The sequence below is a fragment of the Styela clava genome, chromosome 2, assembly GCF_964204865.1.
Source record: "Styela clava chromosome 2, kaStyClav1.hap1.2, whole genome shotgun sequence".
Lineage (NCBI taxonomy): Eukaryota > Metazoa > Chordata > Ascidiacea > Stolidobranchia > Styelidae > Styela > Styela clava.
The window spans coordinates 30261418-30383313 of NC_135251.1; the positions used below are offsets into that span (position 1 = coordinate 30261418).

The window sequence follows — 121896 nt, forward strand, 5'->3', positions numbered from 1 at the left end:
ACTGAGAAATTGATATTGAAATTCAACGTTAGGTTAATTGAATTGAAGATTACAAAAGTTTGGCACACACTCAAAAAGAGATGAATGTAACCACAAGAAAGGGGGATCACACTATTTATTAAATGATGATTATCGTTGTGAGAACATTTTGGAAACCTAATTTTATAAATTATATTAATCTCAATTTTCTCCACCAAATTGTCCAATATTCAAACTTTTTACTGCTTTTCTTAAAAATTGTTTTCAATTCGAATAAAGATCGTGTGGTCTGTGCGACTGATTTCTTTGAATAGCTGGCCATTCGAACGATTGGATAATTGGCTAAAATCAAGTATTATTTACCAAATAATGGAAATAATATAAATTTATAAAGATTCAGCTTTAACTTTACTCATGTATAAATATATACATATTCTTTTTAAAACTAGGGAAGCGACAATGCACCTCCGCCTATACACCCAAACATCGATTTAGAGCAAGGGAAAACGTTGCCTGAATATTTACAAGGAGACATACCCGATGATTACCTCTGCCAAGAGTTGGTTGATATCGATCCGTACTATGCCGATAAAAGGGTAAGTAGTGGTAGTATTAGTGTTTAGGCTAAGCTGAATATACCAGATAATACTTCGTGATCCCGTAGCTATCGATTTTTTATTAAGCAAGAAATTTATCCAAATACAAAACGAAAATTAACTCACATTGCGTCTCTCACAATTCAAATGTTATGTCAAAGTTGACAAAATATTTAGTTGAGACATTTCTGAAAATTTCAATCTCAGAAATAAAAACATTCATATGGAATCAATTTAGTACCAAAAATTGTTAATTGTCACTCATAAAAAAAGTATAATATTTCAGATGGTAATATACAAATACCACCTTTAGCATGGCGATAAATCATAAATTTTGTGGTGAAATTGTTGCATATTATTGAATTTCATTTTAAATGAATCATTTGGAGTCTGACGCACATATTGTTCACATATTATTCAAAAATACTTATAATCATTCATTATATAATACATATATATCAAATAGCGCTAATAAATGTGAAAATTACAGCTCGGAAACCATTGAGTTAAGACACACCAAAATGACGCTTTCAGCTTTTCATAGCAGATGCGTATAGTTAAAGTTTTAGAATGCGTTGCGCTTTCAAAAATAGGAGTAAATAATTTTCAAGAATTTAACAAACTAAAATAACAAAAGAGAAAATTATAGGATGTTGACAGATGGTGCGGTTAAGAAAAATGAAAATATTTGTCGCTGTAACTTCTCGAATAATTTAAACAAAATTGTTAACAGACTTGACAAAAACTCAACAGCGGTTTATTCTGTAGTCTAGTCAAATTTCACGGAATCTTAATTTATCTCATTTTTTATCTTTAGATTAGTTTAGATATTTACTAATATCAATAATATTCTAAAAATATTTCCGGCCTTGGGTTTGACTTTTAAATATTTTATAAGCATTGTTAGCGTGTGGATCTATGCTAAGCGACCAGGTTTGAAACCTCGCCATTACATTGTTCAATTCAAGCCCATTTCAAAGAGGGGGTTGAGAAATTGTAAATTTTATTCCAGTAAAATTATGACCCTATATTTGTACCTAATATTTCCTGTCTAATTATCACTTATGTTTGTTTTCAGACGTACGTAATTTTGGATAAGAACTACGTGATCTACAGGCTGACATGTGACAGGGCGTTATATTGTCTCGGTCCCCTCAACATTGTAAGAAAAATCACAAACAGAATCTACATTCATTCATATCCTTTGAAAAAAATATATACCAACAATATTTTCGTCTAGCCCTTTGTCATTTTTATGAAAACATTGTAGTATTAGTTCGACACTCGGTCAGGTACTGACCAGATTTGTTCTTTGGTAAGATTTACCCACATTTTGATACAAAAAAATATATGGCACATCGTGCGTTTGTATTGCACTCGTTTGCAAGTTAAACGGTTATTTTCTATCTGGTTACAATCAGAATACCGTCAAAATTAATATTAAATGAAGCCTTTCCGATTTTAATTTGAGTTCAAACATGTGATCATTATATATTTTTATTGAAATTAAAATCTTTATGAAATGCAGCAATGTTTCCAAACCATGGAATAAATTAGCAATTATTGTTTCCTATTTTTTATTGATAAAAAATGCATTTTTCCTTGACTGTACAAATATGCACAGTGTTCAACAGCATTATTATGCTCACCATTCTTTGCAATTGCTTCTTCATGACATTCGGGAAAAATATTGACTGGGTAGACAACTACGTTGAGTGAGTTTTGTTATCGTTATTTATTTGTTTTACCTACATTTTCAAAAATAGTATATCTTTTAAATTAAATAATGAAAATTTATACGCCCAAGAAGTAATCAAATGGCTGATCACTCTCATCTTAGTATACAAACTACGCCATTTTGATTTTATTTATATTCATGAAAAGTCCATAACTTAAACTTTCATATTATAAAGCACAAATGTAGATTTGTTGCGTATGTATGCGTATATGTAGAACAATTACAAAGCAGAAATCGCAATATTTTTATACATCAGTAACGTTTAGCATGAATGCATCAATGCCATGCCATGACTTCTCTCTCAGTGCAGTTTATTTCCGAATGAGTCCCTCCAGCAGCATTCATTATTAATGAAAATGTCGCTTCCCGTACATTAAAATCTATCGACTTGCTCGTCTTTGCCCCGTGAAGATGAGAGTGCAGTTGCACCACCTGCTATGCATGTCCAATACTTATTCATCGATTTTGTCGTTGCATTAAAGCGTTACTATTTGTACCGCATGAAATTTTTAACAGGCGAATATTCCTGGGAATCTACTCTTTTGAGGCCATCGTCAAAATACTATCACGCGGTTTCGCTTTTTCTCCTTTTACGTACATGAGAGATGCTTGGAACTTACTTGATATTAGCGTTATCATCACTGCGTAAGTATGGGAACATTGGATTAAAGGATATTTTTTGCGTGCGAAATAAAATGACATTCGGATAATGTGAAAGGGATAATGTCAAAATTATATTTAGTTACTCAAAATATGTTATATTTTGGTGTCCAGAGCGATAGGCATATTTGCTTGGCAAGGCAACTTTTATCATGTATATATAATTTTAACGTGTATACAGTTAATAAGTCGGTCTCTTTGCTTTGGCCTGGTTTAACAGATTTCATTTTTATTTAGTATTAATTCTTTCCAAATCACATATTTTTCATCACTATTGAGATTAATTTTGTTCTCCACAATTTTTAAAAACAGCTATATGGATATCGCAATGGCTGTTCGCGCTGCATCGCAGGGAGAAGGGAAAGGAACAAAGATACCGGGCATGGCTGCTTTGAGAGCGTTTCGTGTTTTACGAGCATTGAAAGCTATATCAGCCATACCAGGTAAACGTATTTCATTACTCTTTGGGGTAATAACAGAACATTGAGACAGATGTGACAGGAACACCCCATGTCGAAATAACGTAATAGGCATACGGGGAAGTAAATACATGCTAATATTAGATGATATATTTTGATTCATTACTTTATGTAAATTTGGAACCAAGCAATGAATTTGAACTTGGGAACGTTTGGCGGCGTTTCTGTTAATGTGTGCGTCAATTAACACGTGGCGGGGTATGTTTTGGCGCCTAGGGGACTACTCCATATTTACCGTGCACCATAATTTATTTTTAAATGTGGCCATTCATAACTTAATTTGGTCATAATTTGCTGAATCCGAACGATAAATTGGTATTCAAATCTATTACTTTCGTTTCTTTTATTTCATCAAAGCATAAATACGTATCCATTTTTAAATTTGTTTAACAATTTTTACAGGCTTGAAAGCTCTAGTGTCTGCGCTTATAGAATCAGTTAAAGCATTGAAAGACGTTATGATTTTAACGTTTTTTTGCCTGTCGGTTTTTGCACTGATTGGACTTCAACTATTTATGGGAAGTTTACGAAACAAATGTGTGCGATCGTGGCCTCCACAGTAAGATTATCTGTTATTTATTTTACAGTTCATTGTATTTAATCGGAATCAAAAAACATAATTTTAGTAGATATACTTATTTGTAGACTTACGTAGGCGCGTAAAAATGCAAATGGTCCATGCAAGGGTCCTTTTTGGTTTTTGATAGATGTTGTAATCTGGCCTCGTGACACGTTTTGGTAGATATATATATATATAATAGTTAGTTTGAATATTTTGATACAATCGTGAATGTTGTTAATGAGTCTCCGGTGCAGAATTTTCAATTAAATTTTTGTTTTTTCATTATACATACTATTCTTTTTACCAAAAAATTGCGATGTCCATTTCGTGAATTCTATGAATTCGCAATTTTGTGGAAAAAATGTTAATATTAAAATAGTTTATTACAATATTTCAATTTTTTCAGTCATTACAGCATTTTAATGGATATGTGGCTGACAGGAAATTTTACAAATTTCAATTTTTCGGACCCTTATCCGATCTCACCCAACGATACCTTTGAAGTAGTTGATCCAAATATCACCGTATCTAAAGCCATGGAATGCAAGCCGAATCCGGACTGCAATTCGACAACATACATATGGTACAATCAAAGCTATGAGGAATGGATAGCAGATGAATGTGGGTACCTATAATAATGACCTAAATCAGTACAAAAGTAAATTAGAACTAGACGAAGTAACCATAATCATGTAAACATTTCACAAAATATTTCTTGAATCAATATCATATCATGGGGAAAGTCAAGACAAACTGACGCATGTTAGGTAAGATGAGACATATGTAAATTTGTTTCATCTATTATTGTAAACAATTATCGATTGTATTGTTAGTTTTCTTAATATGTTTAAGCCAATCAATAGTGCAACATAATTAATTTCTTTAAGGGGTAAACCGATAAATATAGTTTTCAGTTACGTGCTTACGCGAAATTTAATACGACAATTACTTGAAGGAATTGTGTAACTTATTCATATGTTTTATTTGTTTCAACTTAATTGAAGAGGGCAGAAATGAGTTTGATTTATTTTTTATTTCGACTAATAACTTTTAGAGAACTCAAGTATAATATTATCAGTGAACAGAATCCCTTAGTGGTGATCGTGACGCGTGCAGTGTCAAGCAATATTTGAAAGTCTCACATGCCTCAGTCTAGTATAAGCTTGATTATATTTAAAATACAAACTTTTTTTATGAATATTTCAGGTAACTACTGTTTCGTCAGAGGTGATCCGTGGTTATGCGGGAATGGCACAAATAGCGGGTTAGTATATTTTCATTCAAAATATTTGATACAAAATATCTAAATTTAGTTCAGTCCAAATGATGTGCAATATAATAGTACCAGTAAAATGTGTGTATAAAATACGTATCGATGGTAAACCAGAACAACTAAATGTTAATGACATACAATTTTTAATATCTCGAATCTCAATGCACTATAGAAGAGTAACGACAGTCCACATAGTAAAAATACATTATTGTTTCCATGATGAATAACCGTTTTATCGAAATTTTAAATTTGCCTTTATATATTACTTGCAGGCAATGTTGGGACGGATTCTTTTGCGTATTGACCGGAGACAACCCAAATTTTGATTACACAAGTTTTGATACCTTTTACTTGGCTTTCCTCTCATTGTTCCGTTTGATGGCGCAAGATTATTGGGAGAATCTTTACCAATTGGTGAGTAAAGAAAACTGCAGATAGACTTCACAACATCCGACATTACGACAAAAAAACACGATTTAATTCTTCTATTTTTATTTGAATGCCTTTAATTGATTTTCAAAATTCTATTTTAATTCAAATATTTCAATGATTTAATTCGTAATTAAATTTGATAGTTACAGAGAGTTTTAATTACTAATAACTTTGGCTGCATATAAGCCTACATTATTGTACCTTTACAATGTACATTGGCATGAAAATGGTTTGGAATTTCATATTCTCTATAACTGTTTAAATATAAATCAGGTGGTATATTTATAGATTTGAAACGTTCGTTAGTATTCAAAGCACAATGAAATGCTAGTTCTTATACGATATTAATAAGCTGACTTTCAATATGCAACATTTGAATAATAATTACTAATAGTTATTTCTTCTAATTTAGACCCTTCGTGCAAACGGAAAAGTTTACATGATATTTTTTATGATCGTCATATTTCTCGGTTCATTTTACTTGATTAATCTCATTTTGGCTGTTGTTGCTATGGCCTACGAAGATCAATATCAGGTACGGGTTTGGGAGTTAGATTGACAATTATGTTAATTTCATGGAAACAATCTATTAATTCGTAAATTTTCGATACACCAGTAATAATAGATGATAATAAAACTCTTTTCAAATTTGTATTATGTATCGAAGGTTTGGGAATTTAACAGGAATCCATTTCGTGAGAATGAATTAAGGAACATAATAAAAGCATTTTCAGATCTAGGAAACTTTTGGTAGCAATATGATTTTTATTCCCTACATACAAAGACCTCGGCACAACTTACAATCTAATATGAGATATATTCCCATTCTAACTACTGCAATAGCTGTTGGTCCATAGGTAGACATTTGTGTGTGTACAGCGGGTGTAATCAATTGTCTTCATTACTTGTTTGGCACGCCGTATCACGTACGTCTATTTGATGTTCTTCCAGTTAGTAGCACAAGAAGAAGAACGAAAACGAGAATTGATGAGAATGAAGAAAAATGAACTGGATGCTCTGCTGGTACAAGTTCATGATGCTGAAGTGAAACTTGAAAGCAGAAGGGTGTGTTGAACTTTATAGAATTCATGAATTTGTTATGCCTCTGATTAAAAAAGATATCTACTAGATTATAATTTACATAAAATAGAGAACAATTCTGGTAACATTAGTGTTGTTTTCTAATAAATTCGCAACTTTTTAGACGAGTAGAGCAAATATCGACTCCTCGCCGGCGTCATCTAACGGTTCAATAGCTTCATTATTACGAAGAAGAAGTAGCACGCAACCTGGTCGCCAATTTACAAGTCCAAGAATAATTAAAAAGGTAAAGTGATTGGTGTTCGCAGTAAGCTGCATTTAATTGGCATGGTCGTGATATAGTTAAATGTACGATCTTTTCCACTCAAGTAGATGCGTATAAATGTTTTTGGAAGCATAGGAGACATAGATTTATCTTCATTCTCACCAGTAGCCAACAACCTCTTGTCACTTGAAACATTGACGATTATTAACAAAAATGCTTATTTCGCCATTGCTTATATAGGTAGCATTATCTTGGTCATAATCCATACAATGTGAAACCTTATTGACGCATTTCTGAACAATAAACAAATTTAAACAGTTGAATGGAAATCACAATAATCCCGTCGACAACGAGACAATACCGGAAACTGACAGCATTGGAAGCAGAACAGGTTCTGTTAATTTTTCCTTATTGAATGAAAACATGGCATCATCCAACTCCAGGCGTCAAACTGTGACGCAAATTCCCGAAATTATCATCAATTCTTCGTCATTCAACGGACCACATCACCCAGTGGAAGGTGAGCGCATGATAGTGTCATTTTGATGACATTTTGATATTCGATTTCTGAGAACTTCTGTTTAAATCGGTGTAAATAGTTAATCTTCTAGAATGTACCAGAGGGGAAAGAGCAAGTTATAAGTTCATCAAGAACAGATAAATTTAACAAGTACATATCTATTACGTTGTCCAAAACGTTATAATATGTATCAATTAACAAAACAAAATTCTTCGTCGAATGGTGGATTAAATTTATGAATATTGACTGAACTGCTTTTTTTGTGTGATTTACGTGAATCATTTTGACCCTTCGTAAGATTTCTTATTGTTCCTGAATAAATTCTGAACATTTAAAAACTTAATTTCAGTTGTTATGTTTGATTAATATTTGTTATTTGTAATTCCTTCAGAATTACACCAATCAGTTCTTGCCGAAAAACTGCACCTAGAATTAAACAAAATTAAAGATCAAATGATACTTCCAGACAAGCAACCAAATAATGGTGAGTATCGGTAGGTTTTGGGTAAATGTTAATTAATAATAATTTTCACAATTAGATTCAGTTTTACATTCCAATTTTAGACATTATATATGAGGCATACGAAATAAGCTTTGAAAAAGTTGTTCTATTTTATATCCAGAAGTCAGCAGCACAATTGTAGACCAAAACGGCACAGTTATGTTAGTGTCTCGTCATCCGTCCCAACCAACATTGCTACCAGAAGTTATTGTGGAGTCACCAAGTGAACATAACGGAAGGGTGAGTGCATTAGACTTGTCCATCTCAGAATGGAATCAAAATATTGAACTTTCTCTTAATGCACGCACGAAATTTGTTGAAGTTTGTTCATGTTTGTTTATGCACCTTACATATATATATATCTTAAAGCTATATTCGGTTTCAATTCATTTTGCTTGTTGAAATAAATCTCGTTTTTGCCAGATTCTAGCAACTTCTAAAAGTTTGACTCACAGACGAAAGTTGATGAGGGACTAATTCTAGTCATTTTGGAGATTTGACCTCGCTGGTTATGTTAAACAATATGCTTATCTGCTATGATATTCGCGTACTGATGATTTCACTCCTAATTCAAGCAAATAATTGAAATTTCAATCATGAACATTTTAAAATTCAGTCATCACCCGAGTGTGAAATGATTCCGATGGACAATTTAAAGCCAACTATGTCAAGATCGCGACTGCCATCTATTGATCTACTAAGCGAGCCTCAGCTGGCTTTGTTGAAACAAAGGGCATTGAGTCAAGCTTCTATTATGACAGCAGGTATGAAATAGATATTTGAATATAAGACTTTATATTTCAGAGATAATAATATATACATGCTATATTAACCGAATAAAAAATATTACATAAAAATTATCCACTTTGGGATATGAAATAATTTCTGAGATAGAATTTTTTAGGATAGAGATAAGGCAACGTTTTATTTAACAAGATGGCCCTTTTAAAATTCTGTTGTCTTATTATGTGTAGAATTGGACAAGAAAGATCGAAAATGTAGTCCATGCTGGTACGACTTCACTGATATATTTTGTGTTTGGAACTGCGGTGGACCGTGGACTAAAGTTCATCGAGTTGTAAGTATTGATATTGCTAAAACAACTGATGGCGAAAACACAAAAGCTACCCTGCACACGTCTTGGATTGCTAGCACCTCGTTTCCGTTCGATTAAAAGGCATTGAGCAGAAAAATAGCTTGCTTTTAGTTAATACACAAGTTTTCCGTCAATGTCAATGTTATTACCTTAAATAAAAATATATTTTGTTTCAGTGCAAGATAATTTGCGAAGATCCATTCCTTGACCTTTTTATTACAATATGCATCCTTTTGAACACCGGATTCTTAGCAGCAGAACATAAACCGATGGATGAATCATTTTCAAATGTTTTGAAAATGTCGAATGATGTAAGTAAGGTTGTAGTTATCGTATTCGAGTCGTGGAAGTGAGCAGGGTTTGTTTTACCAAACCAATTAATGAAGAAAAATGCAACAATAACAATTGCAACTAGTAACTTGAGATTTCCCATAGATAGGGGACAATCCAATACCTTGGCCGGGCATCCTATGTTTGATCAATAATGCCCGTTTAATGGCGACGGATATCGATGTGCAATATAATGAATTTTACCTATCCATTAGAGTTACCTAACACGTACGTTTCTTTGTAGGTTTTTACAGCCATTTTTACCGCAGAAATGGTGATCAAAATGGTGGGAATGCATCCATATTATTATTTCCAAGAAGCGTGGAACTGTTTTGACTCCGTCATTGTATCATTTTCTTTGCTTGAGTACGCTCTGGTGCAAGTGGAAGGACTTTCAGTGCTTCGAACGTTTCGATTGGTAAGTCGAAGAATAGTTGTAGAATCGCTTTGATCGAGGGTGCGTTTGTTATAAAGAATAATTCGCGTGTCAGAATGTTTCATGTTGTAATCATGTTAGCAAATATTAATCCAAACTAGGAACAAGAGTCACGTTATATCTGAGTATTCGAAAGGGTCGGATACTCTATTAACGCAGTATGGGTGTAGCTATGGAGAATATCGGTAAACTAAACATGTTTCCAAACAGAGATCTTTGACCTAACATGGTGCATGATTGGCGCCAAAGCGTTCATTCTTTTATCTGTGGATTAAAAATCGTCAATTGCTTAATTAATGCAAAATGTTTATGTATAATTAATATGGTATTTTCACAGATGAGGGTATTCAAACTTGCAAAATCTTGGCCTACATTGAACATGCTAATTAAAATTATTGGAAATTCGATGGGATCGTTGGGAAATCTGACGTTCATTCTTCTAATTATATTGTTTATCTTTGCCGTCGTTGGAATGCAATTGTTCAGCGAGAAATACGAAAAAGCAAATTTGATTTTGGAGGCAAAAGGAGTAAGTTAACAAAATCATGCTGGTTAAAGCTTATCTACTTCATAATGGAAGGACTGCAACACCATCACATAAATTGCATCATCAAATGAGTCAATTATACGTCATATTTTTCTGATTACAATCTTAAACTAAAATTTAACCTTTTTATCACCGCACAATTTTGTAACGCCCGTTTTTTTAACATGGTTTTACTTACTGCTTCATCTCATCAGGAAGTGATGAGATGGCACATGATGGATTTCTTTCACTCATTTTTAATCGTATTTCGGATATTATGTGGAGAATGGATAGAAACTATGTGGGACTGTATGCGGTGGGGAGGCGAGTTGGCTGGAGTTTGCATCCCTGTTTTTATGCTGGTTCATGTTGTCGGAAATCTTGTGGTAAGTATGGAAATAAAACAATAATTTTAACAGAACAATTTGGTTAAATTTTTAATCGGAAATTCCTCACTTTTCCCCTTGGCCCGTTTTCAATATTGTAATATGCATTGCACGTTTGTATATACTGCAAGGGCTGTCTGCATACATACACAAAATAATGAAAATTAACTTGTTTACCTTATATTATATACCTGAACTCACAGTTCGAATATTACAACCACCTGTTAAATACTGTATTTCTCGTGCCCAATGAATGAGCAGGCTTCAATTATCATACTTACCATAGCTGTTTTCTATATTCATGCAGGTTCTGAATTTGTTTCTGGCGCTTTTACTCAGTTCATTTAGTGCTGATACTTTTGTGAAAGATGAGGATGAAGAATTAAATGCAATACAACTTTCGATGATTAGAATTCATAAATTCATTGATTACTTGAAATCGAAAATTGCGTTGGCGAAATCGATTATTATTGAATCATGCAGGTAGGTAACTGTGACATTAGAATACATTAGCTATGATATTTTTGCATAACATTCTCGAAGCTTAGTCAGGTGGTTGTTTTTTTTATAAATTGAAATGTTTGACTCCTAGTATTACTCTCTACAGTGTCTGCAGTCCTCGTGAATTTAGATGGTTTTCAGTAATGTGTAACCGGCTAACAAAAATGCTCCATTCAAATTCAGTACAGTAATTCAGTACAGTTGTACAGTAAATTCAGTTCAGTTGCTTTTCTGAACACAAAAGCTCCCATCCCTTCCGAAAATAGTAGCTGCCTGTTAAAATTTTGTTAGAAATTTAAAGAAAAAAAACCTCACATATGCCTCTACCTTTATACACAAATTCTATGTTTCTGCCTTCAGAAAAAAATTTGTCAACGGATTTGATTCAAAGTTAAAAACAAAGAGGTACAATTGTAATGACGTTGCTGGCAAGGAGAATCCAGAATCGACCGGTAATGGTCTCACTTCAGGAATGAAGTTAACTAGTATTGTCAAACCGTACGAAGGCCTCATCGAAGAAAAGCAGAGAAAAAGTTGCTTTGATTTATCACATAATACAAAAATGGCGGATCATGACATCCACGTTACTTGGTCTCCGGTGAATATATTACATTATATAACCATGCAACATAGTTAATATTACATTGTTGCGATTTCATAATGTCTTTAGCCAGATGGTAAAATTAAGCAAAATATATTTATGACTCATGTTTTATATATATTTGTCGCAACAAATGATTAAGTTTGCTAGCGAACATAAAAATATAACTTGAATTAAATTCAGCATCATATCAAAGTTCCGAGAGCAAGCGAAGAATCTGATGTTGATATATCTGACAGTGAAGACGAACAATCACTTGGCGGTGAAAGCGCTGCAAACAGTTTTATATCGGTAAGTAACATTCGTTGCATGAAAAAAGCCTTATCCTTGTTGAAAATTTACATTGAAATAATTAAGTTTTTGAAGAAACTGTGATGATGTGTAACGATTTATTGTCCAATCGGCGCAAATTTTAGACGTATAAACAATGAGCAATAGGCGGCGAAAGCGCTGTAAACAGTTCTATATCGGAGGGAAAATTCCTCGCATAATCAAACCTAGTCCTAGAAACCTGGTAAATGAATGGCGTGTTTGAGGAATGTGTCAAATGTGTAACAATTTATCATCGCCAATCGTATGAACGATACGCAATAGGTAATTTTAAAAGTAATTAGTCTTCCTTGAAATGTTTCAACAGTATGATGGGAGTTCACGAAGTGGATCCGGAACATGGGAAACAAGATCAGAGTGTAATCAGATTGAAATTCCGTCTACGCAACCTTTAGGTGAGTGATTGTTTTATTGCTCATTTTTTATTGCTTTGAAAATACTTGAGTACTTACCATTATTTCTTAAACGAACAAATTCAATGTGTTTTTATCAGACGAACAAGATCTTCCAGCACCTTGTTGGCCTCTTAGATGTTCAGCCAGGGTTGTTTGTTGCAATCCTCCAGTCGATGAAGGATGCTGTCTAGTTTGGTGGAACATGAGGAAAATATGTTTCAGAATTGTGGAACATGCTTGGTTTGAGAGTTTCATCATCCTTATGATTTTATTTAGCAGCGGTGCTTTGGTAAGTTTATTTTACGACCAAACATTGAGTTAAATTATGTGCAATCAGATATTAAGTGTTGAATCCTCAAAAATGTTAAGATTATAGACATAAGTCTCGTTATATTTCTTACAACTTCCAACAAATACTGCTGAACTGAAAGAATAGGCCTCGAATCTACAATCTCAAAGCAGCAAGGTCAAGAGTGTAATTTTCTCCAACCAGGAATGAAATTTCATTTTTTTCTTCCTACAGGCGTTTGAAGATATTTACTTGAAAGATAAAAAAGTGTTGCAACGCATATTGAAGTACGCCGATCGAATATTCACCTTTGTCTTTATATTCGAAATGTTATTGAAATGGGTCGGATATGGATTCAAAAAATATTTTACAAACGCTTGGTGCTGGTTGGATTTCCTAATTGTCGGAGTAAGTATAGATAAAATAAAATGAAGAATTCGTGAAAATTCAGCATGATTGTGCTATTAAATTATCATTTTGGATTTTATTCAAGATTTTAAGTATGCGAGGGTTGTTTTTAGAACACCGCACCGTCTCGCTTTATTGGTTGCTACCTATAAAACATCATATACAGAACACTAACACAGTGTCTTGCTTTTTAAGGTATCGTTGATTGGGTTGGTTGCAGAAGCACTGGGAAGGGACAATATTGGAAGCATTCGATCATTGAGAACGCTCAGAGCACTAAGACCTTTGAGAGCAATGTCTAGGTTTGAAGGCATGAAGGTATGTGTGTATACGTTGGTACAATATTTTCAATCGGGTTTTAGACAGATATATAGTTGACGTTGTGTCCTAATGATATATCACAATACGAAAATAATCTTCAAGTAAGGCAATTTCGCTTGAATAAGACTGAAAATATGTACAAACAAGAAGAAACGACATGGTCGGTTTCTTGATGGATGAAGAATTCAAACAAAAATTCATATACTTTTAAACATTGACGAAAACACAGAAAGAGCTGTTCAAAAATGACTTGAGTCAATATAAAAATATGAAACAAAATATATTGTAACCAGCAGCCTGCTTGGAAATTTTAACTTATCATGCACAATTTACAGGTTGTCGTAAATGCTCTGGTCGGTGCAATACCGTCGATTTTTAATGTCCTTCTCGTCTGCTTAATATTTTGGATGATTTTTTCAATTATGGGAGTGAATTTATTTGCTGGAAAATTTTACAAATGCTTAAATACGACCTCACTGGAAAGATTAGAAGCGCATAACGTTACAATTGGAAATATAACATTTCCGAACATAACCAAGTGAGTATCTCATGTGATTTGTGATTCCTAGATTAATAATATGTTAAATATGTTTAATTGATTCGTGAATTTTCATTGGCCGACATTGCTAATGTACATAGGCAAAAATTGAAATCCCTATATTAAACTTTTACTTCATTTTTACATAGGGATGTTTGCGAATATATACATCAAAATGTAAGCAGTGAAATAATGTGGAGAAATTCGAAGGTTACGTATGACAACGTTTTCAACGGTTATTTAGCTTTATTACAGGTATATAATTTGTTATTGTTTTACAAAAATAATCATGAAATTGCTCAATGTAAGGGGTGAAACTTTTGATCAGAAAATATATGTAAAATTTCCGCTTTATTTTGTGATCTTTAATTCGTTCTGATTAAACTGTTACCCGCCAAAAAAAAAATAGAAAAAAGTAATAATTGATATCAAAATTGTTTTATTTGCATCAAATTTGAATAATTAAAAGAATGCAAATAATCCTAAGAATTTGATGAACTTGACATTACTACTATTTAATATATACTTACCTGACTTCCGCTGTATGTTATGTTGTTCCCTAATATTTCACAAATGTTCGAGTGGTTAATCTCAGAATCAATTTCATCTGTTATTGTTAAATCTCGCTAAAATGTATTGTTAGATCAACAGTTCATGTCATAAATATTTGACATCGTGTGTGAATTTCAGATAGCTACTTACAAAGGTTGGATGGACATCATGTACGATGCCGTAGATGTCACCAAAGAAAATGAGCAACCTAGTTTTGAACAAAGCAGTGGATATTATATATATTTTGTCATTTTTATCGGTAAGGCATTTCTATTTTATACGTTATCATCTGGCAGACTGAAGTCTTTTACATGTCGTAGATAGATATTTAAATGATCTTTATGAAGAAAGAAAAACATTTTTTTTATTGTTGAATAATAAGAAATATCACCATATTTTTCCATTTTATGATTTTCACCACTTTTTGCCAGTTTCGAAATCAGATAAACGGATATTATTAACGAACACATGTTTATACAGTTTTCGGGAGCTTTTTTACATTAAACTTGTTCATCGGTGTCATCATTGATAACTTCAGTCAACAGAAGAAAAAATTGGGAGGCCAAGATATTTTCATGACTGAAGAACAACGCAAATACTACAATGCCATGAAAAAATTGGGATCCAAGCAACCTCAAAAACCAGTTCCCCGACCGAACGTAATAATTCTTTCCTACCTCTAAATAGCCTGTGACTATTTAGGTATTATATACACCCAATCAATACACGAGTAATAAACTTAGTCTTATTTCATATTATAGAAACTGACGCCCTCAATAAGTCAGCCGATCAGGGAGATGTTTTTATTTTTTTTTTTAAATATGTAGAATTGTTTCAATAAATCTGATCGGAGTTTTGGTATAATAATGAACTTTTTTTACTGAGTAACAAAGAATTAGATTAAGATGTGTTTGATTTCCAATAGAATTCCAATAAATCGTAGACTTTGGAATGCTTTCCGCACAGAGATCACCACCTATTTATTCGTTCACTAATATATTATGAAAGCCTTGTTACTTATGAACAATATATAATTTTATGATAATATTCACAGAACGAGTTGCAAGGTTGGGTATTCGACATCGTCACTCATCAAACATTTGAAATAGCCATCATGACACTCATTATTTTGAACATGGTGACGATGATGATTGAACATCATGATATGTCAGTCATGTTGGACAAAATTTTGGAATACATCAATTACATTTTTATCACAGTATTTACTGGAGAATTTGTGTTGAAGGTTTGTTGTACAGTATTATTTATTTGGATTATGTTAACGAACCAGAAAAGCCCCAATCTCTTCACAACTAGTTTCAATTTGTACATGAGCTAAGTCTAAAAAGAGAAAAAGGAATGGTAAATAGCTTATAACTTTTTGACATTTCGTATCCCTGTAATTTGTTTGAGGCTTTTGTGCACAGCATGAAATAATCTTTATATAATATTTTCAACTGTATTCAAATCATAGAAAAACCCTCTTTGCTTTCCAGTTGTTCGCCCTCCGCCTTTATTATTTCAAAAATGCTTGGAACGTATTTGACTTCATCGTTGTCATATTGTCGATTGTTGGTACAACTATGAGTGGAGTGATCAAGCAATATTTTGTGCAGGTAATTAACTTATCATTAAGTTTCATGAATATTTTCCATAGAGGTAACGCGATATGCATTGTATGTTGAAAAGTTGAAGACATAAACGAATAGAAGTCTAAAATTGTGTGTACACAAGAATGGTCGACCACTGCGTGCGTTCGCAAGAGTGATTGGAAGTGGCTGTGTTGTGTCTCTTGCACTTTATATAAAAGATTTTATGATTCTCCATTCGAAATGTTATCCGTAGGCCTACCTAATTTTGCATTTTGTGTTCAGCCTACCCTTTTCCGCATGATTCGACTTGCTCGAATTGGTAGAATTTTGCGTTTAATTCGAGGTGCAAAAGGAATTCGTACACTGCTTTTCGCTCTGATGATGTCACTGCCAGCTTTATTCAATATTGCACTGCTACTCATCTTAGTCATGTGAGTATAAGTATTATAAATAATAAAGTACATAAGAGAAATAAATATTTTAAGTTTTCTAGACATATGCAACTGGTAACACTTATACTTAGACGTCGAATATCAAATATTCGCACTCGCAAATCCCGCACCAATGATTAGTTTATTATCGAACATCGATACCAGAAATGTAACAATGCCTTTTGGTAATTATAAAATTATAAATTTAACGATCTATTTTACTATGATGCAAAATTATTTCATGATAAGTTATAATTTATCTGCCAGGTTTATTTACTCAATATTGGGGATGTCTCAGTTTGCTTATGTTCAGCGAGGTGGAATAATTGACGACATTTTCAATTTTGAAACATTTGCAAATTCATTTCTTTGCTTGTTCATGATAACAACATCAGCAGGTATGTATGCATGGCGGTAGCTTGTGAAAATGAACGATCTAATAAAAAAGACGAAGTAATATTTCTATCAAGTATTATACTCTACGCAGATTGTTTCTTATGCAAGATGTTTAACACGCGGGAATATTAAGCTCTGGTTGCGCAATAAAACATAATTGACTGTGTTTTGATCTGATCTGAAAAATATTGCACACACATATTTAAGGTTCTTGTGTTGACTTAGTTTGTTCGGAAATGTTGACCTATCTATATGTAAATATGATTATTGTAGCAAAATCATTTAATTTTCAGGTTGGGCCGGTTTGCTAAGTCCGATAATGAACTTCGGGCCACCAGATTGCGATCCAACACTCGATAACGGGAACCCAAATAAAAATGGCGATTGTGGCTCGTCTATCGGAGTACCATTTTTTGTCACGTATCTTATTATGACGTTCCTTATCGTTGTAAATATGTATATTGCAATTATTTTGGAAAACTTTGGTGTTGCGACAGAAGAAAGTGCTGAACCTCTAGGAGAAGATGGTAATTTTATTTAACACAATATCACGTCTGTGCAGCCTCAATTAGTCTCACCTCTCTGATCATTGTAAATTGGTATGTTTAAGCAATACACGCACTGTATCTGAGACAGTTTATTTCAAAAAATAATTATATCTTGACCAAAAAAAAGTATTGTTTAAATTATTCTCACTTTTCTGATGGTTATAAATTATTATGGTTGCGCAATATACACGCACTGTTTCTGAGACATTACCATCGTTTTACATTTTTGTTCGATTATGTGTTTGATGACATATCGACGAACAATGTTATTGTTTTCAGATTTCGAAATGTTTTACGAAGTTTGGGAAAGATTCGATCCAAAGGCGACGCAATTTATTGCGTACGAGCACTTGTCTGATTTCGTGGACAGCTTAGATGAACCACTGCGAGTAGCAAAACCCAATCGATATACATTAATTGATATGGATCTTCCAATGGTTATGGGGGACAGACTACATTGCCTCGATGTCCTATTCGCTTTAACTAAGCGAGTTTTAGGAGAGTCAGATGAACTAGAAGGACTAAGATCACAAATGGAAGAAAAATTCATGGAATCAAATCCTTCAAAACTATCCTATGAACCAATCACAACGACTTTACGACGAAAACAGGAAGAACTATCGGCTGTTATCATACAGCGAGCATGGCGCCGCTACAGAATTCGTCACGCTGTGCATACGGCGTCGCGAATGTTTTTAGGATTAAATTTGTCTGAACCAGATGGTAATGAACCAACTGATGGAGAGCGAAACGCTCTTAGATTGGGCGATAACCAAATTGAGAGAACAAGATCTCTTGTAAGTATCATGAACGAAACAGTAGGAGATCGTTCTCAACAGAATGCTGTCGTTTAACCACACATCCAAAGAAGACCAAACTGCATCTTATTAAAGAATGCTTTTTGCTCAAGAATTACGCCAAAATCGGCAGGTGCATGGACATACAGTTTCAAATGTAGCGGATTTTATATAATAAAAACATTAGGCACGTCATGAAATTAACCGTCTGTCAGGATTCGTACTTCAAAATACGAATATCTTGATATTGCTTGGTACAGTTATGCAAAAAAGGGGATCGACATTCCAGGTTCTGACTCATGTACCGGTCCATCAGAGAGCGAAACAAATTGTAGAAGCCATATGCCAAACCAAAACAATCATGACGCGATACCACTTCAGCCTATTCTATAGACAAGACTGCATGAAGTTGGGTGATCAGTTGATTCATTTCAAGTGAAAATGTCTATGTATATCTAAACTTCTTTTAATGATTTAGTTATTTTCTTTGCACTTTGTGTTCCCGTATGTTAAATGTTCTTTTTTAAGGTGGACGCTGACTCGAGATTTGTACCATATATGCATGCAATTCATCGAACAGGTCTACAATATAAAAGCTTTTTCTTGTACGTGAAGAACTATCTTTCTTTAATCAGTCATAATTTTTTCTTCTTCAATAATTGTTACAAATTTAATTTCTTTCTTTTTTGTATTTAATTCGTAACCAAATTTATTGTTGACCAATGTGCTATTGTATTTATTGTGTAAAAAACAAATTGCTGTTTGCCTAAATACATGCGACACATATATATATATATTACGTGACAAACAAAGATCTTTTCAATTATTTATTTATTTGTCTCGACGTGCTTCATCCCTGTCATAATAGGAAAGAGGCAATTTCCAAGAGATGTGTTAGTGCATTACGATTCCCATATAGCTTCAAAGATACCTCGGCTAGATGAGAAACAAATGATAAATTGACAGATGTTATCCCTTTGCATGTGTCTGCCAAGAACTAAAATGACTCAAATAACATTACAGCAATTAGCATGAACACTGAATTGCCGTAAGATGAGTGCTCGCTCTATATGCCATCAATATTTTTAAGTCGATTTTTCTTGTACATATTAGCTGTCGAGTTGGAGGTCTCGCACTTGTGCCCCCTTCACCAATCTTGACTGATTTCAACTAGTGAATGCTTTGGGCTGTACACAAAAAAGGCATTCTTACATTGAATCAGAATGGCAATGATACGTCTTGATATTTGGATCGTTGACACGACATAAAATGGTCATTGATTTCAATACAGTATACTTACTATAGGTAGGGTAAATCACAGGGTCTTGTTCAGGGCAATTAGTGCGTGTTTTCTTAGTTGCTTCAACGGAGAGTTTAAAATATGTATTTTGAAACAGCTACCCTATACGAAATGCATGGTGCGTGGCATATACAAAACAATTTTATTACAATATTTTATAAGAACGGCACTAACCGAACGGAGACTTGCATAACTCTACTGCTGTCGGCATGACATTATACGATTACCACGCCACCATCTTCGCCGCGGGATAAACAAGAATTACATCGATCGCCTCAACTCCATGGACTCCCTGGATTTCCCAACTGAAAATAATTCCAAAGAAAATGAACACTTAATTTATATCATCGGGAGTTGACAAAAATACCTAAACATCCGGAACTAAGTTGCCCAGCGAACGAGATGTAATACGAACGAAACCAGAAAAATGTGCTTTTATGATGACAGAATTTTACCCATAATCTGATTTCATGTTAACAATTTTTGTTTATACAAAAAGCTTGAAGCTTGAGATGGGTTCAAAATAAATCTAGTACAATGCACACCACGATTTAATTCCTTTGAATAAAATAAGTAACACTTTAAGGAGACACCTTCACTATACTGTTTAAAAATATCAAAATAGTAAACGCCTAAAATGGTTGAAATAATATACCAAAAGTTGCCGTTGACTGCAAGGACACACAATAACAAGCATAATTTGGAAAAACCTTTAAAATAGAAAAAAAAATCTACCTGTGGGTATACATAACGCAATCAGCAAGTACTGACTTAAGTGATACTATCACATTTCCCACTTCTACAGAAAAAACACAGCACAGTTACGTAACTGAATCCGCCCAATCAAGCCACAATGTGGATATTCCAATCTCTCAGAAGAAGAGCAACAAGCCCAAAATAATTATAGAACAGCGCTACATGATAAATATAGTTGATAATTCTGAAAAATACGGAGGTGGCACGTGCATTCTATTCAGAAAATAATACCAAAGAGGAACACGGGACAAAGACATAACCAACAAAATTGCCAATGCGATCTCCGAATCTTGCAGATGCGTATGTGCAAAAATAACGGACGAAAAATGCTATAGCGAGCATTGATTTCAAAAACCTTGAGGTTAAGAATACAAACAGAACCCCCTTTTAAGTTAATCATATTTATCATATTTATTGTTAATTCAGCTACGGTAAAGCTTTCCGAATTTGTGGAAAATCATCCTTCCCATGAACACCAACTGCACTCCACATTGTATAAATATTTTAGTACAGACCAGAACAATTTTATCTTCGGGAACAACAGGGGTGGCATTGCTTTAAATTGACATATTGCACACTGAACAAAGGAAGCTACAAGGAATACGATAAAAGCAGGAATGTCTTGATAGTTCAATTGTTTTCAAGGGCTTCTTGTTTTTGTTTACACCAATCATATTCCCAAGTCACTGGTGTAAACATTGATTGTTCATCCGCAAAGTGGCGTTTTCTGTTCAAATTATTATGTTGCTTTGTATCATCAGATTAAAGCAGAGTTTTAAAGTTTTACGTATCAGGACGACAAAGTCTGGAATCCAGCCCAAATGCCTTCATATCCAGACAGAAGTTTCATGGATTATTTGCTCTTCAATAGAGATCACCATTGTATATATCACGTAAAAGTGGTAGGCTTTCTGTCATCACATCCGCTTTGTGTGGGATGATATTTTCTGATTTGTTGTAGTTTTACGCCGTCAACTAGGCTTTATATAAAAGAAATTTGATTTGCTGAATTGTGATATGAATTGACCAAAGGATCGAAATGAGATACAAGCAGATAAATTTGGTAGGATGAGGCCGTAAATTGATAGTTATTTTTTCTTTTCAACGTGTGTTTATTTGGTGTTTGTCTGAGATGTCGAGGAATCTGTAGATGTTGTTGTATCTCTGCTTCTTTTGTTGCTGTCCTCTGTTATGTTCCCAATAGATGTTGGGTTGTTTGACTGCAGGTTGGCTGGCGCAGATGTTGTTGCTTCCGGTGTTGTGTCAAAGACCGACGAAGACGTGGTGTCGCAGAACTCAAAGTTATTGATTTTAACCTTTACATAGGTTTGGGACGGGGTGGAACGAAGTATTCCCGATTGTTGAGGACTCCTTCAATCCATAGAGTTGTCTTGTTGGTTTCTATAGCTGTTGCGGTGATGGTGTTTTAAGTGGCCTTATGACGTTGTCGAAATCCTCACATTCCGACCAGTCTTTTGTCTCTTTTAGACAATTTAATTCAAAGTCGGAAGAAGAAAATTCACGTACCTTGTCAATTTCTTCGGCAGGTTGAACGTCAGTCTGGCTCTGTTGTTGCGAATAATTTTGCAGAGGTTTTCTTCTCTGCGGAGGCAGGTTCCATCCGGTTAGAGGGTTGGTGAGAAGAACTGGATAGTCACGCTTTCCGTTTTTGACATTCTTTCAGCATGTGGCCCTTTGCTTTGCAATACATACAAACGGCCTCGTTCTGGCATTCGCTGTATGCATGCTCAGTGGTTAGGCACTTCCCACATGTTAGGGTGTATAACTCTCGTGGGAGGAAGGTGTTACAGCTGACGCCATTGACTACCGGCAGACGGACGTATTCCGGCAGACGGTCATTTTTAAAACCGTCTATTAGGAATGACGTGTGCCCGTCGTAGACATCGGTCCCTCGATACCACATCTGGACTGCATTTCGTATCGTTCCACAGCTTAGCTGGTTGATCTTCGTGACCGCCCTGTTATATGAAGTTTCTGTCGGGATTCCCCGTATGGAGATCCGGATAGGAGGTTCGCTCGGTAGTGTCACATTGATGTTACTCTTAGCCGTTTGTATCTGCCCACCTGCTGAAGAAAGAAAACTCTTTCGGCAACTGGAATTAGGGCTGTCAGTTGCCGCAAAGGTGAGGATTCAAGTTCCTCTGCGATCTTCAAACAGCTCTTTGATCTGATCGCAGAACCTTCTCGTTGTGGGGTTGTTTCGGAGGACTTTCATCATCTTAAGGAAATCCATGTCTTCGTCGGTCTTTAGGAAGAGCGTCCGAGTACGAGATGTTGCAGCGGAAACTTCTTCTGTGGCGGGAGTCGAAGAGGCGGCGGCATAACTCATCTTCAGTGTCTTCGTCTTTTTTTTTTGTAGTCGATCCTTTCGCTATCGGGGGCCTAACCCAGTGAAGGGTTGCCCTAATCAAATAGCGAATAATCAATCGCTTTGCCGAAGATGAGGTTGCGTTGGTTTATTACGCAATTTTTTTTCCCGCCGTCACATTGCGACGTTTTTCGCGACATCTTGGCGCCGAGCAATCACAGTTTTCGCTTTTCGGCTCCGATTCATCGCGAATGTGCTCCATCAAATCTCGCAAGATATAGAAACCTAAAAATCGGCACGCATGCTTTTTCTGTTCTGCGTGCGTTTCCTGATTAATATGAGCATCCATATAAAACGCTATGCATATTTCTTTGTTTAAACCAGAAAACAGTAAAGAACAGTATAATATTCCGGTAAGACATGAACTTGTTGTGACCCTGCAGGTGATCAAGAGACACGCAAAAAAGCATGGGCCGCAGAGATGTTTACCAGTATTTTGAGCAGATACAGTAGAATTTTGAGCCTGGTGCCAAGTTATCGAAGACTTTGTCATTATTAACGTAAATTTATTTCGCTTGAGGCGTCGATCAACTGCAGAGATATTAATATGCGTTTCGTCACTACTGTCACATGGCCGACGCTTGAAAACAGAGGAGTTTTTACTAAAATAAAGGCACAAAGCGTTAGAAAAAGGGGTTTGGATCTCGGTATCCCAACCCCAGTTGGAATAGCTAAAAAAAAACTCAAAAACGTTCCATTAGATACAAATATACGCTAAAATTGATCTGTGAGCCGCACGAAATGTATCAGCATGACAGGGTTTGGACCCCCCTGGTCTACCTTATCAAAAAACTTCCGACTTCGCCGACCAATATATCGTTGAAATGCGACCGTCGAACCGCCACATAGTGTAAATAGTTCATTGGTCCAATTGTTGAAAAGAAAAGAAATATTTTTTTTTGAAACAAAAATGCAGCAACAAGGAGAATACTAGAAAGAAAAAACAACAACAATTCAAGAAGCAACTCATAGGCCCATTTCGTGTCCAATAAATAAGTTTCAGTGTTTATTTTTAATAAAGAAGGTTAATACGATACTTGAAGACAAAAAATAAGCGAACATTTCGAAGTTGAGTCGTCTGGTAAACTCGGAATATTTTAATAAACACCGATAAACTGGCGATTAATTGGTGCCCTAGGCACGTGCTTATATTGTTTAATGGTTAAGAGCTACGCAGAAACTTCTTTTGAGGCCTCGTTTGCAATCATATATTGGAAACGAAACAGCAGAAAAATTCTCACTAGAGTTAATTGCGTGTGTATATGTTTTTGCATGGATTATACATGTTTTTTATGTGAGATGTTTCATGCGTGCCTTTCTCACGCATAATGGGTGCCAAGCACTGCATTTCATTACAAATATATTGTACTATTTTATGTTTCACCCATTTCAATTTTTGGCGGCACATTATTTGATAGTTTTTCTCCGTGTGAAATGTTTTTAAGCGGACCTTTTTTCTCTAGAGGCATATTGAGTGCCCGACATGGAATTATACGCAAATATATGTTATAATTTTCTGTTTCGCTCATTTCAATTTTTGCCAGTCCGCGAGTACATTTAATTTAATTTTACCGATCCGCCAGGGTGGGAAGATTGGGAACCACTCTCCTAAGACAGGGATCGACTGTGAAATGCAAATGACACTCATATATGCTTGCTGGTTCATGGCAATACTGCGAAATTGGTCGAACATCACATATATTATTCATACTAATGAATGGCACAGGGACATCACAGTGAATAGAACAACAGCAAGCAAAACTATTTTAACTCGTAACCTGCCACCGCCCTCTCACACCCATACCTGAAACCAGCTTATACAGTATACATGCGAGTATTCATAATTCCTTGCACGTTATTCATAGAAAAGCCAAGCGTTGACAGCGGGAGATCTTCGAAATTTAAACTCCATCCCACGTGTAAATATAGAATGTGGCATAAAATTTTTTCAACATAAGATCTCGTGAGATTTATAAAATCCAGAACGAGATAGACGTGATTCAGGTTGATGCTAAAGGTATACAACACATGAACATTTTTACTGCTCATGTTATTCTTTTAAAACTGCCTGCCAATTATAGATACTGACTAGTTAGTGTTTTAATTGTCATTGATAAAACAATAGATGTTTCCCCGTTCATCGACTTGCTTGTTTACTTCCGTAACATTAGCTAATCACCGAGATAATTAGCCGTCCCTCAGATACTTTTGTCACGCAGATGTTCAGGCATGGTTTTGGACATCATCTCGTTTTCGCATGCTAGTTTTAGGTTGTGTTTCGGAAATTCAAGTATGAATCAAAGAAGTCAATGATCATTTTGTCTTCTTGTAAATTTTAGTTTAATTGCAGTAATCAAAAATTAATCCTAAAATAGCTGTGATGGACTGGGCTAAACTTTTCTAGCGCTACATTTAAATGACAAGCTGTTGCATGCTAATCAAAATATGGATAATGACTGCGGTCCCAGACTGCTTCAATTCCAGTTTTTCATTATTTTTAATTGACTTTTACTAAAAATGAAGTTCTGAAAAACTAGCACCATCATCTTTGTGTGGTGTATGCTAATTAATATTGCTCATATACCATCCTTAGCCTTCTAAAGACAGATTCGGCAGATGTGCCACATTATCAAACACGAATCAGTCAACTGGAACCGCAATTAAACAATAATTAGTAATTACGAAAAAAAACGTTGAAAAAGAACAACAAAGAAAATAGAACGGAATTTGGAAGCACTATATGTCCTCCTTTATTTTTGACGGAACCTAACCATTTTGTATGATAACAGCTTTCTTTATAGCAACATAGACCTTTTAGAATCAGATTATCATTTTCACGACACATCTGGAACATTTGAAAGGATTATGGGGTGTTTTCAAGGAATATTGTCTTTTTGCAAAGTGTATCGTTTGGTTTGAGGGATAGAGCTTTTTCAGAAGAAAGCATCGTTGGGTACAATTTACATAGCTACATGTCATAATTCTGGACAACTGCTAGATTACATTGAACATAAGGACACCAAAATCTAACATAATTGTAAACGGCATATAGTAATACGATTATAGTGAATTGTTCAAAAAAGAAGAAAAGCATTCTGCTATTATTAAAATTACAATTGGGTACAACTCAGGGTTGCCAGATCCCAGCGATCAAAAAAGCCAAATCAAGACATAAAAAAAGCCAGAAAAAGCCAATAATTTTACCAAGTACAAAAACCCCATAATTTATCAGATTTTAAGCCCTTGGCAACGTACTGATGATGATATAGAGCCATTAGTTCATTCAGTGAGGCACACGAATAGAAAGTAAAGTTCCTATAGAACTGTAGAAGTAAAATAAATATCAAGCGGACAGCATTATTTTATCATTCAATATATACAATACAGGGTGCCGCTTCAGTCTGTCAGTATGTAATATACCTACATGTTTCTACTTAAATTTGTGATATACCTTAAAAAATTCTCCCTATATCGTACTTTACTATTGAAAATTTTTTCACTTTTAAAATTCATAAACCATCAATTTTATTAAAAAATTATCTAACCCCCTGCCGCTCACAGGTGAACCACTGATATCTTATTCAGTAATTTTATCGTAGTTAATCACATCGTTACTGCAATTGCAGAATTAAACTAAAGCTCACATAAACCATATCAGGCATAATGAAAATTAAGCTATACAACTATTTTTAGGAAACCGAACTTTAAACTATCAAATAACACGCAAAACTATAAAAACGAGGCAATGTTTACAACCCTGCTTGGACATCTGTCTGAGCAGCTGCAGAAACTGCAATTATTTCTTATTGGGTAGGCCTATGGTTAAGAGCTAATGTAACAAACAAGGAAATCGATGCTCCAGGAAATCCTAATGTTAAGTAGCTAAGTACAGGTAATAGGCTATTTTTCAGTTGTTACACACTAAATATTGTATTTTATATGATTCCAATAATAAACACTAGAATAGATTTGAAAAAAGCCAAAAAAACGCCAAAAAGCCAAACGAAAATTCTTACGCCAAACGCATTCGAAAAAAGCCAAAAATGGCAAATTTGGCGTTAAAAAAGCCAATATGGCAACCTTGGTACAACTTTAAAATCCACACTCCGACTGTCACATATATATTTTCAACAGCATTTCACATCATTATAGCCACACAATGATCATTGTGAGTCAATAAAGGTCTCGAAATTTTAATTAGATCGGTTCCGCAGTCCGCACGCGACATCAAAATCTGCAGCATTCACATTTTCTGTTGTATGTGTCGCTTTTCTGAATTTCAAGTCACATTTACTTTGTTAGATAATTGAATATCATTCCATGAAGTCCATGATCGGGCCATCGTTTTTTTTAGTTTGATCAGTTTCGTGGGGAGGTATCAGGATGTGTGCTGTGCACTATACCCAACCTTCGTGGATTATTGAGCACGTATTAGACCTATGGATCGTTTCGGTATTGGACACGAAATGTACATATGGATCGTTTTGTTGTTGTTGTTTGTCATCATTACAATGTCCTAGCAGCAAACAACGTGATCCACAAAGCTGTCGCTTACTGAGCAGCGAGCAATTTAAGGAAAGTGCAGAGCAGACCTTAATAAATCAGTAAGAACGTGCAATTGAAGATACGTAATTAGAAAGCAGATTGAAGAGATACAGAAGCTAAATAAGTACGGGTTCCATCGGATCAGTCGATTTTGTCTAAATCTAATCTAGAATTTGACAGCAAAGTATTTGGAAACGAACTTTGGCCATTTTTACTTAAAACCTCTCACCCGCGATGACTTTCCATATTTGAAAAAAGTCATGGCTTCAAATATGGTTTGGCTCATCAAATTTGCGTGAACATTTGTTTTCTAAAATTGGCGTCATGAAATCTCCTCATCAATTGTTTCTGATAAACGAACATTTCGAAAATGGACTCCGAATTGCTGGCACTTCCATTTTAAAGCAAATTTGGAAAAAGTAGTCGGAAACAAACTCATCTGCAAACTTCTCACTGTATTCGCTTAAATTAGGTGTGACAATAAATTTGAATAGCAGTTTTCTTCTGAAATTTATGCGTCTTAACTTATCATTTCTGCAAGGACCCGTAATAATGCCATAAGATCAATATCAAAAAGAAACTATTTTTTGTGCCCGCAACTTAAAAAGCCTATGTTAAATAAAGATACGGCTTGGCATTTGGGCCCATATATTTGTGCTCTCTTGTTGAACACGAAATGGACCTATAGATCGTTTTAATATTATGTTGTTGTCCGAATTCTTTGTCAAGTTGTTGGTCCACAAATTCAACTTTGCTCAGGGTATGATTGTTTGGAAAATTGTGGGTAAAATATTCCGTTTCGGCTTTACTGTCCATATAGTTGAGCTTAGTTACTAATAGTAATATGTTGCTGTTGTTCTTGTTGGACACGAAGTGGACCTATGGATCGTTCTGTTATTATGTTGTTGTTGATCTTCTTGTTGGACAGTGAGACATGAAATTTAAGGTGGTTGAATATTGTATTTTTCTCTATTCTATTTCTAGTCTATTACTTTTATTTATTTCATACATTTTTGTGAGCTCCGTGGGATTCGTTTTTTTTTTTGTGCAATGCCGTCATCAGAATAAAAAAATGCGTGATTTGTGGCGATTCCGCGCTCGCATTCATTGCTATCTGGTCGCCAGGCGAAGTCAGGAAGACTACGGTACCGGTAGTTCACTGTAAAAGCAAATTTTCGACATCCATGCATCTGAATATTTTTTGCAGTACTCAAAATATCATATCCGAATCACAGCTCTCAACTCATTTGAGGGCTGTGATGATGTGATAAGCCAATTAACATATATATATGAAAAGTCAGAGACTTTGGTCATCACGAATTTGGCTGCAATGAAACGCGTCAGTTTTTTCGGAAGACTTTTAAACGTCATTAGATCGTAACATTGCTAATGACATAGAACATCAACATCTAAAAGTTACATCAAGAATACTGAACATTCACACTATATTTATAACGCATTTTTGTTTTACAACACTCTTCAAAACTTATGATATATATTATTCTGGAGATCTGATAGTAAAGTTAATAACACTTTCGTTGAGGTAAAGACCGTGTATGTTGTATATTTGATAATAATGTACATACATCGGACAGTATATTTTCTGTTTCGAATCACAGGTGACTTGTGGTAAGGTTCACGTCACAAATGTTGAAATGCATTGCTTTTGATACGATTGCTGAAGAAGACGATAGACAGATGGGAACTACTTGTAAAGATCGACCCAAAGAGGCACGGAGATTTAGTGACACGTTATGCATTTAAGGCAATATTTATTTTAAATGAACCTCTAGTAAAAGAGATAATGTATATCTAAGTAGAAAATAACACTCAAATGCTTGGTTATGGACGCTCTTGCCAATCGTATTGTAAGTGCTTTGGCAAGTTAGCGCAGAAAACTTGAACAAGAGTTCCCATCTATGATTACGTCAAACTTGAGTACTGATATGAACTGATGAATATAATTTTCCTTCTACCTATTCTATATTTCTGTATCCTTATCTCACTATGCATATTTCCGTCATTTGTTCAAATCTTAATAGATATTTATGCTACGCGCTCGCACAGTGTGAATAGTCTGGAATCTGTGCGTAAATATGCATTACAATGATACTAACTAACTAAAGTAGCTTTAGTTAAACTATATCAAATACAAAGTAATATTTCGGTATTTTCTCCCCCAAGACAACAAAATTCCTCCCTATAGTGCACTTGCTTTCCTGTTGGGAAATGCTGTACTAGGTCCATATATGTGTGAAATATCGCTGTGAACAAATTTCACTTGAGAGTTTTATTAAAAACGTCCTGTTAGAATTGAAAATGAATAATCGCTCAAAAAAGATAACAATGAAGTGCAACGAAGGAAATGTGGAAATTAAATCAATGAAATTAACTAATAAAATTAAAATATTTTTTGGAACAGTAATTGTAATAAGTGGCATTACCCAAATTCAGAAGTAGGAAAATCTACCTGGCGTGGAAAAATTATCTGGGGGATCGAATCAAACGTTAGCATTGCGAAACGGTTTGACATGTCACAAACGGACAGAGAAAACTGTTAGCGCGTAGTAGGCTACGTCTATGCGCTACATTTTTGACGTTTGTTAGAGAATAAGTAATGAGATATTTTTAAAACGCAATAGCTATTTAGGATAGATTTTGCTAAATAATTAAAAATAAAGATTTTATCAAAAATAGGCAATAAGAAAATCGAATTCGAACTTATAATTCTAAATGTCAATGAACATTCACATTGGTTGTCAAATATATTTAGTATATTATCCAAATGTGGTTTGTGTATCTATATAGTTTTCGATGGTTGCAATATTCAACATTGTAATTCAATTTTTTTAATTTCCATTTCAATTTGGAATTACACGTAATTGTTTCGTAATTGTGATCCTATCAAATATGACAATGATGTCAGATTTGAAACTGTATTCGATGCGAACGGTATTCGGTATATTTATCTTTATCCGATTTTGGGCAAATCCATCAACTGTTTAAAAACGGGTTACTCCATGGTCGAACTGTCAAAAGTCAATGAACACCAAATGATTGAGTCAAGCAACAACTGGATGAAAATTCGAATGATTTTTTGGAAGGCAAAATCTCACTTGTGATTATTCATTATCACGTCTGCTTTCTGGTATCATTTTCCAATGTGCCCTAATACGCTTTCCGAAGAATTCCACCGTGATATGCTTTATCTCAGCTTCAGCAATGCATATGTCTAATCTACCGACATCCGCATTCCGATACTCTCATTCCGCCATATTGATATTTGTATTCTATCACTCCTGGTTCAACATAGTATAATAATGATATTGGTTCTAGCTTCGTTGGAACGCAGCATGGACTTTTATGCAGGGATGGAAATCGCAAGTGCGCTGCCGCTTGAATAGTTGCGTGTTTTGTCGTATCACCGGTCAATGGTAATTCACATGTGCCTATACATTTGTATGCTTTGTATCCAGTTGGTTTCGTAATCCAATCAAAACCTATTTCATGGAAATTCACATACATATCCGCCTTGTGACAGTGTGGACCATGACTTGTTGAGCGTTTTTCTCTGCGTTTGGATGCTAATGGTGCTGCATCTTCTGGATCTCTAAGTTTCACTGGAACTTTTATTCCTCCAACTTCAATATCGATATCTCGATCTATGATTGAACGCCTCTTACGTTTATAATCAACTGTCCCAAATTCGTAAAAATCGACTGGTGTAACAGGCAGTGACTTGTCAGTCTGATGCGCCAACATTTCACGCATTTCGTCCCTATGTTCAAGATGTCTATTTCTACTTGTATCATCGGAGAAAACAACAAGCAGAGGTTCTCGCGGAGATGCTGGATCGGGATCAATATCAATCTAAAATGTAGTTTACACATGTTTTTCATCTTAGACCAATGTGGATTACGAATACCAAACTCAATTCAAATTTAGGTAATTTTGTATGGAAATTTTCTATAGAACAAGTATATGCGAGTAATTTCTATGCAATCATATGCAGGTCATATATAGGAATACGTACAATGCCATCAGTAGTATCCATCATTGTAATGTGAACTTCAAGTTGATGTAGTTTCTTCCTGCGAATCCAACTCTGCATTGCTCCAGTTATTTCGAAAGTTTCCCACCCATCCCTTCGAACTGTTTGTTGACGTGTATCAATCACTCTATATTCATTGACAAATTTGATAGAATATGATGAGGGAAAATATGAGAGCGCAATAACGAGCGAAAAGCTAAACTCCTTTTAAACATGAATTTCATATTTGTATTGCAGTACATTTTATCACATCTCCATATATAAAAGGAATTAGAATAAGCTAATCGCTTATACAATGAAACAGCAAGCTGCTTAGAATTTTGGGTTTTCATTAAATTTTACATGCGTCACTGAAACGTCAATTAAAAATATATCACTGTTTCATACTCTTGAGTACTACTTATGATTGCTGAAAGCTATGATATTTTTGTATTATTTGATATATTTCACCTTCTGTTTGCGTTTTGAATGTCCAGCTCGTCTTGTTTGCAGAATCGATTAGAATCTTCTCTCCACGTATTTGATTTTAAGTTATGACAATTGACTTCAATGATTTCGATTTTTATATCGACGCCAATTGCAGGCCACCTAGTCATATATAACATAATGTCACAGGTAAAGCACCAGCACCACCACAATATTAGGAAAGTGATTTATTTAAATTCAGCTTGGTGGTCATAACTGGAGCGACGAAGTCTTTAATTTCCGGTGTCAAATTCCACAAGACCCTTAAATTATTTTTGATGAAATATCGATTTTCTATATAAAAAGATAATTGGTCAATATAGAATACCAGAAATACTGGAACTTTCTGAATCATAAGGTAATATTATAAGGTATAAGTTTTCATTATGACTTAGATTAAATAAAAATTTAATTCATTTACCTAAACTGTTTCAAAACTAAATGAAATCGCAATTCGGCCTGGGTAATTTGTTCATGCAACGGAATTGACGAAATATTAAACAGTAGGAGACGCTTTGTCACACAAACTTGTCCATGTGGATTTCTGTCACAATCAGAAACTTGTGAATTGAACATCAACTGATGTTTCATTGTTGCTGTAAAATAGCGTTAGGTTAGGTTTCAAAACGGAAAAAACAGGTCTATTCTAATCAGGGGGAGGGTTCGACATGGCAACACGAATAAACTACAGTCAATAACGTAGCCATTGTGAAACGTGACATTACATTTTGTGAAATATACAATTAAACTGTGATCAAGTTTTAGGTCGGATATTTCAGCTAACCGTAGCCGTCACTTTGATATCGTACAAGAAATATATCCAAGTGTTCACTAGCAAGCATCATGTAGATTATAATACATGATAAACTCTGATCAAACAAACAAGAAATTCAATATAATCGGCTAAATTCGTTGTTTAAAGAATTTTGCCTATGTACAAGGTAACAAATATAGTCACAAGCCATTTATACTGTAGCGCATAAGTTTTCAAAGTTTACCTTTATTTGGAAAACTGCGAATGATGTTAGATGTTGGTTGCATTGATTTGTCTTGGTCAAAGCGATTGAAAAGATCCAGCATGAATTGCGGAACCACAACGTTTTCATTTGATGATGATATTACTGGCGAAACTAAAGGTTTTGATCGGGACTTGGGATTTTCTCCGAAGAACGAATCAAATTCAACAGGAGGCCGAACTCCCACTGCCATATGCCGAGGCATAGAATTTTGAAACGGATTATCAACATCTTCGTCGAAATAATTGTCAAAATCAACGGATCTCTTTTTTAGGTGATTACTTCCTCCAGAGGAAACTGGCAATTGATGAAGAAGGTCTTGATTTGTCTCCGAATCATTGTGTCCTTCGTTATCATTCATGTTGAGATTTACTACGTCATTTTCCAACACAAAAGAATTGACAATTGCAAACGAAAAGTATAAACACAATGGTGATAGCTTCTTCATTATGAAAATCAGCGCGTTTAAAAATGTTTAATGTTCGAACTCTTAATAAATGAATAAAATGTTGATATGTATATACATATTATCATAAATTTATGTCACAAAATTATATACTATTCGGCCTAAAAGTTGGGAACAAAAACAATCTAAAGAAAACCTGAACTCGATTTCAACACTTTCTAGTCACCTGAAAATCACTCTATATAATATGTTAGATTCTCCGGCTATCTACTCCGGGTCAAGTTGCGTTTATATTTATACTTAGAGGAAAAAGGAAAGCACACGACAAAAAAATGATAGCGCATTATATAAGAATGTTTAGGCTGGTGAATAACGGCCCATTTTCTCATAACTTTACATAGCAGTTCGCACCAAGTCGCGGATTCACTCGAAACCACAAGTATCTGTAATGATTTCGCATAATGTAATATTCAATACCCGAAAACCCGACACTTTGTCACGATTAAATTTAAATTCTAGTGAATTTTTCGTATAATTACTGTACACTATTACTCTACTTGAAATACTGAGAGTGCAGTTCTCATCGTGACATACAGTAAATGACAGAAGAACGCTGCGACATATCAATTCTTCAAATTCCAAAAGTTCCTCGATGACTGGCTTATTATCTCTGCCAGTCACTTCCCGTGCTTAGCACTTCTGGAGTTTCGAATATATCTTATACTCAGTCGGATATTTAAATCAGTGACCCCCCGATTTTAAAGTTATTTTTGGACGGTATGACATATTGATCTATGACGTAAATTTCGCTCTACGCAAACAACATCTTATCAAAGATGTAAAATGACCAGTACTGACCAGAAAACAAAATAGTTATTTCAAAAACATATAAACAAAAGCTATCTATCTGTTCATTAGATCTGAACAAACTTGGAAGGAACATAACGCGGTTTATAAATATTTGTACACATAAGGCCAAGCATAATGTTTTTATTTATTTGAATATATTCGAAACAGGGCAAAGTGTGATTTGTAAACTCAGGAATACGTCTGTTTTATGTCCCATAATCTCATTGCGTGAATCAAGTGACATAAGTACGTGTCGCACTTTCAATAACATGACACGTGATAATGGATGATTCCATTAGTGTGTGATAAATTTAGGCAGAATCAAACAAATCCTAAAATGCGACCTTCCGGTTCCGACATACATATTGCATATTATGTGTGGTCTCCGCGAGCTAAATCTCTTTAAAGACCGGGAGATCAAGTGAAAAACGCAAAATTTGAAAGTTAGCATTCTTCAACGTATTTGAGTATTTCGCGATCAATATAAACACTCGTAGACTCATTTAAAATTAACTATTCATTGATAGTAATAAAAACAAGGAACATTTGAAGCGGCCGTTCAAATGTATCTAAACCACAGAAATTTATCTGGAAAAGCCTAACAGGTAAATATCAGTTATAGCTGATAACATGACATTTGAAGTAGTTCGAGGTTAAACCGGAAGAAAATCAAGTGATGGGTGCAATTTCCGCGAAACGTTTGCTCGAAACCTTTTAAGGAGAATGAAACTGAGGCTTTACTGCAATCGTGAGGACGATGAACGACAGACGTATTTCGGGGTGGAACGCGGGCGTATACTCTTTTATATATATATATACATACCTGTTGTATTGTCTACGAAAAGATACGGATATGCAATATTCTGTATATATGAAGTTTTTATATAAGCTAGAAATTATTTTTGTGTAATTGAATTTGTCATTAACTTTTGAATTGAGTAGAGCAGTGGTCGGCAACCTTTTTCAAGTGACGGACCGGTAAAGCTTGACCAAACTTTTGGCGGACCACCTTTATACAAACGAACCAAGCCTATGCAATAAATTATACGCATTAGGAAATTTACGTTGACAATATACTAAAAACGACGGTGATGCTATTTGAAGTGATGTCTGCATTTGTTTGATGGCCATTAACTGTTCCCATATTCGAGATATGGTCGGCATTGAGACACGTAACGTGTTTCTTACTTCCAGCCTATTTTGTTTTTGTAGTTATCATTATTGAAAACCAGGCTTCACATTAAGATGTCGGAAAAGTTAACAATGCCTGTATCGTTTTGTTGGGGAGATCTAAGTCGGACTGATGAGAGACATTTTTATAGGGGCGTAGACAAAACAATTGACCCAGCATTATTACGACATACTGACATGGCAATTGTTTATGAAATCAGACATGTTGCATTGTTGCTCAATAGTGTTATGCAGTGGTCGGCAAACTTCATGTACTTGCGGGCCGAATATAAACATTTCTGATAGCGCGCGGGCGCAATATTTCCGCCTTCAAACAATCGCTACCATAATTAAACTTCAAATTATGGCGCATTCGCATTGCTACCCTTCTATTGCTGTGTTGAAAGCCTGTCCCAATGAGATGTATATGTGGCGTTTTTTTTATTATCCAACAATACATTGTTTTTATGTACTTATTATCAATGTGAAAGATGATGTTTTTGTCCAAATGATGATCTGACAAGCGAGTACAAAATTTAATCTAAGTGTAATTCATTTTAGTTAAAGCTGCTCAAGACCATATGTTCTTCCGAACGTGCACATTACACGTTTTGCACTGTTGCACAGATGAGCTGTGGCGCAGTCCCGGGTATCGGGGTCGAATTTTCGACAAGTCGTTTCGTAACGAGTTTAACATTGAAACCCTTAACAACTGCGATGTTGACTGGGCATATCGAGAAAACCGGTTTTGGAATGCGCAAGAAAGAAAAATATTTTTCCGTTCAAGCACTTTGGAATGCTCGACCCGCGTCTTTCCGTTTTTCAGACATTTTCAAATTTTAAAAATCAAAATTAACTCGAACGACATACAACTGACGCTACTTACACGTTACATAAGGAGCGCCGTGCAGCAGCACTTGTCATCACGTAAATCCGCGTAGAGACAATAATAAATTTGGGATTAATTTTTGTTTTATTTATTAGATGTCGGGTCGTTCAAGGGCCGCAACATATTAGCTCACGGGCCGCATTTTTTCCGACCCCTTGTTTTGTGTTTGTCTTGTTTACTGTTGGGTGCTGTTTTTTAGTCGTAGGGTTTGTGGTTAGATTGTAGAGGTTTTATTACGGCCTTGTCCGTTTTTGTGTCACCTCTCTGCGGACCGGCAGTAACCTTTCCGCGGACCGGCGATGGGCCGCGGCCCGGTGGTTGCCGACCACTGGAGTAGAGCATGTTTGAAACCGTGCCAGCAAAATTCCATATCTACTGTTTGAATTTGTGTGACAGTCTAACCGTAGTTTGTTAGCTAGTGGAGTGTTCAATTTCTGATGATAGAAGAATCTGTCTATATATAAATTATCTGACGCTCTATAAAAATCCTTTTATTTACAAATTAAAATTACATAATATTAGAATCAACTTTAAAGCAAAAACTCTACTCGTGCAATTTTATTAAAATAAATGTCGAAATATTTTAAATTTAGAGAACGTCGCCTAGCTTTGTATATTTAACCATATGATTTACTGACATCAGCAATTTTTTTATTATAATTTATTTCTGAAAACTCCCTGTTGTAAATATTCCTTTTTTCAATACGATCTTGGGCAGTCTCATAGAAATGGGCATATATCTATGCGGACATCCATATGTGTATGATAGATGAATGCAATTGTAGGAAATTTTGCAAAATTATTTTTTCACGATTCGGGAAACCCATATTCACCTATCCTCGGTCACATTAATTAAAACTAATTGCATTTCAATAATCACTGATTTGAAAGATATCATAGATTACGGATAGGATTTTTATAACTGTTCAAGACCAAACCTTCTTCCCCCTGATTTTTCTCTGCCAGATTAAAACTTCTAATTATTGTCCTCAGCACACTAAAATTCAGAAGTTGGTACGATCTTTTCATTGTAAAATTTGATCTTCATGTAGTATGAGGTTATTTCTGTCATTTCTTAGTAAGTCTGTACGTTTGTTTGTAGGTTTCGTTCAAAAATATTCACGCGAATAAATTTATATTTTAAAAATAAATCCGAACTGAAAAAAGGTCACTATCGCCAATTATTCGGTCTCATCATCATTCGTACCGATTTCAATGCTGCTTCCACTCTCCAAGTTTTCCAATACATTGCCGTTTCACCATAAATTGGACGATCTGTAATAAGTAAATATTTCAGACTTATAGAACAATTCTCAAGTACATGGAAAAACAAAACAGCGAACTAACACAAGGTCATGCATTTTATTGTGTCAAGACGAAGATAAAAAACTCAAAGCTGACTTTTACAATTTATGAGAACTCTTGTAAGCGATATTGCGTTCTAGATTTAAGACACAGTGTGGCATGCAGATTCAAATTCCAAAAAATATTGCAATTGAGTCTCACTATCAGTTGAATCGCCAAATAGAATAGAGTGTGATTAAAAACAAACAATCTTTTTTTCAAACTACCAACTTTGTAAAGACGAGTTAAGATTTGCATCTGAGCAGTTGCGGTGCCACCAGGCTGATCCAGTCAATACAGCACAATTGTTCTGGGCGTTCCAATCTCGATCGCTATCGGTTGTCGTGAACTGCAACATATATATATCAACATTTTGAAGAAAAGGAATCCAACAGTCCAGTGCATCTGTTAGTTAGTAGAATTATTTATCAACCTGCATGCCGTTAGAAGTTTTCATGCTATCTCCGGCGTCTTCAAATGGCCCCCAAAACATTGATTCAAAGTCTGAAATTCTCAACCGAAAGCCTGTATCTGGTCCTTCAACATTAAAACTTTTGTAATATGCAATACCAGAAACATTGTGATATTCCGGGTAATACCAATCTGTCATTTGTACCTTTACAGGTCGAAGACAAAAATTAAAGTGTTTTTGAGGATAAAGGAAGGAAGGGTGTATTAATTGGAATTCGGTAAACGTTTTGTGCAGAATGTAGATAACTAGAGGCTGAGTTCTTTACAAAGCCGAAACGTAATGTTAAGCCACGTCACTAAAATGTAGGCTACAAACAAACTAATTTCTCATAAAAAAAAACTGACCAATAACTGCTGATTTTCAACTGTTGACAGAAGATGAATATTTTCTAACCCGATCCAATAACTAGATTGAGGGCTTCCAAAGTAGTTCGTGTATTCTTTATAGTTACGATCAAAATTTACTTCACCGTTTTTTCTGAACAAAATATTAGTTGAATAACGATTTAGCTCTAACATGTATGTTTAAAAATAATTTGCGATATAGTCCACAAACCATTTGTTATCGCACGTTTAAGGTGCAGCATTCGTATTAAGATGTTGAAGCTGGATGAACAACTGTGCACTTGGATCGCGGTTTATTTCTATACAGTGTTTTGACACGGGAGACTGACATAAATGAGCCGACACACTGACCACTCCAAAACTATACGAATAAAACTTCTATCTATAAATCCAACTCGTATGGTAGTGTTTTTGTGACGCTTACACACAATATCAGTTATTTCATCTCATGTTAACCAGTTTAAACCTATGTTACTATGCTACCTAGGCGTCTTACTGTTTCAAAAAGCCACTCGTTTGTAAATCTAGACTGAAAGTCATATGTCCTGGCGACGGAAACAGTGTTTTTAGGTCATATTTCATCGTGATTTTGCCATGTCAAAAATATAAAAAACACCTCATTTGTAGAACCGTCCAACCACCGTCCATTGTCGAAAAATCACAGAATACATCATAGGAATTGAAAGTTCGGCAGTTCACCAAGGTATAAATACCACTGCTTTGTGTCGTCATTCCACTTCGGAATAAACTTGCACAGTCACGATCTTTAACTATCGGTGGTATCATAACAATGATTAAATGAAATGCATCGGATTATTTTTCATTTAGATAATAATGAATTAACGGAGGTGGTCGCATCGGATTGCAATTAACTTTTAAATCAGTTTATACAGTTTTACACCAATATTTGTTAGCAGGCTACAATTTAGAAATGTCCCAGTTATCGTATATACTATAGTATATAGCATATTTATTTACCTTGTGGACATGGAGTGTTAACACAAGTTGGAGTTGTCATGTCCCATCTTCCATTTGGCGCACAAGTCGTTGAATTTCTCAATCCCGTCATTCTGTGCCAATCTGCACAGTCGAATTCGCAACGGGCACCAGGAAGGTAACCTCCTATAAGGCGTAATATGACTAGTAAACTACTATAGTATGTGTACGACATCAACATTATAAATTAAAGGTTGATCCGATGTAACTCCAAGTGAAGCCCAATATAAATAAGTAGCCAACAATCACAACATGTGTCCAGTATAAAGAGCAGTGGTGCGCAACTCAAATGAGCATACGTGCCAAAGTTTTCAAAATAATTTTGTCGCGTGCCTCGCTATGTTTGTTGATGATGATTGTTGGTATTGTGAACAAACTTTAGTAAAACACATAACAACAAACTTAATCAATACACAATACCGACTAACTATCTACTGAAAAACTACTGTTTTGTTGAAGACTTTTTTGATGGATCAAGTCTAAATAAAAGGAGAAATAGCGATACGCATCACTGAATTCTAGCCGATCCGTAACTGAGATTTGTTTATTTTCACGACTGAGAATGCCTGTTCACAACTGTACGTGTTTGCAAATTGAAAATTACAGTTTTTTGCATTTTTCAACAACAAAATTGGATAGATTCTCAACAAAATTAGATACATTATCATCAAAATTGGATACATCTTGTCTTCGAGGCGAGAGTGAAACTCAAGTAATAAATTTTGTTGGAAAATATCATGCAAAAATGTCGTGCCACGTTCGAGCTTATGGTGTGCCACATGGCAGTGTACAAACACAGTCTATAGGACATCTTTACACGTACAATGTGAGATTTAAATGAATATTGTCATAATTACCTAAGCTTTCGGAAACTGTCCAGTGCTTCAAAGTATAAAGGCTGTATTGGTGGGATATTAACGGGCAGCGCGTGTACTTATGGAATTCGCCCAGTAGTTTTTTTTACTTGATAGGCTGAATCAGTATTATAAACAAGGTCCCTTGAATAGATTACTTCTTAACATTTGATAAAGTAAAACACCCAAACTATAAAATACTTTCCTTTCATTAAAAACATGCATATATATATACGTCCACAATATTCAACTCGCCTGTTTTGTTGTGAATTGTTCCTTCGCATTTCAGAAATCCGTTTTGAACTTTATGTAGTTTTACGCAAGTTCGTAACACTGGTCTCTCCATCAGCGCAATTGCTTTGATTTTGAGATTGTTCGCGTTTTCTTGCAGGAAATAAAAAAACAACATCAAAAAAGTACAATTTCCATTCAAATTCGAACACATAGTTTTATAGAATTCTACCAATATAACTATTTTATAACAAAATATCTAAAGTATTGCTTGCCTGATATTCCACCGATAAAGCTCACATGGTATCCTAGTGTGGCATACATTATTATAGTGGCTATCAACATGACTATCGGCAAAGCAACATTTGAACCGTTTTCCTTTTGTTTTCCCTCCAGTTTTTCACAAAAATGTTTTCTCGGATTCTCATGTTTCAACCATTTTAAACCGTGTCCGCCAATGTCTTGTGGTGTAACAATCGAGTCAGAGTCACTTTCTTTTTTTATCTAAAATAGAAGGTTGTTGTTTTTAGCATCGAGCCACAACGATTTCTGTCATGCGGGCATTTGAAGCTTTTTTTTAATATATTTGTTGTCCATGAATACATGAGTGGGTTACCGAAACGGGTCAAAATATTGAATTTGTCTCTCGTTATGTGCGTCTTGTTAAACTGAAAATTTGATTAGAATCTTATTCGGCCTGATATAGGCAAGTCCGAGTTACCCTTCATTCAAATTGTAATCAGAAATACTTTATCAAGTGGAATCAACACCGAATGACAGAATATATGTTTTCTTTAAATCGTTAAGAGCAATCTTTTAATAAAGTTAAACTTTTCTCAATGATTACTAAATTTATGAATAGTGTGCAAAGAGTTGATATTGGAAACGTGATAAATGGAAAATATTCTAAGTTTTTGATGTAAATAAATAACAATAAATTATAGCAGAAGGGATTTTGTATCATTTTTCTGGACAAACCTTACGTGAACCGCTAGTATAGAGGGTTCTCAAACAATGGAGCGTAGACAATTTTTTGAGGCGGCGTGAGGTTAATTGAAAATGAATATACTTGTTAGATTTGATTTTGCCCGCCTTATTTTTAAAACTTTTCATTTATTTTATTATTTACGTTTTATCCACGTGTTTTTTGAATAAAATAACGTTTCGCCCTATTATCTGTTATTTGTAGCTTATTGTTAGCTAGCTAGGTGGGGCGCGAGCCTTGACAAATTCCAAAAAGGGGGGTCGCGGCTTAAAAAGTTTGAGAACAACTGCACTAGAAGCTGCAAATTGCATGAGAAAGCTAAAACATACCAGTAACTAAACCGCATCGTATATGCATGTATATTATCACAACCTAAGTGGAAAATTAAACATAGGCTACATATAAATTTGTCTTTAAAAATACTGAAGTTTTTAATATTTTTTTGATAAGCTACCTTCAAAGCCCATAGCGACTATTTTCATTACCGGAAAACACTCGGGGAAAAGAGAAAAAGAGGGATTGACGTAACTTGCGGTTTGTTCAATTTATTTTGGATCACTGTGCCTGGCACGAAGCTCAAAACAACAAATGCAGCCTACGCTGAAAAAATAGTCGAGCTTACATTCAAATCCATTTCAATTGACCCACTTGCAACTACTGTAAGAACTGATTGAATCTGTTCTGGTGTTAATTCATCTCCTAAAATAATTAGGCTGTTTAGAATATTTTATCACGTTACTTGCTTTATTTTATCGTATCCTCTTTACATTGGATATACAATTTAGATTAATATTTTTTCTGAAGAAAGTAGTACATCACGATGTAACAAAGATAGCCAATCAAACTATAGTTTTATTTACTAATTTTCGGGCTTTTTAGTTCATTTGTGTTGGGTAAGACTAAACGAAGGAGATTAGTACAGTTTGATGACTTTGAACTTTTGTGACGCGCCTTTTTAAAATTATTTTACTAATAAGATAGCTATAATTGGTTAGGTATAATCATCATTATATTGTAAACAATGGCAAATTAATATGAAATGTTTGAGTAAACTGATGTTAAATGTCTGACTCCACTATGGGCTAGGGTTGATTACCAATGAAGTCCTTTTCGTCTCCAGATGTAATAGATCCTGAAACTGAGTTGATGTTTGTTTTTGATTTTGTTATGACTATATCTTGCTTCATGAATTTAGTTGCGGCATACATAATCAAAATTTCATCAATACTCCACGTCTGAACTTCTCTTTCGTGTCGTACAAAATGCGGATCGGTAGAATATATCTAGAAATTTAAAATCTTGATGTCGGTTTCATTTTCATTCAATCCTGCACTTGTAATCCCTAAAATATATTTAAAATACATCAAGGTGTATCTAAAAAAAATTTTTGTTCATGAAGACAAGATTCTAATCTCACATTTCATCCTTGGATAATTACTATATAAAATTAGTATTAGAGTATTAGATCAGGGGTTCTCAAACTTTTGGTGTTGCGGAGCCCTTGGAAAGGTTGACTATTATTCACGGAGCCCCAAAATAAATGTTAAAGTTGTTACTTTCAGATTAATATTCCTGAGCAAGTTAAAAGTACTTTACTTAATTTAAATGCTGAACCTTAGGGTTAATACAAGTCATACATAAATCTAAATTTCAAACATAAATTATATATACACTAAAGCTGTAAATTTGACACTTGACAAACATATTAATAAATAAGGGGTCGAATATTTTCCCTTTTGACATTTTTGGAAGACTTAAAAGGCCGCTAATAACGTGCGCAATTGCATTTTGTTACAATCGCCGTTTTTTTTGTCAGCATGGCGTGTCTTTGAACCTTTTAACATCTTTACTCCGGTGTTTATTCTCCCTAAATCAAAAATTTCCCTCGGCATATATATACATGTATAGTTACACAATGACGACGTTATTCGCTTTTTTGTTCTCGTGGGGAATTATGAGTTCAATGTGAAAAACCTGTTACCATATTATAGTCATCGTTACGAAATGCTAAAAATAATAATTAATTAAGAGATAAATCCGCAACTCAAATTTCTTGATTGAAAAGCGGCATTCTAAAATAATAAAACTAAAACTTAAAATGGAAGATCACAGGTTTGGTTTCAGCAGACTCACCTCAGATTGAAAACGTATTTATAGACATTGTAAATCACAAAAATTGGTGTTATGTTAGGTTTTCATCGTAGTAACTGCGAAATCGAAACAGAGTCAATTGTGCGCGCGATGTACCTTTTCCCCCATTATGAAACTACCGACGGAGCCGCACGCGTTCCGCGATGTACCTTTTTTTTCATTCTGAAACTACCGACGGAGCCGAATGCAATAAAATAAATTTCAATTGTTCGTTAAATGCTCGCATCGGTCATGGATTAAATATTTTACGCAATAAAAATCTCGTTATCCGTTTTTTTTAATCGCGAAGAATGTTGCGCGGAAATTTCCGATTCCAATTTTGAACCACCACCCTCTTAAGAATCCTGGCTGCGCTCCTGCTTATAAATAATGTCATTTTTTAATTCCGCCTCTTTGCCATATTTCGAGGCTATTTCGTTGTCAGATTTTATCAAAGCTGTTATTGCTTCTTATTAGAACAGTTACAAAACTAGTCAGTATTTTGAAAAGTAATCCAATAGCTCGCGGAGCCCCTGGGTTTCTCTCGTGGAGCCCTGGGGCTCCGTACGGAGCACTTTGAGAACCTATGTATTAGATAACAAACGAAACCAGTACCTGTACGCGCTTTGATTTCACAGTGAAATCTAGCATTTTTTTGATGCTTTGTTCTTGAGCTCGTCGTAAAATTCCGAGTCCAAAATCAGCGTCTCTCAGATTTTTCTTCATCTCCGCAATTCGTTTACGCATGGACTCACTCTCATCGCCAAGGTGATTCACATTGTTAGCCATACTCATCACTTGGCGGCGCAATTGAACAAGTTCCGGAGTCGGATTTTCGACGGAAAGATGTGGATATTGCACATGACTGGCTGCATGTACACCCAGGTCTCTGAAAAGTTGTGTTCTCACGCTTCTGACAGGTTCTGATAGAATATGTATTTTGAATTACATCGATTTATAGCGTTAACGTGTTGGACGAATAAAGTTACGTGAAATATACCTGAAAAAGTTTTTTGTAGTTATTTGTTAAAGTTAATCAACAAATCGAAGCGCACATAATATAATTCAACGCACAGCACTAAAAAGTTTGTTGAATATTACGGCTTTAATTGAACTTGAAGCAACTAACTTTTTCAAAAAAATAATCGATTTCAATATCAGAATAGAGAAATAATGCCCTTTTAACAATACGTTCTGTATATCTCCACGTGCTCTTTGTATTAAAGGTATTTTTGCGGAAATTTTATATAGACTATTTGGCTTCATGGCCAACATCACATACCTGGTTTCGAGAAAAATTTAAAAATTTTAGTTTTTTTCCTCGGTCGAACAGCTTCCGACGTGTCTGATAGTTTGCTTTCATAGTTGCTGATTGCCGCCGTACTATCGCCGAGTTCTAACGCTAAATAGGAAGATTCTGTGGACGCCGATACATTATTCCCCATTTTTGGGAAGCAAAATATTATTATGTTTGGTTGATGAAAATATTTGAGATCATTTTTTTTCAATAGTGACGTCATAATAAAATACCCAGTTTGTATAAAATATGAATTTTATTTTCAAATAATTTAAAAATTTTCTGCTATGGAAGCCGACTACATTCTTGTGTTTAAAATCTAATTTAAGAACACTTTTTCAAAACGCATTCCAAGTTATCTACCTTTATTTCGACTTTCAAGTTTAAAGAAGTTTCAGATGAGAAAACTTGATTTCCCCGAGCGGAACTAAGGCCTGACAGAAAAATTCTTCACAACTCTCAAACATGAATTATAAATTATGCACAGCATGAGTTTCTTTCAAACAGAAAAACCATAATCGAATATATGAACAGGAAGAACTCCATCACCCGGTACTGATGGAGTATCGATGCGTAAACATACGCTTTCGTTGATTACGTGATTTTTGGAATTAACCATGCAAAAACATCAAGTAGTTGCGTAATAGAGTGATATCACCCACTCACAATTTGTCTGATCACAATTGATGCTAGGGCAAATATGTTGAAAATATTAGTATCTTTTAATTTTTTTAATAGTGAGAGGAAAATTCAAATACTTCTCCATTTTCAATTTATATATACTCGTTCACATTTTTGCAGTGAAATCCGAAATAAGGCTCACTGTATTACATACCTCGATGGTGCAATCGCGATTGCGTTCCTCAGCATGAATGTTGGTTACTACACCAGTTGATTTTATCCATCACAGTACTATATATTATGCTGTATGTGGCGTTTATGGCACAAAACACTTGGGGTGTGGTAGTCTTGGGATGTTGTTTGGGTAATTTGTCGTGATTTGACTGTTGGTCGGCTTGCAACAACTTTTGTAGTTGATGGAATTTATTAAATAATATCACTTTCAGATGTTCGAGATAATAGAACAAAGGCTTTATGACCAAATTGGAACATTTTCATAAGACAAGAATAGAACATTGTCCTGGGAAAGTCCAATTATAGCATTTCTTCTTTGTTGTGGAAGATAATCATAGGACATGGGCGAAGTAGCCGTCTGTCTGGTTTAGGACAAACCCAGATACTTTCTCTTGAGATGAAATATTATTTTACAAATCCCTTTTACTCGTAAAAGTTCCCGAACATGCATGAGACATAGGTAACCTAAATTTATGAAAGCATGTTTTATGAATGGCCTTAACAATATTGTGGATTTGAATCAAATGTATAATTTTTGTGTTAAAATGCGTAAACGTCTAACCGTATTCCATAATTTTCTTCACGTAATGTCTGTACTATAGAATGTACTTCGACGTAATATTTTACGTGATTAGCGAATTCACCCATCTGCCCTAGATGATTGACATTTACTGATAAAATCAGAAATCGCTTAACAACCACCTTCCCTTAACTTTGGGCGACAATGATGGTCTGTTGTTCCCATGATCGTTGCGTAAGTTTGACCTTTGATTGACTTTATTCTAGTGAATATTGAATATACGTAATATTACGAAGAAGTACAGGTGTCGTCTACTTGTTTGATATTAAATAACGGAATTCAAGGCTATGAAATGAACCGCAAATAACTATTTTTGGGATATTAAATAGCAATATATTGATAATTTCAATGCTCTAAAACTAAATGACAAATGATAATCATACAGAAGATTTTAATTCAAAAGTGCTCGTCTGTATTCAAGCATCGATGGTTACTGGTCTAGAGATAAAATTTTTTTTTACTCAATATTCACTTCGAAATGGTCGAAATGTTAGGTTTATTATTACACACCAGGTCTGAATGAATGTAAAGTCGAATACGTATATGATTGCGTCAGCCAAATTCCGCATGTTCTATTCTTTCTGCCAAACTCAGTTATATCCAATCACAACGTAATTCTCTTTTAAGCAATTTTTGTCCAATGTTTTCATCATATTTAAGAAGTCTGGACATTAAAGTTGCCGTTGTTTTTAAGAATCCTATAAAATACCTTAAATCACCTGAACACAATAAAGGTGATCTTTTTGATAGTCATTCTTACTTCAATTATTTGATGACACAGATGAACGATATCTTTGAGCCGTTGAATCATCCATGGGGTATTCTTAAGTTCATTTTAAATCAAATTTCATGCTTTAGATATATTAAACATTGAATTTATTAAACATATGCAGACACTGGATTAAAAGACGTTAATAGCGGTCGTATCAAAAGAATCAATGCACTGTATCGTCACGCACTGTATTGTCATAAAATGTGACAACTCATATAATATATATACTTTCAAGTACCCAATACAATTTAAAATACTCAATATCTGTAGAATTTTCCTATTAGCTGTAATATATAACAGCTTTTTAACCTTCGATATAATAATCTATCTCAAATTTTTCTCTGGAATAATAAATTATGAAGAGCTTTAGGTTATTATGTTTATAGTTACGGACTCGAGTAGTGTTAATAAAAGTTAGTCTTGTTATGGGTGACTGAAATATGTGGCTATTTTATGGCCTGGTGTGTGCACTCGCTGATTACGTCCAATTCTGACAAACTATTAGCTTCCCTAAAACAACAATATCATACGTATGTTTCTATTTTTATAAATGAGGTGCCGTTTTGAGGTTCGTTAAAGAACAAAATTTCACGGAGAATTTAGGTAAAACAAATGGCAATCCATCACTTTTAGAATATATAGTGCATAAACAAGTTTTTCAAAAAATGTTTCATCTCTCACCATATAGATCAACATTTATTTTTTAAAAGAGCAACGCTACGTCATAAATAAAAAATAGAATGTATATAATAGGGCAGAAATCTCAGCTCAAGCGAAATTATTTGACTTCAATTTTCTGTCAAACGAAGACAACAATTCATTCTCGTTGTTCGATCTTGTAAAAACACCCGCTGTCTGCGAAAGTGATTCTTATTTTAGGAATAATATAAACGAAAAATTGTTCATTATCATTCATGTACCATCTATCTCCCTTTCTAAGGCAATTTGCCCTCGTTTCCCGAGATCTGTAACAACGCCCTTCCGCGCAATTGGCATTAGGATGTTTTCAAATTACACAGCGATAAAATTTGTAAATTTACGAATTTACAATGTAACTGTCTCTACGATAATACGCATATCGCATACGATAAGGTCGCAAAATGTCCTTGCAATGAGCTACAATATAGGCAACACCTGCAGATAGATGAGATTTTGTGAAACAACAATTCTGAAAAATACCAGTTAAATTTATGGATGTTTACTATATATCCATTATTTTCAACTTCGTACTTTGTCGAAGAATTTGTTTGTTTTCTTTGCCTTGAATAGCCCTGACTAAGTGAAAATTGTATACATGAATTATACCGTAATTTGCAACATTGGCTGTATGATGGAGCTATCTGACATACATGATAAATTGCACGATAATATATTAATTACGCAAAACAACGAACATATCTCCCTTCGTATCTCTTCCCTAAAAAAGGTCGCAAATTCAAATAAATCATTCATGTCATGTTGCCGAGTTTAAATCAAAATTATAGCTTCATAGAATAAAAATAGCTTTGTTGTATCAAAATAATACGATATGTCAATTTTTAGTTGCTCATTGTGAATCATACTACAAAAGAAATGCAAAAATCTGAATCGTGTTTCATACCGGTTCTGATCGAGACTTGCGATAATAAAATGCGAGTCATATCACGCTCGCCAACATGTGAAAAAGTTATTACTTCTTCGTTACTTCTTTATTACTTTTTTTGTTAGAGTAGCCACTGCCTCAATACTTACACTGTATTATAATTTCAACGAGTAATGAATTGGTGTGTAGGTATAATAATTAGATACATTTTCTTGGTTCACATCATTTTTATATCCAATCGGAAACATATGAATCGCTACGTAGTTAAATGACCACGATATCTCAGTATATCATGAAATTTCTCGGACGCTAATACCCATTCTTCTAAAATATGGCAACAAAAGAACCATGATGTTTTTCATTTTTGTGTTTGAATTGATCTGTCAATTTTTGTTGTTGAACTAGATACGAATGGACTAAAGTTTTTTTTTGTAAATAGCCCCCACCACTAATGCATAAATATGAGATTTGAGGAAAACACCCAAGTGACGTTTCAAGTACTGCGGATTGCGCTCGCCACGTTTTAAGTAATTGCGCGTTCGCTACGTTTAGAAACATTAAAGAAAATACGTGCTCAGCTCCCCCCGGATCCATCTTCATCTCTAACATGTGGTCGTCGCACACCAAAATTGAAGAAGCCTAACTGGATAATTACTAATTTTGTTCATTTTGAGCGGTGTCGGGTCTTTCTACAAAAGGTCTGAAATAAATAGAATAGAGAGGAATAGAGAGGTAGTGCCCGACTCCTATGCTCCCGCGTTAGTAAACGATTCTGTGGAATTGATAGCAAATAATATTGATTACAGAAAACAAAATTATAACGGTTCCTTGGCAATATTCGAAGCTAAGCGCTTTGAGATATCGATATAATTTTTATTTTTTACAACATAATATGGATATTTAATTTTAAACTATTGCAACATAATTCTTTACATGTAAACAAACATGGAAATTATGTCATCCATACCAAGGAACTACGTTATCAGGACCCAGAACTGGGTAAAATACTGACGACCGAAAGGGTAAGCAAGAATATGGTTACTCGGAAATATACGATGAACCATTCTTTTTTAAGTAGAAATATACCGGTACAAACATGCATTATTGAAAAGTTATATTATGTAGTTTGAATTGTAAAATAAATGTAATAGAATATGTATAGTTTAAGCTTGTTTCACGCATTTTCTTGACGATATATTCGAATTTAATTTCAAAAATGACATATGAATGAACGAAACACGATACATACAACAAATAACTTCGAATTTCGTCGGATTTCAGATCGTCCACGTCCTAATCATTAACGGTAAAAACTACTTGTACCGACTGTCACCGGATATTGACCCCGTTAAATAATTGACGCAACGAATAATTGGTGGGAAAACAAGCATATCAAAATATAAATAAAAATTTAGGAAAGTACAGGGATTATTTCGGGAATCAGTATTTTCTCCTAGGAAAGTCTTGAAATAACTGTTTTCTCCCAATGCAAAATGTATATTCGGGGAGAAATACGCTGCTTTGAACGCATGTCAATCGAAGCAAATCATGTTTACTCATATAGCTGAGAATATCTCTTATAAGGTATCACTATATATTATATGAATCCGGATTGAGGCGTTGGTTTTTGTACTATATAATTACATAATGGTGGGTCACCACAAAATATTACTACAAAGCCGTTATCCTCCTGCGGTTGCATAGTATTGTTGTAAATATTGGGAAATAACCTATATACAAAGCTTACAATAAAAACATTTGATTGTTTCGACGGAATGCAAGTTTTATATTTCAGCCCATATCGGTATCATCTCATTGTTAACATGTTAATGAAAAAATGCTTGTAAATACGGAAAGTAAATTTTCCAAATGCATCAATGTTTGACTATGTGTTCGGATTAAGCGACTTCTATTGTGGGTGTGTAGTGGTCAATTTTCTCGCTGAAACAAGAATAAAAAAGAATGTATTTAAATAATATTTAAATTCGTTAAACTGAGGTTCACAAAGAGGCAATCAAGTTCTAATGCATAAAAAAAATCATAAAGTTAAAATACCAATTCGCAATCAGAGTTTTGAAAATGGAAAATATCTCTAAGAAACACATTATTTCAGCCGATAGGAATATATATCAAATTAATGGTTTGAACTTTAACATTCAATACAGTTTTGTGTGAAAACTAGTATACCACATTATATTCCACCATTTTTGGATTTGGTTTGGTTTATTTCAAACATGTCTTATACCACTTCAGTCATTGCCGTTTTATTAAACTAATAAAATAAAATTTCTACATATGATTTTTTTTGTTTGTTTGTTCTTAAAGATTAGGATGAGCAATAAGGTTTCATTAAATATCCATTTAGTTTCCATTTATTTAGTCAGAACTGATTTATCTTGTATTCAAATTTCAATCAACTAGAATGAAGCATTTTGACATAAATTTATTTACAACACTGGATGATATTATGTCGCCGGATATTATGTATTTGCATTTAGTTTTAAATCAACGTAAAATAAATCTAATTGTCGTAGGATATCTCATTTCAAATTCCACCGAATATTAAATAGAGCATATAATAACATTAGACTGACAAACGATTTTCATATTGGACAAATATGTAGAAAGCTGAGAAGTATTAAAATGGTTTTACCGGCGTTGAAAATAGATAATGAACTGTTCCCTGAAAACGTCTTTCAGCAGTCAAAATTCAGGAAAGATTGGAAAGTCTTATTTTTCAAGGGTGGAGAAATAAAGTTCAGTTCATAAAATTCAGTTTATTCACTTTCTAGCTTAATTTGAGGGCTTACAACAAAAATAGAGAGAAAACATATTTTTAAATGAACACAAGAAAACCAGAAATACCACTTGTTTGTTGTTAATAAAACTTCATTTTTGTTACATAAAAACAAACGTTGTAAATATATAATTTTATCCGCCTGTGAATCACCTCCAATGTAAAACCCCTTTTGAAACAGTGAGACGTGACTGGAAAATGCAATTTTGGTTAGTAAAGTATGAGTAATTTTGTTTGATTACTCATAACCATCATCATATTTCATTTGATGAATGAACTTGGCATCCATGTTAGACATAGACATGAACAATATCTACCTGAATGTGTTATTGCTTTTAGAATTCCTAAATTCCAAAATCCAAGTGTTCGATTGAATCAATTTAAAAATGAGAAATGTGTTGCGAAACAGTGTGTGATAATGTCTATTTAATTGGAATTTCAATTTCCTAGTTAGTCTTTCAGTATTTGAATTTTTATTTATTTCTCAGCGACGTTTCCAGTGGGGATCGTTTTTTCAGAGCCTATTTATATTGTCATTTCGCATTCTTTCAAATCCTATTATGAGAATACTATTCAATCTATATCTTTGATGTAATGTTGGCCTCACAGGTTGAAGTTTGACCTATATCACGTAGAACTCCGTAATATTGAAATCTCTGTTCAAGGAGAAATACCATTGGGTTTACAAGATCTCAATGTTTTACCGGTTTATTTTACTGGATTTTATGTATTACAAATATTTCTCCCCGCCTCGGAAAATCTCCGCTAAGCCAATTTTCTTGGTCCGCAATTTACTACAATTTTCGGATTCAAACAATTGACTCTCGTATGACCGTATATCATTATAATTATTATTTTTTCGATAAAAATTCTTGAATATTTATTTCAATATCTTTTATATTTTGAAAATCTATGAATAGAATGAATGAAATTGGCAAAAATTTATCCAATTTATTTTGTCGTGAAATATTCTAAAAATAAACCGAGAGTTGTAATCTGGCTCGTTTAAATCATCGTATACTATTGATTTTTAATGAAACCATAATGAAATAATTGTAGCATAACTATATTTGCGTATACAAATTTTAAGCGAGTGAGCAACAGTGAATTTCTAGTTTTAAATATATGGCTGTCTGGCTTATTAATAAATACGGAGTAAAAATTGCTCATTGTAAATTCAGCCTAAATATCCTTTGCCTTTCAAATGAAAGCGTCCCTGTTATTTCTCACTATTCATGGAAATTACCTGACTAAAGTATTCCGAGCATTTCCTTCCATTGTCGTAGTAATATGTGAATAAGTGCGTTCATGAATTCAGAAAATTACGAAAAGTAATTATCTCAAATATAAACCCATTACCGACGTTGAACTCACGTATTCATCATTCACAGCGAAATTGCTCTATGAAAATCACTGTGGAAATTAACTCTATGGAGAGTGTTATGGATATTATTTATAATCTTTTATGGAAGCAATATGTCCTATTTTTAAATTCTCTACACAACGCATATATGGGAATGCAAAAACCTGTATCTAGCTATATCGAAATTGAATTTTTGTGTTTTGAAAATATAATGAAAAATCTGAAGTATATCATGCACTCACTCTACATAATTAAACTATATCAAACTTTTATCTGGTATTGTTTCATTATCTTTATAATAACGAAATTATTCAATACAACAAGTGAATATCCGAATCGTGCATATACTCTGTGGCAAGTTTATAGCCAGTTTTCTCAGTATCTAAGTCCAGTTAGTACAACACAACAGCACAAAATCAAAATATTTGAAGTTATGATCATGGTTTGAGTTGGAGATAAAGTGTGGAGCCAGCTTAATCAAATGAAATTACTAATATTTATGATAATATTTATGAGAATATTATTTGATCAGCTTATGATGTATAATTTTCACATAGTGTCTGAAAGTATGTCCATGACATCAAGTTCGTATATACCGGTGTATATTCGTGCTGGTGAAATACACTAACTTTAATCTTTCGTAGCATTGGAAAACATGAAGGCTATGTTAATAGTTTTTTCGAACTGAAGACAAAGTCTATTTCACTCAATTGATGTTGTTTAGACATTTTGTGTTTGCTCATACTTATCTCACTTCATAACGTTTTTTCTATTTTCTTTTCATAATTACGATATGAAAAAACCTAAAAATGTAACCAAAATTTAATGATCACTTATATTATAATTTTGTTCGAATGTATGGATCGTACATGGCGATATTGAATTTGCCACAGGTTATTACCACATCCATAGGATATCAGACACCGGATAACCTTGGTTAATTTTCGACATTTTTATTGAGTTACACAATATTTAAAGAAGACGGCAAAAAGCTTTGCGTGTAAAAATAATTGGACTCTGAAAAGTCATTTTGCTTTAATGACATCCTTATGATCGAGATAAGGGTCGGAATTGACGCAGTTATTTCGGGAGTGTATTCCACTTTGTCGAAAATTGACAATCCTCCTGAAAAAAACATTGTCAAAAAAAAAACATTCACAGAAAAATATTTCCATCGTTTTTAATAAATGCCGTGACTGGATATTGAGAACGGAACTAAAAATTTTATCCAGCATTTGAAAAAATAAACAAAACAGAATCAAAATTAAGCCACCCGACATGTACGTGCCGTAATAGACTTGTACCGCAAATTTTTAACCATCGCGGCAAAGTTTCGGCCGGATTGGTAAACAACAGATACAATAATGTTTGCAAAATGGATCGTAATGGGTCAATGTTTTTATTAGAATCTTTTATGAAGAAACTACAAACGACTGTGACTAATGCAAATTATATTTGTGGACAATCACATATCGTTTTAATATACATAGAAAAATAGTAATAAAATAAAACCCACATTTGAAAATGTTTTACAATTTCTACGGGCATGCGAGATCCACGTACGTTGCGAGTGCGAATGCATATTCCCCGAAGCCTATAAAAAGTGTTTTAATATAATTTCAAGAAACACCCAAGTCTTCAAAAGACCCACACTACCAGTTTGAAGAGCGTACAAATAAATAAATAGCCATTAATGTATGTTAATGTCCCCAATCTTATAACAATTATTCTGATATTTCGTATGAAGTGTAAATTTGAGCAGAATATGTAATTGGATAAAATGTTTTGAAAAGGTATGTCGCGAATAATTCGAATGAATGTAAGCCTCATTCCAAGCACCCAATTGATATTTCAGATTTTTTCGTCATGTCCGTCTATGTTTTGGCGGAGCTATTTATAGACAACACTCGGCATAAAAGAAGTATTCGTCGAATTTACGTCCGGCAGACAGACATCTCTGTCTTGTGTGCGAGAGGTTAGCTCAGTATGGGAATTCACGGGTATAGATTTGAAAAAATGAACGTCTGTTCTCCGTGACATAAATTTCTTAGTTGCACTAATCAAGCGGAATTTAAAATCATTATAGGTTGTCATATGCGATAGAATGCCGCAGGGATGAAAACGATCATAGCTTGACTATACTAGATAGCAAAGTACTTGTAATATAGTATGGTAGCGATTCCAATGGTTGAAATATGATATCATTGCACACGCTGTGTATTCTACTACCCAGGTGATTGATATTTCTCATCAGTCTTACATAGCTGTAGTCAACGCAACATGGCAACGAAATTAAACCTGTTTTATATAGGGCCTACTGTAAGCTAATCCAGATTGGTTTTGGCGAAACCAGACGACGTTCGAATTGTTATTTCAACGGACAGAAAGTTTGTTGTAAAACGATGCTAGCATTAGGAATTTTAACAAGAGAATAATTCAGTCCATGTTCGTGTCAAATAACTAATTAACGTTTGCGATTTGTGGCATAAAAAACTTATATGTAATAGTCGTGGATTGCCTCCGGTATTTCCAGAAAAAGATTCAAATAGTCACCGACGAATTTTTCGATTTTAATGTATTAATTCTTTGTTTCGTTTGTTGGCTTTTCAGTAGTAAACGTGGCGGGTGGAAAACTCATTAGTACGCGTTAAAAGCAACACTAGATATTTTCATAGAACAGCAGGGTGACGCAAGTGTTGAGAGTCATTCGACTGGAGCCACTGATCACGGAAGTTTGAGAAATACTGGTGTAAATAATAACGAATCTACTTCCGTGAACAATGCGCCACAGTATGTTGATATACATTTTTTTTATCTAAATGTAGGTACTGTAGTGACAACTTCATCATTTCTATTTTGGATATTTTCAGAGTAAGATATCATCAGCAATAACCTTATAATATTGACGACGTCATCGCCAAGATATAATCCGCAGTACGACGCATCATATTGCAGTTGCAATAAAGGTTCAACAAAATGACACAAACATGCGATCAAGCAGAAAGCAGGTCGTGCCTAGGTCGGGGCGAAAAATGTCTTTTTTACGGCACATCGGTGTTGAAGCACCGAAGACGAGTAGAAGAAGTTTTCCCGTGTGATGGAATCTTTATAAGACAATTACACAGAAATATATTTGTATCCAAACAAAAAGGTGCAACATTCAAGAATTCCGGGAAAAGGGTATCTGGAAGAATACATTTTTATGCCCAGATGTTATTAGCAGGTAAGTGTTAAAACTTTTCCTAATTTCAAAAGAAGTGATATATTTGTAATTTCAAGTCCTGATAACAAAAAACATGACATGACCGTACAAATAATAATTTATGTTTAAAAATACCATAAAAAATAATGTAACTGAGGTTTCACTTATACAGAGGAAATTTTCACGTCTTCCAATAGTCAATCAAAGTAATGGACAACATGAGAAAATACACTATACTCTGCAAAATGAAAAATACTATTTATATATCAAATACTACTTGAGAATGTCATCATATCTGATTAAAATTGCAAAATTTTCAAGAATCAAAATATATCGAGAGACAAATTAGAACGGAAATAAATTCCAAAGTCGTATAATCGAGAAAACATTCCTGGAGCTTTAAAACTAATTATCTAAAATTAACTTGATATTTTACGAGTTTCGTTCCATGATTTTCGTTCTATTGAAAAGAGTTGATTGGGCAAAAATACACTAGTAATAAAAAGTACAAATGACGCAACGAATTCTCACATTGGCCATGAAGACCTATAAATATAGTATAAGAACACTTCAGTTCGTTAAATCTAATTCACGAAATTTGAAGTGATGGCACTCGTACTTTCAAGAAGTAAAATTGACGTCACGTGGCCGTAATAAAAAAGTCTGGGCTGAGCACAACTTCCGTTAATACAAACTTCAATTATATTACAGCATCGTGAAAATACATCTATTTGTCAACTAGTAGCGCGAAAGGTCAATGGGTCTACATAGATGTCAAAAGATCCGAGCGTATTTCACATTTTCGGTTCATTTCTTTGTTCTTAGACATTCTAATATATTACCGCACGGATTGAAAGCAATAAATTTGGCCAGTATGAAAAAGAAATCTTTCACAAACCCAACAAGTAAATTATTTAAATTTCTGCTAAGCTTGAAGAATTTAAAGCTTCCCATTGCAAAGTCACTTCGACAGATATTTTCTCCTTTTTATGTCTCAAGTTGCATCATGTGATCAGCACAAAAAAGTCCCAAAATGAAATTCGAGAACGAAATAACAATCATGCGCTACGATGGAAAAGCTGATGAATGAGAGAAAAATGTAACTCGTTCTGAGGATAAAGTAAATTATTGCTGTGTAATAGATCTTATACCATGTCTGATTACAATAGGAACGCACCTGGGCACTTCCTAACACTATAGTTGTGTATACACAATGTCTATTGTTTATAAATGCGTGAAGGGCCCACAAAACTATAAATATGAATATTTTGAAATAATTTGACAAACTGTAAATTGGATGGAATGTTGTTAAGTACTGCTACTAATTGTTGTGGTTATGAGTGCGAGCCGTCGATCCGAAACCGATATTTATTTATACGTTCGGGTCGCTGAAGTGGCTCTGTTTCCCGGGCGCCAGAAGCGAAGTAATTAATTTATTATGTAGCGGGTATGCATTGCTGAGTTTGATTTCAGATAAACTTTTCGCAGACGTCATGCTCTATCGGTGTTCATTACTTGCCCAAGGAAAATGTTTGGCTGAGCGAAAATAACGTAGTATCCACTAAACGTAGAAACTTAACATTCGTAACATAACAATGAAATTTAAGAAAACCACAAATTTAGGCTAAACACGCACCTTATCTAATACATTTGATTATTACTATAATTGCGTCCGATTGAGGTTCAGAAATAAGACGGTTGATGAAAAGAGGAAGCGTGGACGACCACAACACATAGCAATTATCTTAATCGTTTTCTAGAAGTCTATACTATAAGTCTACTATTCCCTTTATATGTACGCGGTAAATAAATTTGCTAAGTTCTCGGGTAAAATCAAATCATTAGTAAATGCGATATATTTTTAAATAAGTCGACCATGATTTTTCTGTGGAACTAATCAAAAAATCCTTAGATAGACCTTAGACAAACAGTATTTTGAATTTGATTTAATTACCTTTTTACAGTTATCGTTTTAATATCAAGAAGTACAGTAGCCATACGCCGCTCTGTCAAACTGAGAAATGGACGCAATTTTCTTGTAATTGGATTGCTCACTTTAATGGCAGAGATTGTTATGGTTTCCATATCTGCTTCAAAAAACATGAAATCGCTGTAAAACAGCTTTTCCAAAACACTGGTATATTCCTTAGGGTTATATCACTGGTATATTCCTGAAAGTTTACTGTTGTATTATATATCTTGTTGTAATTGTACATGACAACATCTTGAACAAGAGAGCTATGCTCAAATATAAGGACACGTAGCGCCACAAAATTTTGATGACGTCATAGCAAAAAATAAAAGTAATAGCCTTCTGGAGAAAACTTCTATCTTTAACCACTGAAAATTTCAAAGCAATTGGTAAAATAATCAAAGAGGAAAGCGATTTCTTCAAAACGTGTTAATGAACAAGAACAACAAAAAGATCGTTATGTCCACGAAACGTGTCCAAAAAGATATTGCTAATAGTAGTTTAGGAAATATCGAAACCATTAAATCACCAGTATTTGAATATGTTCTTATAACACTGTATTTTACATGTCTGTTCTTCGAAACGTATAATCGATTTTGCGAATATATCAAAATTCAAAATATTTGCCTGGTATAAAAACGCATTCTTTTTTTTGCAGTATTTGTGTTCGTTTCCTGGATCACAACAGCATCAACTCTCCCTATCGAGCCAAATGAATCGATGTTGATACCGGAATTAAAAACAATAAAAACGCCATCAGCTTCGTCAGAATTGATGCAGAGAAGCTCAGAAAATAAAAACAATTCAAAGCATCCCATTCTACAAGAAATCATTTCACTGGAAGATTTCAAATCAGAAGCGGATAAACCTATAATAGGTAGATAGATATTATGATTCGCTTGTAGACATTCGCTCAAAAAACTCAAATTATCGAAATATTCTATATGGATACATAAACCCGCAAGCACATGCTATTAGAACAGAGCAACTTGCTTTCTGATAAGAAGAAACTCCGAAAATCGGACAAGTGTAATCGAGCTACTTGCTTCTACTATATGTGTATCATGGCAGAGAAAAAATGTTTTCTGTTATTTAGCACTATCACTATGTTGAAATTGATATTCGAGATTGCTTTATTTAGATGGCTCTTGCCACCTCAGCGGACGTTGTAACAAAATGTAACTTTCTTCAAAACTATATATTTTTGCGGAGTGGCATATTAATGTCTTCAAAGCACGAGGATAATTCTGCAAGACAAATAATTTGTATTTCTTTTAAAGATATATGCAACTTATCATTTGATTTACAGAAGCACCTAAACTACAAGCTGTGAGAAAACGTTACAAGAAATGTAAAAATCCATATCGAAAGGATTACTGTATGAATGGAGGACGATGTGAATGGATATCAGCCCTCGAACAACCACGCTGCGCGTAAGCAACCTTATTAAATGTGGAACAATTTATTTATTTACCGAAAACGTACCAATCCATGAATTGAATTGCTTATTTCATTTATATAGGTGCAAAAATGGATGGAAAGGTGAAAGGTGTAGAACATATCAAGTTGATTTTGACCAAGGCGAAGCAGAACCACGAGATCAAACACTGGTTATTTCACTAGTATTATCCCTTTTTGGCGTTCTCGGAATTGCTCTAGTTGGGTGCATATGTTGGAGGTACGTTTTAGCATTTGAACTTGAAGTTGAATTAAAACAATCAGAACTTTAATGTTATTTAAAAATTTAAGTACTTTAATTGTTTTATTTCAAATGTAAATGTGAGAACAAGCTCAGAATAAACATGCTGACTACTTCATCATTACGTATTAGATTATGAAACCCACTTGTTGTCCTCGAATCATTTTCGTGATCGTTAGATTGGTTTGAACCAATAATCATAGTAACAAAGCAATGCTATAATTTGGCAGACGGGTCAAGTTCCTTCAAACACACAAGGACGAGATCAATGAAAATACAGCGATGGTAACATGCGAACAAGAAAGATCTAACTCAGTTCCTAGATGACGTGTTTCGAAAAATCACATCGAATATGCTCCGCAGTAAAGACAACATCACAACCAAAATTTCCTTCTCCAGGATCGTTCAAATGAATATTACAATTATCTTTTGCTCTTTTGAATCACTTTCGTGAAATATGCTCGCATTTGCATGTACTGTGAATACACTGTTGAAATTCGTTCCAACATTAATGAAGTGCTTACTATTTATTAATATTTTCGTTTTGCTTTATGTATCGATAAAAAAATGATTTATTTAGAAAATCAATGGCTCCCCAAACACATATAGAATTCGACAATTTTTCAACCGAATATCATTATATATTGCTCTTCGGCTAGCGTGGGCTTTCGGTTAAGTGTGAATAATGAAAACATCGAAGCGTTCTAAACTTCTCGTTTCGAATATTTATCAAAATGAATTTCCGTGACAGATTGTAGTTTATCTTGCACCAATATTGATTCCGCCATGTATGATCTATCGAGGATTCATTTTTTTTTTCATTTTGTTATAACTATTTATTTTTTTCATATTTGCACATCGCTTTATAATTTTCTTTTTACATCTTTATTTTCGTCTAATATTAATCAATCACGTGATATCACCAAACAGTAGATTGATGACGTTGTCGCGGACTTCCCGGCAGTAATTTGCACATTATATGATATTAGTCAACACACTCTTTTAATGTTTGATCTGGCGATACCGCCATGAGTCAAACTCTATCACCATTCTCTGACAATTTTTCACCGCTTCGGCCACGATTTATTTACGCTTATTGTTTTATGTTTGCATTTTATTTGCACTTGGTAGATTTGCACCAACAAACATATATAAATCCGCACGACTAAAATCTTGTAGTAATATTTTCAGAATTTATCGATTTATAGAAATCGATTCTCTCATTAAATGTTGTTATCAGTTCTTTTTATGCTGTGGGTGGAGTTTCTTTGGCAAGACTTTGATATTGCGGACAATCCTCATTTGATGTGCATATGTCGCGATCACAGAATAAATTGCACTTTTTCACCTATAACTATTTATGTTTTCGTTTCTTTTTACACCTTTGATTATCATGCAACATAACTTATTTATTAAAATGTGAATAATAAATCGTACCTTGCAATTTCAACAAAAGCGCGAGAATTATTATTTTTTTTTCAATTAGAAGACTCGAAATGTCAGCAATAGTCAAAAATACGTGTAGTTGGGATGCATGAGATGCGCTGTGTAAGTAGGGAGTCCGCTTAACGATTTATGTCCTTTTAATTTCAAACTCGCTTATGTCTTTTGTAGCATGGCACCCGTGCCACACCTAATATTAGATTTGACGTCATATTTTGTATTTAATGCGAAATCTATCATGTCGTTATAAAAATTTTTCCACACTTATGCATAAGGTATATAAGTAAGTAATGGGCAAAATACCAATGTAAATCAAGCAAGGTTCATGGAACAGATTGAGAACTATGCATACATTATTTCTGAGAAAATCTCTACAGTGGGTATACAAATTTAACTTAATGTCAGTAAAATCCAAAAATTAGTAAAATTCTCGCTTTGAATCAGTCGATATCTAGTAGATTGTCAACTTCTCATCCCATGTCAGAGAGCAAAACATGTCAATAAAAAACAAGCGATACTTACAGTGTCTTATTCTGAACTTATTGACGAAGACGCAAAATTTCCCGCCATTATTTGGCTTGACCGAAGAGATGCTTTTTTGACTGAAGTATATATTTCATCATGACTGCGAGAGTTGAGTGCAGTTAACTAAAAATTAGTGAGAGACTCACAATCGAACGACGACGAATTGGCGACGTAATGATGGGACTGCCATTTGCCATCTTCATTTTTATACTGCCAATAATGAACGCATTAATTAAAAAGCGTAAAAAACTCTAAAGCGACTAGTGATCGATACGGTATTAGAATACAGGGGTACGGCCTCACTCATATTACCAGTGTTCGTAGTACATTATACCCATACAATAGGTACCAATCTATAAACCCCGCAACAGCTGCTTGTTGAAAACACGAGAAATGTGCTGGCTGAAAATCTCTCTTCAGTGAACTATTCTTTGGCTATTGGCAATAAACTGTCCACAAAATAATCAAATTACCGTTTGGTGGAAAATATGAAACATAAAACTGCCGGGGTGCGTAGTTCTTGATAAATGTCCAATAAGCGTCAATCTATGATGTCATAATAACCCACAACAGCGGATCGTTGATGACACGGAAATGTGCTGGCTGAAAATCTCTCTTCAGATAACTATTCTTTGGCTATTGGCAATAAACTGTTCACAAAATAATCAAAGTAACGTTTGGTGGAAATTATAAAACATAAAACTGCCGGTGCGCGTACTTCTTGATAAATGTCCAATAGCGCCAATCCATGATGTCATAATACCACACTAGAGTTGATCGTTGATAATACGAGAAATGTGCTGGCTGAAAATTTCTTTTAGGAGAGCTTTTTTTGGCAATAGGCAATAAACTGTCCACAAAATATGCGAATTAACGCTTGGTGGAAAATATAAAACTGCCGGGGCGCTTAGTTCTTGATAAATGTTCAAAAGGCGCCAATATATGATGTCATTATACATAATGTATATGGCATGGCGCAGTGGTATAACTGGTGACATTGGAGGCTTGTGGGTGTTGATACAAAGTATCCAGAAGCAGCAACACTAAATGACACTTATTTATCCAAACTCTCGATCGACGTAAAATACAAAATTATCAAGCACACGAAAATAGAGCAATCTCAATCTCAAGTCCACATCTCAAAATGAAAGATTCCCGATAAAATCCTGTAAGTCCGCAGAACCGTGACCGAAGGTTGTTTTGAGACATAAAGTTTCTTTTATTGTTTAGATATAATGTCGATGAAATAAATAGTGATACCCAGGTGGGTGTAGAGCAGGGTCGGCAACCTTTTGTCGATCGCGGGCCAAAATCAGGGGTTGCAAGTCATTGGCGGCCGCACAAATTTTAAGAAAGTTGAAAACCGAACGGATGATACTTTTTATAATAAAAATCAGGCAGTGCTAAATCTCTCGAATAGAATCTAGATTTATTTCCTCATTGCATTGCATCTCAACAAATCACAACTTTTCTACGTTTTGTTGCCGTTTGTCTAATTATAATTAAATTATAGGCTCACTAAACGAGTAATTGTGCATTTTATACTTACATTATAATATAACTTAGTCTACACGTGTCTCATAATAAATTCTGTTACGTAAAGAATATAATCGTCAAAATAGCTGTTTTGTTACTATAATTCAGTGAACCGTCGCGGGCCGGATCTGGCCCGCAGGTTGCCGACCCCTGGTGTAGAGTATATAACGTTGAGCAATTTTCTCTAAGTGGATTTTAAAAGGGGACTCCGGCCTCTTTGGATGCCACGGATCGGTTATCTGGGAGCACGAACAAACAGATGGAAATGCGAATATATAATATCTATGTATTTTTATAGAAGAGAAGAAGCAAAAGTTGAAATTGTTTGTGTACATTACTTGAAAGACCGTATATTTATATTTACTTGGCTGTATATACATATGCCATTGTCTGTGTATGTACATCACCAAAATGGCTGTATTTGTATAATAATTGGCTGTATATGTATATGGCATTGGGTGTATATGCATATTTAGTTGGCGCCATATGTATAGTTTTGGCTGTATATGTATATCATGTTACCAACCCAACTCAATCAGAGAAGGTGACATAGTAACAAAACGAAAGGAAAATTCGTAGCTTAATCGAGTAAGACACAAAATAGGTAATTAGTCGCAGAATTTAATGAAGTTTTTCTTGAATACCGAAACCTAATTTCTAAATCCAAGTTCTAGTATTGGATATTCCCAACTGACTAGCTAACACCTTTTGAAGATTTGCATGTCGCTGTATGCCAGTCTAGTCATGAATAAAGCTGTGTTATACATCGGTGTGTAATACCAAATAACAACAGATGATCTTAAAGAGCAATCAGGAAATATTCACACAATTTGGCATTTCTGATAAAGGCTACCAGTACTACTAATATTATATTATGATTATTTGACATACATCGATCGATTGATATACTTGACTGTCATCTATGTTTGTCGTTATGTACTTGCTTTGACGTAGTAAAAGCTTTGCAATCTTTTATTTTATTGTTTCAAGTCCGATGAAGTTAGTACGAGGTGTACCGGTAGCCTACTTGACTTGGTTGATGATAGCTTGGCTGTCAAGTATGAGATCGGCAGACAGATAAATAATGTTCAGCACTGGGGCATTGAAAAGAAATAAGCGATAACGCATGACTTTTTACTTTTTTTTTTCTGAAACTGTACGTGTCTGTGTTACATTACACCACTGTTTTACTTTCCATCAACTGCACCAGGGGTCACCAAACTACGGCCCGCGGCCGGATCCGGCGTCCTTTCATCTGGCCCGCAATAACACAAACAAAAATTTGTCCAAGAGATTTTTTTCCAAGAGATGTTTCCCCGAGAAACGACTTCCTTGTTTATTTCGTAACATTGTCCAATTTACAAAAAGTAACGTGACAATAAGCCTTTTTGCATCCACGCAGACAGATTGTCAGTCGTAGTTGTAAACAATACCTCGTTTTTGCGATTTTGAATGCAATTCGTTAGTTTTTGGTTGTGTTTCGAAAACTAAGTATGAATCAAATAGGTCAATCATCATTTTGATTTCTTATGAGTTGTAGTGTAATTGCAGTGATCCAAAGTTATTCTAGGAATAGCTGTGATATAATTGGCTGAAATTCTTCACCGGCACGCAACATTTTTTTGCGAAGGATGCACTCTTGGCGCGTGCTTATGGCGAAACTGTTACTGTGTACGTTCCTTGTGCTAAAATGAACGTCTAACGTGCATTTTGCGCTAATAGTACTGTAATCTCTCGTGTACTGCTCCAATTTCACAAGTCACATTAACTTTTGTACTGCTTACACGCGGCTATGCATGACAGCAATACTTTGCTAACAGCTAACCTCAGGATAGTTTTCAAGATCTAGATATCTTGTATATTTTTTTTGCTATGATGTTCTCAATCTATATTCTGCGATATAGAATTTAATATTCAAGTCTTCAGAAATGTAGAATTTATATCGTTGAATAAATTGAATGGATTTCCCAACTTTTGTGAATTTATTGTATTGTATTGACAAAAATATTTGTCCTGTCCGTTTCAACACAGTTTGAGTCATACCTGGCCGGCTTCCAAATAAGTTTGGTGACCCTGAACTACACGAAGAGGAAGTAAACTTTAAGACAGTGAACAGTGATGTAAAACCTTACTCGGGTATATAGCGTGAATACAAGTTTTGGAATGAGTTCTCAGTACTAGGTCATCAAAACCCGTTTCCGATTGGAAATGTGAAATTTTTAAATATATACCTGATGATTTCAGAATTGAATCGAATCTCATTCAATTTCAGACGCATAAATTACTGAAAACATAAAATTCATTTTACACATAATAATAAATACGTTTTATTAAAAACTAACTAGAAAGAAAAGAGTCATATGTCAGAATTGCATTTTAAAAATATGGTTTCCAATAAAATGAGGAATTTTAACGTCGACCTTTGGCGGCAAAAAAGAAAACAAGATAATGGCGATTTGAAACTTTCGTTAGAACCCATTCGAATGGCCATACCTGGATGTATCGGCAATATCCGCTAGTTTTTCAGTATTGATATGGGCTAAATATTGACTGATATTTCTGTTAAAATAGGATTTTTGATCTGATCTAGAATGTTTTAAAAAGATAAGTTATCATACGGACGTTGAAATAATTTTTTGAATGAAGAGACCATGTTCGCGGTATCTGCCCCGTTAATTCTGTGTCATGCACATACTTACCCTCGTGAGTAAAAACGGGGGCGCTCCACAAGTGTGTGTCAAGATAGAGGGAACTAATAAAATTAATAAACTAAAATTCCTCTTTTACAAGATGAAATACTTCGGTCTATAAATACTGCACAAAGACTACTGTTTTATCCCGTCTATACTGTATACTTAAGGGGATAAATAAATAGTACAGTATCAAAAATATCGACTGTTTAAAATTCACCGCGTTTTTTGTCGACGTCGACAACAGAACTGATATCGGTACATCTCTGTTTCCAAACTCCGGTTGATTTTTTGCCGAAGCGTTTTTTAAAACTTCAAAGTAGAAAAAAACTAAGTCGGTTTTATGTGAATAGTAAGCGTTAAGAGTTCGGTGAAATTATACAGAATTGAATCCACAAAAAATAATAATACTTTCTTATCACGTTACACACACACCGGATCTATTTGACCTAAATTGTTTATACATTCTGATCGATAATTTGCAATGTTCGATCGAAATGCTCAATTTCATTGTTTTATAAAGCATTTTGTATTCATTTTAAATGAATCCATACACAGAACCGACTGTACTCAAATGTCCCTAGAACCTTCAAATATCACAAAGTCGTCTTTATTCAACTCTATTCCAACATAAATTAAATGCATATGAGATACGCGATATTAGTTCTGGGATAAATAGTATTAAATATTCAGATATGTTTCAACACTTTGATAAGTGAAATTGTGTGGAGATTCCCAATCGATGCATTTCGTTGTAGAACGCTACAACATTTGACACAGTTGGCTTCGGAGTAGGAAAATAGCCCCATATAATCCATTCTCCTGAAAAGATGTGTGGTATTGAATTGAAAAGTTAACATTTTGTATACCTACGGTAACGTATACATTTCTAGTAAATCGATTAATGTCTATATTGAATTGAAAATATAAACAATAAAATAGCTTAATCCTTTCCAAGATGACATAGTATTTATTTGTAATCAAAAGTCTTTCCATCAAACACACACAAAAATTATCTGAAAAACTTTATATCACAAATCTTACCTTGAAGTGTACAAAGTATTCCGACTTGGTAATTCAGATAATCACTGATGAATATGATGTCATCTTTCTCAAGATCTTCTTGAACTTCAAATTACAATCATGTCAAATGTTTGTATATCATGTAATGTAAAAAAGTACGTTTAGTAGGCCAAATATATAAAGTAATTTTTCAACAACAGTCGAGATATTCCTTCGAAACCGAATTTAACGTAACTTGAAACTATTACAAACGGTTTAGTTTTGAATGAACACGATGAAAACAATTCCAATAAAAGATGTTTCTTACATAAATATTTCACTTAGCGTATACCATAAAATTTTCATTTTTCAATCTGATCGTTCAGCAAACTCAGGTAGCATAAGAAAGTTCGGCTTTGCTGTTGTTTATTGTTTATCAAACAGTGTTGCACTGGATTAAAGTTATTTAGTGAAACTATATGTTGAATTTGAAATACATAACAAATCTACCTAGTTATCTCAGTGTATGATTTTGCGAAACTACATTTCGATCGAATGAATGATGGTAACTATAAACACTTGAATTATAAAATTAGACATTGTTAGGTTAAAGAGTTTTTTTCTTTTTAATTGTCGCTTGACATCAATCTGACATTGAAAATTTGGCTAAACTTCAGCGAAAACAGTTTTAATTTTTTATATCTGTTGAAAGGAAACTATTACAAAAAGCAAAAATGTTATTATGTTCCAGAGGATGGCATTCATTTATTTGCAAACTAACCTAAGTTGTAAACCACAGTGTCCGAAGTATTGTTTTCTTTACGAGCATAGGCGTTAATCATTGTAGCATCTGCCAATGAAAAAAATCTAATCGACCTCATGCTCGAATAACGATTAAAACCATAGTTGCTTGAACCTAGTTTTTCAACCTCGGCCACAAAAAGAAGGTTTATCTAAAACAGGCTTCAAGTAGCTATATAGCAATCGCTTTTTAGTACCATGCCTTGATGAGAACAAGTCCATATTTTGACAGGGATTAATTAAGGACGAACAAACAGTTGTTCTTCACGGGTTCTCAATTTCAAGCGCTTTCGTTTTCAAATATCTACAAATCATAGCAAGAGTGATTGATATAACGTGCGGTATGCCGTGCGTAAAACAATAACAAACTATTGACAAATCTAGAAGGCTAAATGAGATTATGTGAAAAAAAAACTCAAAACGAGATTCAAATAATTTAGAGTTCGCGCTGTGGATTCTTATTATCAAATAACAAACTGTTTTTAAACCAAATACGCGCTCGGTGAATTTTAATTACTAATTTGTTCAATTTGTTATCTTGCAAATGCCAATCAGAATAAAATTGAGCAACAACGATTTGACGGAGAAAGATTGTCATTGTATAAGTATTGTAAAAATGACCGCAGGACAAATGTCAATTTAAATGTGAACAAGCAAGTAATGCTCGAATATGTGGACACGATTGTCAAATTATTAGGGAAAACAACAATTTTGGGATGCGAATTATAAAATCCAGCATAATTTTGGTTGCAATGTACGTGACATAAAATTTGAGGTAATTAGAAGTAATAGCCATTCAGCAATTTTGTCCGAGTTTAGTACATACAATCAAAAATCCATTGACCCAATAGTTGTAGAACAATGCGGATGTTCTCTACCACAATAACAAAATCGAGTAACTAAACAAGAATAACAACATCATTTAGCAATACGATCTACATGTACACAGCGTGTTTGATAAATAGTTATTGTTGAATGATCTGGGACAAATATCGCATGAAAAATAAACTTTGAGTTGACCGCACAATTTACTTGATCATTTTCACCCGCCAGTCAGAATAGTAGCAGACTTCTTTAAATTAAAATGCAATGCGATTTTCGAAATCTCACGTTGAACAAGTTAATTGGGCTGGGTCGGGCTGGTATTTAAACTAAATATTGATAACCAATGAATACCATTGTAGACAGTTGTTTTTCGTAGTGTTTATTTTGCTCCGGTATTTTTATGTATTTCCACTCACCGCCGGCCATTCGATTTTCTTTATACACTCCTGCTCTCTGACGAATTAAATGCGAGGTCCATTCAACATATTCTTTGCTGGAAATGTTGTTGTTTTAGGGAGTGAATAGAATGGAAACATTGTGCGACTTACGTTATTATCAGTAACATATGAATGTATTTCACCCACATATGATATTTTGGTGAGTCAGCAAAAAGAAACAAGCAAGTTATTACTTATCGATCTTGATCGGTAAGTATTTTGATAGGTATTTGTCTGTCTGTCTGCCTGTTAGACACTTTCGTATATGTTACGCGATATCTCACGAAAGCGAGGTTGAATCTGCTCCAAATTTTGCATGTGCATTCATCATATATCGAAACAGAAGATTGATTTTGGATGAATTGTGTCGTATAATTAGCAAGGTATGAATTATTTAAGTTTTCTTTTTGGAAGATCGATAAGTCGGCGGTCTCCGATCGCTATCTCGTTATTATTGTTACAATTGCGAGTAAACGGTTGTTATCTGTTTCATTATTAATAATAAGGGCCTGTTGTTTATGAAACGACTTTCAATGAACAGGAGCAATTGTAAATATCGTATACTTGCAATTGTAACAATAATAACGAGATAGAGATAGGAGACCGCCGACTTATCGATCTTCCGGAAAAGAAAAAAAAATATTATTAATAAATTAATTGATACCTTGCTAATTATACGGCATAATTCATCCAAAATCAATAGGCTTTTGAGATATGATTAATGCACGTGCAAAATTTGGAGCAGATTCAACCTCGCTTTCGTGAGATATCGCGTAACATTCGAAAGTGTCTAACAGACAGACAGACAAATATCAACATACTTACCGATCAAGATCGATAAATAACAATAACCCCACCTTCCAATGTAGCTTCTCAATACTGAGTCATATCCATTGCTATTTTTTGTGATGGTTACAATTTCTTCACATTTAACATTGCCAGCAGCTGGATCATTTGTCTGAAGTCCAGTATACCATTTCGTGCCAATTAACTTGAAAGAGAAAGAAAATACAAAACGGTAAAAATGTTTGATGACAAGCTGCGGAATGCTCAGCGAACTGCTGTTCCATGAATTTTAACTACCCTTACCTTTTCAACGTGGAGTTCTGGTACTGGTTCTGGAAGTTCACATTTATGCTGAGTTGTTGAAGAAAGTAAATTCAAAATAGATGCCAGGATTAATATTATGTAAGCCATTTCTTGAATGTATTTTTAAACACGCTTTTCTCGACTGGTATGAACAAACGAAATATTATGATTTGGAAAGAAAATAAGACTATGTGGAAAAATGCTTTCTAGACTAAACACAGCACCAAGTACTCTAAATTAAGTGGTTATCAAACTTTTTTTAAAGAAAATCTTTCATTTTATACTGCTTCAAAAATGTTTGAAACATACTCTTTCATTTAAGCTTGATCGTCTGATATTCCGAGAAGTGGAATTTAACATACAAAGAAAAAGCATATTATAGATAATTTGATAAAGAAAAAATGCAATGCTCATATACATGTCGCTGAAATCAATATGGTACACATAATTGGAAAGCGATTTTTCAGAAGACCAGGTATAGTTTGGGGATCAGAGCTTTTATTCCTGAAGGTTTGTTTCTCTGAGAAAGGTATTCTTTCCGCCAGTAGTACATGAAAACACAGAAAATTTTCACTTTTTAGGCGTGGGCTTATCCACCCGAATCAGCTAGCTTAATAAGACAATGGTGTTGGTTTTCTGCCATTCTTTCGTTTTAGATGCAGATTTTACATTTCTCTAACATAGCGGTACCAGAAATAGGAGTACACCAACTTTAAAACCTCATTTAATCAACTGAGCAATTTTATGGAAACGTCAGGAATGGGCCTATTCATTTCCATGGTCTTTAAAAAATTGTTCTAAACTGAAGTCATGGGTTCTCAACTTAGGGTTTATATTGCCAATATTTCCGAATTTCAGACAAACAAAATAACAGCTCAGCCTGACAAAAAATTTTAATCCGACTTTGAAATAACAATATATGAAAGCCAAAAATTATTTTGCGGAGTTATTGATTTCATACTGACTCTTGAGTGTAATTTCGACTCCAATATATTCGATTCATACATGTTTCACAGATTTATTTCAATACAACATGCCATCGAAAATACTGACAGATCCTGTTTTCCCAATTTTATTTTTGTTTTTAAAACGACAACTTCTCTATAGAAGATATTAGAACCTGCATATACAACCATTAAAATTGATGATCTGTTCTGGGTAATAGTCATCACAATGTTCGCAAATGTCATTGTTGGATTTATAGTTTTTATAATATATATGTAGCCCGCGTATATACATGCTTAATTCGATTTTCTTCAATTCCATATTCAGTTCTCTGTCACGAAGTCGGATTCATCTAAACAAAATTCACGCTGGTTTAACATCTACTATTCGCTATCTGTACAAACGGAATTCCATCAATTTAACAAACGGAATGTAATCATATTTTTAAGAAAATTTGTAAACTGTATTTGATAACTGAATCGAGTATGAAAAATTGTCGTTAACAAAACTACTCGTCAGAAATCTTCGGTTGTCCTAAAATGTGATTCCGACTTTACCTTTTTAAATTATTGGCCATAAGGTACAAAAAAGAGGTACACATACGACATAAGGTACAAATAAAATAGCATCAGTGAAAGTACAATATATGATAAGTCAACATCACCTTACCTTCAAATAGCAAGATCTCTGCACTTCCAGGTTGGTACGTGTCTGATTCGCCTGTTTGATAATTTATATCGTGTTTGATAATTCATATCGTCCCGCTCAAGTATTGACTTTATACGGAACACTAGCTTATTGAATTATGAACAAACGCAATAGAAATGTATGATAAAAAGTTATCAGAACAAATGTCAAAACGTGATTTAGCTTGGATACCAGATAAAATGAAGTATTTGCCTTTTTCGGCTATTCCCAGCACCCCTGAAATGTTTCTTAGTGTCCCTCCTATTCATACGGCCGGTATCAATCTAAACCTACTCGCACGAGCAATACCGGATCGGTAATATATTTTATGCATAACATAATGTCTGCTCATCATAAGTGAATCACACTTCTATGTAGCCGAAAAGTTTGGTATAATTTAGTTTAAAACATTGACATAAATCATCCTAAACCGGGTCCGAAAGCCTCATTCCGATCTGAATGAAAAGTTGCAAGAGCCTCCTGTAAAGCATGTTTCTCGACTTTTACCCAATAAAAGTTTTTCTCATACATTTCGGTGGCAAAATTGATGATGTCTATTTTCATAGTATATTAGCAGCTATATATATATCTTCTAACTAACAATTTTCTTTTAAAATATATAAATAGCTGAACAAGTAGGCCTACTGGCAGTTAATTTAAAGCCTATATATACGAGTCCATTTTCACCACAGCCAAACAGAAAATTTTGCAAAGCCAAAACGGTTGCCAAGTTTTGTAGTTATAACTGAATTTATACCACATAACTAAAGATTGAAAAGTGACAGACAAAACAAAAAAAATGAGCAGGTGTTTACAACTTGCTACAATTTCTTGAAAATCTGTTCGAGTGAATAAATATCAGTGCGGCTTTTATTTTATTTCTGACAGAGGCCCACGATCATACAGTATTATTAGAAGTACTTACTTCCATCTAGTTCTTGGGAAAATCGACGAAAGCTGTGAACAGCCAAAAAAAGTTGAAATGATATCAGTATAAAAACGCACAGGTTTATCGTGTTCTTCATCCTTTTAGTTCGGCTCACAGTCATGAATTGAAACGAAAACAGACAACGCTATATTATTTGTACTCGCAAACCCGGTAGATGCGTCGCTTCAAAAGCGTGAGACATGAATTCAGGACGTGATGGAGGATACTTTGCCCGGAAAGCTTAAAGCATGAAATAACAACGTGATTGAAATTCAATCATCACGTTACATTTTCATCGGCAGCCCGCGTATGATGAGTCTATATATATCAATACCTCTGACACCCTATGGGTAACTTTACCAAGACAGGTAAGACTTGAAGCGTTGAAGGACACCTGGCAACTTTGAAAATAATCACCTCATAATTTTAACTTCAGGCACATAGATAAGCCTTGCTTGTTCCGAGCTCTACGCTATTTGTTTGTATACCGTTGTGTATATGAGAATTTAATTCTGTAGATCTTTTGCCTTTTATTCGTGTTATCAGATTTAGTACAGTCGATTTTGAATCTTACAAAGGAATCGCAAATGTGAAATGACAAATTTTGACATTGCTATTGAATTTCCCAGTCGTATTTCTTCTGCAAAATTCTTGCAGTCGTCTGATCTAATAAACCTCCAGGAGTAAATTACCGCCCAAGAATTTACATAATGTCTATATTATACTGTATTTATCATACTTTCTTTATTTATTTCATAAATTTTAGTTGAATTATTTTTGGCTTTCCTCGCTTTAGTCTAGGAGTCGCAGCGCTTATGCTCGCATAGTCGTATATGCGATTTATACTATCTCCCTTGTTCGTGACACCACAGAAGCCCAAAAGTAGATTTACTGTGCAATCCCCGCCCATTAATTTATTCGTGTCTTTTCGCAACGCAAAATTACAATGAGCAATGTCAAACATTCCACGTACTAAAAAGCAAAAGTATCGATAATATCGATACGAAGACAAAGAATAAATCAATCAAAGTAAAACAGCACGTTTATGTTATGCTGATGAAGACAATCAAGCCCTTGCACTTTTATAACGAAAATACGAACCATAAAACGCATATGCTTGGCGTAACAATATGTTTGAGGGTAAATCGGGAACCGTAAATAGGTAGCTAACGATTAGGGTATATGAAAATCTTCATTAAATCCTCTATTCAAGTAAATGGGATGAATTCTCATGTCGATTGGTGTTTCTGCGCATAGTCGTCGCCACTATACCCCGTACCCTTCCTCCCTTTAGTTTAATCAGAACGAAATGAAACGGGAGAATTTTTTGAGTTGTCTCCAAGTACTGTAGGAGACCAAAACTTCCATTTTTTCGGTTGAAAACTCCTTCCACCGAAAAAACATTTTAAACTAGTTTAATCAGGAAAAATTTCTCCGTCGTTATTACCACCAATTTGCATTCTCTCATAATCCATACTGGAGACAGAAATGGTAGGTGCAAATCGGTTCGAAACAAAGATTCCAGTAGCAGTTTGTAGACAGACACGTTGTAAACACACTTGTAGCGTTCTTCACAATTCAAGATATTGCCTCAGAGCGATCACAATAACACAAGTATATATCACTGCACAGCGTCTGTAATGCCGTATACACTGTGCCGACGGACATTGTTTTTGAGACACCGTTATAGTATGGAGTGTCAAAGGGCTACCATCTTATGGAATAATATGAGTACAGTACAGGAATTGAATATTGTCAAAGATTTGCGTAAAAAATGGTCAAAAGACGAATGCTTGATCAAAGCATAGGCCATACCTCTGTCAAATTACAAGCGCAGTTCTTTTTGGTCAGAACCAATCAAATATGAAAATAAAAAATGATACAAGTAATTATTAAAATTTTTGCATTTTATTTAATTGATTTTAAAGATTGATTGATTTGCCTTCCTCTGTGTTTTACAAGAACGTCATCAAATTCAAAGCCGTTCAGCTTTATGCCTAAACATTTTTCGCTGCACTCTATATTTGCTACTTATGAGAAATCGCTTTGCGTTATCAGTCTCCTCCGTTATAGCTTTGAATACTTCAGTCAGTTAGCCAACTTAGTCATATGTTTGTTTAATTTGCTGTCAACTTAAATTATTCCAATGCCTGTACTCTCGGTACCTTCAGTATTTCTCGTTTCATATTTATTTAAGAATGTTATTAGTGTTTATGTTTATTTTCCCAAAGATAACAATCACACAAAAACTTGCCTAAATTTATATCTGCAATTTGCCTCTTTCATGTTTACCTAATGTTGAACATATATATTTATCTCTTTTTAATCGTTAGTTTTTAATCTATTTTATGCGGCGTTGTTTTGGGATTAGAGCAAAAAAACATGTGCCGAATTTTCATGCCGTCCCTTTTCCACACCAAGAAGCAAAATGAGTAAATTTTAAGGTAATTAGTTTCACAATTTCGATTACGTTTTTTTTTCCTAAACATAAACAGTGAAATATTGCTGGCTAATAGTTTCAGTTAGGGATTATTTACTTGTTTTTATTTATCTAAAGAGTGTGGTCATTCTTGTACAACTGTCAGACGTTGTTGCTACACTACATATGGTTTGTGAGGATTATCTTATCAAATATTTGTTGGCAGTATACACGATTGAAATGTCCTTAATTGTATTAACATTACCTAGTTTCAAAGTATTACCCTGTCACAGCCCTATCGCTTCACATAAACCTTCATTTTACCTTCTGGTCCTATTCGCCATACATTTACCAACCGCAACTTGAAATCATGTCGTGTTGAACCTGATATTCGTTGTGATGACTGTCAAAATTTTCATAGGAAAATTATTTTATAAACTGAAACAAACCTAGAAGGCTTTCAAGAAAGCGTCCTCCTTTCACAATTCACATCTACATATTTCATCTGAAATAACTTCAGAATGTTGTAGTCCATTGGTTGGGTTTTCTTGTAGACAAAACTTGCGAGGTTGTGATCCTCGTGACATAAATTCTTACATGACGACTGCTTCTGATCAGAACAAGAAATAAATATAGCAGGAGATGAATATGTATTTTCATGACTTCCATTTACATGAGTGATTGTGATCTTATTTGGTCCAGAAAACAGTATAATATATAATTGTCAAATGATTCAGGGTTTTTCAAAAGTAAGAAACATTACTGATAGAGAACCGTATTCTGGTCTATAAACTTCATTTTTCTAAGATATTACAGCGGACTTGAGTTGACCTAGCGTTTGCCGTTTCATGTCGAAAAGTATTCAACTATGAACCACAAAAAAAATTTTTTTTTTGGCTAATCATTCAAACTACGGATGTGACTAACTGATTATAATCGAGCGATACTACAAACTGTTTGTACCAGGAGTCGAGTACGAGCCTTGAAGCTGAGAGCAATTCTATTATTATTCTATATATATATATATATACATATATATATACAAAAAACTGCAAAATTGTAGAGGAAAACAGGTAGAAAACGCGCTCGATCCATTACAGATGATGTACCGATATTTCTGATTGTAAGTCCATTACATGTAGCTGTGTCATGCTTGAGGAGCGTTCTATATGCGAACAAACGTGTCTCCCAATACGAGGTCCACTTAAGGCAAAGTCTCGCGAACTTTCTCAAACCTTCTTCCCCGTGCGGGCAGGTGCTGGGATCATGAAGGATTATGACGGCGCATTAAGCAACATGTAAATGCCAATTAACATAAGACGGGAGGCAGGTCAGTTCAAATAAAACGTGAAACAAAGGATGATCAACAGGCCCTAACTATTGAACAATAAGGAATGGTTAGCATAGCACCTAAATTAACTCACACTGCGATTTACAAACAGCAATTTTAATAACAAACGCCAGAAACTTATCAAGTTCTACTAGCATATATATAAAATAATAAAGTTCAAACTAACTTGCCTTATCCGAAAATCAGTATAACCTTTGAAAACACCTGACGTATTTACACGTATGTAATACAACCAATTATATTGCACTAGTCTACTTGATTTATTAATTGCAACAGCAAGCACACGGCGCTTTTTAAAAACAAGATTTTGTTTATGTCTAGTCGTCTGCAGCGCTGATTGCACAACATTGTTATCTATCTGTTAATTGCTTCAACAAGTATCAGTAGACGAGTTGCGCGTTCAGATAACATTGGCAAATCAAGTCTGCATAACAATACAATACTCTATTACTATTTAAATAATGCTATTCTTCCCTCATCTATTTATTTGTCACTGCATCTTGCAGTGTTTCGCGTGTAAGTTATTTCTCTATGGTATGCATTTTTATTCCGTCCGTTTAATTTATGAGTCATTGATAAATATTTCAATATTTATTTTGCAGTTAATTTTCACAATAAACGTGTGTGACGTGCAACATTGGCGTGAGTACATATGACAGTTTTGTTTTACAAAGATATTCGTCCGGACTCGAATGCGCTGTTCCGAATCGCCAGAAAGTATTCATTCATGAATGGTCGATTTCGAAACCGGAGGCGGATTATTATTTTAAAAATAAAAGCTACATTTGGGTATTGCGTTGTATTTAATATTATATTGACTAAAGTGATTCGAGTAATCTTTGATTATGACATCATCAAATTATGTTCTTGGTCATCTTGTATTACGAGATAGATATTCATGATGCTGCAAGACGTATACAGTCTTAATAAATATATTTAACTTAATTTAACAATGATTATGATTGAAACAAATAAGCTACAAGAAATTACATTATATCGCATTAAATCATTATTCTTTACTTAATATTTTTTCATCTTGAAATGCTAATGTTAAGTGATGCAGTTTTCAATGAAATCGAGTATAAAGCATACGTAGAACTCGCTACTGCAATGAAATTGCTTCAATATAACTTAGCTTTTAAAATGCAGTTTTCTGGAATAAGCCAAAGCCACAGCACCCCGGGAGAAGGAAAAATTAATATAGTAACATTTGAAACTCATGGTCGAATTTCTAAAATGAAAGTATTTTTATATAAAACATTTTTGCAAAGTTGATTATAGATGTCCAATAAACCCAACAGATACAGTACAATTTAAGATAAAAACGAATTTAACGTGACATCGGCAAAACATGCAAACAGAAAATAAAAATAGAACAACAAACAAACGTAAGAACATGAAGTGATCCAGGGGTCGGCAACCTACGGCCGCGAGTCAGATCCGGCCCGCGGAGTAACATACGTTGATTATATTCTTTAAGTAACAGAATTTAGTGTGAGACATATGTAGATTAAATTAAATATTACCTAACTATTTAGTGAGCTATTAATTCTTATAATTCAATTGGACAAATGCAAACACGCAATAAAGTTGATGCTGAGTGCAGAAGGTTCAAAGGCGCAGAAAATATTTGAGATCTTGAGATCCAATGCAATGAGGAAATAAAATCCATATTCTATTCGAGAGATGTGTCACTGTTTGATTTTTATAAAAAGTAGCTTCTTGAAGAAAATCATTATCCAAGTTAGACAAACCATGCAAAAAAAATCCCATTGATGTTTGGAAGTACATATGCGTGCGACTCATTATTTTTGAAAATGAACTTTACGAGGTACAATCTGGGATTGTGATGCCCATCCGTACGATTTTTAACTTTCTAAAAATATGTGCGACCCGCCAAGACTTGCAACCCTTAATTTTGGCCTGCGAGCGACAAAAGGTTGCCGACCCCTGAAGTAAGCAGTACCCCTAGAATACGCATTTTGAAGTGCTCGCTCACTCCAATTAGTCGCCAGACCACCCATGTAGCGGGCATTTTTAGAAAACAGCAACATTAGCGGTAAAACAATGTGTCCGATTGAACACAAAAATATATATATCATACGTTTTCAACTATACTGAATATTCAAAAGCAGTTGGTCTGATGGGATCGGAAAATGGGATTTAATTAAGTACTGATTTTGAATTGTCCAAATATTCCAGGCGCGCATAGAAATATTACGACGTTTACGAAACATCTTTCTCCGCACTGCACCGTGAAAAGCCCTTTGTTATTAAAACATTGCAGGTGGCGCCTCCATGAAAGTAGAAACGCATGAACGATCTTTTCAGAATCAAATAAACAATATTTTTTCAAGCATTTCCACCGCATAAAAAATAGTCATTTCGTTCATATCTCGCGGTTATTACAACAATCTTTTTTAGTTCAAGTATGAACCTCGTCAACCTCACATAGCCAAAAATAACAACAAAACGCTTTCAGTCAGAAGATAAAGCCACGAAAACATGCTTCTTAATAATGCACGCTATTATAGGAGGAAGCGTATAAATCAGAACAATCTCGATACCTCGACCACAACAATTAAGATGGCAGAAATAATGAAACCGAGACATCGCTCAACAAAATCTGATAAAGGTGAATATGTTGTTTCATTGGGTTGAAGCGTCATCAAATACTATCAACCTGTATTCACGGATGAATCATATTTCGAACGCTCCGCTCTTTGTCCATGAGCCATAATTGGCAATAAAATATTCAATAAAGAGAATATCATTATCGAATCGGGAGACGATGACTTTGAGCGTTTCGACGCGGCTTGTGAATGACGAATGTATCATGATCGGATGCGCTTATTTTACTAGTTTCACGAAGGGAAATTAGAGTGTCCGTTTTGTTATGGCTAGGAAGAGTTTCGGTTTTCAGCAATCCATCTTTTCTTACAGCATCGACCGAAAGAAAAGTTCTCGGTAGCGTGTTCGCTTCGCCAATGTCTAAACATTGCGAATCATATCCGGTAGGTAAAATCTTTCTTGCTGTCTTTTTACAAAATTGGGACTGGACATTTTTTTCGTTCGATTCCTGCGATGGTGCATGACAAATATTTATATGGTTCGTTACGTTGTTCATATTCCTGTGATGATTGTGACCATCCGCAGTAGAAAATCCTTCAATTGTCGCTCTGCTTTGACTGCGTTCACGTATTTTTTGTGATTTTCGTTTCTTCTTTATCATTCGCCATCTCCTGAGGTAAATCAAAATTGTTTTAAAATACGAGCACAGTAAAGAGAACCGTTGTTTGTGACAAATCACAAAAATTACATGCACAAAGAAAATATATTTGTGATGAGAAGAAGCATATTAACGGCAGTGAACTTTACAAGACCTAGAGGTTAACAAGACCAATTAGCTGCCTATCTTAATTTGAGAGAAGTTATTTCGTCTTTCGGTCAAATATAGAATCGCACAAGTATTTAACTGATTAAGTCGTTGTTTAGCATACAATCAAATCTTGTAAAGCATACAAGCAAAAGAGTAAGATGTAATTCTTCAATCGGTATCTTTTGAGGTTTTAAAGAAAAAATTTAAAAAGCTAGGAAAATACTTATTTCAGGATATTAAAATATGTAATATAAACAACCTTAAAACACATTTGGCCCTATGATCTGCATAAAACTCGATCAGTTGCTTAACATATTGTTACGTAAAAAACAATGTTGATATTATTTTGGATTCAATAGCTCTAAACAGAGACGCGATACACAAAGTTAATTTGCACAAAAAGGTTTTCCGAAGTTCGCCCCAGAATATTACATGACACAATGATACTAATTATTAGTCTGGCAAATTATTACATACCTCCATATTACCAAACTAGCAACTATCAATGCTATTAGTATAAATCCGCCGGTCACCAGACCGGCCACTAATCCAACGTTTGAATTTACATTTGACTTTTGTGTAAAATCAATATCTAACTTATCACAACGACGTCCGCCGAAGCCAGTAGGACACCTAAAAAGGAGATGCGAATAATTAGCAACAGTGTTAATAAGTTTGAGTTGAATCTGATCATCAAATGTTGTAAGAAAATTAAACTATGAAATAGAAATACATTTTAGCGTCTACGCCAAGCATGGTCAAAGGAGATAATCTTATACTGATTACTCATATTTTCGCTTGGAACAAGATTGTCTTGGTAATATTTCGCCAAGCATATGTCATTGAAGTCATTTATTGATTTGAACTTCAGCCATAATTGAAAGTTATATAGTTTTGTCATGGGCATAACTCAAAAGTAAATTTCAATTGAACCATGGTTTCTATCTACAATAAACAGCAAAAAATATACTCACGCGCAAAGTTGTTCGCCTAGTTTTGTCACGCATTTTCCTCCGTGCAAACATCCACAAGCATTACCAGTTGACATATTTGATTCAGTTTCATTACTCGCTGCAGGGCTTTCAGTCGTCATTCAAGTTCTCATTAAAAGTGTGTTTAGTTTTTAAAAAAATCCTGCATCTGGATACATTTAGAAAAAAATTCAAACATTTCAATTATATCTAAAACTATTCTGTTTTATACAAAATCGACTGAATGTTGCGTTTGCGTATTCGCTATGTTAATTATCAAAGGGCACAACCGATTAGAGTTTGCGTTTACCAACGCCTTGTCATTGTCATAAAAGCCGGGCTGTCGCTATACTTCAGTATCGCCATTTTGGATCCTATTATATGTGTAACAACAATGAAAACGCATTTCAGTAGTTCTCAAAAATAACTACTAAAAATATTTAATAATTTTGGCTGAATAATGAACTGCAATGTTGAGAAACACTGGCAGATATCTTTTACGCATCATTCTGTAGTTTAAATCCTCATCATTCAGAAAACTAACCCAACTAAACTGCATTCGACTAAACCTCGAACTAAAACAACCACACTCTGAATAAAGAGCGACAGAAGGTTACGGTCAGAACATGTTGTTTTGTCTAATTTGCATGTAAGTGATATGTTTTAAAGTTGCAGAATTGAACTCGGTACGGTATATCGAACATATATTTTGGAGAGTTCCTACAATTCTATATTTTATTTTGATAAATTACGAAGCACCTCGAAATTTTTATACTATACAACTATACTTTGTGTCGTTAACATTTCTAAATTTGGAGAAAGTCTATGGCTTCTAATCTTCCGTGAAATAGTTTTATAATTGTAATAAGCATGCAGGTGTGCGATATGCGCAATTTTTTTTATTCAAATTAAATAGCATTTTCTCGTTGTATTATCTACTATCTCGTTGTAGTAACTATTTTCTACCATTATGAAAAATGTTGCAAAATATATAAATAGTTTGGATTGTTTGCAATGTAAAATTGACTTAAAATCGTTTTTATTTGTGCAACTACGCTATTGTTAGATTGTCAACGTGACAATCCATTTCTTATTGGTGCCGTTTCAGACACAATAGCTAAAAAGCATTATAAAGAAGCTTGATAAGGATTTTCAGCCTAACCTTTATAATCGATTCGATAACAAACTTTTTATTTATACCTATTCATAATAACTGCGTGTGGTGATGACAGTATTTGAATTTGTGAAAATCTATTTGGCTACCGAAATATTGATGCTACGAAAGCAATACAATATTTATTTAAAGGTTCATTTCCACATTTGGATTTCATTTTCAGATAATAATTAGTCGCCATAGTTACAAAACTGTTCCCAGCAGATCAGAAATGAGTTCATCTCAACTAATCCCGTCTTTCCTTGTGCCACGCCTGCGATTTTGGTTTAAATTTCACATTTTGAGATTTATATTACCCGACGCAAAAGAACCGTAATAATATACGAAATTAGTAAGCATTTTGTTTGGAATTATCATTACTCATTCTGTAATAAAGTCGAATTTCAGCAGAACATGTAATTTAAAATGTACAAACGGAAACAGATATACCAGGCGAGTCAAGTAAACAACATGATGAATAACCGTGATGAAATGTGCGTCTACTAAAATAGTAAATCACTTTATTACTTTATAACATGATATAATCACCGGATGACACCTGTGCCATCATTATTTTTACCTGAGTAGACGTGCCAAAAATTTGTCAACAATTTTCCATAACTAAAATTCATGACATAAATTTTTGAACTATATAAATAATATAAAACTCTAATATTTTGTTCTGGCTGTTATACATAAAACATTTTGAAAATGACATATACCTTTAAATGTAAAATCTAACGTATTAAACCAGTTACGAGAAATATTTTACCCCCGTGATAAAAATGTACAATCAATTTAGATATCTTGAAGTTTTAAACCATATGATGGGAAATATAGAAGTGTGCGGTGTGGCATTTGAATCGTGATTTTGCACGACTGTAATGTGGCGAAATGTAATAGAAATGTTGACGAAAACATGCCTTGCAAAATTTGTTCTTCATGGTACTAATACTGGCCAGTATTTGGTGATGTGTGGGCATGTAGGCTTTATTGGTCGAAACTGATTTCAGATTAATCTGTGTACTTTGATATTTAGATTTTGAACTGACTGACTGACTGACTTGAACCATTTATTTACTTGCGGTAAAATTTGTTAAACATTGAGAATTGTTCTTCTCCACAAATCAGTAAAAACGTGAAAATCATGTATGCAATTTGGTTTTATATTTATCTATGCACTATTTCGTGATAGGTTTTATTTTGCTACATTTGTATTTTCTGATGATTTGTAGAGGTTTCTGGAGATAAAAATCTAACAGAAGGTTAAGCATTGACAAGAACATTTGGGAATTAAAAAAATAAAATTCAATGTTATCGCTTCAAATATCTAAATTGCATTATTGGTGCATTCATTTGTCAAAAGTTTGGCAATTTTGCTGTCGCAACAAACATGATATAAAATGATATTTCACAGTCGTTACAAAACTGTGTTTTTAAATTCAATATTGAAATTGAATGCGAAAATTTAAAATATATATATGAATAAAAAATTTAAGAAAATTCATAATTGGTTTATAATATCAAAATTTGAGAATAAAGTACAATTACGATACTCCACATGTTTTAAAATTCATACTCGCGAGCTGCAACTCATCAAGAAAACTCATCAGGATCTATATTATTGAAAAAGTCATTTCTCGTCTTCGACTTCATAGCACTAAAATGAAAAAGGCTTTCGTGTTATATAATTTTTACGGCCTTACCTAGCAGTTCTTAACACCGAACACATCATAGCTAATAGTATTGAATATAATTTTGGAGTTTAAAAAACCCGAATCATTGTTGTTGTACATTGTAATGGGTACTCTCGTAATGTGTGTACCATGTTAAGGTTAGGCCATAATTTTATGCCGATTCACCCAATTTTAGTTCTATTACGAGTTCGGTTACTGTCTGTGTTAGCCAACCTGTCCACAAGTTTCAGTCTTTTTACACAACTTTATGCAAAATAGGCGGACAAAATTAGTCACCTCCATATTGGCACACACACTTCTGGAACGCCGATTATTGAACTTTTTTGCACTGTGTATCTTAGGTTCACTAGAACATGCGAACTCTCTCGCATAATACCTACTAATAACCCTATTTCCTACAACGATCAACCGACTCATATAATTCAAAATATAAAAGAAAAGCCTTGTACACATTTCGCGAATGTGGTAATAGACTCGATTTTCGTGTTACTACTGTAAAAGATGGTAAAATTCGATATTACTGCATCCCATATAAATCAAATCCAATGATCCGGGTATATATTTCGTTCCGTTGCACGTTTTGACCAATATTCTTATTTAAATTTATGTCAGATACTGTGAGTTTAATTTGTTTACATATATACACAAAAGTTCAGGAAATAGCTTGACTCTGAAGCTTTGAAGTCAGCCTGTTTGAAATGACGAGTTTAAAGGCATTCCTAACCAGATTGAATCCGAACTACCGTAATAAAATCACCGAGAGAAATAATCATTCTGAAACTAAAAATAAAATATATTTATTTTAATGTAAATACCCAACATTATATGAATGGAAGATGTAATTCATTTGAAGTTTTCCAAAAATGATCAAGGTCTGAAATCGGAATAAAGCGGGCCCGATTCGTGATCACGTATTAATTTATTTTTTCTGCAATATTTTTCTGAGTCGACATTGCAAAACTGGTAATCATAGACTGTTGAGAAGAATATACACAGTTCTATTGTAAGTCACCATTTATCACAGACATTGGACATAATGTCTCAATCAGTTATGTACAAATAAAATGGATGAATACTCATGCCAATATTTAAATATATTCATTTTTGATTCGAAATGATGAATTTGAAAAATAGAAAAGTATTTGAAAAGAGCTTTGTCGAACAAAATGCATTTTTTTTTATCAAATATAACTTCATTTTTAGTGCACATGAAATTACTAGATATGTTTACATCAATCTAATTACTGTAATGTAAAAACGTGTTCTAAACTGTTCCGCTCTCATTCTGAAACTGCTCGATGATGAACTCAGAAGTAGTCTCTTTATTTGTCTAATTCTTATCAGTTTGCATTCAGACGTAACCTGCATATTAAATTCTGTTCTTCTTTATACTGTCATTCATTTCTGCCGAAAAGAATCAATTTCACAGTATTTAGCCGTGTCGAATCGCCCATCGCAAACAGACGAATACGTGATATGAGCTGGCCTGTTCACGATACTTGCGATATTTATATGATAAAACACGAGCATGTTTGTTGTCCTTCCACTTAAGCCGTGACCGCTAATTCTGTCCACGACATTATATTACTCGAGAAAAAACGAGATTTTATGGCATGTGGCTTAGACTTCAAACTTCGTATATAATATTACCGGCGTGGAATGTAAATGGACTCAGACGACGAGCCTGTTACTAAGCAGCGATATAAATCACAAAGAAAAATCAGAATATCCGTAATAGCGGGTAATCTAAAAAATAATATCAGGTAAAAATTTTCGAACAACGAAAAGTAATTAGTATACGGACCTGTTGCTTTTACGCTGCCTTTTAGTTTAAAGTCGTGATGTCGGCGTCTGTGATCTTTTCATCGAACATGGTAGGATAATAAACAATGAATAACGGACTTTTGCCGCACAAATGTCGTGTTTAGATCATGGCGAGATATGAGAACGCGTTAAGCCATTTCTGATACATTTGATACAAATCAGGATATCGAACTTAAATTGTGGGGGAAAATCAAAAGTCGTCATTATTTCGTAGAACTTGTCAGGCGTATTCCGGAAAATCTTCAAAAATCGCGTTTTGAATCTCCCCAGGTTGATTCGGCGGTGATGTATGTTTTAATGTTAGGACAAGATGTTTACGGGTTGAGTTTGAGTGTCGTTCCTCGAAATCCATTCTTTATCATTCAATCTACAACTTTTACTCAGTGTTTCGTGTTCAAAAACAAACTTTTCTCATTAAATTTATAGATGTTTGATTATTAAAGTGTAACCACAAAACGCTGATATAAGGCACGTAAGTTAATGTTTTTGCTAGCGTTTCGTAAGTGTAAAGGAGTGAGGAAGGGCCAAAATGCGGACAGGTGATTCGTTCCTCTTCATTCCTTACTTCCAAGAATATTCCAGGCGAATTGATGTAATTTGACTAAAATTTAGTAAACCTAAAGATAGGCTTTCGCTCAAAGCGACCAGTCGAGTGTTATTTCGTGAGCGTACCCGTTATTACGTAGAATATAAAAAAAATTAGAGACTTGACTAATTGACTAATTTTCGAAATTTCACAAAATTCACATTTCATCTATTTCTTGGAAAGATTCGCTGATTCAATTATGAGCCTGTGCCAAAACACGACGCAGTTGAGCATATTCACCACCGCTTCAGAAAGTAACACTAGACAGATAACATTCAAATAAGATATATGACGAGTGTTCTTCAAAACCTTTTGTTTCTGTCTATTACAAATTGGCCATCAAGCCTATAATTTGATACATGTTGAATAGTTTTAGATCATCTATAATAGTAGAACACGTAGTGAAAATTTCTGTTGAAATCCTCTGACCTGGATACTCGCAAAAATGTAGGTGATAAAAATGATTGCTGTTCGTCAGGCGCATGTACCAACCAATACATTTAAAAAAGGCTGATCCACGTCGTTGGCCACGCTGCTTTTCGATAGCCTATAGTCTACCAAGAATTTCGATGCTGGTACTTGAATTTGGGCAAATTGTCCATTTTTCATTTTGACCATTAAGTGCTTGCTATTTATCCCTTTCAAGAAATGTGTTTATGATAAAAGAATTGGATTTTTTATTGCATGTGTTTTCATTATTTTATACCAATTTTTAGCGAACTGCAGCTGTTAATTTGAATATTAAATATGTATTTCTTAGTATTATCCGTTACAAATCTTTCCACCGGGTGCGCCATCAGATTGGATAATGAAAAAGAAATTCATGATTTTACAAAATTTGCAAAGGTTACATTATTCTATACATACGACCCCTTCTTCATCCAATAGCATCTGTACTACATATGTAAGTCCTTGAAATGCGAACGCAATGTTAAATATTTTAAATTAAATGTCCGTAGATTGTTGTTACTCGCTTCGTCCGCTTGCACCTGGTGTCTATAAACATGATTCCGTATAGAATATATCTTGAATTATTTCGGAATATTAGGCAGTTATTCCCAAGCGACATACACATCGTCAATAAGTTTTGTGCTTTTGTCAGAGATTCGTAATATACAATAACAATTCATAGATCGAAAGTATGTTATGAAAATGAAAGGTAGTTGTTTTGATTAGACTCAAACATGAAGTTGTTACAAGATGGAATAAGATCTATTATATAATAAAACATTTAACGATTATCATAATGATTAAAAAAGATAAATTAAGATACTTATATCGTAGAACAAATGAACACGTGCGGGCGCGAATTGCAGAGAATTTTTCGTATATTCGACGTCATTCATTCATACACGGCCGAGTGGGTATTTTTGACAGAAAAATGAATCATTCAGAACGATTAAATCCCACGAATATAGAAAATCACAAGTTGTCATTCTGCATTATAAATTTATAATATCGTTGAAATCGAAGTAATTAAATCGGTATTTCATGTAATAAATAAATTGAGTGGTTTTTATTGTGATTGGGCGCTAGTATGTGGCGTTGTGCTGGAAGATTATAGTAAGTAATTCAGGTTTGATAACAAAAGAATGTCACTTCAACGTTACCTATCCGAGTTCTTGTGACCTCGGGAATATGACAAAACTCTGAAAGTGGCAAATTAATTTCTCATCGGGCGCTTTGTATTCTCCGGTGTTTTATTATTTATACTGTTTAGTTCATTACTAGACTAAAATGAAAAATCACGGTCTATTTTCAATACTTTATTACCGTATGCTAGTGATGATTCCATTTTTGGAACTAACAAGATATAATAAATTTTGCATCTAAATCTATTTTTATCGCTTGTATACTTGTAGGAAATGTCCGTCACATTCCAACATGGCACGAGTTATTTGTTATCGTTGTCTGTAATATATCTTAGCATCGACCACCAACGACGACTCTATTAACCTTGGGTCATTCGAATTTGCTTGTCAATTTGCTTTTAGAACGAGCACGAAAATTATTAAATAAATATTTTTTTTGTGACTTAAAGTAAATGTCGACGAAATAATTGAACGTTATTGAATCGCAAATGTCACGTTCTGGTTAAACACATATCGTCCTATTTACTGTGTCGATTACATTTTTTAGCAAATTAAATAACAAAAATTCTACTGTAAACCCTTTATTCTCATCCGTAGACAATTTGATTGTTTGTTTTAGACTGTTACATGAACAACAGCAACAATAGTTGATTCTGCTTTTGTTTTTTTCAGATAATCGTTCATATTATCAAATAATGACAATAATTCGTACTAAGACAAATAGAATGTCAAATAGCGTAGGCCTCGGTAGTTTAATCTAACACGACCTTTTAAGCAAATGTATAAATACTATTTGTCAGTATAAATATATATATATATAGATATCAATATGATACCTGAAATAAGGTGCGTGGGTAATGTATCAATGCCAAAGTCTGCTGAGCGGCAAAATTAGCATCGTTGAGTATTGTAAAACGGTGATTTTTATACGTGGGCTCAAATAACCCGGTTTGAATTCATTGTTTATCCGAGAAATATCACTCGCCAGCATAAATTTATGCCAATTGGTGATTTGTTTAATGTTCCTCTTGTATACACGTAAATACCTATCTGTTGGGATGAGATATTTGAGTTGCAATCACACGTGTAAATCTTTCAGTATTCGGCCTAATTGTATGCGGAATATTTTCCACATATAAAAGGCAAACAAACCTCTTCGCCCTAGAATAACACACAGTTCTTCTAAGTCTTTTATGCGAAATAGCTTTAATGGCTCGGTACCATTGCCATTATGTAGTTACATTATTGAAAGAAAATCATTGGCAACATTCCTGTTTGTACAAAATGGTGGAGCGTCGCGGCGGAGTGATTTAGTGTTTATTGTACATTCTAATTTCATATGTAGAATCTCTTTGAAGTGAATGCGACTCATTTGGAAATTATCAAAACTCTTTTGTGATTCAACGGAGAAATCCTCAGGTCAAAATCACTGTATATGGTTGCCAAATCAGTTTTATCGAACCAGATTTTTCTAGAAAGTTTATAAAATAAGAACACTGTAATAAAATTATTCATATTTATTTTATTTGTGAAATAATATTACTCAACAAGTATAAAAAGGCCTTTGAAACAAACTAATGAGAATTGGAAACTGAATTCGCGCTTAACGACTTAGCGTCTTGCCACAATCTCGAAACTACAACTTATTTCGCCACAAACCTGACATTGGCATGTCTGACGTCAATCAAAAAGCAAAATGACGTCATCGTCACACGAAAACAATGAAAAAGTCCCGCAATAAAACCGGAACATCGCTTTTATCATCTTACGTCAACAGCACTTAACTTCTTATCTGGCTTCCTCTCTTGATTTAATTAATGAGATAACAATTATTATTTTTGTACAAGACTAAAAATGTCCCAATTAAAGTATTAAGCAATTCTAGAATGACAAGCAACAGTTCTCTTTGTTTTAAATATTTCAATCAAATCCACATTATGATATTCGCGAAATGTTCCCCCTTTGAAAATGAAATTTATCATTCGCTGTTACAAGAACTATAATCGTTATAGAATACGTATCTTATTGGATTTGAAACATGTTTCATTTTGTTCAGACTGTTCATTTTGAAATTTCAATCAATGATGATATCTGGCGAAACTCGTAGAAAGGTTGATTCTAGTATATGGATTGTGGTTGGCAAATATATTATTGAGATTTCTATAAAGCATTCTAACTGCATCGCCACATAAACATACCGCAAAGCATATTTTCAACGATACAAAACTCAAATTTGCAAGATAGAAAATACTTGCTGCTTAGCGAAATGTCCTAATTTTAGAATTTCCTTACAGTTCAATGAATTACGCGATGAGTGAGACATTTGGTTGGTGTCATTTAAACGTATTTAAATTTGTAATATTTGCGATATCACTTTACTTTGACGTCATGTCGGAGGAGAATAGGTGTTGTTAATTTGCTTCGAGGCAATAGTAGTGTCGCCATCAACCGGAATCGCGTAATGTTCATTTAGGTGTCAAACTATATATGTATATAAATGCGAAAAAGGAATGTATAGTTAGATAAGGAAAGGTGTGGTGTTCTACATTACTGCATGATGCGCCGGTGAACGTTGTTTATGAGGCAAAGTTTATAAAAAAGGTTAGAATGAAACGTCGTTCACATTTGCACTTACTGAAGATGTATATTATTTTTAGTGTGATATATATCTTGTTATTGAATTCATCACCTCAGAAAATTGTTCGATGTGTCAATTTCTATAGCGAGACAGAGAAAAAATTGTTTATATTGTAATATATAAAAATTTCTTTGATGTTCTACGTTAAAAGGGTAATTTGGTTTTACTTAAGTGTTGCACTCAAAAGTTGGCACTTTTTTGTCATTTCAAAAACGCAATTTATTGAAAATTGATTCCAGCCAATATCCATTAATAAATTTAATATAAATAAGTTGAAAATATTCCAGGAAGGTAGTTCATTATACTGAAATGTTCTTAATGTGTTTACTTTGCGATTTGCAAGTAACGACGGCAATAATATCGGGGGGTCATTTATAAAATTACTTCTAAATTAAAATTTGAAACGTTTTTGCTGGCTGGCATGGAGTCATGACCACACGTATTTATTTTCTTTGCAGATTGAACACACGACGGACGTAACGGTCGTGGTAAGCACTGATGTTATCATAAGTTAGCTTCCTCTTAAGTTCACGCAATAATGCTTTCATTGGATATGATACACTGAAAGCGTAAACACCAAAAGGTAATAAAACTTTTTGAAGTTGTTTGTTACTTTAGAGTTATTTTAAGAAACAGCCTCGCCTTTTATTACGTGGAAGTGTATATAAAACGATTCAAAATGACCTTAATAGAAATTACTTTGGAGGGAAAAACAGATTTGTGATAAACCACGCAACACGCTGAAGACATTTAAAATAATGATCGTTTTATTATGAACTTTTCAACTTTAAAATATATTGCAGTTGCTAGGCGGAAAAAACATTATACTATCATTATAAATAACAAATCATACTATATACTGATTTACAGTATCATTGGAAACTATTTCAGAAACACTGGACGTTTATATCGCAACAGCTTTGTGTCGAGGTTAGAGATCTCATTTATAAGAAGCATTCGATGAATGATATATATATGATAGTTAATTGATTTTTGACAAAACTTTAAAAGCAAATAACTGTGATATATTAGAGTTAACTAAATCAGGTTTTTAATTATATTTTGTAATATTTTTCGAATGAAAGAAAAATTGCCTCACCTTTGTGATTGAGAGAAAATTGGTATTTAATCGAAAAATGTAGGAAATTCGTAATATTAATCTAAATAGTTTTGCTGGAAAAATTGCCATAACGACCCGTAATTTATTTTTTTCTCTAAAAATAGTTGAAATTGGTCATCCAATTAGGGTAAAATTCGTATATATAAATCAAATAAAATATAAACGATTTTAAATTGAGGAGTTGGCTCTCCATAGCGTTAGTGATATTTCATATCCTTTAGCAAATATAAGTTTAGGTCAAGATATAGAATTACTTGCGGTATCAGGGTTGAGGAATAATATATTGCATACAAAATACATGTACATTGCAAAGTTTCTGAATAAGCATTATAATGACATTTGAAGTCGTAGAATGACACAAATTTTGTGATATACTTGAATTAGAAGAATGATTTACAATGAACAAATGTTCTTCTTTACAGATAAAATACTTTTTAATTTTAAGTGTAAGTTTGATAGTATTTATACTCTACTAAATATGGACAGAGCAGATGCAAACGTGGGTAGCACCACCACTCAAGAGACGTTGAACACAACGGCAGCAGCTGGGTGCGGCTGTTTATATGGTGGAAAGTGTCGAAGAACTGGATCAACTCTTGAAGTCTCGTGCTTGTAAGTCGAATACATTTTTAAACATTCGACACCAAATTTATGTTTTAAGTTACAAATTATTTCAGTTTGTCGAATTCCTTATTACGACTTAACTTACTAAAATATCTCGATATGCTTCACTGCAGTTAGATAAATTATTGTTTGATTTCTAATGTTCTGTCTCATTCCATAGATGCCCGAAAGGATATGAGGGCAAAAGATGCCAGAAAAGTGTTATTGAATTCAATACAAGTCCTAAACAACTGGAAAATCAAGAACTCGTTGCTGGTTGTGTTGTCGCTGGTTTTATTGTTCTTATCCTCGCAATTGTCGGGATTATCGTTTGGAGGTAAGGTACATATATACTTTCAAGGAATCCAGAACAGATCCAGTATGCGAAATAACCGTAATCAAGTTTTTAAAATAACAGCTTTACGATAACAGTGTTTAACAGTAGTCTCAGAATTCATTGAATCAAAAGTTATGAATACAGACAGAATTCATAAAAATTCACGTGAATGGATAATTGCTTGTTTGATAGGCAATGACAACGCTGTGTTGAATTTTCATTGCAAAGAATTCAAAAATTCAATATGAGTTGTTGACAGCAATTTTAAGCGGAATATTCGTTTGTATTTTAGGCGTTATAGAAAGATACAGAAAAACAAGAAAAGAAGAACGTCACTTCAGGAAAGCTATAAGAAAAAGATGTCGATCGAAGGGATTAGTATAATCGATGAAAAATCTTCAAATGTCAACAAATGTCCTTACAAATGTCATCCCTTGGGCAGCACTCCTCCGCCATCTTATATAGAAGTCGCCGGGAAGAACGTAAGCGGTAATGTGTACGTAAACCCGGCTGCAGTTCCTACGGTCTATACACAACCCAAACCTGAAGTTGACGTTTCAACCAAATGTCACGATAATCCTTTAGTAACCGTAAAAGACGAATCTAAAAATACTGAATAACGTTGGTATGGTCCCGTCTGGAATATTCCTTCACAATTGCTTGGAAAAAATTCTAAGTTATACCTGTAGTTCAACAATTTATTATATTGCAGTTGTCAGGCCTAATTATTTCAGTCAACTGAAAGCGTCAGAAGTATATTATATTTCATATATATACTATAATTGAATCAGAGAACACGGAAGTATTTAGTTCATCTGATCGCCGTACTTGTAAAAAATGAACTTTTACATTTGCTCTATTTATACGCGAATCATCTTCATATTTTATTTATTAAACTGTAAACTTATTTCTACTTTTTAACCTTTATTTCAAATATGTATATCTCACTGAATATGAGTTGAATGGCTCACAAAAGGAAACAAAATAATGAATTTTCTCTGAAAATCTAAATTTAACAATATGTTGTTTTACTCATTTTGCTAATATATACAATATTATCAGCATTTTTAGATGAATATTTTTTCTTCAAATTTGTCAAGTTGGAAACTTTCACTGAATATCACCACAAAGTGAACCGAGAAATTGACCAAAAATTTGACTGTAAGAAATCAGTAATTGTGATAACTATTAATTGACAACTATTTCAACTAAAAGTGAAATTTGTTGAAAGTTATTTATATCGTGATCAACATAGAACTTTTTTAGAAGAATTATTTTTTGATCACGTTGCGACAAAACAAAATTATATGGATATATTTAATCAATATATTTGATAATTAACTGCTTATGACATACCACCTGTTCTACGAACATAGCCACCATTGTGTTTTCTATGCATTTTTCATTGTAAAATTATTTCTTTGACGATGTTCCAAATATTATGCGGGATATAATTATTGCGGAATATGGTACAGTATAAACATTTACGAAAAATATGGTTGTTGAAATTTGAGTGTGAAATTTTGCGAGAAATTGGACATTGAAACATGAGTTTAGCTCATTTCTACATTCTTATAAGAGGGGGATATCCTGGTAGGATAGTTATAGTATAATATACATTGCATGTCATTATGTAGTGTGGCGTATCTGAACAGTCTTCGCGTTGCATCCAATCACAAGCAGCGTCACGGGAAACCCAGAAAGATAGGACGCAAACTGCAACTGGTTTATAATTAACTTCGGTCGCAAACTTAATGTTTAACCTACGTACTATTTAAGATTTAATCAATAGAATGTCGTCAACTGGAATGTCGTTTTCCACGAGGTGCACTCTATATACGAAGTACTTGAGCTTTTTTCTTTGTTTGAAACAAACAAATGAATGGGATATATATTTGTTTCTAAAAATATCAACACGTTATTCATGCAAATAGGTTTAATACATGTTAAGAGTTCTCAAATGCAAATAATAACAGAACAAAAGCCCGGATAAAAATATATTTGTCGCTATTAAGACTGAGCACCCAGATTATGTCCTAATGCCCTTTTCAGTAAATAAATGTCTTGGTGGGTAATCTGAAAGTGTGCGGGATATAAAATCTCGCAAGTGCGCAAACAAAGCGGCGCACAAATCGTGTTGCAATCGCTTGCATGTAAAAAAAATCATGATGTTCTAATAATGATTTACTAGTAATAACCGATTTTGTAATATGTAAGAAAACCATGAGACTACAAAAATTTAGCGTTACTATTTCACAGATTACATTTGCAATCAATGATGCTGCAATGCTCTCTAGTATATAGAGTAGAGGAAGTAGGTCATGAAAAGCAGTAAAAAGTGAAGGATCGGTCCGACAGTGAAATGGAACTGCTAAAATATGTAAGGGTGTCGGGAACAGATCTTAACTTCCTCCACAGCAAACCAACGCATCCAGTCTTATTTCACGATAATAAACCACATAGGCTACTTAGGCGGCGTTCTGGTTTGGGCGTCACGTATACAACGTCATACAAGAGAATGGTGCAGCAATCAGGTTCCAACATAAACTTATATTTAAAATACCAAAACAGCACCGAAAATAAAATTTCAAAATATCCTGAAGTAGTAGACTCCGGAAACTGCGACATGAAATGTTGCTATTGCTATTTCGCTAAGCATGTAATTATCGTAATCACTACTCACTCTAAATAGCTACTACAAATAAACAAAGCAAATAGTAAACAAAAGTATTTGATTGATGCATGGTAATTAACCCAGTGCAAATGAAACAGAAAATTTGAGCGCGTCCGACAAAAGCGGTCTAATTATGCGTGTGGTTTTGAAAAACGTTTTATATGATTCTGTTTATTTGCTGTATCATCAGATAGAAGCTGGTAAGTGATTAGAATAACGACCCACCTCCGTGTTCTATTGCCAAGCATGATACATCTGAATCGTGGCTGTCCAATTTTTTCTAACAACCCAGGTTCATCGGCTTTCTCAGCTTCCCCAGGTTCATCGGCCATCGCGCTAAGAGATTGATTTCGTCTCTACTATAGTCAGGGTTGCCATCGACCTAGAGCCAAAAGTAAGCACTGGTGTCTAAAGTTTATTTTGGGGGTTACTTAACAACGGCACATTGAAAATGAGAATAGAATCATACACAAGTCTCTTCCGCACTCCAACTTTTTATTATTAGAAGTCGCTTCGAACAAGGTTGCATGCAGCCCCAAAATCGCGCAAGGCCATGGAAAACCATTAAATAACGGCCACACGCAACCTCTAAAATGTAAGAAGCTACAGAAAAGTAGGCAGGTACACACAATAAACATCCAGCATTCAACATCTTGCACAGAAAACAACAATCCAAAGGGCGTCTGCGCATATTCAATGAGACGCGCAGCCATCTAACCCAAAATGTGGGTAACAAATTGATTATTACATAACATAAACGCATCATTTCAAATTAAACACGTTGCGTATAATAAAAATAGATCGTACCTCGTTTCTACAAAAGCTTTGTACGCAAAACATAAACAAGTCATCCATGTTTCTAAGACAAAATAAGTACGTAACTCAAAAATAAGCACTTTTCTTAGAAATAAGCACATCGTTACAAGACACACACTAGAAAATAAGCACAAATCTTAGAAATAAGCACGGTATGGCAACCCTAACTATAGTCCTCTTGTTGAGTAGAAATTGCTTGCCATGGCTGAAGCCTGCGCAAAAATGTGTAAGTTGATGTAATTTTTCACAACTTCAATGAAATTAAAGCCCATAGTTTACGTTTGGGCTGCTTTTGAAGGTCTATTCGGGGTGACGAGCATCCATTTTGTTTCTTCGGTTGAGCCAATACGTAGATCAGTGTTTCTCACAATGTGCGAACTCCTACCTTATTTTACACGCTTCCACCGAATCCCAACAATTTTACCATTAAAAGTTAATTTTTGCAAGGTTTTAAAAATGCAAAAATATTCATTTCCTTGAGTATGAAGTTGCGTTACTATTTAGCATGGGTCTAGGACTCTAGTTTTTAATGTTACATTTTGATGACATACACTGCCACAGGAATATGTCTCGCCAACCCTCTGGATGCGTCTCTTGTTTTTATCAATGTGAGGCAACTCACCGTTCGCGGGCCAATTACGGCCACCAGCCGAAATCATTCGGCCTGAGACGTAGCAATTAGTTTTTACACGAATACGGTCTTTTTATGTTTCTGGAGCTATAAATTAAATCAGGAAAATTAAATTACTTGTTGCATATTTCAGATTCCTAATATTAAAACTTGAATAAATTCATTGTTTTACTTTTGGATTATGCCTAATTTCAACCATTTGAAAATGAGTTCTGAAACTTCCATTTCTTTGTAAAAAGGCCATAGATATCAAATAAAGTGTTTGAATGCAGTTCAATAAAACGAGTTTTTTTTCAATCACCAAACTGTTAAATGCATCCAATAATACAACAGAACCAACATTTCTAACAAGTAAAATGTCTAATTCCGGTCAGAGGCAAATAATTTATTTTTTCGAATACACCCTGAAAAATGTTTTGTAATCCAAAATATATTTCATTTTATTTCATTTCAAATATTGGGTGACATTTTCGTCAGGCACAATCTCAAATCACCCCTTTTACTGATGGCAAGGCGATTTCGTTGTTCTGATAACAATAGTGTCACGGCTGAAATCTCTTTTTTCACCATATAAGAGGTCGGAAATAAAAGTTCTACCTCTTCAAAAATCGCCGGGTACTTGCCTGATGACCTGCACCGAAATACATCATAACGATCTTCGGGAAAATTCATCTTCAATTCCTCATCATGTGCCACGGCCTCCAGTCCGGTTACCAGTCCATAGAATTGATCAGTCATTTATTTGTTTCATACCATGGACTTGATAGTGGGAGAAGCCGTAACCGGCCATCGGCTGCGCCAGGGGTCGGCAACCATTTGTCGCTCGCGGGCCAAAATTGCAAATGAGTTGCAAGTCTTGGCTGACCGCACATATTTTTTTAAAGTTAGAACCGGAACAGCGCGAGAAGACTGCGACAATTCGTGATCTTAACTAAGTCGTCTTATTAAAAGAAAAAAATTACAAATGACATTTAACGTGACACTGTCTTGTTGCTGCATCACGCTTGATAGCTTTTTGACGGCACACTGAATGAAGCCAAGAATTTTCTAAATGGGCATCACTAATCCGAGTTATCTGCTTGTTCTTTGTAACGTTCATTTTCGAGAATAGTTGCTCGCATGACGCATATGTACTTCCAAACATCAAAGTAAATTTTTTCGCATGGTTTGTCAAATTTTGATTTTCATTAAGAAGATACATTTTTATAAAAATCAAGCAGTGATGCATCTCTCAAATAGAATATGAATTTTATTTCCTCATTGCATTGCATCTCGAGAAGCCCCATTTGAATATTTAATGCGCTATTGAAACCCTGCACTCAGCATCAACTTTTCTGCGTGTTGCCTTTTGTCTAATTATAATTAAATTGTCGGATCGTTAGGCAAGTAGCTTGTCACTACACTGTTAGGTTATAATATAATTTAATCTAAACGCGTCTCACAATAAATTCTGTTACGTCAAAAATATAATCTACTCCTCGAGCGTAGATTATAAAATTAATTCATTGTCAAAACGCCGTTTTGTCGCTAGAATTCAGTGAAGCGCCGCGGGCCGGATCTGGCCCGCGAAACGTAGGTTGCCTGGGCTACGCAAATTACCTCACGACGATATCGCCCACTTTGGGAATCACTGGTATAGATAGCAAAATAACAACAACTAACTACTAATTTTAAACTTTAGTTATGTCCTCATCAGCGAAGAAAAGAATGTATGATGAATCCTACATCCAGTATGAATTCACTGCCATTGAGAAAATTTGGCACGATTTTCCATTGTTTGTTATATGCTGCAAGGTTTTATCCGTGAAGTGCATGAAGCCTACCCTTCTCATACGTCATTGAGCAGTTGTCACACAAATCCTAAAAGTAATGATTTCTTCAAGCAAAGAAAAGTTGAATTGAAGCGAGCTCGCCTTGATTGTTCAGGGTATTTTAGTCAACAAAATGAAACCGGGCTTCGTTCATCCTACATGGTCATCCTAAATCACTGAGAATTGCGAAAGAAAAAAAAAACCTCACAATATTGCAGATAAATTGATCGTCTCTTGCTGTAAAGATATAATTTGCTGTGTTGTTGGTTGTAATGCTGAGAAGAAGGTTGCATCAATACCCCTCTCAAACGATACAGTTCGTTGATGAATAGTAGATATGTGAGATGATGTCAAACAACAAGTGATTGCTGAATTAAACACGGCACCTGCAAGAAAACTTGCAATGAATCAACTGATGAGGCTGCTTGTGCTCAACTACTGGTATTTGTACGATACGTCAGTGGTGAAGTTTTCTAAGAAGAATTCTAAGACAAGGCATCTTCATTGTATGCTTCATATATGTTGCTCTGGCATGGGTTAAGATTAGTACTTGATGATGTTGTGCATATATATGATAAATACCATCAAATCAAGTTCCCTAAATACGCGGCTGTTTTCCTCACTGCGTCAAGAATTAGGAAGTGATTAAGAAGCGTTACTGTATCACACTGAAGTCTGCTGGTTATCTAGAAGGAGATGATGAGTGAAGTAGAATCACTAAAGGGGGAACCTTGTGAATTCTTCAAACGTGAAAACAAGACAAGGTCACTTTAGTCCATTGAGAAACTGTCAGATAGCCAGTTGCCTCAGAAGCTGGCTTACCTTCCTTATATATTATCGACGCTCAACTTATTGAACTTGTCTTTCCAAGGCCGTTTTGATACAATGGTTGATTTCATGGACAAACTAAGGGCATTTATCATGAAGCTCGATCCCAGGGAAAAAAAGGTCAAAGATAGAAATCTGAGCATGTTTGAAAACTTTGATGAGGCACTTAATAAAAACAATGGAAATTTAGATGTGGTGCAATCTCTTCCAGATAACATTCGAGAAGAATTCATAGAACGAGTGAATGACTCTGTGCAAAAGATGCATCTGAAATACTCACCCTGACCCAGTTTTGAACGAAGGTGAGTGTGAGTTACCCTGTTGTATCTGATGTTGTTCTGCACTCTTCGTTGGTGTTCCCCAGTACTTACCTGTGCGAGCAAGGATTTTTAACGCTGTTAAATCTGAAAAGTAAACATCGATCACGGCTGTTTTGGCGAATATATTATTGTGAGACAAGTGTAGACTAATGTATATGAACCTAAAACTAGGGACGTCGATAACATGAAAATAAAACAAGAACGAAATGTAATAAACAATACGTATTTATGCCAATGTAACCGTGTCTAATCATTCTTTGCGCTAGAAAGAATTTGCTCCATAAGTTCTTTATTCTTAGAAACCATGTTTCATCTCACTCCTAGGTTGTATTTTGATTCAAGTTACACAAACTGATCTTTGCCGGTAGGGTATTGTTTTGTCGTTGTGGCAAATAATTTGCTGTTAATATATCTTGAATGCGCTGTAGCAGTCAATGGGATTCTAATATCATTTCTAGCAATTCAATCATTCGAATTGACCAATGACATTAAACAACATGATGCGCAACTCCGCCATTTTTGGCCGAAGATCGTATCCGATAGCACGCTCCAATGCACATACTTGACGAGACGAAAACGAGCGGATGTGTGCTGCTTTCAAGGAATAGCACGAATGGTGTTCGTGCCTGCTTTGACAGTTGTTGTCGATTTTAATGATATTTTATAAAGTTGAGGTAGAAAGAAATTGGAAAAAGGTAAGGTAAATACTATTGTTGTATATCACACCCGGGCATCGCACTGTTTAGTACATGTGGGAAAGCCAGCTTTTGTCAAATACTACGAAGTTATTAATTCAGTACGGTACGTAGTTGTCCATTTGCCGAAATTGCATACTTACTTACCCCTTATGGTTTCAAATAGTTCATGCACCTTCAGTTAGATTTTTTAATCAGTGAGGATATATACTCATTGCTGTAACATACTATTGCTCAATAACTTTTATTTGCGTATTGAATCAAAGGGTTAACAAGTTCACCTAACATTTTACTCATACCGGTCTATATTGTATAGTCTGATCTCTCAAGTATAAGAATGCTTGTAATTTTTGACTAAACACTTTTATTAGTTGGTTTATATACCAAATTCAGTAAAACATATTTTACATAGACATGAGATATTGAATTTATTAGCTTTTCCATTCTAAATCATATAGACTGCTTTATTTATTCTTAACGAAAATTAATAAATCTCCTCTCTTTCTTCAGATGTGAATGTTGTGGAAAAACCTGTCTAGCATTGTGAGACTCCTGCAGCACAAGCGGCAATAGCAAAAATAGTAAGTATATAAATCAAGAAATTAAGCCGACATAAAGCAAAACTTTCAACTATTCGTCTAATCTCAATTTCCTATTATTTATTCACAGAACAACTGTAGCAGAAGGGGAGATATCAGAAGTCTGGCGACAGATCAGTGACAGTCTGATTCCAAGAAATATAATTAGAATACTCCATAAATGTTTGCAATAGAAGAACAACCTATGGAGGCATGCAAATGCATTCGACCCTCCGGTAGAGTTGTGTATTGCCCCTACATCCTGCAAGGCTTGAGGAAAATAACTAAAAATTCCAATGCGTAAGATTGCATAAGCGGTCTTATTTGTGAAAAAGCACAAAACATGCCAGGCATACTTAAAACAGCTTTGAAAAATGAGGATTTCGGGTCACTCACTACACCTGTGTTATATTTGGTCCATCAACTTTTGGTAGTACTGTAGAAGAAATTCAGGAAAGGGTATAATCATGATTCATGATAAAATACTGGTATATATTTTGGACAACTTCAATCTAGACCAAACTCGCGGCCCCAGAGAACTTCCAGTGCGGCCTCGAACGCTTAATAATAATTGTAAAAGTATTTTGGAAGTTTTTTTTATCTAAATGTAACAGATTTTTCAAACTTTTTAAAGTGAAATTGAATATTCACACAGAAAACAATTTACTGAAAGTAGTTTCAAAAAATTGATTTTTTTTGTTCACATTTTAACCCATTTAAGAATACACATCAAGCTAGCAAAAGAATACTTGAATAAAACACTTGAGTGATTAAATTAAACGCAAAGTACATGAAGAAGGTGGCATTTTCGAAGAAAATCGGAGTTGCAATATTTCTGCATTTCACAAAATTCTCTGAAGCACATTGTTTAATTTGTCATATTTCCATCAGTACAATGAAAAAACACAATAAGCTTAGCAGCCAATATGACAAATTCGAAGACCAACTTCGAACAGAAAATTTCCATATGTTTGTATATTAATATAATTATACAACTTTTTTGTTACTAAATATAAATAATAATTCAAGCAATCCTATGCCATGCAATGTGGCGCGAAATGTCTTGTTGAAAAAATCTGTCATTTGTTTTTTTACTGATCTATACATGAAATGATAAAAGTAACTTTTTTGCATTACTGGAATTAATTAAACATTCGCAAAGATCCAGATTAACCCATGATCATGTGACCTCGTTAGTTAGAGTTGGTACTATAAAATTATTTCATCCTGGCCTTAGTATGCTGGTGACACAAAAAAGATGCCAAACGTCAGGACAAATGTAATTAAAAAACATTGAGTTTATATTGTAGTATTTTTGTTAATTTTAGGTTCATATATTTAGATTAAGTCATTTTTTTAGTGTATGTATTATTCTTTCCTTATCCAAAGCTTGTTCAAAAATGATTTTGATGGTTGTACATAGAATTTTATGATTTTTTGTAATAAATACAGTAACTTGCAATAATAGTGGAATGAAAATAATAACATGAAATTGCATTTGAAAATTAAAGAAAATAATAAAACTTAATCCAACTGTTTAGTTGCATCCTAATATATGTCACAAACTAAAACTATCTTGAAAATATCTTTCAAGTATACATTATCAAAAACTGTTTGCGGCCCTTTTTACAATTTCCAACATGCAATGCGGCTCTCGAAAACCCATAGGTGTGACACCACTGATCTATTCTAGACAATTCAAGCATTGCTTTGGGAAATAATATCACTTCAATTAAATTGAAAAAAATCTTGCCGTATTAAATACAAAATCGTTGCTGTCATAAAGGTAAACCAATTCAGCCACTGGGAATATATTGGCCTTCACAAAGCAATGGAGGCAAAATTGAGAGTTCATGAGCTATGAACTTTTGTTCTTTTCTTTGTCTTGAACTTTTCATACTCCACAGCCCCTATTAATTTTATTTTTAATTACCATGTGATGGTCATACATATCTTTAACTTGTATTTTCTGTAATGATGTATTATCTCAATGTGTCAAACTTTTAATTAGTGTGCATATTTTGCTTCCAGATGACATAAATGTATTGTCTTGTTCATTACCTCAGCTTGGAGTATTGACAAGAAAAAGGTGCCAGTAAATTCTTTGTTATAATCAGAATTCACAATTAATAGGAATTATAAACAGCCACCAATCAATGAGAATTACATGCGAAATCCCTCACAATAAATTTGTCCAAAAAATTCACCTACTAAGGCAAGTTCGATAGGTGCAAACTTTGTGTTATGGAATTGTATCACAGCACCGTTAAGAGAAGTAAAAACAGTTTTGCTGTTTTGTATGACACCCTCTTTAAATGAAATTTCAATGTTTAAGCGCAAACATTCAAATTACTACCTTTGAACTTTGTCATTATCTGCAAAATGTCCCACACAAATCTTTACGCTATCGCGTTTGTAATCTTCTCTGATAAAAAAAAAGTCTATGATGTCCATTTTACTCTTTACAGCTTGTATGTCATTCCAGCTTTCCAAGTGAGCAAAACTTCTTAGATATAGAGATTATTTTCCTACGTTACAGGCGCAAAAAGGCAGGTACTAAACGTAAAGAGGACGCCGATTAGCAAAAGCAAGCGGAAAACGGTCGCGAAAGGCGACGAGAAATATGTGCATTGGAGCGTATCATGAAATACAATCTTTCGCATGTAGTCTTATGGAGTGACGTCAGAGTTGCCTATCATGTTGTTTAATGTCATTGAATTGACCAATCTACGTTTCGTAGAAATAAGGATAAAAATATTTTCTAGGACGAAATCCTTTAAAATAAGAACGTTATGGCAGCCCTGATTATAACTCAACAAGTATATAATTCACAATTACTCGTTTAATGAGTCTATTTTTTAATTATATTTAGACAAATGGCAAAAAACGCAGAAAAGTTGATGTTAAGTGCAAAGGGTTCAATGGCGCAGAAAACATTCAAATGGAATTTTTTGAGATGCAATGACAGCCCTGATTATAACCCAACAAGTATATAATTCACAATTACTAGTTTAATGAGTCTATAATTTAATTATAATTTGACAAATGGCAATAAAACGCAAAAAAGTTGATGTTAAATGCAAAGGGTTCAATGGCGCAAAAAATATTCAAATGGAATTTTTTGAGATGCAATGCTGAAATAATCTACGGTATATTCTATTCAAGAGATGTATCACTGCTTGATTTTTATAAAAAGTATCTTTTTGGAGAAAAACTCTATCCTAACTTGACATACCATGCGGAAAAATTCACATCGATGTTTGAAAGTACATATGCATGCAAACAATAATTTCCGGAAATGAACATTACTGAGAACTCGGATCAGTGGTCCCCATTTATTAAATGTTTTAATCTTGGCTTCATCCAGTGTCTCATTTAGAAAAAGTTTCCCATTAAGTGATGTCGAGCATGATGCAACAAAAGGTGTCACCTTAAATGTCATTTGTGATTTTTTTTCTTCAAGTAAGACGACTAATTTGAGTTCACGAGTCGCGCAGTCTTCGAGCGCTACTCTGATCCGTGTGAATAATTGTGATTCATCGGTCATCCGTTCGGTTTTTACCCCCCAAAAATTTATGCGGCCCGCCAAGACTTGCAACCATTAATTTTGACCCACGAGCGACAAAAGGTGAGCAGCAGTAATGACTGACTGCCCTCTTCCGTCAGTATGCTCGTCTGCTCATTGTGTGATTTAGCGCAGTCGATAACGCTTTAAACAGGTGTCACGCGCGCCTATTTGCTTTTCTGTTCGTTGCAGCAATTTACATTAGTTTCTCTCTTAAAATGTTGGCGCCCTATTTTGTTATCTGTTCAGAAATTTACAAAACGCTCTCAAGATCCCAAGCAAGAATTATTTCAGGCATGTAGTAATTTTGATGACCCCAATAGAATTATTGAACTGTAATCTGAAGACATTATTAAGAAGGCAGTCAGATCGGGATCAGAATTGGTGAGAAGTGGAATGTACCCTTCTCATGAGACAGGCCAAAAAAATTATATCTGGAGAGAGTGTGAAAAGAGATGGTTTATCAGAAATGGAAAGAATAATGAATGAAATCGTAAACATACTAAAGACCGCACTTTCAGAACGCTCAGGGTACTTTCGTAGGCTCGCTTACAAGTTTTCCTATTTAGTAAAGATGGACTCAATTGATGTTGAAGAGATTGAAAGAAAACCTTGAAACGACAGAATTTTTCAGCCATTCTGAGACTGATGTAAACTCATCTTTCCTCTATACGAAAAAATCGTTGATTGCTCTATGCTTTTCCAAAGTGGTTATAGAGTTTTTTCAAAAAAATGCAAAAGATTTTCTTGCTTTATTAGTTAAGCTTGACTGGGATGGTTTTCCAACTTTGTGCATTGCATATATCGTTGTTACGTTGTTATATCGCCTTGTTACATTGTTTGTCAAGTAATAATTCTGGCATGCAGGGCCGAATCATGCCTTTCAGGGACCCTAGCACTTTACGTTATATATATATATATATATAATGAAATCAGTGCTCCATGTTATCTGAAAATGAATAATTAGTTTCAGTATGGATATTTCCCAGAGTATCGATATCTTTGTTTATTTCCTTAACAATGACCAATCAGCTATTGTTATTTGTGTAATCACTCTTTAGGGCCGGATTTAAGTGCCATTTGTGTGGCCCATTTTTTAACAATGACGTCACAATAATCCATTACAGTGTAATAACAGACATTTAACGGATATGTAAAACTGTGATATGACGTCATGAACAAAATTTCAAATTGCGTGAAATACAAAATTTTTACTACAGGTAACATACGCACGCTAACGTAACCACCCAAGTAAATTGGATAGTAAGTTGAATTTAAAAACATTTTAACAAACTCAAGCTGTGATAAAATTTCATGGCACCAGAAATCAGACGTCAAAATACCCCTTTATAGTCGCGAGAGGAGGGAAGACATGACTCATAAATACAATTTGATACTGATAAAATAAAATAAGCTTTGCATATTTTAAAACAAACGAGTCTATACGATAAAAGTGTCAGAAATATAATAATGATTAAATTTGTTGTTACTGAGATAAATTAGTATATATACTGTAGCTATATATTAGGGCTGGGAATGGGTAACCGGTTAATCGCTCAACCGATTTTAGATGGTTAACGGTTAGGATTTATTTTAACCGTAACTGACATCTCGGGTACAATAATCGTTATAATGTACAAGTTCTTCAAAAATGATTACGTAATCACAGATTTAACTTCTGTGGCGTTTAATTAAAAGAATATCACTAACTGTATTGGTAGGAACTCAATTAATGTAAAAAATAATTGAAGTACCAAGATTGCTGATTATGAAAATGATATATTCAGAATCAGTCTTCGGTTGAAATATATTGTTCAAGATTTTATTGCAAAATCGTATACTCAATGTCTCAAACAAGTGCGCAGTTGATGTTGTTTTTCTTCATGATATGATATCTCAAAGTAGAATTTGCACATCGAACACTAAGAATTTGTCACATAAATGACATTTAATAACGAAATCGGGTTTTACTAAAATACTACCATATGTTGGAAGGAACCACGCTGCATATCTCTTGCAGCAGAGCGATCATGAAACTATCTCGAGTTGTGAATATTTCTGAGTGATACCGGGATAATATCAAGCGAAATGGCTTTGTAACCATTGTGACGTAAGAAGCTGAAATTATAAGTTATTACGAGAAACGTCACGTCGCGGTTAACCGGTTAATTTTACCCGGTTCACGGTTATATATTTTTTCTCTGAAATTCCCTACCCTGCTATATTTCTATGCTTTCTCGGCTTTATCCAAATATAAAGACATTATTACGTTAAAACTGTTCAAGAGGGGTAGAGTTTTTAAATTTAGACAAATTTTATCTATTCTATAGTATATAATTATAATGTTTAATTTTTTACCCATTCAAACGATAAATATTTTGGGCAAGGATTATCAATCTGATTAAAAAATTGAACAAATATCAGTTTTACGAAATTTCAAACCGGGCTTATTATGGAACGAGCCTTTACAGTTTAAAAACGATTTGAAAATGATTAATATGTATTTCAAAATGGAATGCCGAAGTCCGTTACATTGACTAATAGTAAATCCGACACTGCCAATCAGACATTTCTTCCGCTCAGACCGATATCCAGGTAGGGGAAGGTGGGACATGGGGCACAGTGGAGAATCACTCTCATATATACTATATCCGGTCTACGGTTCGATGTTTGAATCCGCCAATTGGTGAGTTACAACCCCACAAACGGAAAACGGCCGTGTAGAGCGACGCAAGCTTTGAGGTGAAATTGGTTTTGGGAGGTTTAAGCTGATATTTCACCATTCCATTTTTTTCTTTTCTTCACTTTAGCCTTCCCAACATGACAAATCACCGCCTAACATTTTTAAGCTTTAGTCCACTGTAAAATATTTATAACGTTGGCGAGTGGATGTGCGTTCCTAATCTTTCCGTGGGACAGACTGAAAATATTTGCTTCCTATGGGGAACAATGGATCGGGGTTCAGTGGGACATGCTCCGCTGGGCACAATTCGACAGTGTTCGACCCGTCAAGTGCTTACAGGCCTTATGTTTTGTGTAATATAAGGATATCTTTTGGCCCATGGCCAAATAAGGAATCTATTGGAGAATCGAAAATATTTTTAGATTCAGATTCGGAATTATTTGAATTTGCTTAGGTCATTTTTTGAAAATAACTAAAATACTTTGGTTGAACATTGATTTCTGAAATCCCTCCGTTAGATGATAATGCTGATTCTTTGCTTATTTTTAAGGGCATACTTGGTTTTAACAGAATGCCCCATTGTGTTCCAAGGTCTGTCCGAATGTGCCCGACAAGTGAGGTACAGTGGGACACTGGACGAACGTCTTTCAAAGCATTTTGGTAGTAAGATGTGTGTCGCAAAAGAATTTCTTAGTCGATGAATAAAAACTACATTCACCCTTCTCTGCATTAATCCCCTAATCCCACGAAGTGAAAGGAATGTGCAGAATAAACGGCTCAAAATAGGCGAAGGAAAAAAGTGTCCCAACCTTCCCCTATCTATCGATGTACGCATTGCTTCGTTTTAGTGGTTTTGTCAGCTGTCAAACTTGTACGCATTTAGCGTACCAGTTTGTAAGCGTCAACTCTATCAAAATAAGCATCAAAATTTTCGCATTAGTAAAGTATACGCAGAAGTTTTTCGGGGTCACGGGTCGGTGAAAAGTCCATTTAGTACTAATTGAAGACCTATTTTAAATGATACTTTTGGTTGGAAATAGCCCTAACGCTTTCAAACATTTACAGAGAGGATCAAGATGATATTTGAGAAAAATTTATTCCAACATGTTCAAAATTGAGGTCCGAATCGTCTGACCAACTCAAATTATTTTAATAGACACAGAGGCGCCACTCAAGATTTGTCTGCGGAAATTTCTGTAGAGCCCCCTTTTGCTTGGCGGCCTAAGCACGTGCTTGGTAATCCAGCCCTGTTCGAATGTCGAAAATCCGGTCCGCAAACCATTTTGAGGTACCACGGTGCACGATACCTAGAATTATGTCCTCATCAGCACGGTGTGGATTAGGTTCTAAACAGCGTTTCTGCGCACTATTAAAATTCGCCAAAATATACATTTGCAAGAGCGAATTTCCTACAATAGGAGTTCCCATCTCAGTCGCCAAATGACGTAAATTACAGCTGGATGATAGATAAACTACTTGAAATTCGTTTCCGTGTTTACATCTACAATACGTACATTGAGAAAGTCAGCCAATCCAATCTGAAAACGTTGAAACCACCATATATGGTTTTTAATTGATTTCGTACGTGTTGCATTGAGAATGAATTTTGGCCTGTGATCCAACAACTTCGCCTATCCCTGTTCAAAACACATCACTAGAACTAGACAGCTCACAATGAAACCAAAATACAATTCAAGATCACTCTTCAATTTTCTGAAAGCCACAGCAGTTTTCGAAGGTTCGTTTCTGACTCTCAAAATATTAGTCCACCAAAATTTCTAAACTACTACTATAAATGCTTCAATAATATAAATACTCTATGTATATAGATATGAAAAATCCACACAACCAAGTATTAAAACGTCAGGTCGCGACCCCCAGGATGGGGACTACCGATCTAGGGTTTAATTCTGAGATATTTCTTTTAAAAACAGGTATGCAAACAGTCTGGAATATTTTAATCCACTCAACCAACACAACGAAGTAGTTTTTGAATGTTTTATTTTTGTCATATGTCAGTAAACAAGAAAAAGTATTTGAAGTGCATCTCCATTGCAATACACTGTTTACTTCTGCAAAACGAAAATATAAAGAAATCATGAGAATGATATAATCGATGACACAATTACAATGATGGAAATATTCACATTATTAGGTACTATGAAATGGATAAAGTGAATGAAACAGTTCAAGGACCATCAGATGAATCATCCCGGCTTCCTTACCCAATTCTCATAGAAAAATCGAAAAAAAAAAACATCCTAAAATGTTTCATGTTGCTGCAATTCAACACTAGATGTAAACTCTTACCATTCTTTATACAGTTGACGAAGTCAGATTTTTTATTGAAAAATAGTTCAGAATGAAATATAGAAACCTTGGGTTGACTAAAAATCTCATTAATTGACATTACCTTCTTTCCTGCTCCAACCTTGGATTTTGCAGTTCCCCGAACTTTCTTTTGTCTGTTTTTCCTTTCCTTTCTCTGTTTACGAGATGGCCGACCAGATGGCTCAGCTAATTTTTGCTAAAATTAGCAATAATTATATTCTTATTAAAGAGTGTTTCTGGTCAACAGAATTGAAATCTTTTTTTCGTTAGACTGTCAGATCTCAAAAGTGAAATTAGATGAATGTATGCTGAATTATTCTAAAAACCAAGATTAACTGCATAGAATATAATAAGCAATCTTTATTTGTGGGAATACATGGTTGGGGGTCCCCGATTTGCGATAATGATAATCATGTAATCCTAAATTTAAGCATATCTTTGAATAAGATATGACTCGATTTAGACATTTTTTAGTTTGGAATTGATTGGGTTTATTTCTATTTAATTTATAGAAGTTAAAGTGATCCAAGCCATGCCCAATTTACTATTGCTTTTCTCACAGTACTTTCAGCATGACCAAGGCATCCTCAATAGACCTTAGTCATTCAAATTCCATCCTACGTGCGAAAAATGAAAGTGGCATAAACAAACCGATTTTAACATTAGCTCTTATGGGGAATGTGATCACCAGAGCAGAAATTTGCATTTTTTTAATTTTTTAGTTATCCTTCATTGTGGACCTATGCATTTTTTTTATATCTTGCCTGATATTTTTACAATGATAAACATGGTCAAGATTTTTGATATTCGTTCATTGAAATTTTAATGGGCGTGGTGTTTCTGCTGGCGTCTTTCTCACTATACCATGACATTCTGCCAACGCGTTGTAGTTTGTGAAATATGAGCTTCAACATACCAGGTTTGGCGTTAAGTTTAGCTGAAATGGGAGTTTATTCACATTCACGTATACAGTCAGATTTACTTTTCTTTACTGGCTTTGCACATATCCTACCGGTACAACGAGCGACCTTTCTCAGAAGGCATGCTGACATGTTTTATAACCTAGTTAGTATACCAGTACTGTAATGTCATTGAATTGAAGTAATAGGTTGGAGGTATTTATTTTTGATTGTATACAATTCATTCTACCTATTGGCTCACATTTCTGTTAGGTTTTAGTTTTCACCCCCTTGGTACTGTACGGTACCGGTAGTTTAAATAACACGTCAGTATGCCCTCAGTAAATGGTTGCTTACAGCAGGGGTTCTCAAACTTTTGGTGTTGCGGAGCCCTTGAAAAGTTGAATATTATTCGCGGAGCCCCAAGATAAATGTTAAAATTGTTACTTTCAGATTAATATTCCTGGGCAAGTTAAAAGTACTTTACTTATTTAAAATGCTGAACCTTTTTTAATAGGATTAACACAAGCCATAAATGAATCTGAATTTTATACTAAAGCTGTAAATTTGACACTTGACGAACATATTAATAAATTAGGGGTCGAATCTTTTCTCTTTTGACATTTTTGGAAGACTTAACAGGCCGCTAATAACGTGCGCGATTTTATTTTGTTACAATCGCCATTTTTTTCGTCAGCATGGCGTGTTTTGAACATCTTTACGCCGGTGTTTATTCTCCCTAAATCAAAAATTTCCCTCGGCATATACATGTATTGTTACACAATGACGACGTTAATTCCTTTTTTGTTCTCGTGGGAAATTATGAGTTCAATGTGAAAAACATGTTACCATATAATAGTCATCTGCGACGAAATATTAAAAATTATAATTAATAAAGAGATAAATCCGCAACTCAAATTTCTTGATTGAAAAACGGCATTCTAAAATATTAAAACTGAAACTTAAAATGGAAGATCACACGTTTGGCTTCAGCAGACTCACCTCAGATTGAAAACGCTTTTATAGACATTGTAAATCACAAAATTTGGTGTTATGTTAGGTTTTCTTCGTAGTAACTGCGAAATCGAAACACAGTCAATTGTGCGCGCGATGTACCTTTTTTTCCCCATTCTGAAACTACCGACGAAGCCGCACGCAATCAATTGTGCACGCGATCCACGATGTACCTTTTTCCATTCTGAAACTACCGACGGAGCCAAATGCAATAAAATAAATTCTAATTGTTCGTATTTTGCCCAGACATTGTGATTTTTTAAACGGCGATATCCTGCTGAAAAATATTCTCAGGTGCGAAAGAACAAATCAAGTTTGACAAATCCCAAGATCGCGAAAATACGACTCCACTTTATTTATTGTTGGCAGTTTATTACATATTTTATGTTATTTTAGAATAGTATTCTTTCATTTAAGTAATACTAATACTAATCTCGAATCAAACTTGAGTAACGATGATCACAATTACATTATAACGAAGAGACACGTTGAATGCTCGCATCGGTCATGGATTGAATATTTTACGCAACAGAAATCTCGTTATCCGTTTTTTTAATGGCTAAGAATGTTGCGCGGAAATTTCCGATTCCAATTTTGAACCACCTCCCTCTTATTAAGAATCCTGGCAGCGCTCCTGCTTATAAATAATGTCATTTTTAATTCAGCCTCTTTACCATATTTCGAGGCTGTATTGTTGTCAGATTTTATCAACGCTGTTATTGCTTCTTTCAACAGTTACAAAATTTTGAGTCAGTATTTCGAAGAGTAATCGAATAGCTCACGGAGCCCCTGGGTTTCTCTCGCGGAGCCCTGGGGCTCCGTACGGAGTACTTTGAGAACCTATGGCTTACAGTACAGGTATAAATGCATGAATCAGTAAACAAACGTGAATGAAATGGTATAGATTCTAGACTGTCAATGTTGAACGCGCCTAGCACCTATTACCCGAGGCTACATTAGCGCAGCAGTTGGCACGCATATTTTTACAGACCACAATGGTTTGGCAGAATGTCATGGTTTAGGACAGAGGTGACAAACCTGCGGCCCAAGGAATTTCGTGCGGCCCGCGAAGCATTCAGGCGATTGAATGTATTTTCAGCTTGCAGTCATAAACCTTTAGCGATTGTACCGAGAAAACAGAAGAGACCGTATGACTTATATTACTGGAAAGGCCATTTTCAGTACATCTTGTTTTGTTGGATCATCGATACCTTTACCAAAATAACCATTGTCTTAGCATTGAATTTTCGGCACAATCTGCATTCATAGCCCTCAACCTAAAACCATAACTTGATTATTTCTAAGGCGGAGGTTTTTTTTTGTGGCGGGGGGCTTTGTGCAAAAGGGTCATTCCAAGCAAAAGTTGAATTCCATCAATTTTTTAAAAAGTGTAGTGAAAGTAATTTTTTTTTATTTTTGATATCAAAAGACATTGGAATTTTATCGGACTGCATTCATTTCATCGAACAATTTAAAATTTCACCCAGGTTTTTGATGGTTTATAAAAAATGGCCTGGAATGTAGAAATTTTGGTATAATTGACATATTTTGTGATGATTCCTGACACAAAGTGTTTGATTGTGTGGTACAGTTATTTCATATGGAATTGACGCACTGGATTTAAGTTAATAAAGTTTGAATGTTTGCAGTGCTGTAGAACATTTCTTCACCCATTTAACGATTTATTACCAGAATTTCAAGAGATGATAGATGCCGCTATTCCGAAGTGGAAAAATGTCCGTAGTGTCACGTCCTGTAGTGTCACATACAATATGCACACTATTGACATGGATTTACAGTGTTACATTAAGTAACTTGAGCAACACATAGAGGGGTGGTTCAGCTACTGCACCAGAAAATATTATGGGCTCCTACTGTACCATCGCAAAAATTTACAGCACGACACAACGTACTGTTAGTGCATGGTGGATTTGCCGTCCTGTAGTGTCAGTGTGTCACGCTATATTTTACTATATTTTTTTTATCTACTAAGTAAGGTTGGGTGTAACTTTTGTGCAATTTTTTACATATTCAATAAAGCAACTGATTGGACAATGAAACAAAACATGTAGCTGAAAATATTAAAATATATTGAATTTAACAACATGCAAAATTTCTGGAATTGTCCTGTAGTGTCACTTGGAATAGCCCAAAAGATCTCGAAATAATTGTTCGATAAGACTTGAAATACGTTCAAGTGCGCCTTCAGAATTACCAAAAGGGAAGGGGAGGTGTAAATCGGAAGAAATCTGGAAACTATCACCGCAATTAGACTGGCCACTTGTGGAAAAAGCTCACTCACTTTTTTGACGGATAATTTTTTTCCCCGCTATGTTGTGTTGTCGGGTAATGATTTTGAAGTTGCGCAAAGTATTCAATTGACGACTAATCCGAGTCTATTTATAATGTCTTGCTTTATTAATTGAAAATTAATGCAACTTGCGGTTGCGTCGACAAGAGAAATACTACGACATATCACGGCAATCCACAGCCATAAAAGTGTTTTAAACTGCCCGATTATATTTAGTTTTGATTCGTATTTTTGCGATGTTACTAATTATACAAATTTGATCAGCAGTTGCGACACTGACTGCGCTTCAATCACAATGCTACCAACCAAGATTATTTTCAAGATATCAACATTAAGAAAATTCTTAAATCTGTACTCAAATATCACAGACTACAACTTTTGGTATGGTAAAGATAGACAAGAGTACACTGATACCTCAGTCGATCAAAACATTCGAGTCAAAAATGTTGCTGTATTCGAATTGAAATCTGGATCTCGAAAACCCGGACCGAGCGGTCGCCACTCGAAACGAAACCTGATCGATACAGGTCAAGATTACAAGCGAAAATCATGGTATGCAGTTGGGAGCGGTGAATAATAAAATGGCCCGCGATAGCAAATGGGTTCGTCACCCCTGGTTTAAGAGGGAAAACGTCAGCGGAAGCACCCCGTCCATTAAAATTTTAATGTACGATCATAAAAAACCTTGACCATGTTTATTGTAATAAAAATATCGAAAAACATCTAAAAATTACTCCATATTCAAAACTGCCCACGTTTACAACGAAAGATATTCACAAAAAATGCAAATTTCTGCCCTGGTGATCCCATTCCCCATAAGAGCTAATGTTAAAATTGTTTTGCTTACGTCACTTTTATTTTTGCGCGTAGGATGGGTTTTGAATGACTATGGTCTATTGACAATACCTGGTTTGTTAAAGCAAAATGGTAAACAATGGAATCTTACAGACATGGGATAGGTCCAACCTGATCTGTTTATTGTATGAAGCTCAACTTGGACTAGTTCAGAGACTTGGTATTTAAAGACAAAATACGAAACGGAATCACTAGGGTTGCTCATTTTATACAGGGGCAATTTACAATTACTATTGTAAATCTACTACTCTACTGGTTATGTAGTACAAAACTTTGTACCAAACAGCAGCTCAAGCACTGCTAAAAGTTCTCATTGTTTTTCGAACATGCAGTATTGTTTAACTAAAGAAAACTGGTGCACTTTGTGGAACACATGTGGAAATGAATCTTTCCTCCAATGCAATTGATCAAGATGTATTTATTATTTACAAAAAGTGTTTACTGGTAATATTTCCGCTGTGCTATGCTGCACAAACTTCCCCATATCATTCTTTGGTACAGAAAAATGAATAATAAATATACTTCCAATTCCAAAATATGACGCAGGCCACTAATTCTAAGATACTCAAGCATATATTTTCCATGATTGTAAATCACAAAATCTTATTGTTATCAAATTGTACAAGCGTTCCAAACAGCACAATAAATAGTCATATAAAAAAGAACATACCCTGATCAGTCTGTACTTAGGCTCAAATTTCTTAGCATAATCCAGTGTGTCGTAGATTAATGCAAAACCAGTTGTTCTTCCCCCTCCAAACTGCGTCCTTAAGATAAAGAAGTTATTTTCAATTTTGGCCCTCTGTGATGAAGAGATGTTATTTGCAATTGCATACCACTCCATGAAACATTACTAATAATTTGATGCTGTTATACAACTTGTGTTGGTCCATGACTGTATTAGGGGGAGCCGGGGATGACAGTATTTCATCACATTCTCGATTACCTGATAATTTCAGAATCAAATCAAATATTTTTTTTATATAATATCGAATACTTGGGAGATCAGTCTAAAGAGATCTAAAAATGAGGTCATACCAAGGTACATCCAAGCACGAGACGTCTCTCATTGGCAGGTCTTATAAAACATTTATCAGCGTAATACTACACATAAATAGGCTATTCTATGAATGGTCCGAATGTTGTAATTTGGATATCTGCCTTAATTTATAGTTATTTTTACATATTTAATTGGCTCAGAAATAGAAGTATTTCATAATACACCGCAGGTTCACAGGACATTCGTCGAACCCCTGGTACAGCTTCACCCAACCCCAGGGGTTCGACCAAACCCAGGTTAAGAAACACTGAATGAACGGTAGGCTTTCAACATCTGCCCTAAATTATGGCAAGAATGATTATCCACCAAATAAGTCTGAGCTTACTTGAATCCATACGCCATAACAACATCAGAAGTTGTCTTGTACACTTTGGCAAGTTGCTCACGAACTTCAGCTTTGGCAACAGTTGGTCTACCTGGATGTATAATGTCAACGACCTGAAATTGAAAACAATATGTCAATTTATAATTTTAGCTGCTTGTACAGTTAATGACAGATTGATTGAATTTTTATGCATTCTCAGTCTAGTAAAGAAGGGGTTTGCACTCGCTGGTATATTTGATGTTTTTCAATGTGGAGGCTATTCTTGGAATCAGAGAACTGCGCCCTACTGCATAATATGCAGTTAACATATTATGCTATTCATAACCCCCACACGGCTATACTGTTTAATAATGTTGTCACTACGACGTCACAATCGTGTCATAGAGCTTGCTGAAGTATAGCTACAATCGCCCGAAATGGCACCTGCATCACCATTAATGAACTCTCTCTAACCCAGTCTGGATTTCATGGCCTTTTCGAACAAGAAATCGGGCATGCATTTGGAAATTCCCGCGTGAGACTTTAGATACCAGTACTGGTCAGTACATCCGCATAAAATTTTTGGATAGAAAACACATTGAATCAGAGCAAAATGGGAAGTTTGACCTTTGACCCAGACATTATTTCTACATTTTGTCATTAATTTTGGGAGTGTACTTGCGTAAAATTATTGGATGAAGAATACGCTGAATCAGAGCCGTAACTGACCAGCGTCGGAGAGAAATCTAGCAATCTTTTTGCCCATAACCATTCTCACGGAATTTTTAGCAAAGGTCTTTTTTGCTTTGCGTTTTTCGATCAGGCCAAATCTTGCAAGCTAGTATGTAGTCAACAATAATGTGGAGCTACAATTTGTTAGCATCTTTATATTACTGGATTATTGATTTAAAAACCATTCTAACAGATTTTCATTGGTGAGCAATTGCAAATTTTCGGCGTGCAAAATTGAATCCGCTTGAGTGCATTTATCCGGACCACTAGCGTCAAGATAAATAGCTTGCTCATTTTCAGTAGATTCCCTGCATGTTTCATGGATGACAGTCCGTATACTTTGGAAAGCCTTATTACGCTTATAGTTTATACCACAAGTACTTCCGGTGGTGGTAGCATAATGAATTTTTTATATGTTATTCCTAAGCCCCACCTGACTATGTCATCCAAAAATAACGTCACAATCACATCATAGAGCTTGCCAAGAATAGCTACCATCGTCCTAAATGGCATCTGCGCCAACAATACCGAACTCACTAACGCCAGCGGTCTCTCTCATATCAGGATCGTTGCGACAAGAAAACGAGAGAAATACTGAAATAGCTTGCTCGATTTCGTGTGATTGTCTGCGCATTTTGGACGACCATTCGTACACTTTGGGGGTGTTTATTACGCCACTATGGTGTCGTATAAGTATAAGTTTATTTTGACTTCATAATCAGCAATAGACGATAAAATAATAGATAAAAACAAAAATAAAAATACCATAACTGAAATTTTTTGGTGACATAGTCAGGGGGGGGTTAGGAATTAGGCCTACATATGCAAAAATTGTTGAGCCAGGCCAACTAGAAGTGCATGTCAGCATGTGGTACTGAACTAGCCTATACCTGTATACCAAACCCGAAAAATCAACATTAGCACTACCAGTCCAGCATTCAGGCATTACCTGACTACAGCCTGACAGCAACAGGCACTAGGTACTCAAACTTCTTTTATCATTGTAAGGATACCTTTATAAGTTTTTACACATGATCCTTAGAACAATACCTAATCTTGGTGCTGTATACATAGACAAAAGATTGAGTTCGCAGCTATTTCAGTACTGGTACCGGTCCGAAGGCAGAATGGTGCTGAGCTGGTACCATACCGGGGATCTGGTATAGTTTAGTACCACAAGTACTTCCGGAGGGCGTAGCATAACGAATTTTGCATATGCTATTCCTAACCCAGTACGGCACACTTTACAGATCGAGAGACAATCTCTCGTTTTAGAGAAACCTATTTTAACGGTGATCGAATATCCCTCCTTCGATGGACGTCTGGCGGATTTTGTCTCCCGATATCGATAAATTGAAGCTGCGCAGTAAACTAACAAAAAGCGCAATCTAAAACCATCACCATTGAATTCCTCGTGAAAAAATAATCAGATCTACCGATGTAAAAAAAATTTTAAAATGTGCGTTCGAGAGAAATGAGCAAAAAACGATTGACGGCGTGTGACGTCACTGAATTTCAATCGACGCACGCAGGCACGCATCGGCCGATCCTCGACGTAAACTTTGGCGTGCCGTGTTTCTCTCATTTTCAATGTAGATAGGATGGCGTGTTAACGATAATAAATGGATCAGAGATAATAAAAATTACATTTTGATAACACACAATCGATAAACAGTAAAATTAATGCCTCGATATAGCATTAGATGAATTAGTTCTAAAGCAATAATTTAATCTAATGCCGCAACGAGACATTCATATGCCGCAAAATGTGCAACTTGCGTACGTTATACAAGAATAGATCGGCGAAAACGAGAATCAAATTAGCAAAATAACTTAATATAATGCCACATCGATGTATTCATATGCCGCAAATGTTCAGTTTGCATAATTTATACTAGTATAGATCGGTAAAAAACAAGATTCAAAATAATATAATGTCCCCTCGATACATTCATATGCCGCAAATGTTTAACTTCGAAAGTTACGGTATACGAGAATAATTTAATTCAATGCCACATCGAGGCATTCATATGCCACAAATGTTAATCTAAACGAAAATAATTTAATTCATATGCCGCAAATGATCAACTTGCGTAATTTACACAATAATAGATCGGCAAGAAACAAGAATCAAATTAGCAAAATAATGTAATATCATGCCGCATCGATGTATTCAATATTCATATGCCGCAAATGTTCAATTTGCGTAATTTATACTAGTATAGATCGATGAAAAACAAGATTCAAACTAATATAATGCGGGATTGATACATTCATGTGTCGCGAATGTTTAACTTCGAAGTATACGGAATACGAGAATATTTTAATTCAATGCCACGTCGAGGCAATCATATACTGCAAATGTTAATTTGCGTGATTTATGCAAGAATAGATAGGTGAAAAACAAAAATCAAATTAATATAATGCCGCATTGATGCATTCGTATGCCGCAAATGATCAACTTGCGTAGTCTGTGAAAAACAAGAATCAAATTGGCAAAATAGTTTAATCCAATAAATCATCGAGGCTTTTATTTTACTATGGATTGTTGACGCTCAAATTTAAATAAAAATCTGGAATATAATTATTAAATGATATCGTAATTCGTAATCGTTGTGCGTTCTGAAAGTTTCAGTTCTAAATAACCGAAGATGCTATGTTAAATTGTTGTAATTACAGGTATTAACGGGCATACAAAGTTTCACTATCGATATTAATTTAACTATTGAAAAAAAAAACTTCGATATCGTGCATCGTTTTGACTTCGTTATACGACAATTCAAACGATGTCATGTAGCCACAAACACTTATAATAAAATTAGTTGGACTCGTAGACGTATTAATCGAAACGCCTAATTTTGTAATCTCTTGATATTATTTAAAAGTAATTATTTTATTCACAGACGTTTGCATTTACGCGACATTATTTTAATTAGGCACTACCAACAGTAGACTGAATATAACGATTCAGAAATACATCGTATATCTAACCATAAATAGGTCAGTATACATCGGTGAAAAACGAAAATCAAATTAGCAAAATTCGAGAGCCGTGCCGAACTGCCGATCTGTGCGTGACTTTTTTGACGTCATATCCAGACATCTGACGTTCTCACGCATCGAGCTCGCAGACGACTCGACGCCCCCCGTTTCACAGACGCCTATTCATATTTTGGCTCTTCCGGAATGTAGACGCAAATCCGCATTCGGGATAGTGTGCCGTACTGTAACCCCCACCTGACCTGATGCCATCCAAGAATTACGTTACTACGACGTCACCATCACGTCATAGGGATTGCCGAAGTATAATTACGATCGCCCGAAATGTCATCTGCGCCGCCGATAACGAACTTGCTAAAGCCGGCGATCTCTCTCCTATCGTGATCGTTGTGACGAGAAAACGAGAGAAATTGCTTGCTCGATTTCGGGTGATCGTCTGCGCGTTTTGGACGACCATCCGCGTACTTCGGTGGGCCTTATGACGCCACTGTGACGTCGAAATGACGTAATTTTTCGGTGACATAGTCAGGTGGGGGTTAGGATTGACATATGCAAAAATTGTTGAGCCAGGTCAACTAGAAGTACATGTGGTACTAAACTATACCAGACCCCATACCAGTACCTAATTTAACGGTTATAGAAAGTACAGTTAGAGAACTGTCAGACTGTAGAAAGTGAGATAATTCTTTTCATTAAAACTTACCATTTGCTTCCTCTGCAAAAGCCGGTTGGTCATAAACTTCCGAGTCCGAATTGTGACAGCACCAGACTGAAAAATGCAACCATAATATTCATTCAGACAACGTCAATAAAGCGGGCGACTTTAAATGTTAACTTTGGCTTCGTCATAAAACAAATCTATCCTTTATGCTATTTCAAGTTGAAATCATTATCCTCGAAAAAAACAAAAACATCAAACACCCCATAGAACATAACGATTATTCAAGATTTGAAAAAGCGAAAACAACCCACCATGACTACTACACAGATGCTCGATGTAAAAGGACCGGCGCGACTTTTTGTTCCTCAGCCAAGATGCAACATAACCTGATTATTTTTTTCGGAAGAGGGCGCTCTTAAGTACTGTAAAAAATCTAAGAGCTTGGTTAGAATAGAAGGCCATGTGAGCTTCAAAAAAAGATATGCGCGGAAAAATAGGTAAGAAAACAACATTTCATTACTTATGCAGTGCGCGGAAGAACGAAAGCCGACAATAAAGTGCGGCCCGCAGCTTAGAGGGAACGTTGTTGCCGACCACTGTGCCAAAAGAATTGGGGAACACAACCATTTAGGAAGTGGAGAGAGAGAGATTTATTATTTGTAACCAGAAAAAACATAGATAGGCTACAATGATAATAATAATAAAGCAATAGGAATAACGTTTCTTCGGTATGGCCTGGAGGGAGCGATACGACCACGCGGTCGTCAGAGTCAGCTCCCACCATGTTCGCACCAATTGAAATAAGTTCACAAGAAAAATACTTATTATTATAAAGCGTTTATGAATTCTGGAATTTTGTATCTTTGGGGGAAAAAAGGAAACTTGACCAAGGGTTTTGTCTGTTCTTAAATGACAAATAGGTATTTGGAGTTCGAGTAATATTTGCCCAAATTTTATAGATTTGGGTATTAATAAAAACATTTATATTCCATCTAATACAAATAAGGAAGTGGCAGGCCATGAATGGGAAATATTTGGCCCTATCAGGATATTACATTTAATCCTATTGACCAATTCCCATGTACTACAAGGTGGAAATATAAGATTTCGTCGGCATCTCTCAATGCCCCATTTGCACTATAGTTTGCATAGCCAAGTGACTATAAAACAGTGATTATGAGAATGACGGTTATGAATGATGATTTGAGTTGTATGAACAAAAATAAGAAATTCTTTCCAATATGAACAATTGTGACACTTGAACGATTATCACAAATATACAGATTTGAGAACATAGAGTCATAGACTGAAATATGAAAAAGTGAGGCGGAAATAAAGTCTCCTCCATAATCTCCTCCAAGAAAATTTAGGAGCTTGGATGACTATTTTATAGTTCCCTTACAATTGAGCTTTAAATACACCATAATACAACAACTTCTCTTTGAGTTGCCCAATATAACTAAATTAAACGGACGGTCCGTGGTCATCGGACGCCATTCTGTGTCCTACTGTACTGCTTTGCTTGGTGTGAATATATTTGTAGACTGTGATCCGACGGTACGGTAAACCGTACTGTACTGCGAACAGATGTGTCCATATATTTGGGCGTAGCTCTTTGGATTATCTTGTTAGCTATTTGGATTATCCGTCCTGCAGTTGACATGGTTATCTGTCTGTTGGCGCTCGGAGTCGTTTTCTTCTAGTGATACCGGAAATGTC

General features: G+C 34.6%; 8 protein-coding genes and 1 long non-coding RNA gene across 17 annotated transcripts in view; 4 read left to right on the top strand and 5 right to left on the bottom strand.

The window, feature by feature from the left end:
* LOC120335635 (sodium channel protein type 3 subunit alpha-like) overlaps nucleotides 1–19582 on the top strand; it is a 20567-nt gene extending 985 nt beyond the window's left edge. Inside the window, exons 2-39 of one of the 2 annotated variants that reach the window (XM_078110132.1) lie at nucleotides 429–575; nucleotides 1654–1771; nucleotides 2197–2290; nucleotides 2830–2958; nucleotides 3286–3416; nucleotides 3855–4011; nucleotides 4421–4635; nucleotides 5221–5278; nucleotides 5560–5701; nucleotides 6132–6254; nucleotides 6671–6784; nucleotides 6924–7046; nucleotides 7344–7545; nucleotides 7937–8029; nucleotides 8169–8287; nucleotides 8664–8811; nucleotides 9022–9125; nucleotides 9320–9454; nucleotides 9718–9891; nucleotides 10247–10438; nucleotides 10651–10821; nucleotides 11129–11304; nucleotides 11683–11920; nucleotides 12107–12214; nucleotides 12561–12648; nucleotides 12747–12937; nucleotides 13172–13345; nucleotides 13541–13663; nucleotides 14002–14204; nucleotides 14354–14459; nucleotides 14895–15015; nucleotides 15237–15415; nucleotides 15811–16002; nucleotides 16253–16372; nucleotides 16631–16779; nucleotides 17047–17177; nucleotides 17469–17702; nucleotides 18003–19582. In XM_078110132.1, the coding sequence (XP_077966258.1) occupies nucleotides 429–575; nucleotides 1654–1771; nucleotides 2197–2290; nucleotides 2830–2958; nucleotides 3286–3416; nucleotides 3855–4011; nucleotides 4421–4635; nucleotides 5221–5278; nucleotides 5560–5701; nucleotides 6132–6254; nucleotides 6671–6784; nucleotides 6924–7046; nucleotides 7344–7545; nucleotides 7937–8029; nucleotides 8169–8287; nucleotides 8664–8811; nucleotides 9022–9125; nucleotides 9320–9454; nucleotides 9718–9891; nucleotides 10247–10438; nucleotides 10651–10821; nucleotides 11129–11304; nucleotides 11683–11920; nucleotides 12107–12214; nucleotides 12561–12648; nucleotides 12747–12937; nucleotides 13172–13345; nucleotides 13541–13663; nucleotides 14002–14204; nucleotides 14354–14459; nucleotides 14895–15015; nucleotides 15237–15415; nucleotides 15811–16002; nucleotides 16253–16372; nucleotides 16631–16779; nucleotides 17047–17177; nucleotides 17469–17702; nucleotides 18003–18577 (5997 nt within the window). In that variant the 3' untranslated portion in view covers nucleotides 18578–19582. The remainder of the gene's footprint in view (nucleotides 1–428; nucleotides 576–1653; nucleotides 1772–2196; nucleotides 2291–2829; nucleotides 2959–3285; nucleotides 3417–3854; nucleotides 4012–4420; nucleotides 4636–5220; nucleotides 5279–5559; nucleotides 5702–6131; nucleotides 6255–6670; nucleotides 6785–6923; nucleotides 7047–7343; nucleotides 7546–7936; nucleotides 8030–8168; nucleotides 8288–8663; nucleotides 8812–9021; nucleotides 9126–9319; nucleotides 9455–9717; nucleotides 9892–10246; nucleotides 10439–10650; nucleotides 10822–11128; nucleotides 11305–11682; nucleotides 11921–12106; nucleotides 12215–12560; nucleotides 12649–12746; nucleotides 12938–13171; nucleotides 13346–13540; nucleotides 13664–14001; nucleotides 14205–14353; nucleotides 14460–14894; nucleotides 15016–15236; nucleotides 15416–15810; nucleotides 16003–16252; nucleotides 16373–16630; nucleotides 16780–17046; nucleotides 17178–17468; nucleotides 17703–18002) is intronic. The other variant, XM_078110133.1, reaches the window with a different exon arrangement.
* Nucleotides 19583–29791: 10209 nt separating this feature from the next.
* LOC120335320 (bone morphogenetic protein 10-like) lies at nucleotides 29792–33527 on the bottom strand. The gene is made up of 5 exons (XM_039402812.2): nucleotides 33025–33527; nucleotides 32448–32622; nucleotides 32012–32149; nucleotides 31544–31688; nucleotides 29792–31380 (listed from the first exon to the last, which is right to left on the bottom strand). The coding sequence occupies exons 1-5, from the start codon at nucleotides 33488–33490 to the stop codon at nucleotides 30748–30750; spliced, it is 1557 nt and encodes a 518-aa protein (XP_039258746.2). The 5' UTR covers nucleotides 33491–33527; the 3' UTR covers nucleotides 29792–30747.
* Nucleotides 33528–36860: 3333 nt separating this feature from the next.
* Nucleotides 36861–45170, bottom strand: LOC120336333 (uncharacterized). 2 transcript variants are annotated; one of them, XM_039403997.2, is made up of 12 exons: nucleotides 44995–45170; nucleotides 44328–44635; nucleotides 42679–42865; nucleotides 42205–42281; nucleotides 40873–41101; nucleotides 40622–40750; nucleotides 39495–39638; nucleotides 39133–39286; nucleotides 38517–38649; nucleotides 38134–38316; nucleotides 37932–38049; nucleotides 36861–37631 (listed from the first exon to the last, which is right to left on the bottom strand). In XM_039403997.2, the coding sequence occupies exons 1-12, from the start codon at nucleotides 45155–45157 to the stop codon at nucleotides 37528–37530; spliced, it is 1929 nt and encodes a 642-aa protein (XP_039259931.1). In that variant the 5' UTR covers nucleotides 45158–45170; the 3' UTR covers nucleotides 36861–37527. The 2 variants fall into 2 exon arrangements, 1 of the variants encoding a protein (XP_039259931.1); XR_005568786.2 differs by lacking the exon at nucleotides 38134–38316 and having other exon boundaries at nucleotides 37480–37631; nucleotides 37932–38105.
* Nucleotides 45171–55630: 10460 nt separating this feature from the next.
* On the top strand, nucleotides 55631–60967 carry LOC120336188 (uncharacterized). Of its 2 annotated transcripts, XM_039403802.2 has the most exons (6): nucleotides 55631–55748; nucleotides 55829–56181; nucleotides 58791–59009; nucleotides 59442–59565; nucleotides 59655–59810; nucleotides 60062–60967. In XM_039403802.2, the coding sequence occupies exons 2-6, from the start codon at nucleotides 55935–55937 to the stop codon at nucleotides 60156–60158; spliced, it is 843 nt and encodes a 280-aa protein (XP_039259736.2). In that variant the 5' UTR covers nucleotides 55631–55748; nucleotides 55829–55934; the 3' UTR covers nucleotides 60159–60967. The 2 variants fall into 2 exon arrangements, with proteins under 2 accessions (XP_039259736.2, XP_077965840.1); XM_078109714.1 differs by lacking the exon at nucleotides 55631–55748 and having other exon boundaries at nucleotides 55792–56181.
* Nucleotides 60968–66490: 5523 nt separating this feature from the next.
* LOC120336509 (uncharacterized) lies at nucleotides 66491–73616 on the bottom strand. 5 transcript variants are annotated; one of them, XR_013474318.1, is made up of 7 exons: nucleotides 72737–73616; nucleotides 71794–71844; nucleotides 70180–71476; nucleotides 69948–70081; nucleotides 67809–69146; nucleotides 67070–67153; nucleotides 66491–66847 (listed from the first exon to the last, which is right to left on the bottom strand). XR_013474318.1 is itself a non-coding variant. In XM_078109958.1 (5 exons), the coding sequence occupies exons 3-5, from the start codon at nucleotides 70285–70287 to the stop codon at nucleotides 68975–68977; spliced, it is 414 nt and encodes a 137-aa protein (XP_077966084.1). In that variant the 5' UTR covers nucleotides 70288–71476; nucleotides 71794–71844; nucleotides 72737–73616; the 3' UTR covers nucleotides 67225–68974. The 5 variants fall into 5 exon arrangements, 3 of the variants coding, with proteins under 3 accessions (XP_077966084.1, XP_077966085.1, XP_077966086.1); XR_013474319.1 differs by lacking the exon at nucleotides 72737–73616 and having other exon boundaries at nucleotides 71794–72519; XM_078109958.1 differs by lacking the exons at nucleotides 66491–66847; nucleotides 67070–67153 and having other exon boundaries at nucleotides 67225–69146.
* Nucleotides 73617–77368: 3752 nt separating this feature from the next.
* Nucleotides 77369–95429, bottom strand: LOC120336416 (uncharacterized). The gene is made up of 4 exons (XM_039404090.2): nucleotides 95309–95429; nucleotides 80863–81028; nucleotides 80366–80521; nucleotides 77369–79751 (listed from the first exon to the last, which is right to left on the bottom strand). Exons 2-4 carry the CDS (start codon nucleotides 80979–80981, stop codon nucleotides 79283–79285), a joined length of 744 nt encoding a protein of 247 aa, XP_039260024.2. The 5' UTR covers nucleotides 80982–81028; nucleotides 95309–95429; the 3' UTR covers nucleotides 77369–79282.
* Nucleotides 90222–93960, top strand: LOC120336417 (uncharacterized). 2 transcript variants are annotated; one of them, XM_039404092.2, is made up of 5 exons: nucleotides 90222–90312; nucleotides 90808–90932; nucleotides 91892–92081; nucleotides 92254–92409; nucleotides 92702–93960. In XM_039404092.2, exons 3-5 carry the CDS (start codon nucleotides 91948–91950, stop codon nucleotides 93027–93029), a joined length of 618 nt encoding a protein of 205 aa, XP_039260026.1. In that variant the 5' UTR covers nucleotides 90222–90312; nucleotides 90808–90932; nucleotides 91892–91947; the 3' UTR covers nucleotides 93030–93960. The 2 variants fall into 2 exon arrangements, with proteins under 2 accessions (XP_039260026.1, XP_039260025.1); XM_039404091.2 differs by having other exon boundaries at nucleotides 90287–90932.
* Nucleotides 95430–99998: 4569 nt separating the features above from the next.
* LOC144419902 (uncharacterized) lies at nucleotides 99999–103482 on the top strand. The gene is made up of 3 exons (XR_013474364.1): nucleotides 99999–100184; nucleotides 100695–100765; nucleotides 100854–103482. It is a non-coding gene; the product is annotated as an uncharacterized LOC144419902 (long non-coding RNA).
* Nucleotides 103483–108994: 5512 nt separating this feature from the next.
* LOC120336685 (small ribosomal subunit protein eS24-like) lies at nucleotides 108995–120579 on the bottom strand. The gene is made up of 6 exons (XM_039404419.2): nucleotides 120489–120579; nucleotides 120220–120285; nucleotides 115806–115918; nucleotides 115091–115187; nucleotides 109424–109537; nucleotides 108995–109082 (listed from the first exon to the last, which is right to left on the bottom strand). The coding sequence occupies exons 1-6, from the start codon at nucleotides 120489–120491 to the stop codon at nucleotides 109077–109079; spliced, it is 399 nt and encodes a 132-aa protein (XP_039260353.1). The 5' UTR covers nucleotides 120492–120579; the 3' UTR covers nucleotides 108995–109076.
* Nucleotides 120580–121896: the final 1317 nt, after the last annotated feature.

Bases quoted from the DNA above. Each gene is read 5' to 3' on its own strand.
- LOC120335320 (XM_039402812.2), bottom strand. From the start codon at position 33,490: ATGAAGAAGCTATCACCATTGTGTTTATACTTTTCGTTTGCAATTGTC. The intron at 32,150-32,447 runs GTAAATGAATTA...ATATATGACTAG, and splicing joins TTAGTTTTGAAACAGTTTAG to GTGGCCTGCAATTGGCGTCG. The intron at 31,689-32,011 runs GTGAAATATATC...CAATGAATATAG, and splicing joins ATTCAAAACGCAAACAGAAG to AGTGATTGATACACGTCAAC.
- LOC120336333 (XM_039403997.2), bottom strand. From the start codon at position 45,157: ATGGGGAATAATGTATCGGCGTCCACAGAATCTTCCTATTTAGCGTTA. The intron at 40,751-40,872 runs GCAAGCAATACT...ATTTCCTGCAAG, and splicing joins CTTTATCGGTGGAATATCAG to AAAACGCGAACAATCTCAAA. The intron at 39,639-40,621 runs GCGAGTTGAATA...TACGCCTTATAG, and splicing joins AACAATTCACAACAAAACAG to GAGGTTACCTTCCTGGTGCC.
- LOC120336188 (XM_039403802.2), top strand. From the start codon at position 55,935: ATGACACAAACATGCGATCAAGCAGAAAGCAGGTCGTGCCTAGGTCGG. The intron at 56,182-58,790 runs GTAAGTGTTAAA...TTTTTTTTGCAG, and splicing joins TGCCCAGATGTTATTAGCAG to TATTTGTGTTCGTTTCCTGG. The intron at 59,010-59,441 runs GTAGATAGATAT...TTTGATTTACAG, and splicing joins AGCGGATAAACCTATAATAG to AAGCACCTAAACTACAAGCT.
- LOC120336509 (XM_078109958.1), bottom strand. From the start codon at position 70,287: ATGGCTTACATAATATTAATCCTGGCATCTATTTTGAATTTACTTTCT. The intron at 70,082-70,179 runs GTAAGGGTAGTT...TTCTCTTTCAAG, and splicing joins CAGAACTCCACGTTGAAAAG to TTAATTGGCACGAAATGGTA. The intron at 69,147-69,947 runs GTGGGGTTATTG...CAACATTTCCAG, and splicing joins TTGAGAAGCTACATTGGAAG to CAAAGAATATGTTGAATGGA.
- LOC120336416 (XM_039404090.2), bottom strand. From the start codon at position 80,981: ATGACGACTGAAAGCCCTGCAGCGAGTAATGAAACTGAATCAAATATG. The intron at 80,522-80,862 runs GTGAGTATATTT...TCTCCTTTTTAG, and splicing joins CTAGGCGAACAACTTTGCGC to GTGTCCTACTGGCTTCGGCG. The intron at 79,752-80,365 runs GTATGTAATAAT...GATTTACCTCAG, and splicing joins GCTAGTTTGGTAATATGGAG to GAGATGGCGAATGATAAAGA.
- LOC120336417 (XM_039404092.2), top strand. From the start codon at position 91,948: ATGGACAGAGCAGATGCAAACGTGGGTAGCACCACCACTCAAGAGACG. The intron at 92,082-92,253 runs GTAAGTCGAATA...CTCATTCCATAG, and splicing joins ACTCTTGAAGTCTCGTGCTT to ATGCCCGAAAGGATATGAGG. The intron at 92,410-92,701 runs GTAAGGTACATA...TTTGTATTTTAG, and splicing joins GTCGGGATTATCGTTTGGAG to GCGTTATAGAAAGATACAGA.
- LOC120336685 (XM_039404419.2), bottom strand. The intron at 115,188-115,805 runs GTAAGCTCAGAC...CTTTATCTTAAG, and splicing joins GTTATGGCGTATGGATTCAA to GACGCAGTTTGGAGGGGGAA. The intron at 109,538-115,090 runs GTATGTTCTTTT...TGCTAATTTTAG, and splicing joins CTAAGTACAGACTGATCAGG to CAAAAATTAGCTGAGCCATC.